Below are 103,849 nucleotides of genomic sequence, written 5' to 3'. Positions count from 1 at the left end.
CTGTGTCGCCGAGTCTCTCTGGGTTGCTACAAATGTTCTTTCTCACGTTTCCGGAGGTTGGGAAGTCTGAGATCGAGGCACGAGTACTCCGGCATCTGATGACAGCCTTCTTCCCGGGACGCATTTGGCCATGACCTCTCATGGTGCGATGTCTCGGAGGTCTCTCTTGTAAGGGCACCACTCCACTCCCGAAGGCGGCAGCCGCATGGCCTGGTTACCTCCCTGCTCCCCCCCGCCCATCACATGGGGCACTACGTCTCAACATGCCAGTGGGGGGGGGTCCACATTCAGCCTCGAGTGGGGCTTGTTCGTTATATAGCAATGTCAAAGCAAAAAAGAATGCTGACTAATACTTCTAGGAGTTTCCTCTAAGAGACTCCTATGAGTTCGATGTGCTCAGAACAGCGCAAAGTCACGGAAACCTCGTGCACCTGCCGTGGGTGAGCTCAGGGAACACGCGGCCAATGCGACGGTGTCATTGCCTTCTGGAATCTTGTCTTCGCTTTTTAAAAAGATTTTATGTATTTATTTATTTAGAGGGAGCAAGCCCTGGGGGAGGGGCGAGAGGGGGGAGGCACTGGGGGAGAGGGAGCGAGCAGACCCCCCAGAGAGTTTTGGCCTTTGCTCTGGGCTCCTGCTAGGTGACCTCAAGGCTCTAGGAATGTCCTGCCTGATAAGACTATCTTTGTTTACCTGGAGCCTCCGCCTCACAGAACAGGCTGATGGTGTGATTTACAGAGGGGCTGGGGACTGAGGTCACCGTGTGGGCAGCCAGCTGTGTCTACGTGGCCAACCCCCAGGGAAAACCACGGACCATCCCCACCCCCCCACCCCCCACCCCCATCCCAGCTCGAAGGCGCTGCCCTGGCTGGCAGGGCCCAAGCGTGCGTCATCCCGGAGGCTGGAAAGTCAAATGCTGCCTGCGAGACGTCCCTGTGTGCTCTCTCCTGGGCCCTACCCTTGTCGTCTCTGCCCTTTGAGGATTGTCATCTACATTCTTTTGCTGTAGGAAACCATAAATACAGCAGCCCGAGTGGCTTTTCTGAGTCCTGAGTCCTGAGTCCCTCTGGTGAATTCCTCAACCCAGGAGTGGACTTGGGGTCCCTCCTGAACCGCAGGTCCCTCCCCGCTCCCTGTGTGGCCCCGGATCACCTTCCAGATCAAGTCTTTCCCCACAAACCTTTGCTCTAGGATCTGCTGCTTCAGGAAAGGGACAACTCAGCGGGGGCCACACAACCTCTGAGGGAAGCCAGATACAGGGGCCACTGTCAGAACAGTCTCGAAGGGGAACAGGGCACCAACGATTTCATGTTCTTGACAAAACCGAACCCAGACCCCCTGCCTCCCCGTCCTAGAGATGTGTCATGACCAGGATCCCACAGCTGGCGAGGACGGAGCTGGGACTCCGTCCTCGCCATGCCTTGGCCCACAGGCTCCTGTGGCCATGTGTGAATCAGGAGCAGGGGTTGGGGGGGGCACGACTCTCGGAAGCCCCCCCCCCCACGGCCAGCCCCACCCCTCCCTCTGCAGGAAGCAACTCTCTTCACCTCTGTACCTGTGTGCACTCCATCGCCGCTGCCAGGCCCAAGAAGTGGGGTTCACTGATGGTGACAGATGACCTTTATTTGTAACGCAAAAAAGGAATTACGAATCACCTTCTGTACTGCTTGGAAGTCTGTTAAACAACGTGTAAAAAACGGAGCGGCCGCTCTGCAAGTTCTTGTGTGTGTTGGCCTTGTGCGCACCGGTCGGGGTGGCCCAGGGCTCAGGGAGGGGACTCTGTCCAGAAGAAAGCCTCTCCCCACGCCCCCGGCAGCTGCTGCCATGACCGCACGGCGTGAGGGGTCTGGTCCGCTCAGCGGGGCCTGGGAAACATGGCCCTGGGGCCAGCGGATCCTCTGCTCTATTTGCCACCTCGCAACCGGTCGGGCTCCTGAATCCCTCATTCTCCCGTCCAGTGTCCGGCGGGTTCGGCGCATCTGTCCCAGGCAGCCACGGCCCCAGGGACATGTGGATTGGGGCAGCTGGAGCGGGGCGTGGGGACACTCTCCAACCTGTGCCTCCTCCTCAGGCCTCGGGGTCTATCTCTCCATCCTCTGGGCACGACCCCGTCTCCTCCAGCCACACTAGGAGGAAAAGGAGGAATCAGCATCTGGGTGGGCACCCACCGCCTCCGGTTCCCTTCCCGGCAGAGCTCTAGGGCCAGAGCCTCTGGGCTCCCCACTTTGTCCACCACCTCGCGCTCCCCCCACATACAGGCAGGTAAGGGTGCCGACCCCGTGACTCCCTCAGCCCGCACCCAACGCAGAGCTCGCCCGCGGCGCTGACCGAGGTTCCTCGGCTTGTACCCCTGGGCCCCATCCCTGGCTCAGCATCTCCTGGGAAGGAGGCGCCTTCAAGGCCGGGGCTGCACCCGGGGTCCGCACCTCCAGGCCCCTGTCCTAGAGATGGGAAGTTGAGGCCCGGCAGTGGGTGGGGAGACCTGCTCCAAGCCTGGGAGGGAGGCCCAGACCCTCAGCCTGGGGAGGCCCAGGTCTCTGACAACCCCTTGGAGCCAGGAGCGTTGGATAAGGTGTCACCCAGGTCTGGTGGTCTCTGCCCGCCCTAAATGCCACGGGTGACAACATGAACAGCACAGCCTCTATGCAGGGCATGACGTCAGACCCTACCTGTCCCGTCCCCGGTCCTCCCAACCTGTCAGAGGCACCATTTTACAGATGGGAAAATCGAGCCTCAGGGACGTAGCACCTCTTGCTCAGTGTCACTAGGTGCTAAGTCACAGAGCAGGGATCGAAGCGAGGGCTTCTGACGCCGAGGTCTGCGCCCTTTATCCCATGCCTCCGCTCTCTGAAAGGGGAAAGGCGGAGGGACGGGGCCCGGCCAGGTAGGACTGGAGGGTACGGCCCTGCAGGCTCTCTGCGCTGACCCAGCCCGGGAACTACTTGCACTCACAGGGGCCTCCTGGGGTTTCGGAATTCCTCTGAGCTCAGGGACTCTGACCTAGTAAAGTAACCCTAAGTCTCCCCACAATCACCTTGGCCCTGGAGGCAAGGAAGGTAGTTATGACCCCATTTTACAGATGGGGTCACCAAGGCTGGCAGGACAGGGAGCCTGATGGCAGAGCAAAGGGCCTGAGTCTCTGCTGTCTGCACGGAGCTCTCTCGCTGACACAGGAACAAGAGACCAGCTCTCTCCCACCTTGCTGTGTGCCCCTGGGTGAGTCACTGTCCCTCTCTGGACCTCAGGGTTCCCATCTGAGGGCATTACTCACAGCCCTCAGTGTTGGCAGGAGAACAAACATTGTGAGAAGCCTTCAGCCTGGTACCTGGCTCTTGGGAAGGTGACACAGGAAGGTGACCCACGGTGAGAATGGCCCAGCCCCGAGGGGGTCCAGTGGCTTTCCCCCGATCACCTGCCCTGGTAGGGCAGCTCTGGACTTAGGAAGAGTCTACCCCACCCCTGGCTGGTGGTGGAGGACGCTATCCACCTGGAGGGCACCAGGAGGATGCCACAGATCACACGGCCGGCCCTGACTCCCAACCCTGCCACTGACCAGCTCTCTAGAGCGAGTGTCTTGACGTCTCTGAACCTCACTTGGCCCGCCTGTAAAACAGGGACCTGGCCTGGAGTTACCCTGAGAACTCAATGAGAAATCACCCAGGGCTAACATCAGTACTTTTCACTCCTCCCAGCGGCAGCCCCGGCACCGAGCACAGGCATGGCCCCATCAATCTCTCTAATGAACAAACAAGTCACCCCATTGGCTCCAACAGCGTCCACAGTGTCCCCAGGTCGGGGCCCCGGGGCTGCACCCCTCTCTGGGAACCGGTCTGTCTCCTGCCTACTCCCCGCAGCCAGCAGCATCTCGAAGCCTGGGGAGCAGCTGGGCCCGGACGTGGTGTGTTTCCGAGCCTGCCCTGTCCAGCTGAGCTGCTGTGGCTGGCAAGACGAAGCCCCCGTCCCCCGCTGGCCAGGGAAGGCACCTCCATCCATTACCCTGCTAGGCCCGCCCGGCCCCATCCAACAGGCGCCCCAGCTGCTGTCCGGGGCTGTCGCGTGAATTACTTGATAGGCTGCATCTCGCCGGGGCTGGCGCACGCGAGGGGCCCTTGGGGCAGCGGATGCAGATCCGAGCATAAATTTTTAACCGACCCCAGCAGGTGGGGACGTGAGCTCAGACGCCCCCGGCACGAAGAGGGGGGGTCCCCGCGAGCTGTCCCCGGCCAGGCCCCCCAGACACGCTGGGCAGCGGCGGCCCGGCGGCCTCACCTGTCTGCCCGGAGTCCCGCGGCAGCATCATGCCCGTGGGGGTCGGGGGCGTGATGATGATGTTGGGTACGTCCAGGTGCTTGTCGCTCAGGACGGGGGCCTCGTCATGGCTGCTCCCGCCGCTGCTGCCACACATTTTAAAGCCTGAGGGGGCGGGCCGTGGGACACACACGTACACACACACGACAGGGAGACAAGCGTCAGCGGGCGCTGGGGACTGGCGGGGCGGGCGGCCTGCCTCCCTCCCTCAGTGCCGCTCCTCGCGAAGGACCGGGCAGTCTGCCGGCCCCCGCTTTGCGCACACGGGGTCGCCGAGGTGCGGGGCCACAGGTTGACCTATCCACGCCGGCCTCGTTCGGGCAGGGCACTGAGTTTCACCTGCTTTGTTCACTAACGTGGCCCCAGAGTGGCGGGCGCCCAGAACAGGGCTCTCAACGCGAGCCTGCCCCCCAGGACCCCTCCCCCACGTCTCCGACCGCAATGGGGGGGCAGGTCAGGTGTTCTGTGTCCTCCTGTGTCAGTCTGGGCCAGCTGTGCTTTCCAGGGAATCTGCCCATTTCCACCCCGTTGGTGACTCTGTGGTCCAGGGGCTGCCGGGGAGAGGTTCAGGGGGCCCGGCCACGCCCCGTTGCAGACCTCCAGCTGACAGAAAGGCACCCGCTGACCCGCAGCACACGCCTCGCTCCATTCCTCCCTGAGTCGGGAGAACACGGCACGCTAGAGAGCAGAGTGTCCGCCGCAAGGCCTCCCTTCTCCACACCCCCTCCCGCCCCCGAGCCATCCGAGCCCGGGACAAGCCCGCGGTGCCGTCCCTCAGCATCTCTGCTCTCCTTCTGTCTCCCTTCCCAGGCCCCTAACCAGTCTCTCCGCAGGAAACCGCAAACCTGACCCTCCCACATACCTGTGGGACCCTCACGTCCTCCTGACCACCCAGCTATAAGCGGTGGCTCCCAAAGTGTGTTCCCCGGAACGCTGGCCTCTGAGACTCCCTCGGGAAGGGGGTTCCACGATCACACAAGTTTGGGAATACCACATACCTGAGTGTTGACTGGATCCCATCTAGTCTATCCTTGTCTTAGAGATTCTCATGCAGGTTAGAGAATTAAAGGCTCTGAGAAGTCCTGCAACAGGGAAGCTGCTTTCATAGAGCTTAACCCTGGGCTTCCTGAACTTAAGTCACCTCGGGGTCTGTTTTGGAAGGAATGCCTGTTACCACCTCACAGAACCATGAGTTATGACGTACATTTTGGGAAAGGCTGATCATGAATCACGCCAGCCTTCACAATCTGGCCCAAATTACCTGCAGTTTCATTCCTTGCCATTTCATGCACTCCCCAAACTGCTCACAGTTTCCCAAAACCCTGGGTTCCCCCACGCCTTCAGGCCTTTGCCCGTGCTACTCTCTCTGTCTGGAATGCTCTTTCTTCCTTTGCCAGGGCAACGGGCTCCTACTTACCCTGCAAAGCCCAGCAACATGGGCTCTCCCTCGGGGAAGCTGTCCCGGCAAATGCCATCCCTCCCTCCTTTGTCCGTCCACCCTGATTCACTCATCCGCCTCCCTCCAGCTCTGATCACACTGTACCAAAGCATCAGTTCTTAGTTCTGCTTCCCTTTGCAGAGGGCGGCCAGTGCCTCACTCCTCGGTCTCCCTTGGGCCCGCACAGTGCCTGGGAGAGGGCAAGCGGTGGGCTGTCAACCGGGAATGAGAGACACCTTCGGGCACTGCCGAGCTGGGTGTTAAATCCTTGCCTCCAGCCCCCACACCTCTTTGTTCTTCACCCCAAAGAGCCCTGGACTGGGATGACATTCGCTCAGGTATCTGGGTCCCTGTCCCAGCAGGAGCTGGGGAATGGGGTGACTCATTCCTGCTGTTCCTTGATGGCCCCTGGGGGAGGGGTCGTGGTTCTCCAGCTTGTCTCCTAGAGGTGGAGTCTGATTTGCCTCCCCTCCCGTGTAGATGGTTTCAGCACGGATTCCTGCGCACAGCATCTGACGGAAAGCATGGCGTGGGACTTCCACGACAAGGTCACAAAAGATTGATGCTTCCTCCTTGCCCTCTGGCTCGGGGGGAAGCCGGCCACCATGCTGCAGGGCCAGCAAGCAGCTGGGCATGGGGGTGTGTGATGAGGGACCGAGGCTTTCTGCCAGCAGCCCTGTGAGGGAGCCACCAGGACACGGGGTCCTCCAGCCCTGCCACGCATTCGGACGACACAGCAGCTCTGGCTGACCGCTTAAATGTCGCCCCACAAGAGGCCCTGTGCCAGAGGCCCCCGGCGCAATCGCTCCTGAATTCCCAAGCCACAGACACAGAGATAATCCATGTTCAAGCCACTGAGTTTGAGGGTAATTTGTCACACGGAATTGGAAGCTGATGCAGGCCACAGAGTTCGCCCCGACCACAGGAGGAGGAAGAGACAGCAGGTGCACAGTGGGAAGGCCGTACCCGCGGTGCTGTGGGAAAATCACGGGGTGCTTCTCAGGGTGACCCTGGTCCCCTAAGGGGTGCTCCTCTGATGGGCACCTCATGCCTGGACTGTCAAAGACGGCCTGTTCGAAGCTACAAAAGCATGACCATCAGGTGACCTAAAGCAATGGAATCAGGCCAATTTCTTGGCCCATCTGCAGCGTGACCCGGGCTGTGCGCTCGGAAAAGCCGCCAGCAGCAGCAGCAGGCACAGTGGTGAGCCCACTGGCTCTAATTCAGGCCAGCTGCTCGCTGCGGGTGCCACGTCCCCTCCCCGGGCCTCTGTGTGATCAGGAGCCTCGTGCTCACCTTCTAGGAGGCCACCGCCGAGCCCCTGGTCTGGGCCCTCGTCACACTGGACAGTCCAGCCACGCGGACTCAGAGTGACACCCAGAGGGACTGGAGACAGACATGTCTCATGGGCAGTCAACCGTGCCTTTGTAATCAAGTCCCAATGTGTTTGTGCCTTTGGGCTGCTGGGACAGAGGACCACAGATTGTGGGGATCCAACCACAGGACTCACTCTCCCCCAGTCTGGAGGCCAGACATCAAGAGCACGGGGCCTCCAGAGCTGGCTCCTTCTGAGGTCGTGAGCGAGATCGGGCCCCATGCCTCTCCCCCTGCTCTTGGTGGTTCTTGCCAAAGTTTGGTGTCCTTTGGCTTACAGACATATCTCCCGAATTCTGCCTTCGTCTTCACACGGCTTCTCCCTGCGTGTGAGTCTGTCCAAATGTCCCCTTTTCCTAAGGACACCGGCATATTGGGTCATGGATTATAATCCATAATAATCCATGCCGGATTATTACCTCACCTAGGATGTCCTCTTGTTAACCCGTCACGTCTGCAGGAACCCCATTTCCAAATAAGGTCACATGCTAGGGTCCTGGGGGCTAGGACTTTGACATATGAATTTGGGGGGCACAGTTCAGCCCAGAACCCCCAGTAAGAACTCTGAACACTGAGGCTCAGGCGATCTTCCCTGGTTGGCACACTGTGTGTGTGTGTGTGTGTGTGTGTGTGTGTGTGGCACGTCTACACCAAGAGCGTCACACATCCGGGGCTCTGCGGAGAGCACAAGAGCTCTGTCTGGAGCTTGGCTGGACTCTGCCCTACACACTTCCTCGGTCTGGCCGATTGGAATCTGTGTCCCTTCCCTGTAATAAATCATCACCACGAGTACAAGAACTTCCAGTGAGTTCTATGCGTCTTTCTAGGGAATCATGGAAGCCCTGAGCCCGCAGCTGCTGTCAGGAGTGAGGCTGTTCTCCGAACTGTGTTCCCTCTGACTTCCTGTTTTCACTGAGAAAACGGGGCAGCCGGACCCACGTCTGTGGGCTGGGAGAGGACGACGCGGCGCCTGGCGGGCGCCTGCTCCCTTCCAGGGAACTCAGCCTCCGTCTCCCTGCACGGCTTCCTCATCACTCACACCAAAGTCAAGCCTGGACCGGCTCAACCGGGCAACGCCCCAGCCTCCGCCCCAGCCTCCTCCCCATCCTGAACCCCGATCCTACTTCCTCCCTGGGGTGGTGCTACCCTGAAACAGCCAGGCTGGTCAGTTCTGCAAGAAGAGGCCGTGTCTTCCCCACCAGATTCCAAGCCCCTCGGGAGCACCCACGGAGGCAGTCGCCAACCTGATGGAAAGAAGGACCGGCCAGAAGGTGAGGCCCAGGAAAACCAGCTGCAGGAGGCCGTCTGGTTATCACCTGTCAGGGCCGCACTTACGGACCACTCGCCGCAGGCCAGGCGCGTGACGGGGGCTTTCTCCGTCGGTCTTCATGGCTCCCACTGAGCTGAGAAGTCTAACCAGACCCATCTCATGGATGTGGACACTGAGGACCAGAGGGAAGAAGAACCTGCCCACAGTGGAACAGCTGGGCAGACCCTGAACAGTCTGTCTGACCCTGATGACTGGCGCTCCTCATAACCACGGTGCTGCACAACGGAGCCAGCGAACTGCCTGGAAAGAGCCAGGCGGGAAGAATTTTCCATTTTGGGGGCTCTGCAGTCTCCTGCCGCTTCACGCGGCCATCGTCACAGGACATCTGCTACTGACAGTAGGCCAACGAACGAGGGGCCGGGCTCCAATAAAACCTTTTCTTTTCCTTCCTTTCTTCCTTTCTCTTTTTAAAGTAGACTCCAGGGACCCAACATGGGGCTGGAAACTCACCGCCCTGAGATCAAGACCGGAGCTGATACCAAGAGGGCGATGCTGAAACCAACGGAGCCACCCGGGTCCCCCACCCAATAAAACTTTATTGACAAAAACGAGCAGCGGGCCCAAGGGCTGTGGGCCGCCAGTGGTCCCTCGGAAGTCAGGAGTGTGGATCTGGAACAGCCATGCCCGAGGTTCTAACAGGCAGTAATGAAAGACCCAGTAACAGAACGCGAAAAGCCTGAGCCTGCTTAACGCCAAAGACAAGAACAAAATCTGAGCCCCGGCTGCTGTTGTCAGTGACAGTCCCTGCCTCAGATGGGGGTGCTGGGCTTGAGGAAATGAATGAGTTCACGTCAAGCACTTGCTTGGCGAGCCAGGGGCCTAGAGGGTGCTCAATCCCTATTAGCTTTCTCTATAATCATCCATAAAGAGCGTCTCATGGAGTGCTGGCCACAAAAGGAGGCTCTGATTATTGTTATCTCTAACGGGAGGGAGCCTCCCTGCTCCCTCTCCAAGGCCACTTCCTCTTCGAATATTCCCAAATTCTAAAATAAAATGCTAATGGGGGAAGAGCCACACTCCTCCCTGGGCCCCACATTTGCATTTTAACAGGTTCTGGGAGCTCGGCGACAAAGCCCACATTCTTAATCCTGAAGCATCGGGTCACTCAGTGGGCCCTGGAGAGATGCTCAAGGCAGAGAGGAGAGGAAGGGGGGGGTTGGGAGGAGCAGGACTCCAGCGAGTCTTAAACCCACCCCCACTCCGGGGTGGGGGCTGCCCCGCCTCTAGCAAGAGGGAAAAAGCTCTCAGGAGATAAAGCCTACTTTGGGGATTAAAACCAAATGCCAACCCTGCCCCAGACAAGGAGCTCATTTGTGCTAAGGCCAGAATTGTTACTTGTTAATTATGGGCCCGCCTCACGCTATTAAAAACCCATTTCCTGAAGGGGTGGGCTTGGCTGGGATTCCAGGGGGCCGGGCCCTAAGGAAGCAGGGGATGGGGAGCAGAGTCCAGTGCCCCAGAAGTACTGAAACATTTCGGGATGCCACAGGGAGGCTTTCTAGCAGGTGGAGGTCACCTGACTTGGACAGGGCCCTGCTCTGGGGCACGCTCTGCTCTTGGTCCCCGGTCGAGAGCAGGCCCATCTGCCAACACCCTGGCCTCCAGGACCGGCCTTCCCTGCAGGTGAACTGGGGAGATGCTGGGGGCGCCTGGGGGGGCTCCGTGGGTTAAAGCCTCTGCCTTTGGCTCAGGTTATGATCTCGGGGTTCTGGGATCGGGCTGCGTCGGGCTCTCTGCTCAGGAAGGAGCCTACTTCTCCCTCTCCCTCTGCCTGCCTCTCCGCCTACTTGTGATCTCTCTCTCTCTCTGTCAAATAAATAAGTAAATAAATATCTTAAAAGAAAGAAAGAAAGAAAGAAAGAAGCGGGGAGATGCTGTGCAGCAAGGCCAGACAGACTTCCTCAGAGACCTGGCTCTGCCTCTTTCCCGGCTCAAGGGGAGGGGCTTTCCAGCTTGGCTGCCCACTGGGAATCACGTGGGAAGTATGAAAATGACCAGGGGAGGACCCACCCCCAGAGCGCCTGGGTTCACTTTTTTTTTTTTTTTTTTTAAAAGGGTTCCAGGTCCCACTTGGGGATCGAACTCATGACCCTGAGCTCAAGACAGGAGCTGAGATTAAGGGTCGGATGCCTAACTGACTGAGCCACCCGGACCCCCCTGGGGCTGCCGTGGATTTTTATAAAAGTACCCAAGTGACTGTACCAGCAGGGGCAGGGGACCCGCGAGCTAGGGTGACTGTGGGAACACAGGGCACGACTCTGAGCCTGTCTTCTGGCTGCAAAAGGGGTTACACCAGTTTTGCAGGCAGGAAGTACCAGGCGTGGGGCATGTGGCTGCCGAGCGTGGGAGACACGGCCAAGGGTGAGCCGCTGGCCGGCACCTGGGGGAGCCCGGGGTTGGGGACCGCGCCGCTTCCTCACACCACCCCGTGGGGTGGGTCCGGGGCTCTGGACCCTCGAGAAAACCGAGGCTCAGAGAAAGAAGGTGCTGGGAGGGTGGGGCCCGGTGGCTCCAGGCCTGAGCTCTCGCCCTGCCCCTCCTGGCATCCGCCACCCCTTCTCATCCTTCAGAAGCCCAGAGCCAGGCCTATGCCCAGGATGCCTCGGTTCCCCCTTGCGGCTCCCAGCTGCCCTCAGGCCGCTCCGGACCACCACCGACACCTGTGACCCTGGGCAGGCTGCGTGGCTCACGGGCGCCCCCTGCTGCTTTTTTGGAGAATGGCATGCTGACTGGTGCCCGGCTTGGAGACGGCCTGGGACCATGTCCCCGGGGCTGTGCCCATCTCCCCAAAGGCGCCGTCATACACACACAGTGGCTCTGTTGGGCTCACGGTGTGGTGGACACCGGAACATACACCGAGGCTTCAACACAGCCGGCAGGGAACCCCCTTTGGACCTTGTTTCTTCCCTGGCCAAACAAGGTAAGTCATGGTCCCCACCTCCAGGGCCGCTGAGGGGGACTAAGACGCGCTGAAGTCCACACCCTCGCTGGGGGTTGGGGGTGTGTGGGGGTGTGGGGGGTTGGGGGGTACAAGTCCTATGGGCGTGTGCTGGCCCTGCGGAGCGTGCTCTGAAAGCGGATGTGGTTCTTAATAGTGCGAGATTCTGGCCTTAGCACCTCCTCAGATTGAGCCAATATTGAGCACCTACTGGGTGCCGCCCAGCGGCTCTTACTCCCAGCCCCCTGAGCACAGGTCAGAATCCTGGTCCCACCCTTGCTGTGGGACAGCTGGGAGGAGGGCAGCTCCCCCAAAATGTTCCCGGTCCCAACTTAACCCTCGGAGACCCATTTTCCTGGTTGGATCAGACCAGCCCCAGGCTTCGGGGACTCTGGACCCTGACTTTCAGCACTGCCAGTGGGCTGGGACCCTACCTCGCTTGGCCCCGGCCTTCTCACCCGACTCTCCCTTCCCTTGTGGCACAGAGCCGGGCCCGCGGAGGTGCTCAGTCGGCAGGGGGTGAGCGAGTGCCCGCTATGTGCCCGGCATTGCTGCAGGTTCTGGGGACACCGCAGAGGAGGAAAGTCTCAGCATGTTTCTCCGCTCCTCCCCCCCCAAACCGTGCCTTCCTCCACCCTCCAGGGCCCCCAGTGTGGAAGTGAGGACCCAAAGATCTCAGCATCGGCTGGAAAAAAAGAGAGAGGGCCCTAGTGTTTCAACCCGCTGTCGGGAGTGTGTGAGGCTCATCGAGGGGAGTCACCAGGTGCTCCTCCCAGTGAGGCCGACAGCACAAGAAGCCCATCTTCCAGAGAGGCACACTGAGGCGCAGAGGAGTCAGGCCGTGCCCAGGGTCACGTGGGAACGGACATGGAGCCTGCCTTCCCAGGGACAGCCAGCAAACACTTTCCAGAGCCTGGGTCAGCAGTAAGAAGCAGATGATGGGAAGGAGCAGCAGGATAGGGTCAGGAGTCCGCAAAGGACTCCCAGAGGGGCCAGTCGGAGGGCGGCAGGAGACACAGAGGGAAGGCCAGGGCATTTGGGTCAGCTGCAGCAGGCACAAAGGCCCTGGGGTGGGAACAGGGTGCGCTGGGGCCAGCACTAACTCCTCGAGATGACCAGATGTCGGATTCAGTGTAGGTCTTTCAAAAAACACGCCGACAACTGCCTCCAAGGGTTTCAGATGCACTTAATCTTTTTTTTTTTTTTTTTTTTTTTCATTCCAATTAAGCAGAAAGCCTTGCATTATTATGGGCCAGGCCAGGGCGGTGAGGACGGTTTTACCTTTTGGAGGCAGCCTGGGCCCAGTGGAGCCAGCAGTGGATATTTTAAATCTCTTTTTAATTAAGGAAAAAGCCCCAGCTTGCGTCAGGGATGAGCTGCTGGAGCAAGAGCCCGGGAGGAGGAGCCGGAGAGAGGGAGGGGCGAAGGCTGGGGCGCCTGGGTGGCTCAGTGGGTTAAGCCTCTGCCTTTGGCTCAGGTCATGATCTCAGGGTCCTGGGCTCTCTGCTCAGCGGGGAGCCTGCTTCCTCTCTCTCTCTCTGCCTGCCTCTCTGCCTACCTGTGATTTCTGTCAAATAAATAAATAAAATCTTAAAAAGAAAAAAGGAGGGGTGAAGCCCCCCCCTTCTGTGCCCCCTGCAGCCCACCTGCCCACCTGCCCAGCCGTGCTGCCGAGCACCAGGGAGGACCCTGGTGCGCTCCTGGCCCCGGCTCCGGACCCCAGCCTCTCTGGGAGGCTTTGTGGGACTCAGCCAGGGGGCTGAGCATGCAGGGAGGCCCCAGGTCACAGAAAGTAGGCACAGCGGCGCCTGGCCTGCGGGAGATGCTGCTGAGTGCAGCTCCGAGGTCCCCACACCTGGTCCCTGACCACTAGAGGCTGTAGCGCCCTCTGGCGGTGACACCGAAGAATGGCTCCAGAGGCGGCCAGGGCTCCTGGGGGTTGGAGTTACCAGATGAAATACAAATTAAAGAACCGAAAAAAAAAAAAAAAAAAAACCCAAAAAACCAAGTAATTTTTTAGTAGAAGTTCCGTGCAACATTTGGGACATACTTACACTACACAGTTACTCCTTGTTTACTTTAAGTTCAAATGTAACTAGGCATCCAGTCCCCCCCCCCCGAATCTGACAACTCTAGGTAATGGGGTGGGGGTGAGGGGCAAAACACCCTTTACTCCCGTTAAGAAGTCGAGAACCACGGTCATAGCTGTTACTAATCACCCCGATACCTCGGCCTTTCTGAGCAGGCCCCGGAGAGCTGCTGGTTTCGTTTGTCCCTTGCAGCAGGGAAGGAGTCACCGGACCGGCCGAGGACGGCCAAGAGTCACAGGGCCCTAGTGGCCCTACTCTGCCTTCCGCCAGCTGTGTGGGCTGAGCAACTTTCTTACCCTCTCTGAGCCTCTGTTTGCAAACTCACAGACAGGGTGACTGATCCCTTATTAGGATCAAGAACTTTCACCCTGGAGAGTGACCTGTAACCCGCAGGGCCCTGCTAAGGTTGTGTGAGCTTAAGTGGAAGGTGTCTGGGGAAGCCTGGCCCAGAGCAGCACTCAGCGGGCCTGGGACTGTTACCACTGCCACCAGGGGCCCCGGGAAGGAGTTTTCAGCTGGTGCCAGAGGCAGCAGGTGGGCAGGGCCATCCTGAGCAACGCTGTGAGCCCCGGGGACCGGGATGTGCCCAGCTGCGGGAAGCTGACGCAGGGCAGGGCCCACGGATGGGCGGCCACACAGCAGAGCAGATCAAAAGCTCTGGGCCAAGTGGCGTTTGGCATTGGGGACGCAAGAGCCACCAAGGACAGCTGAGGCTGTGGTTTCCCCCAGGGAATCCTCCAGGGAGGCCTGGCTGCCTTCTTCCGTGGGCTCCTGGGCCAGCTCCCTGGTCACACGCCCTGTCACCCCAGAGGCAGCACCATGCCGGCTATAAAAATCTGGTGACAAATGACGTGCGAGGGTGACAGACAGGAAGTGCACTCATCTCTGTCCCAGGGTGTCCCAGCCCTCACTGTGCAGAAACGGAGGCTCGGGACAAGTTCCTGCCTCCACCCTGGGTCTCCCCAGTGACTTCAGAGGAGGGTCGGGGGCTTGGGCACCTGCTCAACAAAAGAGATGACACACCCAGAGGTCAGGGGCAGGGAAAGGACAGAGGCAGGAGAAAGCCACCAGTGCTGGTGGGGGTGGGGGTCTGTTTCTCCGCGAGGACACTGGCGGGTGTGTGCAAGGGCACGGGGAGCGGCTCCCCGACAGCCTGTGACCCTGCTCTGCCCAAGCACCGCACGTCAATAAGAAGGCAAACCTCTCCTGCGGAAACGAAACAAAACTTCTCCGAGATAGCACCTTTCACCCGTGAGATCAGCAAGAATGAAGAAAAAAAAAAAAGGCTGTTACCACTGTTAGCTTAGTCACTCCCCACGTGGGAATGCAGAGGCTTCGGGTGCGACTCCTAAGGTCACGTGGTAAGACTCTCAGGAAGACAAGGGTGCCCGTGTTCTGACCCAGCAGAGCTACTCCGGGGAATGTCCCACGGCCAGGCTCCCTGGCAGGTGAAAGATGGGCTGGGAAAGGTGACACCAGGACACCGGGCCACATGAGGGACTACTTGCCACTGTGTAAAAGAGCAAACAGCAGGTCCGCAAGGGAGCCTGTTCCCACGCCTGCAGACACCTGCCCGGGGAACGGCAGCTCTAATGCCCATGCACGTTGCATAAAGGAAAGGGATACGCCCAGGATCATGTCTGGGCATGCAGACGTAGAACATTCTGGAAGGAGACCCACAGAAGCAGTTAACTAGGGCTGCCTCCCATCGGGTGGCTAGGAGAGCAGCAGGGGCAGACGGAGTCTTCACTACGTCTTCTTTTCTACATTTTACGTCCTGTACCACGGAATTTACGTTCTGTACCACTGAATATATAATATACATATTTCTGAATATATGTTTGATATATTCAGAAAATAAAGTGACGAGAAGGAGCAATAAAACATTTCCTGAGAGGGGGCCAACACAGACAGACGGGCTGGGGGGGGAGGAAGGAGGAAGGTGGGCTGTGCTGCTGCAGGAGAGGTCTGATCAAGGTGAAGGAGTGAGGGCGCCTGGGTGGCTCAGTGGGTTAAGCCGCTGCCTTCGGCTCAGGTCATGATCTCAGAGTCCTGGGATCGAGTCCCGCATCAGGCTCTCTGCTCGGCAGAGAGCCTGCTTCCCTCTCTCTCTCTCTGGCTGCCTCTCTGTCTACTTGTGATTTCTCTCTGTCAAATTAATAAATAAAATCTTTAAAAAAAAAAAAAAAAGGTGAAGGAGTGAGAGAGTGAAGAGGCAGAGAGAGAGGCAGGGGCAGGGCTGGGAATCCTGCTTCTCAGGAGAGGGGCCCAGTGTGTGGTCACGGGGCCCGGGGACGTCTCCAGAGTCCCAGAGGGTGGGGACACTGGGCCCAGCTGGTCCCTCCAGGCCAGAGACATCGGCTGCGTAAGACTCCAGCCTGTTGGGCCCTGCTCTTGGCTGACCCCCAGCCACCTTGTTTTTCATGGCTTCTCCTCTGGGAGGCAGGCATGGCTGCTATTCCTGTGTCACACTCTCTGTCTCCACGTACAAACACCCTCCTCGGCGTATTTGTTTCCTTTCTCCTACACACGTGGCAGTGCTAGACCTGCCGTTCTGCCCCGGTCCCTTTCGCGGAGCCGTGTGCGTGGGACACGGCTCCCCAGCTGTTGGGACAGAGCTGCCTGTCCTTTCTCATGCCTTCATGGTCTCCCCAGCATGGTCCCGCCTTCTGACCGACACATGGGAAGCGCGTGCCTAGGACGCCAGGGTGGGCTGTCAGGAGCTGAGGCTGGCTGTGGGGAGGAGCTAGGACTCAAAGGACAGGCGTCTTCAGAGCCTGTGCCTTTTTGGCCCATAGCCCCTGGCCCCACAGTCCCCCACTGGAACCTGTGGCCCGAGTGTGCGTTATGCCCCAGGCTAGTCCCCAGTGGGCCTAAGCACTGCCCACCGATGACCCCCAGGACCTCTCTGCCCCCAACCTGGGAGGGACTGAGTGGGGCACTCAAGGAGCTTAGGGTACACAACTTTTTTTTTTTTTTTTTAATTTTTTTAAGATTTTATTTATTTATTTGACAGAGAGAGATCACAAGTAGGCAGAGAGGCAGGCAGAGAGAGAGAGGAGGAAGCAGGTTCCCCAGTGAGCAGAGAGCCCGATATGGGACTCGATCCCAGGACCCTGAGATCATGACCTGAGCCGAAGGCAGCGGCTTAACCCACTGAGCCACCCAGGTGCCCCCAGGGTACACAACTTGAGGGGGCCCCTCCTCAGGGCCAGCACACCCTCCCTCTCCTCATCTCAGCCCTGCCCAAGGTCATGCCCCTCCTGGCCCACTTCTCCAGCATGTCCCGGAGACAGGCAGGTTAAAGGCCTGTCCCCCTTGATCTGGAACAACTGTCCAGGGCCATCTCTGCTCCAGAGCCCCCATGCATGGAAGGTACAGGTCCTCAGGCATGCCCCAGGCCAGTCAACATGACCGTGACCCTCTTGGCTGTCCTTCCCTCCTTCCTCAGGACAGCAGGCGCGGGTCAGGGTGGGGGCGGGGGGGTGGTCCGCCTAAGCAGGACACGGGGCGCTAAATCCGGGCCAGGAGCCATGCTGGTTCTACCAGGGAGACAGGGCGGGGCCACGTTAAGTACCATCTGCTTTGGCATTTAAGATAGTCTCTGATTATCTACCCCTCCTTGGAGCAGGTGGGGGTCTCCCTGTCCTCTGAGCCCCTGCCTCCTGGGTTTCCAGCCAAGCCAACCTTGTCCCCTGGGGCGGTCAGCCCCCAGCCCAGGTTCCATGTGAAAAGCAAGGATGCCGGCCTCCGAGAGTGGTTCTCACCCTGGGATGGGCGGGACAATCAGCGGGGAAGCCTCAGAAACCCAGGACCCCCGCCACAGTAACTGAATCCCAGACCTCTGGGGAGTGGGCCAGGGCTGCGCGGGTCTTAAAAGCCTCCCCTGTGGGAGGCTTAGACCCCTGGTCTGCCCTGATTCCGCGCTCCCTACTACTCACACAAGAAACTCTCAGGAGCACACCTCAGCAGCCACAGCCCTGCCCGCCCCAGGGACCTCGGCTCCCCCGGCTTGGCCCCGCGGCCCTCGTCCCTGTCACACTCTCGTCCTCACTGCTCCTCTGCTCAACAAACTTGTTCCCGTCTCAGGGCCTTGGCGTCCGCTGTTCCCTCGGCCTGGAGCACTGTTCCCTGCCTCCGTGCGGCTGGCTCTGATACTAGGGCTGCAGGAGGCCCGTGCCTGTCTCACGCCCACTGGGGCACCACTTCAATTCCCTTTCCCGCAGTCGCCACACCATCCGCCGGTCTGGGTCTCACGTTCACACCCTCGTTTCTGCCTCTCCTGCGTGGGGACAGGGCTCTGAGCCGTCCGCAGCCCTTGCCTGGGGCCTGGGGCAGACGCCCAACAGCGGGCCGCCCGCCGGTCAGCTGGGAGGTCACGTGGGAACACGGCGGGTCTGGGCTCTGTACCCCGCGGGGAGGGGGAGCAGGGCAGACAGCAAGGACCCCCACAGGCAGGAAGCTGCTGCTCAGGAAGCTGGGGTTCCCCTGAGGGCAGCTGGAAGCTGTCCAGTTGGGGACACGGAAGCTCAGTACACAAAGACGCTGACCTTGGCCACATTCTACCTCAATGCGGGGCCCCACCATGTCACCGTCCTTTCAAACGCATGAAGCCCCGAAGCAATCCGAAAATGGCTCAGAGCGTATTAGCCCAATGGGTGCCTTTGATCCCTCCCTTTCCACGGAGCTCCCAGCCCCTACTGGAGTAACCCCTAAATTCCCTGCCCCCCCAAATCAGGCTGCTTTTCTCCTTGACCACCTGCTGTTCTCCTCCCCCTGTCTCCCAGACCGGCTCCCCCAGGCCGGGTGGCTTCCCTGGTGCCACCCCTGCCCACAGACCCGGCCACGGGTTTCCGTCCCTCAGCTGGCACTCGGGGGGCTGTTCCGCGTAACGTTCCCCTCTCCCTCCCTCTCCCAGCTCCCCGCGGTCAAGACACACGGCTGCCTTGCTCCCCTCGGAAGCCCCGGAGCCGGCCCTGGATCCGCGCACAGTAGGGATACAATCGATAATTGTGCAACGAGCTGTCTCTCGACCAGCTCTCCCGCAGCGTCGGACGGCTCACACCCGGACTTGGCCCTAGGAGGAGTGCTGCATCGTGACTCTCATCTCCGCTGTGACCCGTGGCTAGTCTCAGGCTCCCTGACACCCGTGAGAAACGGGCACTGCGACGGCCCGCCCCCAAGCGCCCCATGCCTGGGTACAGGCCGGATGGAGGGAGGGGCTCTGAGCCCCCTGCGAGGGAAGGGGGAGAAATGCCTGAGCAGTCAGGGGTGCCGGGGAGGGCGGGCCCATGTCCCGGGCCCCACCGTCAACATCGTCACGTGCTCGGCACAAGAGACTGGAGACCCCACCGGCGTCGGGCAGATCCCAACAGCGGGCTGTCCTCCCAAACAGACGGCCAGTGCTCCTCCAGACAGTCAAGGTCGCAGACAGGAGCGTCTCAGAAACTGACATGGTCCGAGGAGCCTGAGGGGGCGTGACGAGGAACTGTAAGGTGGGGTCCTGGGACAGCAAAGGGGCTGGCAGGGAGAACAGGAAAGCTGAACCAAGTGGGAGCGCGGCTGGCAAGGACTTATCTAGGCGCGTTCAGGGCCCTCGAGGAAGGGACCCAGCCGAGGCAAGTTTTAACTAAAGGGGAAACTGTGAACCTGAAACTACTTTCTGGAAATCTAAAACTGTCCTAACAAATAGTCCTTAGAACACATGAGCGAGGCACCAACCCCAGAGCCAGTCTCCATCTCCTGGTGCCTTCCCACCTGGTCCCGGGCACCCCAGAAGGACGGTCCTCTGGGACCAGCCCGGCCCAGGAGCCTGTCTCCACAGCGATGCGGTCATTGGCCAGGGCTGGCACTGGTGCCCTCAGGGGAACCCCAGAGACCACACCGGCCCCCGAGGTAGCCCCACGGGAAAGCCCGCACCTCCAGATTGAGTTCCCCTGCACCTGCGGCTGCCACCAGAACAGGAAGGCACAAAGAACCGGGCACAGGAAATCCCGTCCATCGACAGCGCTGGTCTCAGATAACTCTCGAAGCCTGGCCCGGGAGATGTCCCCATTCGTCACTCCATTTTGCAGATGGGGAAGTTGAGGCTTTGACACATGAACTGATTTGTACGACGTTGTGGATTGCCAGGACACACCTGGGATCTGAACTCAGATCCTTCTGACCCTGGAGCCCGGGCACCAGTGTTCTCAGACTTGAACAGGCACTGGAATCCCCCCCAGGGTTTGTTAAAAACCCCCAGAGCTTCTGACTCAGTAGGTCTGGGAGGGGCCCACGCATCTGACCAGTTCCCAGGGGAAGTGGAGGCCGCAGGTCTGGGGGCCTGACCCTGCTGCTCCCTGGGGCAGTGCAGCCTGCTGCTGGCCTGGAGAAAGCCTGCTCCTGAGCACAAACTGGGAAACCACCCGCCCCTCTCCTGCCCGCTGAGCCAAGCCCCTCCTGGCCGGCCAGGGGATGCAGGGCTGGTGAGAGCGGCCCTGTGCCTCGGTCCCCCCACTGTGAAGTCACCTACGCTGTCCAGCTGTAACGAGGCACATCAAGGGAGCAGCGCCTGGCTCCCAGCCACGCCCGGCCCATACCAGCCCTTCTGCCAGAGGGCACGGGAGAGGTGCTCTTTGGACAGCAGAGCGCTCTCACATGTCACAGCTGCCACGGCCAGGCCCTTGGGCAGCAGGACCCACTCCCAGTGCTCTGCTGTGCCTGCTCCCCTTTGGGACCAGAAACAAAGATTTTGGCACAAGTGTGTTCCTCTGTTCCATGCCACACTCACGTGTCCCCACCTCAGGCTGTCTCTGCTGTCAGGCCAGAGAAGCACCTTCCTGCCCTGCCTGTGCGGGGCTCAGGGCTGAAAGGATTCGTGGTGGGCTGACGAGTATCCCCCCAAATCCACATCCACACAGACCCTTAGAATGTGGCCTTATTTGGAAATAAGTTCTTTGCAGATGTGATTCGTTAAGAATCTAGGGATGAGGGCGCCTGGGTGGCTCAGTGGGTTAAGCCGCTGCCTTCGGCTCGGGTCATGATCTCAGGGTCCTGGAATCGAGCCCTGCAACGGGCTCTCTGCTCCGCGGGGAGCCTGCTTCCTCCTCTCTGCCTGCCTCTCTGCCTGCTTGTGATCTCTGTCTGTCAAATAAATAAATAAAATCTAAAAAAAAAAAAGAAAAGAAAGAAAGAAAAAAAAGGCTGGCTGTAAATCCAAGACTGGTGTCTTCTTAAGAGAAAGGACACAGAGCGACACAGGGAGGAGGCCGTGTGAGGACGGAGGCAGACCCAGGAGGACGTGGCCACATGCCTGGGAGCGCCTGGAGTCCCCAGGAGCGGGAAGAGACAGGGAGGACCCTCGCTCAGAGCCTTGAGAGGCAGCGTGGTTAGAACGCATAACCTCCGGCCATGGGGGAATGCATTTCTGTTGCTCGAAGCCCCTCAGTTTGGGGTAATACATTACAGCAGCTCCAGGAAACTCCAACACCATCTTACAGACTGTGAAGCTGAATGAGAACGTGTTGATAACGTTTCTGGCTACAGCGACTGTTTCAAATGTCAACTTAAAATGTTACCTTCTGCAGAGGCCAAACCAACCGTGGTTGGAGCAAGGCCTCTGGAACGAGCCTCCCCGCGGTTCAGATCGCACCGGGTCCCAGCTGTGTGGCCTCAGGCCAATGGCACTGCCTCTCTGTGCCTCAGTGTCCTCATCTAGAAACTGGGGATCTTGGGGGGGACTCACTTGGGTGTCGCGGAGACAGGGGAGCGGATCCACACAGAATAGGCGCAGAACAGGGTCCTGTCCCGGCTGGGCCCCCAGGAAGAACTCACCATATATTGTAACGAATTGACTGGGTCCTTCTGATTTCTGGGATTTATCCCAAAGAAATACTAATTTAACAAATCAGAAATCAAAGATGTTCAAAACGGCACAATTTACAAAAGCAACAAGCTGGAAACCGCCCAGAGGCCCACTCATGGCGGGCTGGGGCACAGGCCTTAGAGAGCATGGAAAGACACAGACCAGGGACACCCGGACACGTCGCAGTCCCACCGTGGGGGAACACCACGCCTGCGGGCGTGAGGGCCGAGACGTAATGTGGACAGCAGTGCGCAGGGAACGGGCCGTGGGGCACTGTGCCCTTTGTAGCTGGCCTGTCCCTTCCGGGAGGAGGAGGAGGGTCTGGGGCCTCTGGGCTGGTGGGCCTGGGTCGTTTTGGTGAAGCACAGAGAGAAGGTCCAGGTCTCGGTTCCCTGGGCTCCCCCACTCCCTCCCCCTGCCTGTCACACCCCAGAGATCTGCAGCCTCCAGAGGCCAGGGCTGGGTGAGGCTGGTGTGGGCAGAGGGCTGGCAGCCCCGGGCCGGGGACAGGCCCTGACGAGCTGTGGTGCAAACGCGCGAGCAAACCTCGCTGCCCCGGCGACATTCCAACCCTTCGCTCCTCCAGGGCCTTGGCTGACTCGTCAAAGACGTCCTGTCCCCGCAGCCGAAAGTGGAGGCAGCCCCGTGTCCACGGGAATGATCGATCAACCCCCGGTGGTCCATACACGTGGGGAACAGAAATCAGCCTTGGAGAGGAAGGCTGTTCTGACACCTGCTATGGCAGGGGCGGACCCTGAGGACGTTACGCTGAGTGAATCAGCCCGTCACAAAAGGGCAGTTACTGTGTCATTGCATGCGCGGGAGCCCCCCCCCCCCCCCAGTAGGCAAATCCGCAGAGACGGAAGGTAGGACGAGGAGGCGGGGCTGGCGGGGGGCGGGGGGGCGGGGGGGCAGGGGAAGCGTGGGAGTGGGACGGGCACAGTGGAGAAGGTCTGGAGGCGGTCGCTGGGGACCTCTGCGCGATACCATAAACGCACGTAATGTCTGGGGGCTGTACACTTAAAAATGGTCAAGACAGCACATATTACGTGACATGTATCTCACACAATTAAAAACCAAAACAAAAGCTTGTATCAAATGCCTACTCTGTGCCCAGCACGACCCGGCCGCGAAGTCCAAGGGTTGAGGGTCCTGGGGCACCAGGGGCTCCATCCAGAGGCAACTACGGGCTCTCCACCCCCACAGATGCTGGCCCAACAAATGCCCCCCACTCCCTCAGGGGCTCAGCCTGCGGCCTCAGAGGGGCCAGGCCCTGGAGGGGCGTGGGCTGCCTCGGGCTCTCCAGCATCTCATCCCCACCTTGCCCTCCACACCCGGATTTTCTCCAGGGGAGCCGCTGCCCTGCACGCCCGCTGCCCTGCATGCCCGCGTAGTCTTGGAGGAACTGTCCATCAAGATGCCTCGCCCCCTGGCCAAGGGGGCAGGGCATAATCCGTAAGCTGGGCCCACGGGGCCTCTGCTGAGCTCACCCATCCCAGCAGCGGACACAACGTGGTCCTTCACTCTGGCCTGCACCTTCCCGCGCCCCTGACCTCCTGCAGCAAAGGGCCAGGGCCAGGGCACCTCCGAAACATCCAGGAGGTGAGTCAGCGCTGCCGGGCATGCCACACATGGGTGAGGGGCCACCAGAACGACTCCCGGATTTCCAGCTAGGGAGCATGTGTCCCTGAATAATGGGCATCAAGGGGAGAGGTCTCTGTAGGGGCCATGTTGGTCTGCAGTGCCCCTGGGTCATCTAGACGCGGGCCAGGAGGGTCTAGGACACAGGACAGGTGTCTGGGGTCCCTCTGCCAACACCTACCACATTCCACAGTGACCTGGTGTCCTTCCAGACCCTCTCCCTGTTGGCCTTGCCCAGCCCCCAGCAGGCCGGACCTGCTATGTCAGTGGTAACAGGCCTGCAGGGTCGGGGCTCTTCCTCCCTTACTCTCCAGGGTTGGGATTAATCCCCCTGAGGGACAAGCCAAGGCCCAGGGGCACTTCGACTTTCTCTGTCAGTGACAGGGAAGGCCTGCAGGGGCGCTCAGAGTCAGAGCAAGCCTTTATAAGGCACCTGCTGTATATAGATGCTGCCTTAAGCAGTGGTCCCCCTCCCACTCCAGGGTGGATCCTCCTACTCTCCAGCCTCACGCCTCCCCCCGCCACCCCTCTCCCAGGCCCAGAGATGCTGGTGGGGAAGCTCTCCCCTTACCTTTCAGGCAGGACAGCTTGAGCCCCATGGCGGCGCCTCGGTGGGCCTGTGGAGAGAGAGGGGGCTTGTTGGTCTTGGCCATGTGCAGCTGGCCCCCGCCCCGCCCCCGCCCCACGGGTACACAACAGGAAATAGCGGGGAGAGAAGCCGCCAGAGCCTGGTGAGGTCAGGGTGCGTGCTGACATCTGCGCTGAGTTTGCTCAAAGATGAGTCTGTGCTGGTGGAAAAAACTTTCCGGCGCCTCAGAACTGCATAGACGGGAGATCTGGAGGGTGAGGTGCGGTCGAGGTGAGGGCGTGGTCGGGGCTGACCTGGCCTTTTCTTTTGGGGCCAACAGTGGTGGCTGGCTTCAGAAGCAGGAGCAGGAGGACGTGGTGAGCTCACCTGCTGTCAGGGCGCCGCCCCTCATCTAAAATGCACGTGGACATCTAACCGATTAAGAGCACTAAGGCCTCAGTCCATGGGAGTTAAACTGTCCCCGCAGTCGGCCAGCAAGGGGATTCCCCCTGAGCATTCGGAGCGATGGATAAAACAGGACGCGGCTGACAGTGTTCGGCACCTGTGTGCTCCAGCCCCGGGGTGTGCTACTCTCACTCACAGACGGGAAATCAAGGCTCAGAGAGCGGGGGTTCCAACCCCGGGGCTGCCCCAACCCCGGTCTGGGGCCTGTGAGGCTCTGCACACCCTTCTGGGGAAGAGGAGGGGGCTGCCTCCATGCCAGGCTGCCTGGGGGAGAGGCGAGGAGGTGGCCATGAGGGAAGCCCCTTGGATCTCCACCACGGGTGTGTGAGCGAGGCCCCACGTTGTGCTCTCCTTGTCCCGCCCAGAGGCTGGCGTCTGTGGCTAGGAAATGCTGGGGTTCCCCCAGGAACTCACTACACGGGCGGTGCTGCTGGACCAGCAGCCTCGGGCCCCCGGGAGCTTGTTAGCAATGCCGCATCTCAGGCACACCCAGAAGCCTTGAGCCACAGTCGGTATTCTAACAAGGCCCCCCGGGAGTCGTGTGTCTGTTGAGGTTGGAGAAGCGCGTTCTGGGCCTTAAGATGGAAGATGGGGTGTGTGGGGTGGGGGAGCGGTGCGGGCGGTGGGGGACAGTGAGGGTGTGGAGAAGCAGGAGTCTGGGAGGCACGCAGGCTCGGGAGCTGGAGGGACCAGGAGGGGCTGGCCTGGAGAAACCCCGGGTGAGGGCTTTGGTTTTATCCAGGCTGGGTCTGTGGGACAGGTAGGAAGGCAGGGGCCCGGATGCATTTCTTAGATGGGCTGGGGGCCTGGGGACAAGGCAGAGAGCACAAATAAGTGTGTGTGGGGGGGAGAGACAGGGCAGGAGAGGGGCAGATGGTGGTGCGGTGTCTCTTGACTTGCCTGCAGGCCGTGGAGCTGTGCCCTCCTGGCTGACCAGAGCCTGGCTTAGCCGGGTAACCATGGATGGGCTGTTCTACCAACCCAGGCTTCATTTGCCTCATCTTTAAAATGGGGATGATGCCGGGGGATCTGGGTGGCTCAGATGATTAAGCCTCTGCCTTTGGCTTAGGTCATGATCCCAGGGTCCTGGACTGGAGCCCCACACTGGGCTCCCTGCTCAGCGGGGTCTGCTTCTCCCTCTCCCACTCTCCCTGCTTGTGTTCTCTCTCTGTGTCAAATGAATACATTTTTAAAAAATCTTAAAAAAAATAAAATGAAATGGGGATGATGGTCTTGGAAGTCTCACTCAGCAGCAGGACGACGGAACCATCCGGAGGGCGCAGAGCTCCCGTCCGAGAAGTGTCCGATGCTATTATTTACACCAGCCACAGAGGGAAGACGGGCAGTGGTTTCCAGCTGGGGCCTTTCTCCAGGGCATACTCCTTGCAGTGCGGTCCTGGGACCGGAGCACGGGCCCACCAGGAGCTTGTGAGAGACGCCAGGGTCGCAGGCCCCGCCCCACCTGCAGGCTCGGCACCTTCATCTCAAAACGGGACCCAGGGGATGTCCATGACCACTGCAGCGACCCTGAGCACTGTCTCCTATGACCCTGTGAATTCGCCTGGGCCCTTAAAAAGATACAGACGCCTGGGTCTCACCCCAGAGACTCTAGGCTAATGGGCCTAGGGTGTGGGCCTAGCACTGGGATTTTTTAAAAGCTCCCCAAGGGATTCTAATCATGGGCGGGATTTGATACCAAGGAGGGGGTGTCTTCAGGGGGAGAGGAAGGGCCAGGCTGGAGGAAAAGAGAGCCCAAGGCCAGTCCGGTAGGACTAACGGTCCTTGAGCATTCACTGTGTGCCCGTCACAGCCCAGGACGGAGATGGCTGGTCGGTCAATGCTCACAACAGCCCCTAGAGGCTGCGACCCTCCCCATCCCCACTCCACAGAGGGGGAAACAGAGGCACAGGGAGGATAGTTCATCCACACTCTCAAATAAATAAGTAAAATCTTAAAAAAAAAAAAAAAAAAAAAGACCAATACTGAAATAGTCAAAAGAAAGACAACTGTCTATGAGGTGACCGGATGCAGTCACCTTTCAGGGCTCAGATCTCAGTCATTGGCCTGCGTTTGTGAGAGGCCTTCGTGGCTCCTGCGACACACACGCCCAGCCCAGCCGTCTGGGCTCGAGGCCACTGTGCCTGCAGCGTGACTCCGACAGGTCAGCTAAATCAGCATATGCGTGTGCAGACGCAGAGACCCTAAGGCAAATGTGGCTTCATCTCTGGGAAAGGACTCGGAGGAGCCCTCCGTGTTCCTGCGGCTTTTCTGGAAGCCTGAAACTACTTCAAGAGAAGTCACACAAGGAAAGAAGAGCGGACACAGGCAGCAACGGGGGTCCGCAGCCTCTGTGCCCGACCCCAAGAAAATGAAGACGGATCAAGGAAGCAAGAGGAGGAGGAGGAAGCAGCACTGGCCGCAGCCTGGGTTCAGGGGACACAGGGACAAGAAGCTGCGCGGCGTCAGGCCAGGTCACGTCCAGGGGTCATGTGGTGTGCAGCGACTCTGTGTCTGCTTCCTAAAATTCCCAGATGGAGAAATGTCACAAACCGGCGTTCCTCATCCCAGCACACAGGCCGTGACCCTGCCTCTCCCTCCCCACAGGACAGGACAGAGGCAGCAGGCGGGGAGTGGCCCGGAGGAATAAGGAAGAATCAGGGTCCAAGAGCTGTGTGACCTCAGGCAAGTCACTGCCATCTCTGAGCCAGAGGTGCTGACGTTCGGCCCCCCAGGTTCCCGTGTGTCCTCGCCTGTCAAATATTAGGCACCCTGCCTAGGGGACGGTCCTGTCCCCAAGCACTCCTGTGAAGGCACTGCCTTAGGGGTGTCCCACATCATGGGCCCTGGCTCTGGGCTGCTGGGTCAGGAGAAGACACTCCCACAGGTGATCCACTCCACCCCCCCCACCCCCCCACCCCCACCCCCGCTGCTGGGGCTGCTGGCAGGCGGCCAGCCCGGGCAGTGACTGCGGGGAGAGCCCCATGAATGGGCGAGCCCTTCGGAAGGGGAGTCGCCGAAGCCTGATTCTACAGCTGGGTGAATGGAGGCCTGACTGGGGGGGAGTGAGGCCGCTCCCACTTCCAGCTGTGAGAGCCCATAGATATCCATCTCCCTGAGGATTTTAAGAGGTCAGGTCCTGGGCCAAGATTATTATAAAAATCACTGCCCTCCACCCTAAAAATGTCCCGAGAGAGACATCACCGCTGCCTCCCCATTTTACAGATGGGGGTGGGGGGACAGAGCTCTGAGGGGTCCCGGGTCCAGGAAGCTCGACCCAGGCGGCCCCAGGGCTGCGTTCGGTACAAATGCACAGGTTTCTGAGACGAGGAAAAAGAGAGTCAATGGGAGGGAAGCGATCTCGGGGGAGGGTCCACCCCCTTCGCGTGGCTAGACGGGCAAGCGCCACCAGGCCCAGGGAACCGCTAGCTCAGGTATAAACATTCCCTCTTTCACACTTGGGCAGGAGCGTGAAACACCTCCCTTTCCTCGATGTTCCCTTTGAAATCTCAGATTGTTGATTATTTGCACAACAGCTTGAAGTTGAACAGGTTCTTTCTTGCACCCCTACTGCCAAGGGGCCACCGCGGGGTCCTACCGAGGCAGGCAGGGCAATGACACACACCTCCTGCCGCGGGGTCTGCCTCCCCGCCGAGCCTCAGAGAGAGATGCGGGAGCCGCGTGTCAGCTGCTTTGCACACCACGCGCCTTCTCTAAAAGCCTGAGCATCTCCAGGGGAGGGACACACTCGGCTGAGCTGTCCGCGACTGTTTTCAGAGCACTGGGGAAGGAATGACCAGCCCACAGCGGTGAGAGTGCCCCGGCTTGCCTCCCACACGTTTGCCGTGCAGAGAAAGGGAAGCCGAGCTATTCTCTGCACTAAGTACACAGTCACGCGAAGTACCGAGCCCACGGCATAGAGCCACCGAGGGACGGGGGGGGGGGGGAGACCCAACTTCTTGAAGGCTGACCCCGGGGGGCAGGCTGACTCCCTTCAGGCACTACTTTTGTGGACCAGAGAGGCTGGGCTCTGGAGTGCGAGGGCACGTCTCTCTTGGAGGCAGTCCTAGGCATCTAGAGCTGGAGGGGGCCGGAGTTAAAAGGCTCCAGATAAAATATCCAGTGCCAGTTTCTGCATGGGACATACTCAGACCCCAAATCCTTCATGAACTCACAATTCAAACTTAATTGGGTGTCTAGTTTCCTGTTTTGTCTGTTTTTTAAGATTTTATTTTTGGGGCACCTGGGTGGTTCAGCGGGTTAAACCTCTCCCCTCAGCTTGATCGTGATCTCGGGGTCCTGGGATCGAGCCCCACATCGGGCTCTCTGCTCAGCAGGGAGCCTGCTTCCCCCTCTCTCTCTGTCTGCCTCTCTGCCTACCTGTGATCTGTCAAATAAATAAAATCTTTAAAAAAATATTTTATTTTTAAGTAATCTCCGCGCCCAAAGTAGGGCTTGAACTTGCGACCTCGAGAGTGAGCGTCCCATGCCAGGTATATCCTATATTTTACTTGCCAAATCCGGCAGCTCTCCACAGCAGTGGTCTGGGTGCTCACGTGGGCTTCCCAGATGAGGACAGAGGCCCAGAGAGGGACCGTGAGTGCAAGGCCGGGTCCAGCTGGAAGCCGGGTCTCGGTCTCTGCAGAGTACTGTCCTAGAGGGAATCGGAAAGATCCCCTGGAGGTCATGAGTCACTGAACTGAACAAAGACCTCACTTGAGCCCAAGCAGAGGGCCGGGGTGAAGAATCAGAGCTGAGGAATGTGACAGTTGGCCTAGGTGGGCGGGCCGGCCGAGGGAGGATGGGACCAGGTACCACTCGCAGCCGGGGGACGGGGGCCAGCTCTCCACGCCTGTTTCCTCACTGCATTCAGGGGAAGACGGTTCGGATGGGCTGGCCACCCTGGGCTCCTAGTCAGGCACACGGAACATCTTGGTTTTCTTCCTTCTTTAGAAAAGGCACTTGCTTTTTGTAACAGGATTAGAATTCCTGCAATTCCAGCCAAAGGGTCTGTGCCGGGAACAGATGCTACAAGTGTTAACACGCCTCCCATCCGGGTACACGGAGTGCAAACACGAGCATCTCCCTGACCTTAGCCCGCGGACCTGCAGGAGGCTGCGAGCTCCTCAGCTCCTCGGGAGGGGAGGGGAGGCGGGGACAGCTGCTTCCCCCACCGCGGCTCACCAACAGGAAGTCACAGAGCATGGGGGCGGGGAGGCAAGGCGCCCCGTGAGATCCCCACCTATTTTTGGGTCCTGGAGAAGGGGCCTGGGCCACCTGAGGTCCAGCCTTGGCCTCCCTGTGACTGACCCTGTAACTCTGAGCAAAATACTTGCTCACTGCCTGCTCTGAACCTCTGCGTAATAACCAAGCTTGATGCTTACAGTTTGTGTAGCTTTTCGTGTTCTATGTCCATACTAATGTTTATTTAAAAATATGGGGTATGCTCTTAGAGGTCAAGTTAACGATTAATTCACCACAGGGTTAATTTAAAAGTATGCAATTAGGGGCACCTGCGTGGCTCAGTCAGTTAAGCGTCTGCCTTCAGCTTCGGTCACGATCCCGGGGTTCTGGGATTGAGTTCCGGTATCGGGCTCCCTGCTCATCGGGGAACCTGCTTCTCCCTCTCCCTGCTGCTCCCCCTGCTCATTCTCAATCTCTCTCTCTCTCAAATAAATAAAATCTTCAAGAAAAATTTTTTGCAGTCAAATGCTCTACCACTGAGCTATACCCCCAAGAAAAATTTTTTGAAGTAGGCTCCACACCCAATGTGGGTCTCAAACTCACCACCCTGAGCTCAAGAGTCACATGCTTTTCTGACTGAGCCAGCCAGGTGCCCCCCAAAACATGCAGCTGTTTTTCACAGCAGCCTTGACGATAGGACCCACAGACGACCAGCCCACGTCAGAGAGAGCCCGCCAGCTCACCCCCTGAGGGTTTCTGGATGTGGCACGTCTGTGGGAGACGTGGGGCCCACCGCTGGCACCTGAGGGAGAGTGCCGCTGGGAGGGGCAGGAGGACATTCCTGGGGACTTCCTAGTTCCGGATCTGGCGTACACTCTTCATGTGCACATAGTCCTATGTGTATATGCTACATGCATAAAGCTTTAATGGGGGGAGGTGTTGCGCTTGCTGGTCCCAGAGGCCTGGCCTGACCCCTGCCATATTCCAGAACAATTCACTGTCAGGCTCAGGGTTCAAGGCCCGGCCTTGCCACTTACCCGCCCCATGAATTTTACAAGCCTCTGTGTCCTCATCTGTAAAATGGGGACACCACCACTCCTTGGTCAGAGGATGAAAAGGGGCCAGGCAGGTGATAGGGACCACAGGTGCTGGGGATACGTTAGAGAGCATCACTCCATTCCCACGGCCACCGAGGGCAGGTTCCCAGCTCCAGGCCTCCGAGGTGACCTAAACTCCGGCTCAGTGCCCACTGAGTGGCACCCCACAAGCAAGGGAAGGGCTTCCAGGGAGAGGAGATTAGGTGGCGAAGCTTTCAGCCTCCTTGGGGCTTGCGAAGGGATTAAGTCTTTCCATAAATACACCGCAGGCCACCCTCCCGCCCTCCCTCCCAACCAATCATCCATCCATCCATCCATCCATCCATCCATCCATCCATCCATCCGGAACCGGTACCCAGGGTGGGACAAAGAACCCAAGGTGGGTGTGGCCTGGACAGGCGAGGGCATTCCCGACGGTGGGGCAGGAAACCCCAGGGCCTGCCAGTCTAGCTCAGCTTCTCGCAGACTCAGTTTCCCCATCTGTAAGATGGGGTGTTGTGCCACAAAGGCTCCACTCTCTCAGAAGTGCCTCCACCTGCCCTTCCTCCGTGACCCTCCGGCTGCGAAGGCGGTGGGGACTGACTCGCCTCGCGGCTCCACCGCGGCCCAACAGAGGCGCCGAGTCGGCCCGCCCTTGACCCCGCCCCTCACGCGGCCGGGCCGGCGGGTCGCGGGTCTCCAGAGCCGCCCCCGGTTCCGCTGAGCTCAGCCGGCCGGAGAAGTCGCGCGTGCGTTCACACTGGTCGCCCTTTGCGGTTGCAAACCTGCTTTGATGCCCTGGGAGGCCAGGGGGCCCCTAAGTGAGGCGGCTCATGAATAATATAGTTTGAAAGCCTCCGTAGAGGGGAAATGGTTCCTCTCGAGTCCTCCTGCCCCCACCCCGGCCCGGCTCCTTTCCAGCTCTCAGGAATGGCGGTCTGGCCCGTTCCCAAGGAGCTCGTGACAGCGCGGGGCGCCGGGCGGAGAGTGGGGGGCCAGAGGCATCCACGCGCGGACACACCCCCACCGGCCGGGTAAGGCGCAACACAGCCGGGGCTCTGGGCCCAACTTTCCCCAAATCCGCCTCTCGGCGGAAAAGTCCGCGAGAAGTTGGGGGGACGCCCGGGCCCGCGAGGGTGTCCCGCCGCCCCCCGGAACGCCCCGGCCTCCCCGGGCGCGCCCTTCCCGCCGCCGGAACCGGCGGGGCGTGCACGCCGCCGGCTCGGACTCTCGGGGAGCGCGGCGTCCTCTGGAGGGGGTGGGCGGGCCGCGCCGGGCCGGGCGGCGGGGCGCGCGCGGCGCGGGGCACTCACCGCTTGCTGGGGGCTCACTGCGGAGCCGCGCCCGGGGCGCACGGGACCCGCCCGGGCGCAGGCGGCGGCGGCGGCGGCCGGGCTCCGGGGGCCGGGGCGACGAGCCTGCAAGAGAGAGCAGCGGGGGTCATGGCCCGGGCCGGGCAGTGCACGGGGGCCCCCCGCTACGCCCCGGCCGGCGCTCCGGGCCGCCGCCGCGCGCACGCCTCCCGCCGCCCCCGCCCGGCCCCCTTGGGGCGGGGCTGCCAGCGGCCCCGCCCCGCCCGCGGGCGCGGGATTGCTCGGGCCGGGCGCGGGGGCGGAGCAGGCCCGCCCGCCGCCTCCCGGGGACCGTGCCAGGGGCGCGCCCGGCGCCCGCGCCTCCGGCCTCCCGCCTCAGTTTCCTCTCGCCCGGCCTGGCCGGGAGGTGGAGGGTGTGGCCCGGGGAAAGTTCGGGCCCCTCCCCGGGGCTGCCTGCCAGGCTCCCTGAGGCCGTGCACCCCAGCCCTGGTGGGGTGGGAAGGGGCGCCGGGGTTCTCCCATGGTGAGAGGGCCCCATCGCTTGGCTGCGGGGAGGGGAGGCCAGAAGTGGGAGGCCCCACCATCCCGCCATCCGCAGCTCCCTAGCCCTGCCCATGGGGGGGCCCTGGGAACAAGTAAGCAACATGCCCCCACCCCACCCCTCAGTCTTCGGAGAGCGGCGAGGTTTCAGATGGCCTTCGTGATCCGAAGGCAACCTCCTTGGTGTTAGGGTCTGGCCCTCAGCTTCACTTCTGGAGGTCAACCCCGGGTGCACCAAGAGGGGCGTGTGAAGGGACCTCCTGGCCAATGGCCCCGGCTTCAGGTTTTCTTGATGTCCAGTTAGGAGTAACTCTCCAGTTCCTCTCCAGGTGGGTGTGAAGACCTTCTACCCAAACAGGTTTCTTAGGAGGCTTCATGATGAGAGGGTCTCTGACGGTATACCCAGCTAGCTAGGAGGAACAAAACCCCCACTACCGTGGGTTCTTCGTGTCATTGTGAGAAGCCCCTCATGCCCACAAGGTCTCCACACCCTGTGCTGTGTGTAATTCTGGAGGCTTGGAAGGGGAAACTGAGTCACAGAGCAGGACAGTGGCGCTCCCTTGGCAAAGCAGGAGCGGACTGAGTTACAGGAAATAGAGTGAGCACCCTATGTGTGCGCTCTCCCTCTGAGTCATTCCTAAAAATGTTGCAATCTTTTGTATCAAGTCAGGAGTGACAGGTGGAAAATGTGTCATGTCCCCCTTCCCTCCCAAAAGAAGGACAAAAGGGGGCAGGGTTAGGGACAGGATGCTCCTTCCAAGGGTCCCCACTCCCCACCCTCAGAGGGATGGTGGACTGCCCAGGGTCTTGTGTCCTGGCTGTGAGCTGTGGGGCAGGGTTGCTCTGAATCGTCTCCTCTAATGGTGGTGATAGAGGGGGTGGGGAAGGCCCTGGGACAGCAGGCACAGCCCCCAGGTTCTGGTTCTGGCATTGTGGAGGCAGAGAAGTCCTCAGCAGGCAGAACGAATGCTCGGTGCTGGTTGTGAGATCAGCCTGTTTCTGGGCTTCCGCTTCCGCCAGGACAAGTGGGGATTTGTTGTTTCTACACATGCTTTTTGAGCACCTACTCTGTGCTAGACACCCGGGTACCGTGGCGAAAGGGCTGTCACTGACAGTGCCCCCTAGGCACGGGACCCCCATGTCACCACCTGCTCAGGACGGCCCTGCAAGGAGGAGACACTTATTTTGTCCACTTCCCGGAGCCTGGGGGACAGGGATGTCAGAGGTCACCGAGGCAGCGGGCTCGGCAGCCCCAAGCCGGCGGAGGATGGCGGAGGATGGTGGAGCCGCCGTCTCAGGAGCTGGCGGGGAAGGGGGGGGGACTGCCAATGGGAGGCAGCCAGGTGACGACTCTATGGGTTGAGAGGATGAATGGAGGGATGGAAAGAATCCTGTCTAACTCGCTTCCTTCCCCAGGTGTCCTCGGTCCCCTGAGAACAGTGGGGGCTGTGTTTCAAGGTCAGGATTTCTCAGTGTCTGTGCTTGCTGTCCGGGGCTGGCTCATTTGTTGTCGTGGAGGCTGTCCTGGGCACTGTAGGCTACCACAGCCTCCCTGGCCTTCGCCCACTAGAGGCCACTAGTATCCCCTCCCCTCTCCAAGCTGTGACAACTGGTCACTGCCACCTGCCCACTGGGGGGTGCAAGTATTCCAGTGGCTCCCAGTCCTGGCAGCTGGCCCGGATGGGATCACGGGGAGGGGTGGGGTGAAGCTTAACAAGTAAATGAATGAAAATGCAGAGCAAACGCTCAGACCCAGGCTCTCCCCAGGATCCCAACCTAGCCGGAACCAGGGAGAGCCCTGGAATGGGTGTTTTGTAAATGCTCCCAGGTGACTCTGGGGTGCCTGGGTGACTCCGTCAGTGCAGCACCCCACTTGATGTTGGCTCAGGTCATGATCTCAGGGTCATGAGATCGAGTCCTCCATCAGCTCTGTGCTGGGTACAGAGCCTGCTTGAGATTCTCTCCCTCCTCCTCGGCACCTCCCCCTGGCACTCACCTGCGAGCTCAAATTAATTCATTAATTAAAAACTCCCAGGTGGCCTTAATTGGCCGTTCCCACGGAGAACCTCGAATCTAGTGTTCAGAGCCCACATGGCGGACTGGAGACGTGGGGGACACATCAGCCGAGTACAGGGGATGAAACGTGTACAGGTCCTGGTTGGAACAAACGCACTGTGAAAAGGTACGTGTGCGGTAATGTCGGAAAAGGGGCCGCCGTCTGGGTATTAGATAATATTCATAAATTATTACTAATTTGAGCGGATGTGACAGTGGTATCGTCATGCTCTTAAAAGCCTTTCTCTGGGGGGCGCCTGGGGGGCTCAGCCGGCGAAGCGTCTGCCTTCGGCTCAGGTCATGACCCGGTCCGGGATTGCCCAAGGTGGGCTCCCTGCTCAGCGGGGAGCCTGCTTCTCCCTCTGCCCCCTCCCAGCTCGTGCGCTCACTCTCTTTCTTTGTCTCACATACATAAGTAAAATCTTCAAGAAAACAAAAGTGTCCAGGAAAGTTTACCGATGGAAGAGGGCGGGAGGGGAGAGACAGCAATGACGGGAGATGTGGGTGACCGTCGACGTCACGCGGACACTCTCCACCTGGGTGCGTTTGCTTTCCCAACGGAGGGCGCCTGGCTGGCTCAGTTGGTGGATCTTGGGGTCATGAGCCCTAATCCCATGTTGAGTGTAGAGATTACTTAAATAAATAAATCTTGGAAAAAAGACATTTTTCCAAACAAACAAAAACCCCTTTTTGTTTAAAAAAAAGAGAGAGAGAGCCCCCTTGGACATGGTGTTCCTGGGAGCCAAGTGAGGTGACCGCCTCTCTAGGAACTTGGTTTGGGGGTCGGGGTGGGTAATGGGAAGCGGGTGGGTGGGGCCGAGGGGGCTCTGGGAGGAGAGACGGGCTCCGAGGGCTCACCTTGCACCCCCACCTGGCAGCCGGTGAAGACGGGGGTTGGCGGCCGAGACCCTGCAGAGACCAAGCCAGGGTGGCGCAGCATCACCCAGAGCCTTGGGAAGAGGCAGGTGCTGTGGGCCATGTGTGGATTCCTTAGGTGTGGGCTCGGCGGGTCTGTGGGGAACTCAGGCCCCCGACACCTGTCCCCCAAAGCCCTCCCTTCTCGGTGCAGAACCCACTGGTCCGCAGGGGACGTAGAACAGCCACAGGAGCAGAAAAGAGACCCGAGTTGTAAGACAACGTCCTTCTCCTGAAACGTCTCCTTCCCTCCCTGCCCTTGCCCCAAGAGACCCGTCCTGACTTTCAGAGCCCTGAGCAAGTGTCTCTTTGGCTCCTGGACCGGTGTCCTGTCCTGGGCTCCCTGGTGTGCTCGCCGAAGGTCTGTCTGTCTCTGGGAAGTAAGGCCCCAGAGGGCCGGAACCGGGTCTGCTTTGCGGACTGTCCTATCCCCGGCCCAGTGCAGTGCTCCGCACTTCAGAACTGACAGGGTTCGAATGAGTGACTGAGGAACCCAAGTCCTCAGTGAAGAGCAGATGCTGGAGCTCCCCCCGTCCCCCAAGGAAGTCCTCTGCCACAATGCCAAAGAAGGACAGTGGCCTGGGGGAGCGGCAGGGGACAAGATCTCTCTGAGGATGCTGTGCCCAACCCTGTCTCTGTGGCCCGGCTAGCTTGTGTCCCTCCTCTGCTGTCATAAAATGGCAGCTCGAGTGAGAACGGTGGCAGTGGGGACATCGGGCCGCATCAGGAGACAGGGCCAGAGGCAGCAAAGAGGAGAGAGACGTGACGGTCGTCCTGGACACATTCTGGTCCAGGAGAGACACCAGGGCAGGCCCGAGGCTCAGCAGGGGTGAGGAGGGAGCGATGGACATCATTCCCATTCTGGACAGCCTGTGATGGGGCAGCAGGGTGGGCCGGCGGGGCTTCCTGCAGACTGGCCTCCTAGGAGACCCCACGCGTGGTCTATGAAGTGTGGGCCTTCCCGTCACTATGGTCCAACTGTCCTGCTTGCTGGGAGTACCAGCCAGTCCCAGGTGGCTTTGCAGGGATCTGGTCACCTCCAAACAGAGGCGGATCCCCATCAGGTGACAGCCGTCCCAGCCGGTGTCGCGAGGTGCCCGAGAGCCAACCGGCCGAGCCCACGCATCCCACAGAACTGGGAGGAGATACAAAGTGGTTTTGTCTTAAGCCAGTTGGTCTTGGGACATTTTGTTATGCGGCAACAGAGAGCAGAGACAAGCTTCTACCGAGTGACAGACGCGACCTGGACTCCTGCTTTCTGTAAGCTTGGCCTCCGCCTGCTGCAGTTAGATTGATAGATTATCCCAAAGGCCCCAAACAAGGATTCGGCCTGAGAAAACGTACACCTACAACTCGCTTTATCTGCTTGAGTTTCTGGTGCTGGTGCTACTGATATTCGGGGCCGGTGCCCCTCTCCCCACCCTCGTTCTTGCCCCTGCCTGCCGGAGGCGGCCCTCCCAGCTGTGTGTCCTGCCTGCTGTTCCCCTCTGCCTCCGCACGCAGTCTGGGGTCGTCTGGGGGGCTTGCCTCTGAAGGCACCTTCCCAGACATCGGGCCCTGACGTCCCCCTTTACAGATGCAGAAATGGGGTTCGGAGAGGTGGGCTGGGGATGCCCGGCTGGAGAGCGGGAGGCCCGGCCCCCTGCACCAGGACCCTCCAGGACAGAGGGGGCGGCGGGTGGTTCTTTCCATCTGGAGGAGTTTTGTGTGTGTGTGTGCTCGCACGGTGCAGCGGGAAGCTGGACGTGGGGGCCGCGGGAAGGACGGACGGGGCCCCTGGAATTCACCCAGTGGATGGGGGAGTGGATGAGAGTCTCCCTGATGAGGCCATGGCCAGCTGTCAGGCACAGGAGCTAAGCAGCGGGTCTGCAGGAGACGGGTGGGGTGGGCAGTGCTGGCCCCCAGGCCTGCAGGAGGGTCAAACGTGAGGGTGCATGTAAGCCCGCTGTAAACCTGAGAGAACCAGACAAATCCGAGCTAATGCGTGCTTTGTGCTGGCTGCGTGCTGGGCACCATGGTAAGCTGAGTGGCCGTCTGACACAGACACTGTAATCACCCCCACCCTGTCCAGGACAGGGGCTGAGGGTACCAGTACCTCATTCCCCCCAGGTCTTGGGTTGGAGGTGGCAGAGCCTGGGTTTGTGCGTGGCAGTCAGGTGTCCCTCTTTTGCTCTCCATACATGCTGTGGGTGACAGTCACCACGAGGGCACCATCCCCTTCCAACCAGGGACAATCGGGGCTGCCTGTCGGGGATAGGGCAGAAAGCTGGCCTGCGAGAGCCCAGGCGGCCATAGTCCGCAGGCAAAGCAGCACCTGCCAACAGACAGAAAGTCACGAGAAACCATGGCCATGTCCCCAAAATCAGAACCTTCGAGAGACACTGTTATAAAGAGTGGACGAGCTACAGACAGGAAGGACGTATCTGCAAATCGCGTACCTGAGAAAGGACTGAGCATACAAAGAAGCGTTTGGTCTCAGGAACACGGAGCCAGGGAACTCAAGAGCTTATGTTGAAGTTAAAAAATCAAATTCAGGGTGCCTGGGTGGCTCAGTGGGTTAAGCCGCTGCCTTCGGCTCAGGTCATGATCTCAGAGTCCTGGGATCGAGTCCCACATCGGGCTCTCTGTTCAGCAGGGGCCTGCTTCCTTCCCTTCCCCTCTCTCTGCCTGCCTCTCTGCCTGCTGTGATCTCCCTCTGTCAAATAAATAAATAAAATCTTTAAAAAAAAAAAAAATCAAATTCAAAAAAGATTTGAAAAGACAGTCCACCAAAAACACACATACGGATGGGAAGCCCTGGAAAAAAAGTTCAGGGTCATGAGTCGTTAGGGAAAGGCCAGTGAAACCCACGAGGAGGTTTGCCAGGCATGCCGTGACGATAACACAGGGAGACGGCAGATGTCGGATGTTGGTGAGGACGTGCAGGTGATCTGGCCGGACTGCTGGGGACGGGAAACGAGCAGCCACGCTGGAAAACATCTGGGAAGATTCTTAAAAACTGAAACGTTCATCTACCGTAGACCCCACCGACTCCCCCAGAGACCCCAGAGAGGTGGACGAAAGCCTGCATCCACGCAAAGACCCGTGCACGCAGGTTCCCAGAGGCTGTATCCACAGCAGGAACGGGTGGCAACCGCCCAGGCGGCCTCCCAGGGTGGGGGCGGGGCGCGCACAGCGCAGACAGTGGGGGAGGAGGCTCCCGCTCCCACCACAAGGCACGTGAACTTCAGAACCGCGATGCCCGGTGCGAGGGGCCAGACAGGAAAGGGCTCCGGTTGCCCGTGTCCCTTCACCTGAGCGTGCGGAACAGGCAGGTGTGCAGACAGGACCCAGACTGGGCTGGGCTGAGAATGGGGAGGGGGGCCGCCGGGCCGGTAGGGCTGGGCGCTGACTGACGGTTATGGGACCGCATGCCGGGACAGGTGACTTCTCTGGCATGTAAGTGACGCCTCGTTACCTGTAATGCCACAAGGACACGGAAGCACCTCGGAAGAGGCAGCACCCCGCTCCCCTGGGAACGTGGGGCCTGGAATGACCAGGCGGCCAGCAGGTTTGAGAATGGGGTTGGGCTCTGAGGCTTTTGAAAGAGCCCCCCCCCGCAGGGTGGAGAGGGGAGGCCGGGGCCCTCACACCAGCGGGCAGGAGGCAAGGGGCCAGAGAGTGGGCCCTAGGAGGACAGGCCGGAGGGTCGGGAGGGAGGAAGGGGAGTGGAAGGACGGCGGGGGGGGTGCTGCAGGCCGGAGGCCGGAGCGCTGCCCAGCACCCTGGGGAGTCTGCGGAGGACAGTCCCTCTGACGAGGACTCGGGCGCCAGGGACACTTGTGGGATTGGCCTCGAGTCTGCTGTTGCCCACACTCTAGCCACGCTCATTCTCTCATCCCTTACTGCGCGTCGCCCAAGTGGCCGTCCCTCTGACAGGTGCCGGCGGCCTGGGGAACAAGGAAGCCAGTGGGGAGAGCTCCGCCATGACGGTGGCTCGCGTGATGGGGGGCACAGGAGCCACGTTCACGGGAGGAGGGGCGGATGGCAGGGTCCAGGGACAAGGCAAGAAGGTGTTCTGACGGAAGGTGGCAGGGGCAGGGCGCCAGCCCCGCCTCGAAGGCCGTCAGAAGCCCCAGGGAGGCGCTGAGGGGCTGAGGGCAGCAGAGCTGTGGCCAGAGGTCGGAGAGGCCAGACCCCGTGGGGGCCTGGGCGTGTGTCCTGGAGGATGGCGTTCCTGACAATGGAGGGTGCGGCTGGGGACTGGACGGGTCAGGGAGGCGTGCGGGAGGGCGGGCTGCGCTGGGCCGCGGGGAGGCCCAGGACTGAGGAGCGGGTGCGGGGAGGAAGGGCCCAGTAAGCACGACCAGTACAGTCCCTCTGCCGCCACAGCAGAGACCCACTCTTCACGTCTGTCCGGTGCCGAGGACCAGGGGTGCCCCGCCCTTTCACTCGCAGGGTCGGGGGACGTGGCTCTGCCTGTGTCTGGCCGAGCTCCAGGTGCCTGGAGGGACTTTAAAGGGACTTTCTTTAAAGGCCGGGGACCCTCTCCACGTCACACCCTTAGTCCCTTTTGAAACCGAAAGTGGAGAACGGATGACTCAGTCCAAAGGTTCAATGTAAAAAAGAAACCAAACCCCATAGGTTCTAACACACAGAAAAAGCTGTGAAATAGAGGGTCAGAAAAGTTCACTTGTGGCTCTGTCGGTTAAGCTTTTGCCTTCTATTCTGGTCCTGGTTCCGGGGTCCCGGGATCGAGCCCTGTGGTGGGTTCCCTGCTTGGTGGGGAGCCTGCTTCTCCCTCTGCCCCTCACCCCACTCCTGTGCGCCCTCACTCTCTCTCTCTCCAGTAAGTAAATAAAATCTTAAAAAAACAAAACCAAACCCAACCTCCGGGGCCAATGGTGTTCGATGGTGGGTGTGCGGGAGATTTTCATCAGTACGCTGGGCTCTGGGGTGAAACCTCATCAAGCGGGAGATTTGGAGGCCCCAACCCGGGCTGGGGTTGAGGTCCTGAGTGTGGAGAGACAGACGGGGGCGTCCCTGGATGGGGGGGCAGGGACAGGATCGGTGGCCAGTGGATGGGGAGACAGAGGGGGCGTCCCCGGGTGCGGGACGGGCGTGGGATCGGTGGCCGGTGGCCGGGTGAGGACAGAAGCGTCAAGGACAGCTCCCCGTCTTGGGCCTCCTCCAGCCCATAGGTGAGTTTGCTTTGTTGAACTGATTTTGATTTTGCCAGATTCAGGCAAACAGCAGGTCTGGGAACCATCTGGAAGACAGCAGGACGGCGCGTTGCCAGCTGCAGAGAACTGTTGCTCCTGACCGACACCGGCGTTCGTGCACCAGTGTGCGCTGGCGAGGACAGTAAGGCCGCACGTTTGCGGGCACATCTGGGGCCCTCGCCCGCCCGCACCCCAAAGCCCTGTGCCGAAGACCACGCAGGGGCCAGAGGTGAGGTCCAGGCCCTAGTTTACACGCACGTGAGTAAGTTCGGCTTTTCCAGCTCAGCGGGGTCAGGGTCACATCAACGGGGATCTAGACGGGCTGGGGGACAGAGTGAGGTCAGGGAAGGACGTGGCCGGCGGCCGGCCCGATACAGCAGGAGCTGATGGAGACTCTGGCAGCAGAGGAGGAGAGCGGAGAACTCTGGAAAGCAGACTGGGGCCCAGAAAATGTGGCCACTGGGGACAGCAGAAGGACAGACTTCCATGCTCATGGGGCCTGAGGGTGTCGCCATTCAGCTTTCCAGCCTTGGACCTAATGGTCACCATTTGTCATAGAGAAAAGGATCAATGTCCTTGGTAAATATCTCCCACGTAAAACCATTAAAATATGTGTGAGCACTGTGTCCACCGGGGTAGCAGGCAGTCCCCTGAAAGTTCAAGGGACATAGATTTCTTCCCAAAGATTCCAGATGGGTGAGGTTTCTGCACATCTTTGGAAGGAGGGGGAATCCCTGACAATTCAGAGCAGGCCCCACATCGCTCAGGGGTAACTGCAGGGAGCCCAGAGCTGGAAGCCGTAGGGCTCTTTGTTCAAGACCCCCTGGCTCTGTCCCTCCACCGGCAGCTTCAAAGTTAACCTTTTCAGGGCATCAAAGTGGCCCCATGGAGGGCAGGGCCTGGGCACCGGGCCTAGGGGCATTCTTTTTCCGTGAGGTCTTGGGCAGGCAGAGCAGCTGGCTTGCAACCCTCCACAGTGTGGTCCTGGCCTCCTGTGGGCTTGGGAACAGTGCCAGCAGGGTAGGGCTGTCACATGGCCCGGCTGCTTGGGGGAGACTGGCCCAGCGGAGCCCAGGCTGCTCACCCAGGCAGTGGGGTCTCCTGGGGCCCGCTCCGCTCTTCCCGGGGGCAGGAGGGGCAGGGGGTAAGGGAGCGCTCTCAGGGAAGGACCCAGCCTCTGCACCGTGTGAGCACCTGGGGGCTTGGCTACAGACAGTATCTGATTCGGTGCACTCATTCCTCAGCCTCGCCTGGGCGCCTGCAGCGCGGAGGGCTGGCCCCTCTCTCGGACACCCCGACAGCTCATTTACAGCAGAGCTGCCATCTGCAGGTCTCCCAGCGCCTTCTCAGGAGCAGTAAAAGAGACACAGGCGACATCTGTCTGAAGGACCCATTTCACTTAAGCCGGTTTATCAGAAAACGACCCTCTCACCGCGATCCACAAACTACTAATCAGGGGCTTTACTCTCTTTCTGTACTCGGTCTTCCAAAGCTGGAATGTATTTAACACTTAAAGTGCGTCTCCGTTCAGAGCAGTCACATTTTGGGGACGCCTGGGTGGCTCAGTCGCTTAAGCATCCGACCCTTGATCTCAGCTCAGGTCTTGATCTCGGGGCCATGAGTTCAAGCCCCGTGCTGGGATCCATGCCAAGCGTGGAGTCTACTTAAAAAAAAAAAAAAAAAAAGAACAGCCACATTTTAAGTCCTTGGGAGCCACACGTGGCTGCCAGTTGCTGTGTCGGACAGCACAGATCTAGAGCTACAACAAATCGTGACACCGGTGAGGGGCTCACGGCCCAGTGGCATTGTGGCAGGGGTGGGGGGCGGAGGGATATAAAGATCCCATTATGTAGATCAGAGCTGGGAGGTGCTACAGGTTGCCAGGGTAGAGATGGTCAGTCTAGAGTGTCCTATGTGGGCTCAGGAGACAGGGTTTCTGGTCCTTGCTCTGTCCATTGGTAATGATGCCTGGCCCCTGGCAAGCTGCAGGTGCTGGCCAGCATTTAACCACTGGACCACAGGGGGATGCCACTGCGTGCCCGCCTGGCAGACAACTGGGAAGAGCTGGTTCTGGCTGGAGCGCTGAGAACGCTTCCTTACTCATATCTGGGGGGCTCGTCCCCTGCCGCCCAGCCACTGCCCTGGGGGACCTGTGTCCTGGGAGACCCACACGAGCCGGCAGGAGCAGGCAGGCGTGAAGGTGTTCACTTAGCACCGCGGGTGAAACTGTGACCCTGGAGTTGCTGTCTGTCAGAAGAATGAATAGACAGTCTGCGGCACATTATGGTCGTTCACGAAAGACCTGTTCATCTGATGGGCGGTTGCACGGCGGCTGGGGGGAAGGACCAGACCTGGGGGTGTCTGCGCGGGAAATACTCGAAGGCTTACTGAGCGGGGAGACGCCAACTGGGATGGTGGGGTGTTGACCGGGCCACTTTGGCAAGACAAGCTCACACGGCGACGCGAGCGGGCTCCGGGGAAGGACGCCCCCCAGCCTCAGAGGAGCGGGTGAGTCCCACAGGGGAGAGGAGGTCAGAGGAGCCTTAGCTCGACGTTTTAACTCTTAACAAATTCAGCAGTGACAGACGGCAAGAGGCTCCTATGTGCTGAGTACAAGAGTGCACGAGAGCGTGCTCCCCGTAGCTCAGGTATTTCATAATAAAGAACTGAAGCCCTCTGAACTAGAGAGGGAATTGAAGAGCGGCCTTGTGAAGGTCACCCGTCCTCCCTGTGCTTTCGTCTCCACACCTCCAAGAGGCTGCGAGTCCCCGTGTCCCCGAGCTCCGGTGGCATAAACCTGTGGCCGCGTCTCCACGACCAGAACGTGAATCAACAGGCCGCGAATGTCCATCGAATGCTTGCTGTGTGCCCGGCACTAAGGAACCGGGCTAGGGCCCTCTGGGTGGCTCAGCCGGGTGAGCGGCCGACTCCTGGTTTCGGCTCAGGTCCGGATCTCAGGGTGCCGGCATCGGGCCCCGTGCCGGGGCCGTGTGCTTAAGGATTCTCTCCCTCTGCTCCTCCCCGTGCCCTCGCTCACCTGCACGCTGTCCCTCTAATAAATAAATCAATCTTTAAAAAAACGACCTGGCCGAAGGACGAGAACATTGTACAGAGGAGGACACCAGGCGGGCCCACGGTATTGGCTGGTCCCCGCGGACCGGGATTCGAGCTCAGCCTGCCACTGTCAGGCTGGGCTTTGTCCCCCTCCCCCGCCCCATATGCTGCCTCTCATCAGCACTGATTTACTTTCCTTTTCCAGAGACTGAAACCATTTTTCAGGTTTGCGGGTGCCCAGGTGTGCCCCAGGCTGGGGTCCCCGGCTAAGCCCTGGAGCAGCAGGTGGTGCTGGCTCTGACTGCGGATGACTCTCCCCGGAACGGACGAACCCGCCTAGAGACCGGAGAGCCACCCACGGACTTTAGGGGCCCTCCAAGCACACTGAGTTGAAAGGTGTGCACCAAGTTAACACCAGGTTAAACGCTGCTGAGGACGTGGCCACCAGCAACCTCACCTGTATGTCCCCAGCCATAAGAATACTCAGCGGGATGAGGGTGTGCACAGAAGGTCCTGGGTCCACCTGCAAGGTGCCCTGGGACCCCGGAGAGCTGCTCACGCCCTTGGAAGGTCTGGCTGTCTTCACTGGGGTGGGCAGGGAATCACCGTTCCCTGCAGCCTTTTTTTTAAAAAGATTTTATTTGACAGAGAGACACAGCGAGAGAGGGAACACCAGCAGGGAGAGAGGGAGAGGGAGAAGCAGGCTTCCCGCTGAGCAGAGAGCCCAATGTGGGGCTCGAACCCAGGACCCCGGGATCATGACCTGAGCTGAAGGCAGACACTTAATGACTGAGCCACCCAGGTGCCCCTCCCTGCCACCTCAAGACGAAACTTGGAAGGCTTGGAGGTCCCCTCCTGGGCAGCGGGCTCTCTACCCACCAAGCCTCCATGCAAACAGGGAGCATCGTCTTCCTTCCGGGGCACAGTCAGCTGACAGAGAGAGGAAAATAAACTTTCTTTTCTGCCTGCCACTGAACTGCGGATTGCCCGCTTCCTTCTCGGGCACAACTCTCTGTAATCTTTTCTTTAAAAAAACAAAACAAAACAAAACCCAAAACCCAGGGGTGTATATATATGGCTTCTGCTATGAGAAAATAAAAACACAGGTTTAAAAATTCATGAGAAGAGCTCCAGGAAAGTGCCTGGCACACTGCTCAGCACCGGAAGGTGGTGTTAAATACTGATGGGAAGTTGCAGAGTGAGGAAGAGGGGCCCTCTCCAAAACCTGGAGAGGTCTGGAGATGGGGCAAGGGGGCGAGGCTGTGTTTCCCTCCAGGCCCCTTGCAAGGCCCCCAGCAGCAGCTCCCTTACCTCTAGGAGAAAAGATCAGTGGCCGTATTGCATCTCAGGCTGGGGACAGCAGCTTGCTCTTCTGGGATGGCCATCTGGGCTATGGCTGCTCCCTGTCCCCTGCTGGCCTGGCCCTCTCCTGACTCTGCCCATTTGGACTAAATGCCTGGACTTTGCAGAGAAGGGAAATTATTTTTAAGCTCAGACCTTCCAGTGGCCCCCGTGACTTTCGGAAGCTTACTCTGTGCAATTAATCCCTGGCTCATATCCCCAGTTCCTGGCTTTGAGGATAGAGGGATGGACCGACTGGAGATAGAACCCATGTGGCGAAGGGAATCAAAACCATGGTGGGGGAAGGGTGGGGGGGGGTGGCGGATGTCACCATTTCTGAAAGGTTCTCCTGGGAAGGTGGCTTTGGGACTCTAGTGGGGCCCTGGGGGCTGAAACTGGGGTTAGCAGGGGACTGGTTTATGTATAACAGAGGGGGAAATTTCTGGCAGTCAGAAGTGGGGTGAGTTGCCTCAAGGCCCAGGGAGTGCCTGAGTCTGGGTATATCAACCACACTGGTTCACGAAGGTTGACCCCATGACGTGCCAGCCCAGAAGGGAGGGTTTCTCCTCGTGAGCAGCCTGCCTGTGGGCCTGCACTTGGAAATGGGCCACACAGAGCTCAGGGAGGAAGTGCAGAACACAGCCGGCAGCGGGAGGGGGACCTGGATGTGGGGTGGGAGATGGTGGCGGGCTCCAAGGGTGGCCACCGGAGATGCTGGGTAGGTAGTGCCAGGGCGAGAGAGCAATCTGATTCTGGCCTGGGGGCTTTGACCCGAAACAGGCCAGGGTAGAGAGCAGATGAGTGCGTGGAAACACAGAGCTCCAAGGACATCACACATGGCCCCCAGCTGTGGCCAGTGGTGGTGAAGACCAGCCTGGCTGAGCGCAGGGATGTCCAGGAAGCCGTGGCCAAGGACAAGCCGAGGTTGCTTGCTCAGGCCTGCGGGACGCCGAACCCACCTGCCATGCCAGTTCTGGGAAGGTAGTGAGTAGTCGTGTCTTTTCCCAGTGCGCTTCCCAGGCTGCCACTTAGCTGAGCCGTTTGGAGTGTGAATGGAGGCATCACCACAAGCTCTGAGCCCCTAGGAGGAGAGCGTTCCTGGAATGCTATGAGCCCGGGAGCCGGAGGCAGTGGAGTGGCTGGCGGGGGGTGGGAGGGCTGTTGCGGGGAGGCCGGGTGCTCCCTTTCGGCAGCCCAGGGCCCAGACCCCAGCCCTACGCTGAGAAACACAGAGGCAGATCGGTCTGGAGAGGGGCCAGCCGGAGGGTCTTCTGGTCCCCATGGGAAGCCTCAGTGTTCGAGGAGCCGTGACTCAGTCCAGGCAGGCCCCGAGGGGGCTGTGGACGCCTTGGTGACGTTCCCTTCCTAGAGCTCCTTTAGTGGCCCCGCAATCCTTTTTTTTTCTTTAAAGATTTTATTTATGGGGCGCCTGGGTGGCTCACTCGGCTAAGCAACGGCCTTCAGCTCAGGTCATGATCCAGGCGTCCTGGGAACGAGCCCCCTGCTCAGCGGGGCGCCGCTTCTCCCCTCCCTCTGCCGCTCTCCCCGCTGTACTCTCCCTCTCAGTCAAAAAAATAAGTAAAATCTTAACAAAAGATTTTACGTATGTATGTATGTATGTACGTATTTATGAGAGAAAGAGTGACCCTGGGGTCAGGACCCGAGCCGAAGGGAGCCACTTAGCTGACGGAGCCCCTCAGGCGCCCCGGGGTGGTGGGGGGCCCTGCGGTGCCGGTGCCTCCGCAAACGGCGAGCTGGGTTGGGCCTCCTCGGGTGGAGATGCCGCCGGTGGCCGAGCTTGGGCTCTGCTCCTTCTCCGCGCTCCCCGCCACGCTTCAGGCCACATCAGGCATAACAGAGCTGACCTGGGGGACAGGAGCTGACGCAGAGTCGGACCCCAGGCCTCGGGGGTAAGTGAGGGAGCCCCGAGGCGCCTCTGGAGCGGGAGGGACACGGCCTTGGGGCAGTGCTCCAGACTGGTCCAGACTTCCGGGATTCTGTCTTCTCCAGGACGCCGCCAGCACGGGCCGGGGGCCCACAGGATGCAGGGGGGGTGGCTACCGCCCAGACTCGGTCGGGCCTGGAGGGTCATCCAACCCAGCCTCGGCCTCCTCGGCCCTCGTGACCTCGGCTGGGGTGGAAGTCCCTGTCCTAGGAGCTGCGGATGGCGGCGGCAGCGGAGGCCCGGCCAACGGCCCAGCGAGCTAACCGGCGACCAGATACTCCTGCACGGGCGCGTGGCCGGAAGGAGGCCCTGTGTTTGGGGCTCCTGTGTCCTGTCAGCGGCTGGGTGGCTGGGTGGCCAGGCCCCCAGGAAAGGCCCTGTGGCTGCACCTCCTCTTTTTTAGCTGACGGGGAGGTTTTGCCTGCCCTGGGGCAATGGAATTTTCTTTCTTTCTTTTTTTTTTTAAATTTTTGAAAAATTTTATTTATTTATTTGACAGACAGAGATCACAAGCAGGCAGAGAGGCAGGCAGAGAGAGAGGGGGAAGCAGGCTCCCTGCTGAGCAGAGAGCCCAATGCGGGGTTCCATCCCAGGACCCTGAGACTATGACCTGAGCCGAAGGCACAGGCTTTAACCCACTGAGCCACCCAGGCGCCCCAGCACTAGAAGTTTCTCCCTAAAGAAAGCTAAATGTGCCACCTCTCAAACACTTCTCCTGGTCCTGGGAGGGCACGGGGTGGGGGTGGTGGAGGTGAGCCACAATGTGGCTGTCAGCCTGGGGTGCTCCTTCCCCGGTGACTCAGCAAACCAGAGGTTGGGCTGAGCTGTGTGGGGTGCTGCAGAGGTCTTGCCCCAGCTGATGGCTCTGGGGGATCGGGGACAATAAATGACAAGATTGATTCAGCTCAGGCTTAGCTGGTGTCCCTCCCTCTCCTCTCCAAATTAACCCAAGGACATTGAGACAGAAAGCCAGGCTCTGCTGGGGGTGGGGGGGGCTTGTCTGAGATGCATTTTTTCCAGGCTTCTTCCCTTCAGCATTTCGGGGGGTCTGGAGTGGGTCTGGGTGCCCCAGGGTTCAGCAAGCTGGAGCGGTTGCTGGCAGCTTCTTGGGAGATAAAAGGCCAGGTGGGAGGGGGCAGGAAGAGATCCCACATTTTCTCTCACCACAAGGAGCTTCTTGGTCACCAGCAGAGGGAAACTGCACAAAAGAATGCTTCCTTTTCCTGACTCACCAATGCCTGCCTTGCTTCTCTGGGCCCAAACTCTTGGGGCTGCCCCCTCCTTGCACCCTGCTCAGGGGGGCATCCCCCAGGGACATGTCTCTCTGCCCGTGGCTTCCACCTTCCCCAGAGGGTTGGCTCTGGAAGGGAGGGGTCCGGAGAAGGGAACCCGAGGCCCTGCCTGCGTGGGGCCTGTCTGAACGGTGGGCTGCTTGGGAGACGCATTGGCAGGGAAGCCATGGGATCCCTTGCTGAGAGGGAGAAAATACGCAGCTGAGTCCTAACTTACTTTTGGGGTCCTGGGCTTTTCCCCATCTGCTTCACTCTCCCGGTCCCCAACTGAAACACACTCGCCTCTTCTCTGCATCCAGCCTCCCTGAATTCACCTGGGACCAGCCCTGCCTCAGTTTCCCCCTGCCCAGGCGTGAGCAGTGAGCAGATGCGTGGGCTGGGTCTGCAGGTGCGGCAGCCCACGTGGATCGCCACGCTCCCGTGATTGTGGAGATCGTCATCCCTCCTGGATAACCCCGCAGAGCGTGGACGAACAGTGCCTTCCTCCTGGGGCTCCAGCCAGCACAGAGCCTGCTCATAAAGGCGCTCCAGGTCTCTGGGACTGTCCAGGAGCTGCAGTGAAAACTGCCTCTTAGCACAGAAGTAATTTAGCAGAGAGCCTGACCACGGGGCAGCCATTTTACCAGCAGGATCTGCAAATGACTTTGAGCTCCTCAGAAGGCAGGCGCTGGGTAAATCCCAGGCATTCTAGGTGATTAAAAGAACAATCCCACTCTGGGAAGACCAGCTCGGAGCTGCGGGGCAGGACGAGGTGGGAGGCCGCACAAGCAGTCTTCCTTGAAGATCTGCAGAGGCAGACGTCCTAGGTCGGGAGGAGAAACCCAGCCGAGGCCCCACACTCTGTCATTGCCGCTCCCCGTTTGCCTGGGTGACGTGTTAAAGCCGAGTCTTGAGTGTATGTAACCCCAGGACGGAAGAAGCGGGAGGTGGCTGTGTCTTTGGAGGGCTTCTGACCTCTAGCTTGCCCTGGGACAGCCAGGGGAACTGACCTGTGCACTGCTAGAGGGTTCTGCTTCCTGACGTTTTCTTCCCATTAAGAGACAGGCTCTCGTGCTTTCAATTTGCTTCTTGGTGACACTGGTTGAGCACATTTTCACAGGCTTACTGGCCCCCTCGGGATCTTCTTTTGGGAAGTGCCTGATCAGTCTGGGTTGTCAAACTATTTTAAAAAACTGATCTGTAATTTTTAGCGTATATGGACGCATATATTAACTTTTTTTGTGTGGCGACTGTATTATATATATCTTCTCCTGGGGCTTCCCTTTTCACTGCCCTGATGATGATTTTGGAACAGAAATTCTTGACTTCAATGTAGCACAACTGACTTATATGTCCTGTTTAAACAGGTTTGCCAAGCCCAGGTCAGAAGTTATTTTTCTGTGACCTCCTGGGAGCTGTATTATTTTGCTTTTCATATTTAGACCAATAATCTGGGAGACACCGGTCTACACCACGGAAATGTCTAAAATGAAGTTGTGACAACAGCTCGTGTTGGTGAAACGGGACTGCTTCCACACTGCGGACAGGCTGCTTGACAGGCAGAACATTCTAGAAGGCAGCAGGCACGCACCGATGCCAGGTTCGCCGCTACGCGTGATCTGAGAGACACGTGCACCCACATGTGTGAAAGGCCCACACGGGAGTGTCAGCAGCCATGTCTGTATCAGGAAGTGTGGAAGGACCCAAATGTCCCTCAACAGGGAAATGCATCTACAGTTCCTCGATACTGTTATTTACACAGAAATGGGTGAAAACTGCCGCACACGACGATGTGAGTGGATCTCAGACACAATCAGAATACGTGCAGTCAACTTGCGTTCCCGCCAAGCTCAAAATCCAGGCAGCCCTCATCCCCGGCGCGGGCATGAGGGACGGACTCCTGGGTGTCCGTAAGGTTCTAAAGAGTCTCTCTCTCTGTGTGTATCTATATATATATATTTAAAGATTTTATTTATTTGACAGAGACACAAGCAGGCAGAGTGATGCAGGACTCGATCCCACGACGCTGAGATCGTGACCTGACTTGAGCTGAAGGCAGGCACTTAACTGACTGAGCCCCCAGGCGTCCTCTATAGATCTCTCTTTCTATATATTTTTAAGATTTTATTTATCTGATAAAGGGTGGGAGCAGGGGAAGGAGCAGAGGGAGAGGGACAAGTGGACTCTGCGTAGACTGCAGAGCCCGATGTGGGGTTCAAACCCACCACGCCGAGATCATGAACTGGACTTGACCTGAAATCAAGAGTCAGACGCTCAACTGACTGAGCCATGGCTGCCCCCAAGAGACTACGTTTTGAGGGGTGCCTGGGTGGCTCGGTTGGTTGAGCATCTGCTTTCGCCTCAGGTCCTGATCCCAGGGCCGTGGGATGGAGGCCCCCATCAGTCTCCCTGCTCGGTGGGGAGCCTGCTTCTCCCTCTGCCTTTCCCACTCTCTCTCTCTCTGTCAAATGAAAAAAAAAATCTGAAAAGAAAAAAAAAAAGAGAGAGACTATGTTTTGAGCTTGGTGGTGGTTACAGGAGCCTGTCTACTTCTTTCACTTAGTGAAAATACGCCGAGCCCCACGTTTGTGAGCTGTACTCTTTTCTGTATACGCTGTACTTCAATAGACGTCACGTTGAAACAAAAAACTCTTGCCAAGGATGTCTGAGGTAGGGATAGAGAAAATTTAGCACACGAATGTAAGTGGGCAATGGACGGGTTCCGGAAGGGAAGTGTTTAAGTAGTCCGGAAAGTCTGAATTACAATCTTGTAAAGGTGTTTCACGGCATATCTCTTTCAATAAGTTTATATCTAGGGCTTCAGAATCCCAAACTACAGAGCTCTGACATCAAGGGAGAGGTGATTAGAAGGCTACTCAGAAAATGATGAGACTTCAGAGGCGTTTGCTTTCTCGGCTTGTCCCTTTTTTGTTTGAGTTGTTGTACAGCAGGTCTCTGTGGGCGTGTCATGATCCGCGGGGACCAGGACAGGGTTCCTGGGGCACAGGCTATGCAGCTGCCTCCTGAAGCGGGAAGCGCAGGCCCGATTCAAGACCAAACTTGGAAAATTAAACACGTGTAAGACACTTCAGAGGGCAGAAGTGGAAGACACTGACCTTGCTCTACCATGCTGGGTCTCAGGCTCTGAGCTTGTTCAAACGCTGGGAGTCTGGCATCAATCTGTTTTGTAGTGCTCAAAGGGGACGTGCACATTTTGTGTGTTCTGTGTGCAGCACATTTTAAAAGAGAAAAAAATCAAAGCACCTCCTGCTGCGACGGAGTTCACTCAGGAGCCCTGCTCAGCCAGCCTGAGCCCCGTGGAGCGGTGACGCTCTCAGCGGCTGTCCTCTCCATTGAGCAGTTTCAGAGGTCAGCCACATGGTCCTGTGCCTCAGGCCCTGGCTGTCTGGGTACCGATGCATGAACTGCTGCATTCCTGGGGATCTGAAATTCTTCTCTATAAAGCACATGTTTTGGTCAGAGACTAGGGTTTTAAAACCGTGGCCTGAATCTACTGGCTAAAAATGTCAGCTTCTGGGCTCAGAATCGCAATGAATTAGGATGCTTGCGGTTGGGGCGCCTGGTGGCTCAGTGGGTGAAGTGTCTGCCTTCAGCTCAGGTCATGATCCTGGGGTCCTGGGATCGGGGGACCCCACATCATCAGGCTCCCTGCTCAGCGGGGAGTCTACTTCTCCCTCTGCCCCTCCCCTCTGCTTATGCTAGCTCTCTCAAATAAATAAAATCCTTAAAAAAAAAAGAAAAAAAGAATGCTTGGGGCCTGGGGCCGGGGATCTGCACACATTTCCTAATATTTTACACGTTCTACCTCTTAAAAGCTCCTTTAAGATTCTTTTTATCTCAATATCCAGAACATTACAGACGCCCAGGTGATCTCTGCAGATCAGACTGCTTTCTACCCAGCCTTTGCGGAGGGGAGGGGGGCGGGAGGATGGTGGAAGGGAGTGATTACATTTCTTCCTGATTTTCTGCTGGGAGCAAACGCTGACATCACAGCCAGGAGGAAAATGTTAACCCCGGGGCTGGGGCAGGAAGTGGAGGGGAACTGGGAAAGGGCTCTCCCAGCGGAGCGGCCGCACCTGAAGCTCTTGCCTCCCCTCCCCTTCCGGGTTGCAGAGATGGAAGCTGTGGTTGTCTTTTGAGAAGATGCTTTGATTCCTTCACTCCGTCATTCAGCGACCGTGCACTGGATGTCTACTAGAAGCAAGCACTTCCTTCCTTCTCGGTCTGGCCTGGAATGGTTACAAAATTAGCCGCGAAGAACTCCCTCCAGCCGAGCCCTAGCGCCTCCCGCCCGAGCGCGAGTGCGGGCGTTCTTCCCTGGGCTCTTCAGGCCGTTCCTGCAGACAAGCATTATCGCCTCCTGTTTCAGACCAGACACGAGAGACAACGCGCTCACGGCCGCAGAGCTGAGGCGGTGACGCCAGGGTTCACACCTGGCCCCGGCACACCGCACAGCTCCTCCCATCAGGGACCCGCCGGTCGCTGCATTTTGGAGTTACCGGAGAAGCGGGGAGGAGGTACCGCTGCAGGCTACAGGAAGAATCCCCTTTTTGAGAAAACCCAGTGCTGAGAAATGGGCAACTCTTCTTCAGGAATGAGGCCTCTATGGAGCGGGGGACCCAGAGGGCACTGAATCCTGTCCACCTTGGGCTTCCCTGGACCCCCAGTGCCAGAGGTGCACCCAGGGCCCTTGGCAAACTGGCCAGTGTCCTGCCTTGGGACAGACTCCCCGGCGACTGTGGGCCGGGCCAGGCCAGGAGCCTTGCCACGGAACTTCACCAGCATTCTGAAATGCTGCTACTTATGGGCTTATTAGTGGTGTCTGGAACGTTGTTTGGACAGCACTGAGCAGAGGACATTATTCTGCTTTGCAAGGCAACACAAGTTCGGGCCAAAGGTGTCCTCCAGTCCCATTCAAGTGAATGCTCTGACCTGACCTGCTTTGAAAGCAGAAGACCAAGCACACAATTCTGCACCGTTCTGAAGCTGACGAGGTCTTGTATTCTACGGAAGAATCCTCGGATTGCACGGCAAGGAAACGTCGACCCCACGATGTTCATCCTTAAGGAAAAAAAGCATCCTTGGAAGATAGCTATTTATTCTAAGAAATGGCAAAGCCGATCACATTTTGCATCCCATTCAAAAGATCTCTTACGCATTTTAAGAAGAAACAAGTCAGAATCATGAAGATAAAAATACTCGCGTTAGCCCCCGGGTTCTGAAGCACACGGAAGTGAAGTCAGATTACTGCGCTGTCTATCTCAGAGCTGGTGGGGGGGCACAGCCATTTTCTGCCAGGCCTTCTCCTGAATTGGGAGAAAACAATCCTATGTTTAAGAGGCACTGAGTTGATGGAAAGCCTCAGGAAAGCCAGATGAGTAAAACAGAAGTCTACCTTTAGCCTCAACTCTCTTGACTGAAACGGCTAAAACGTCCACAAGGTACAGAGACTGATGCTGGTGACGACTTTTCTGGCGTCTTATCTACCACGATGTTATGAAAGAGCAACTGGGGTGAGACGGATACAGCACCGAGGAGGGGCAGTTTTAGAAGCCAGTATTTTTCTTTTGTACCTAGGAGTCACCATATGCGGGAATAATGGGCTTCCCAGGTATATCCAAGAAATACGCTGTTCAACCAAGGCTAATTACACGAGAACTTTCTACACCAAGGTGGCTTGAAAATACCAGATCCCCGGAATTCGGACTTGGAAATTTAAATTGCTCAAGAGATCTTCAAGTTGTTTTCCATTCTAAATCAACCTAATTTAATTGGAAGGAGCCAGGCTGATTTCCCCCTAGCAAGCAAGCTGCTTTTGTCCTGCGGGAAGTTCTCGGAGACTTTCCACTTTCAGTGTCCTTCCTTCTTAAAGGCCACGGTGATTAGAAATGGAAATGACATTTACATCCGTTAATAATTCATCTGTTCCTCTCATTTCTTACTGGGTGGGGGTCGTGGAAGAGACCAGGCCCACCTAAATGATGTGAAGCATGTGGCTAGCTCTGAGGGGTAGTTCTACACCCCCACCCCGCCCCATCCCTTCGAGTCAAGTGCGAAAGAACTACTTAGGAATACACGTTGTGCCAGTTCTTTAAGTCTTTTCTATCAAAAGGCAGAGAATGACTATGCATGTGCAGCTACGTGGCAGATTCTCACGTTCATCCCTGGGAGGGAAACAAGAAGCTGGTTCTCAAGGCCAGGGAGCCCGAGGGCCCCGAGACCCCAGAGCGAGGCCCTGGAGGTGAGCGGGAGGGAGCCCCGGCTGGCTTCCTCTGTTTTCACAAGGATATAGGAGGTGGCATCCGCGCTTTGGAAATCTGGTTTTTTTTTTTAAGGATACATTCTTCCTTTTGGAATATTTAACACACGTTCTTCTGAAAACATACGCCTGACTCAGCCACAGAAAGGGGGGCCTGGGTCTAGGCCGAAATCCGAACCGGAGGGCAGCACAACGCTCCTGGAAAGCGTGTGGGAAAAGCAAGCACAAGCGTTGCGGGGAGAGGTGAAAATGCGGGAAAAGCAGTAGGTCTTCAAAACGCAACGCCTGCAAACTGGCCTTAGCCATACCTTCATTCGGAATGGCTCTGCCAGTTCCTGACCTGGGGCTGCAGGGAGCACAGACTCTGTTTAATCCAGGAAAAGAGCATTTAATCCAGGTAAAGGCTGGAGGCCATCCTTCTCCCTTTCTGAAACACACTTGAGCCCAGGGGGAGCGAGACCGCTCACCGCGCTCCATCTGTAACGGGACAGGCCTCCAAGACGGGGAGTGAGGGAGAGAGCGTGCCCACCCGTCACCCCTCCATCGGTGTCCGCACACAAAGTAACACCAGCTTCAAAAATTAAGGGGATGTATCTGAAGAAAGGGTGGAGGAAATGACTCATCTAGGAAAGAAAAAATGCAGCAGAACCACCAAGTCTCCCCATGATCTCCCAGGAGGGTGTTTAAAAGCCTCACCCAGGGTTCCGACCATACACACTACAGAGTGCTCTGCAAAACTTGGGGGGTCTAAGTTTTATTTGGCTTCTGTTGCTTCAAATACAGAAGAAAAAATTATTCTGAGAACAGATTAGAATCACTTACGATAAGCACGGAAGTGAGTTAGGAGCTGGAACTGATTTTTGCCTTTTAAAGACCATCTTAAAAAAAAAAAAAGATTTTATTTATTTATTTGACAGAGATCACAAGTAGGCAGAGAGGCAGGCAGAGAGAGAGAGAAGAAGGGAAGCAGGCTCCCTGCTGAGCAGAGAGCCCGACTTGGGGCTTCATCCCAGGACCCCGGGATCATGACCTGAGCCGAAGGCAGAGCCTTAACCCACTGAGCCACCCAGGCGCCCCTTTAAAGACCATCTTAACACAATTCCATTTTCCCTGTTTTGATTCCACCGGTTTACAAGCTTTCTGTCTGACTGAGAAGCATTACACTCTGCTCCCATCCACGTTCCCGTTACCCGCGGCGCTGTTTTTACCCTTAACGATGAAGGTTTCTCAGGCAACACTGGCATTATTCCCACTGTGTGGTCGCGACAGCTCTATGAGCCCGACCGGCTTGGAGCGGCTCTGTTCACAGCCACGCGCACTCAGCAGCCGCGCGCACTCAGGCCCGGGCCTGGACGACACGAACCCGATGGGATGAAAACTCACAAACACTCACACAAGTATAAGATCTGGGCTTTTTTCTTTTTTTCTTTAAAAGGTAGTTCATAAGCCTTAAAAAGTATTCTCTCCAGATTGTAAAAGGTTAGTTAAAACTGTTTAATAGGAACAATCTCGGACGAGCAGAAACAGCTTTGATTTGGAGGTCAGAGCAACATACAAGTGGGAAGGACCCCACAGGGAGGTCAGAGGGGACAGTCTGCCCCTCTCTAGACTCTGCATTAAAAAGACGGCTGATGGACAGTTGGCCTCTGTCCGGGCATGTGCCACCTCTGAAAATGGTCAGCTTTCCACACAGGCTAGGAGAGATCTTATTTACATTTAAAAATAGCTTTCTTCCCCAGTGTAGTGGAAATGCAGAGAGCAGTCACCAAACCCCTCCCTAGCACAGATGCAGAACAGCTTTATTGATCTCTGGGTTGGTCCAGTCATTCCGAATGTCGTCCAGGTGGTTATCGAAATCCACAAGAGCTTCATAGGACCGGCTGTCCAGGAGCGCCGCGGAGATCCTCTGCGCCTCCGGCCAGTCTTCGCAGTAATCACTACGAGGTGAAACCGGAGAGATCAGCCTCTCGGTGAGAAACAGGCGGCTTTCTGACAGAGGATCAGAAAACCGGCGGCACACCCAGTGGCACGAAGGGGGACAATGGCGAATGGCAGTGAACACGCATGTTTCAAACACACAGATGTGCATACAGACTACGCAGCACGGTGACCACATGAAAGAGACCCCCTCCAGAGGAAAATCTGAAGATGCTGGAGGGCGGTGTGATTATAAATGACCAAAGCAAATGCTGAGAGTGGCGCCCCTGGGCGGGGAGCAGAAGCCCGGGAGGAACACTCAGGCTCTCTCAGGAGCCGGGGAGCATGCAGGATTTCTGTTGTTTGTACACTGCCCCGGAGAACGTGCCAACTTAAAAGCAGAAGGCCAGGGCCAGCCTCCTGGGGGCACTGGGTACCCGGGAGCAGCACCCCCCCGCCCCCCGCCGCGCACAGGTCATCGCGAGAGCGCGGCACTCACTAGTGTGGGTCCCTGCACCGCCATCTGTTTTCGTGGTGTTCGTACACGTGGATCGTAGGCACCACGCAGTCCATCGTGAACTTAGTGTTGTCCACCTGTGCACAAGACAGAGGACGCACTCGTGAACATGGCTAACAAAGAGCCGGCGGCCGGCCCGGCTCCGCAGGGCTGCTCGCACTGCGGCGCAGACACTGCAAATCCGATGCATGCGGTCCCGCCGCGCACGTGGTCCGAGGCTAACCGTGCGCTATGCAGAACACACGCAGGGCTACAGGGTGTCCACGACAGCGGAGCTTCTGAGTACTACTTCTCTCCCTGCTCGAATCCTGTCTGAACGGAGCCCGTTTAACAAGGCTTTTGATGTTCGCTACTGTCTACCTGACTTCTTCTTTCCCTGTGGGCGGTCGGCTAATTCAGTGGCCCTTGCGCTTGAGCGTGAGTCAGAATCATCTGGAAGCTTATTGAAGCAGCCACCCGGGACCCGAGGATCTGCACTTCTGACAAGTTCCCAAGCGGCGCTGATGCGGCTGGCACAGAACCCCACTTTGAGAGCCACTGAGCAGGAATGCCCCCCCCACCGCCCCAGCTGTGGAGACATGGAGCGAGCCTGGGATTCAGCAGGCCCGGCTCTGCAGCGGGAGGAGACCACAGAGGGCAGCACTGGGCTGCCGGAACGCCTGCACAGAAGACGGCTCAGGGCTCCATCTCCATGTTAGCGAGAGGACGCTCAGCAGTCGTCCTGGCAATTGAGAACACCGCCGCACCCAAGAGGGACTCACCATGATGAGAGCTGTATCGCTGAAGCCCTCGGCGATTCTGGAGGCCACCTTTTCTGCGACCTGGTTCGGACTGCAAAAGACGTGGCAGTGAGTCGACTGCGAGCCAGCTTCCGCTGCCATGCACAGCCTCCCCAAGGCGGGGCTCACAGGCACGGCCACTAAGGGCGGCGCCCCTCACTTGTGCGCTCCTCATGACCCTCAGAGGTGACCTTGTGCCAAGGAAAGGGCGATGGGAAGCATGGTGCAAAGCACGTCAGTGCGTTCCGGAAGAGGCATCTTTATTTGTTTGTTTATTTTTTAAAATTTTAAAAAAGATTTTACTTATTTATTTAACAGACAGAGATCACAAGCAGGCAGAGAGCCAGGCAGAAGGAGAGGAGGAAGCAGGCTCCCTGCCGAGCAGACATCCCAGGACCCTGGGATCATGATCTGAGCCGAAGGCAGAGGCTTTAACCCACTGAGCCACCCAGCTGCCCCTCAACCATATTTCTGATTAAACTTTAATATATTAATATTATTAATATATTTTATTGAAATACTTTAATGAACTGACAGTCTTGTCCCTTGGTGCCACTTGGTCACCGCACTGTGCAATCTGGCGCCTGCCCCTTACCTTCAAGGGGCAGTACCCTGGAGGCCTGCCAAGCACCCCCACCCTCCCTGGTCACCCAGCTAGAGTCCCCTGCATCTGGGCTGCCAGCCTGCTCTAGGTTCTGGGATCTGCTACTCGTCTTTGGCCCCTCACCAGGGCTGGACACCGGCGGGGCTGCAGACCCGCTCCTTGCCTCCGCCTCCTCTGGTCACCCTGCCATCTGCTGTGTTCAGGTGTTCGCTCCGTATCTGGGTTTCCAAAATTGCTTCCTAACTGGTCTCAATTTCTAGGCTCTTCTTAGTTCATGTATCCTGAAAACTCTCTTTAGATCCATTTTCCTGAAGTGAAACTTCTATCCTGTTCCCTGCTGGCCTCCACTGCTTGTGATGTCCTCAGCCTGGGAGAGCCAGGTCTTTCTCCCCGCGGACCTAGCCGCCGCTCCTGCTCACAGACGCAGTCTTGTGCGTCTTTAATTTTGGGGGAGCGGTCTACAGACGGTCTCCCCCACACGCCCCTCCCCTCACTCCCACTGCTCCCTGCTGGGATGCCCTTCCACATCGGTCTCTGCTGACTGCATCGCTTCCCATCTTTCACGCCCAGAAAACACCGTCCTCTGTGGGAGCTCTTGCCACACTGTCCTGTCTCTAAACCGTTCATTTGTAAAGTGCTTTAACACCTACTCCTCAGCACACAGTCGACTTTTCGTGCATCTTATCTTCCCAGCACAATGAGAGCCGCTGCTTTTGAAGCAAGGGCTGAGCCGAGTATATTTTAACGGCCATAAAAACACATTGATAATTGCCGGTTTACTTAAGGAAACATACTATACAATTATGTAGTGACTGAGCTGGAAAAAAAAAAAAAGGCAGATTAATAGTCCTTTTTTTTTTAAAAAAAAGATTTAATTTATTTATTTCACAGACAGAGATCACACAAGTAGGCAGAGAGGCAGGCAGAAACAGGGAGAGGGAAAGCAGGCTCCCTGCCGAGCAGAGAGACCGATGTGGGGCTCGATCCCAGGACCCTGGGATCATGAACTGAGCTGAAGGCAGAGGCTTTAACCCACTGAGCCACCCAGGTGCCCCAGATTAATAGTGTTTTAGGTTCAAAACTGAGAATCTGTAGTGATGTGCTGACTGTAAGTCTACAGAATTAGGAAAAATAAAACAACAAGGCAGCTTCAAAGAGAAAGGGCCCCAGGGGTTCCTGTCCCCCAGGCCACCACGGAAAGGTGTGCAAAGGACAGCAGAGCTACACTGTGTTTCCCAGGAGCTGGGAGGCGCACAGTTCCCGCGGCTCAGACGGCAAAGGCAACAATCAGGACTGGAGCCACGGAGGCCCGCCTGTTCTTCCACAAAATGTGGACAACACACACTCCTGTCCCTGGCTCGTTCACACCTCAGGTGCAAAGGGAAAAGAAGTGAGCATTTGCATAAAGCATCTGCCATAAAGAAACTTACAAAACTATCATCTTAACACTTATGATGATCATGGTGGCCAGTGACTTTTATCAGGAAAGGTGTCAAGAAACATTCATCAAAAACAAGAACTACCACTTCAGATGCTCAAGAACTCAAATTTAAAATTTTTAAAAAAGATTTTATTTATTTGAGAGAAAAAGAGAACACAAGCAGGGGTGGGGAGGGACAGAAGGAGAGGGAGAAGCAGGATCCCTGCTGAGCAGGGAGCCCAATGTGGGGCTCTATCCCAGGACCCTGGGATCATGACCTGAGCTGAAGATAGATGCTCAACTGACTGAGCCACACTGGTACCTCTAAGATGTATTCTTTTTTTTTTTTTTTTTCCTTTTTAAAGATTTTATTTATTTATTTGACAGAGAGAGACAAAGTGAGAGAGGGAACACAGGCAGAGGGTGTGGGAGAGGGAGAAACAGGCTTCCCGCAGAGCAGGGAGCCTGATTGGGGCTCTATCCCAGGACCCTGGGATCATGACTGAGCCAAAGGCAGACGCTTAACCAACTAAGCCACCCAGGTACCCCTGAAATGTACTCTTTTGAAAAGAGTTTATAAGATTATAGTTAATAAACTGAAAAAGTATTTGAAAGAACTGCCAATTTTGTCTACATTTTTTGGTATTAATGCACTTTGTCTCAAATACTGACCTCCCCCAATCCTAACTGCATTCCTAATGTAGGACTGTCACGCTATGACAGTAAGATCACTACTTTGCTTACTAGGCCGTATCAACTCTGCTCCCTGGAAGCCTCAGCCGTCAAATAAAACTAAGGGCACCACGAGGCAGAGACTGCTTTGTCCATTTCCCCCTCCCAACTAGCACGAAGCTAGGCATTTGCCTGACCAATCCCGACCTGAAAGCTTTTTACTGAGCATCTAATTTCAGACCAGTGTGCTGTGCCTGGTACTGACATTTATCCACATGATATGTAAATCACAAAGCAAACCCCAGCAATTAGGAAGTGCTACAATAAAACTCGACACAATGACCTAGAGTTTAGTAATCAAGCGAAACTGTTACAAGCACCTTACATTTCTTTTTATAACATAAAAAGCTCACTGACCTTTTTTTTAAAAACAAAAAACAAACAACAAAAAACAAACAATGTTTCTAATGCTGTACTTTTCATCTCTGTGACGCATCTGTAGCGGGTTTGTACCTCTTAATCCCCTTTACCTATTTTCCCCAATCCCCCATTCACCTCCCCTCTGGCGGCACTAGGTTGTTCTCTGCAATTAAGAGCCTTTTTAATTTAATTAATTTCTCATATCTATTTCAAAGATTTTTATTTTTTATTTATTTTCTAATAAGATTTTATTTACTTATTTATTTGACAGGCGGAGATCACAAGCAGGCAAAGAGGCAGGCAAAGAGAGCAGGGGAAGAAGGCTCCCCGCCGAGCAGAGAGCCTTATGTGAGGCTCCATCCCAGCACCCTGGGATCATGACCTGAGCTGAGGCAGAGGCTTAACCCACTGAGCCACGCAGGCGCCCCTCAAAGGTTTTTATTTATTTATTTTCTTTTTCTTTCTTTTTTTTTTTTTAAAAGATTTTATTTATTTATTTGACAGAGAGAAATCACAAGTAGGCAGAGAGGCAGGCAGAGAGAGAGGGAAGCAGGCTCCCTGCTGAGCAGAGAGCCCGATGCGGGGCTAGATCCCAGGACCCTGAGATCATGACCTGAGCTGAAGGCAGCGGCTTAACCCACTGAGCCACCCAGGCGCCCCTATTTATTTATTTTCTAAAAGATCTATCTATCTATCTATTTATTTATTTGACAGAGATCACAAGTAGGCAGAGAGGCAGGCAGAGAGAGAGAGAGGAGGAAGGCTCCCTGCTGAGCAGAGAGCTCCATGCGGGGCTCGATCCCAAGACCTGGGATCATGACCTGAGCTGAAGGCAGAGGCTCTAACCCACTGAGCCACCCAGGTGCCCCTCAAAGGTTTTTATTTTTAAGTAATCTCTACACTCCAGGCGCCTGGATGGCTCAGTGGGTTAAGCCTCTGCCTTCGGCCCAGGTCATGATCTCAGGGTCCTGGGATCGAGCCCCGCATCGGGCTCTCTGCTGGGCGAGGAGCCTGCTCCCCCCCCCCCCCCCCGCCTACTTGTGATCTCTCTCTCTCTCAAATAAATAAATAAAATTAAAAAAAAAAAAAAAAAAGTAATCTCTACACTCAACATGGGGCCCAACTCACGACTGTGCATTCCACCGACTGAGCCAGCCAGGCACTCCAAGAACTGTTCTGTTTTTTAGATTCCACACGTAAGGGAAATCACAAGGTATTGTCTTTCTCTTGTCTGATTTATTTCACTTAGCTTAATGCCCTGTAAGTCCATCCGTGTTTCGGAAAACTACAGCTAGATCTCCTACAGTTTCAGGCTGAGTCCTAGTCTATGTAAATACACGCCGTGTCTTCCAGGTCCATTCATTCACGGACGGACACAGGAGCTGCTTCCATGCCTGTTAGGAACAGTGCTATGACAAACACCGTGGTGTACATATTTTTCTTAATTAGTGTTTTCATTCTCATCTTCTTTGGTTAATTATCTATTAGTGGAATTAGTGGATCATAGGGTATTTCTATTTTTAACTTTTTGGGACCCTCCACACTGTTTCCCACAGAGGCTGCATTGCCACCATCAGTGCAGGGATTTTTCTCTACGCCCTCGCCCACGCTTGGTATTTGTGCATTTGATCCCAGCCATTCTGATGGGTGGGAGGTGACATCTCGTTGTGGTTTTGATAGGCACTTCCCTGACCATCAGTGGTGCTGACCAATCTCTCTCGAGTCTCTTGTGCTATCTGCATGTCTTCTTTGGAAAAACATCTATTCAGATCCTCTGTCCATTTTTGTTTGTTTGTTTGGGTGTTGTTTGTTTATATATTTTGGATACTGACCCCTTATAGGATAATCATTTCCATAAATCTTCTCCCACTTACTAGCCTGCCTTTTTGTTCTGATGATGGTTTCCTTTGCCAGGCAAAACCTTTTTATTTTGGTGTAGTCCCAACAGTTTGTTTGAATGACCCTTTTTAGAAAAAAGTATACACAGGACTAGTAATAGTACAAACCTGTACTTTGAACCAAGCACGAAGCTAAAGACGGTTTATGCTGCTTCACTTTGTCCTCAAGACCAATTTCGGAGGCATGAGCTTTTACTACCATTTCACAGGTAGGACCACTGAGGCCCAAGAGGTAAACTAGTAAGTCACCTATGATTTGAATCCAAGTCTACCTGGTTTTAAGGCTCATGCTATGAGACACTGTTAATCAGCTGATCTACATATATATGTGTGTGTGTGTGTGTCTCACTTGTAAAGATGTATGTATATGTATTTAAAGATTTTATTTATTTGACAGAGCGCGTGCACACACACACACAAGCAGGGGGAGTAGCGGGGAGAGGGAGAAGCAGGTTCCCTGCTGAGTAGGGAGCCCAATGCGAGGCTTGATTCCAGAACTCTGGGATCATGACCTGAGCCGAAAGCAGACACTTAACCGACTGAGCCACCCAGGCGTCCCAATCAACTGATATTTCTAAAAAAAGAGGAAATTTTTAGCCAAGTCTGGTTGAAGAGAGAAGTGGCGGTTTACTAGGCAGAGGCAGATAGTACTAGCGGAGGAAATTAGTGTGATCTCAGCTCCTGAGCTTCCAAGCCGTGTGGCCTTTGTGCAGTGACCATCTCTGGCTACTTTCTTCACCTGAGTGTCCTTGGGAGGGTTAGACAGGACAGCGCCAGTAAATCCTAACACAGCACCGGCCCACACATCCTGAGGACTGAACCCCTACATCCAGCAGGGACTCACCAGAAGGGACTCAAGGGTGATCGGGCACTCTTGTCCCCCGGCTCATGTTTAATCCCCTACAGACCTGGCAATGGGCTGTTAGTAGGTAGATAAACATAGTGATGGGGGAATGCAAAAGCTCCTAAGCAGAGCAGCTGAAGGTACCAGAAAAGTCTAGAAGCTCCGAGCAGCATGAAAATGCTGTCTGGGTAGGAGACTTCTGGGCGGGGCTAGAATGAGGTCTGAACAGAGGCAGGAAGATGGGAGTAGCGTGAGCCAAATGAGGCACCCAGGTGAGAGCCATGCACATCCGTCTGGGGCAACCATGTGAGGTGGGGATTTGGGGAGAAGTGGGTGGAAAGGGCGGCCTCACCCTTGACAAACTGGTGCCATCACCTCCTGCCTGGTCCCCTGGTCTTTCTGCAAGAGCGGCTAAGAACCGCTCGGTTCAGGGAACCCTCCTTCCAAGGACAGCTCCCCGCTGCTTACGAAGTGACGCTCCCAAGTCCACCTGGTGTCCACCGCACGAAGCCCCTCTCCGGACACTCTTCCCTCCTGCTCCTCACATGGGCACTCGACAAGACTCTCCCGGGCATTCAGACGACAGCCCTCCCCGAGGGCTTCTCTGGTGACCCCAGGGGAGGACTTCCTCACTGCGCTTGCTGTCACAGCCTCTGCACCCACCTCAGGGCTCGTGGCCCCGCCGGGCAGCAGAGCGCTGGGCCGGCAGCATCTCTCACGGTCCCTCCAGCAACCTGAGGGCAAAGGCCAACTGTGTTTAGCTTTTGCCCTGCAGAGCCTGGCCTGGGGTCCGTCTTCCGTGTAACAAAGACCAGTACCGACAAGGGCCCTGGGCATAGGCTCCGGGTCAGAGACAGAGTCGTCCATGCCTGGGAGGCGGATAGCAGCAGATGGAGAAGGGGTCCTGGGGGAGCGGGGGGTCCTGGGACCACAGAGGCCCCGTGTGTGGTTGTCCAAGCAGGGGCTTTAACGGGGCTGTGTAGAGCCCAGCACCTCGCTGGCTACCCCGCCTCCCTCCAAGTCCTGCCCGGGGCACTGGCGCCTCATCCTTACCAGCACTTAGGCACCAGCTCACCGTGTATTTCCGAACACACTGCCGAGTCCGCCCTCTCGCCTTCGCTAAGCTGCTGCGCAGAACTCCAGGTGGGGCTTTGGTCTGGGACCCTCTACTGCAGCCCCTGGACGCCTGGACTCAGAAGTCAGCCGGCGCTCTCTGACAACGTGAGGAGAGCAGGAGAGCGCCATGGGGGGGACCTCCTATCTGCTCCTGGCTTCCGGCTGGTGGAAATCCCAGGGAGGTCAGGGTAGTGACTCTTCTGGGGCTTTCCCTAACAGGTCACACACAGCAGGCTGGCTGCTGGCCGTGGCCCTAAACCAAGAGGCACTGCTTCCTTTGATGTGGACTTCTTTGCCACACTCCCCCTTCCCTGTCCCTCCGGGCCCGGGGATGGTACCGCCTTCCGTCACACCACTACCCTCCGTGTGCGCATACGGCCAGACCTTGGGTTACAACCAATGATGAGCCCTTCCCAAATCATCCGAACTCCAGTATGTCATCGGTTTTTCCAGTGAGACAGCACACCAAGTCCTCAGCCTTGCTCAGTGAGAACCAGAGGCCCATGTGAAGGAAGCTGCTAGCCTCACATCTTCCTCCCAGTACCAGATCCCAAGAGCACCGAGTCCAAAAGTTCTTCTCTGTCCCCAGGAGAGCAGTATTCTTTCCTGATGTTCTGCCCCACACCATTCCTAGCTGGGACAGAAATCACAGGCCCCTGGCTGTTGCTTTCATTGCATGAACTCCCTCCAAGCAAAAATAAAGAAGATACAAACACAATCCCAAATTAATGTAACTGTTAGGATTTCTGTTGTTTGGAATTACCCACATCACAGTTCCTCTCAAATACTAGAAACAAGCACAGAACGCAGGGAGGGGTTTTGTTCTCACAGAGCCTACAGAAGGTCAAAAGGCACATCAGAGACTATCTGTCCCACGATCATTCCCTCAGACCACAGGGTTTTTGCACAGACATACCTGGCATCCTTGACTCGTTCGTTAGCTTGATAATAACCGGCAATCACGTAGCTATTATCTTTGCACCATGAGTCAATCTGAATGGGAAACAGAAATTGGGAGGAAAAGATGAGTGACTTTCCCTTAAATGTCACCTCTTAATAAACACAGGAGACCTTGGCCCCACCCCCATAACTCCAATGTTGGGACAAGAGACAGTTTAATCTCTGAGTCCTCTTTCCCAGGAGAAAGGTCACACCAGCTTGTTGTCTATGGTCTGTGGGAGGCCACAGAAAACAGGAGAGCGTGGCCTCACCCTCACTGGGGATACGGTGCTCACATACACAGTGCAGGTGTGGCGCCGTGGGGAGGTGGGGCCATTTTTACCCACCAGCTCTTAAGACAGAAAGAATGGAGGCATTCTGGGGCTTGAGCAGCCCTTGTGCTCCTGGGGTCAAGCCTCCACAGATAAGCAAACTAAAGCTAGAGGTGCCCTAAGTTTGCACAGCCACGGAGCAGGACCAGAATGGGGACCTTGGTCTCTTGAAGCTAAGTCTTTTTATGTCGTATTTAAATCTCTGTCTTCCTAGCAACAAACCACAGAAACACTTCATGTTAGTGTATGGGGTACACGGGTACATGGGTGTGTACACAGGCATGCACAAACACACTCTCTTCCACTCAACTCCCTGTAAAAGCGTTTGTCTGTTTTATAATGCCACTCTTCCCGCATCAGATTTAACTTCCTGCAGGTCTAATGTCATTACTAAAAACAACAAAATGTCATCCTGTTTTTGCCATAATGGAATTTTAATAATATACTGCGATAAATTCTATTCTCAGTCTGCAGAAGAGAAAATAAAATTAATCGTTTTTCAGAGCAAATTAACTAGTTAACAATACTCTTCTTTTTCAAAAAACATGGCTGTATTACTTTTTTTCTTGGATTCTAGTTTGGGGCTCAGGCAAAATGTTCCTTATGACTAAAAGCAGACTTCACAAGAGGGTTACAGTCCAAGGTTCCCTGGCTCACACAAGGATTAGAATAATAATTCTGGCCTCCTAAGAGCTCACAAATTACCATATTGGGTCAAAACCAAGGCTCACTGAACCAATTATATGTTTTGGTCACCCACCCAAAAGATTAGGGCTATGTCTTCAAAATATTTACAATGGCTCTTTAACTGTAACTTTGTTACCAATTACTTCCAAATCACTTACATTTTGCTTCCATCACCTCTTAAAGGAACGGGTTCCAGAAACTTTCTCTTGCTGCTTACCGTGGCAATTTCTTTCCTTTTCCTCTAAACCGCTCTCTTTGCAGCACCAAAGGGCATAGCCTGGCTCTAAAATCTGGCATCCGCCGCATTCCCTGACCTCAAACCCCAAAGACCAGCCTCCCCTTCAGTGGAGCCCTCTCAGCCTTTGCGTCTACTCGAAGACCAGCCTCTTGAGTGTGTCCTTGCTGACCACTTGGGCCTCCCTCTCCTGACTCTCTGATGACGCCTGTACCTTTATCCAGAGTCAGAACTAAAGATAAGTCTAAAATGGGTCAGCATAAGGGCATCTGGTGGCTCAGTCAGTTAAGCGTGCCTGCCTTCGGTTCAGTTCCTGATCTCAGGGTGTTGGGATCAAGCCCAGCATGGGGCTCTCTGCTCAGCAGGGAGTCTACTTTTTCCTCTGTGCTCCCTCCCTCTCTCAAAGAAACAAAATCTTTAAAATAAATAAATAAATAAATAGAGCCAGAGGGACTGATTCCTTCTAGAAGCTCTAGGGGAGAATCCACTCCTTGTGTCGTCCTCCCTCTAGAGGTCACTCACATTCCTTGCAGGTGACCACATCACTCTGGCCTCTGCTTCCTAGTCACATCTCCTTCCTCTGATCCTGCCTTTCCTATTTCCTTCTAAGAAGGAAGGGGCCCAGCATATAATCCAGGTCCACCTCCCTGCCTCAGGGTCCTTATCTTAAATTCATCTGCAAAGTCCCTTTCCCAAGGAAGGTCACAGAGCCACAGGCTCCGAGCATTAGGATGCAGACGTGTTGGGGACCACTTCTGGCGGACTGCAGCTACATTTACTCTGCGGATTATTACTCGCTGCTGCGGCTGTTCTGACCACTCCAGGAGTTGTCTTTAGTGAGCACTCCAAGCTGCTTCTAGAACCCTTCCCGGGAGGGAGGTACAGTGGGGACTTGTCTCCCAGCAGAGGCACACGGTATCACCCTGCATCTGTCCTCAGGGAGCACACAAAGTACCTGACGTGAAGGTGATTCTTGTGACCAACATAAGGACCTAACCAAGTCCAGCAGGAAAATGGCGTAATGACCTTGAACTTCCAGGAGAACTCTCTGAAGAGACTGCCCCAAAGCAAACCAGGTCATAAAAGCTCTGGTTTGGTTTCAAAACTTTTGAATGATTCAAGCAAGGACAACCAAGTTAACTGTAAAGGTGCTTATTTTAGTTTTTTTTTTTTTTTTTAAAGACTTATTTATTTGAGAGACAGTGAGGGAGCGCGCATGAGCAGTGGGAGGGGCAGAGGGAGAGACCCCCCCAAGCAGACTCCCCGCTGAGTGTGGAACTGTGGGGCTCGATCCCCTAACCCATGAGATCATGACCTGGGCCCAAACCAAGAGTCAGAGGCTCAATGACTGAGGCACCCAGGTGCCCCTGAGGATGCTTATGATGGGCATGTACGGCCTGTCCACAGCTGTCCAGGTAGACACACAAATGAAAAATGGAAAACACCAAAGGGTGCATGTAGAACCGAGGGCTCCCATCAGGTACCAGAGCCTGCAGAGAGGCTGCGTGGACAAGTTTTTAATTAGATGGAAGCATTTTCTTTGGCGCTTTCAGAAATGGCGCCAGACCTTATTGGGTGAGCGTGACCTGGAGTGTGGTACAAGTCGGTGGCCAGAAGGCGAGCAGAGTGAGCGGGGGGAGGCAAGGATGGGGTGGGCAGGGCTCGAGGGGCTCTGGAATCCTGGAGAAAGCCCAAATGGCTCATTAATGAAAAGCTTTAGTGGATCTGAGAGGCAGCTGGCTCAGTCAAGCCAGTTCATGCCCAAGCGGGACAGGTCACGGCAAAGGAACTGAGCAGCTGTCCCTCTGTTCTCTGTGAATCCATTTTCCATTTTCCCTGCTCTCCTGCCACACATCGTGTGAACAATCCAAACGAAGACCACAGTTCAGGACGGCACCCTGAAACCTGATGTCAACTTACTACAACTGACTGCTACAGGGACTAACTTCACACTGGCTCTGTAGTTTCTTTCACCTTCCAGAGGGGGAGAAGGACACTTCTACCGTGCATAAGCCTGCCACCCTCTGCCCAGTGCCTTTCTGGTTTGTTCCATCTCGGGTGCACAGGAGAGCTGCGCAAGGCACCGGACCCTACTCGTTCATTCCCAGCTCAGCTCCGCACAAGGAGAGCGGCTCCTCTCTGCACACCTGCCTGTATTTGCATGCGTGACACTGTAATCCGCACCGTTACCTCACACGACTGTGCCATCGCCACGAAGCAGGTAAGAGAGAACTGCTAAGAGCCACTCTGAGGAGGGCGCCACTCCCACACTTGCCACTTAAAAGCTGAGGGAGTCTGGGAGCCTCACTGCAGCAACAAGCAGGTCTTGGGAGCCCAAGGAAAGGGCTGGCTAGATTCACTGAGAAGAAAAGCTCCTTCTCAAGTGGGAGGCTGGTTTTTCTATGGCCTGGGACGGAGCTGAAACCATGAAAGAGCTCTGAAGGCAAAGGGGAGAGGGTGACGTCAGAGGGCAGAACGGAAAAGAGGACCCGCGCAGCCGTCTCCCTCTCCCTGGCTAGCAGGTCAATGTCACTGTTCTGGAGAGAAAACAGGGCTGGGGAAGAGCTAGAGGACAGCACCCCACGCAAATGAGCACAGAGCAGGCACACAGGAGGCGGCAGAAAGAATTCTGGGCCGAAATCAAGGGGATCAGACCAAATGGCAAATAAGAAAGTCACCTGGAAGAAGGCAATCAAACGCAGCTCCGCAGAACTAGGAAATCAACGAGGGAAAGGACAAAAAGGGATTACAGAAACAGCAGCTCTATGCTAATTTTCCCGCTAACATTTTATGGATTTTTGCTATTAGAAATAATTCCATCACTACCTACGTCAAAGGGTTATAAGGATAAATAACAGGCGTAAGTACTTAAAACGAAAAGCACCCAGAAATGCAAGGATTTTAAGTGGAAAATTATAATGCAAAGCTTTTCAAAGGAATCTGATGCCGCCCTCTGACGGCCGCGAATCAAGTGCGTCTTTCCCCCTTACTAAAAATAACTACGATATGAAACTCCCTGAGTAGAAAAAAGCCTGGGCATAAAGCCTCAGTTGTATAGTTTCATGGATTTAGACCTTAGTAAAATCACATCTACTGCGGCTGATACACTGATCAAGAACGGCTCCCCATGCCGAGAGTTTTCATCGCCTTCAGGTTGTAACGTTGCTAAGTCACACGCTGAACAGCACAAACCTAAATACCTTCACCCAGTAAAAATTTTTCAGAGGGGGAGCCTGGGCTCAGTCGGTTACGTGTCTGACCCCTCGTCTCAGCTCAGGTCTTGATCTCAGGGTTGTGAATTCATGCACCGAGTTGGGCTTCACTTTAAAAAAAAAAAAAAAATGCTGTTGCAGAGAATCTAGTTTAGACTTAACTTTGCCGGACGGGAGCCTTAAACTCTGATGGGCATGTCTGGGGGAAGTGCTGCAAACTGAGGGTCAGGGCGGAGTGGAGTGACACGGGACCAAGGCCGAAACAGGGCCTCACGCGGTGCCCCTCTCCCTCTTAACAGCCTGATGGCAGCGGGCTATTTTAAGAGTCGAGGTCTCCTCTGGGCATCTTCCCCCCCTGGTAAGTGGTTTGGGAGGCAGCTCTGCTCCTCGGGGAAAATTCACATAAAGCGACTCCAAGGCAGTTGCTTGTAGTTTGTGCGTCTAATTCCCTCCAGTGCTGCGTTTACATCTTCTAACAGTAACTCGACGCTTTCACCCCGTGAAGGTTGCGTAAGGATGAAAAGCACTAGTAATACTTTCACGATCCCACCAGAGGCTCAAGTTTGTCTTTAAGATGCTTAGGTATTGGGACGCCTGGGTGGCTCAGTTGGTTAAGCAGCTGCCTTCGGCTCAGGTCATGATCCCAGCGTCCTGGGATCGAGTCCCACATCGGGCTCCTTGCTCCGCAGGGAGCCTGCTTCTCCCTCTGACTCTGCTGCCACTCTGCCTGTGCTTGCTCTTGCTCTCTCTCTCTCTCTGACAAATAAATAAATAAAATCTTAGAAAAAAAAAGAAAAAAATGCATTTCTTTCAAAAAAAAAAAATGCTTAGGTATTTCTGATAGGATTTTGAATGGATTTAAGGCAATACACATGGCCCCTCGGGCTACTCCTGGGTCAGCTGGCTGGCTCTTCCGTGCGCCCCGCAGAAGCAACAGCTCCCCGTGCGTCTGCGCACAGCTCCCTCCTCATTCCACACGCTGCCCTGTACAGCCTGCTCTCCCAGCTTCAACAGTCACCGAGAAGATACTGATTCTCAACCTACGTCTCCAGCCCCTCACCTTCTAAACTCCAGACCCATTTTCAACGTTCAACACTGGATCATCTTCACTTTCCCTCAATATATGGCACCACTGTCTTCCCATGCGTAAACCAGACACCAAGGTGTCTCCCTTGTTCCTTCTCCCTCTGTTCACACGTGACTAGTCACCGAGTCCTGTGGATTCTCCCTCCTGGTCTCTCGATGTCTCGTCTGCAGGCACACTGCACTCAGTGTGGGCAGCCACTGCCTCCGGTCTCCTGGCTGCAGCCATCACTGCGGGACGCAAATCCAGCTGTGCCACTCTCCTCCAGTGGCTTCCCGGCCCTCACGATGGCGCCCAGCTTCTTCACGTGATCTGCAAGCTGCTGCACAATGCAATCTGTCTGCTGCTCACCCCTCTCTGCCCCTGGTCCCTTAACACTCCAGCGCCCCTCCCCACCCCATTTTCTCTGGTCTTTGCACACACTGGTCCCTCTGCCTTGAATGCTCTCTCTTCACCTCCCCCTACCTGCGCACCTACTCCCCTGCCCCTGCCGTTACCATGGCTGGCCCACTGTGTCACTCCTTGCATGTGCATTTCTCCGGCAGCCTAGCCTGCCTTCCCGGGTTAGCTGGGGACCTCTCACCACTTTCTGCTTGAACCCACGCACCACTTACTCTCGGTATGTACTCTCTGCTTCCTGCGAGCTCGCGTGCTTGGCAGGTTTTGACCCAGAGCCCAGCACAGGCTTGGCACGCGGCTGGAAAACGGAACAATCTCGCATTCATGCTCCTGGTTAAGTCCAGCTCCCTGCAAGTGACTGCACCTCACACCTCCAGCCACCCTGCGCGTCCGGAGTAATGGAGGCAGCTGGGTGAAGACGTGCGTTATACCCACGCACACCTCAGCCATGATCTGTACTGACAGCGCGTTTCTTCAAGGGCTAAATACCTACGTCTTACCCATGTCCTCCCCGGAGATCCTATGAAGAAATTCACACCACGGCTCCGGTTAACAGGCACTCAAAGATGTGCCCGGTAACCTCGGGGCAGGACCATTGGCCCCGGGTACTTCCTGCTTCCATGGGTGTCATAACTCTGGGAATCATGAGACGGGTTCATTTCGCTTGGTGCTAAGTACAGACAAAGGAGCTCTGCCTACACCTCAAACGTAGCTTACCTTGAAGTGAAAGGTAAACAGTATCAACTCAGGTGCTGAGGCCGCTCTGAGGTTACGGGAGGTGGAGGGTGTGACCACTGGGGGGAACTCGCAAGTGCTCGTTCCTCCGCCGCTCATCAGCCCCCGATCAGCCCCCGGAGCCTACAACCCCGCTACCAGCCGGCCGATCTGCACGCTCGAGCCCCCCGCTCCGCACCGCAGTAAGGCCGTCCTTGGAGCAGACACCCCAGAGCGCTGGCCAAAAAGGTCTTTCTAATGTCACAAAGAGCCCTTGGCCTTTGAAACCCCGGGTGGCTTCCAGAGGGCGCCCGGCTCCCGACCCCGAGGTGCGGAGTTCAAGCCCCGCGCTGGGGGCAGAGCTAGCTTAAAGCAAGCAAACTGAACCCAAGGGTGCAGCGTGGCTAAGGCACCAGCGGGGACCGCGACGTCCTCCGTAAGCGGAGGACGAGCGCCCGCCCCAGCAAGGCTACCCTCGTCTAGGGACGTGTCTCGCGTCGCGGGGTGCGGTGTACTGAGGTCCCCAGAACCACGGCGTCTACACCCGCGGCAGACAAGGCAGGCGTTCCGGGGCGGAGCGCGGGAACCAAGCTCCAGCGTCTACGTCCCGACCGCCACGCTGCGGGGCCGCGGCCCCGTGGGCGGCGGCTTGTTTCTAAACAGGCCGCGGGCTCGAAGAAGTGACCACGACCCGCGCCCTGACCCGAGCCCGCGCCCCCAAGAGCACCCGCCCCGGCTCCTGCTCCACCAGCGGCCCCGCGCCGAGCCCTCCCCGCACGCCCGCGCCGCACCCCGACCCTCGCCCCGCGGCCGCAGCCCGGAAGCCGCGCTCTTCGGCCGCAGACCCCGAGCGGAGGGGAGGCCGCCCGGCCCGCGCTTACCAGGGTCAGGGCCACCTCCAGCATGGGGGCGAGGGCCAGGGTGCCGTGGAAGAGGGGGATACAGTCCACGAAGAGGGTGTGGTGGGCGCCCGGGCCGCCCAGCGGCAGGTGCTCCTTGCGCGGCTTCTGCTTCTCGGCCACCAGCAGTCCGTTGACGGCGCAGTGCGGGTACTTGGCGCCGTGCAGCACCATCTTGCAGTAAGCCTGGGTGGTCAGCTTCACCCCGGGCATGCTGAGCCCGGCCGGGCCCCGGAGGCCCCGCAGCCGGCGGAGGCCTGGATCCCTGCCCGGCCGCGCGGCGCCTCCGCGGAGAAGCGGGACGAGGCGGCGGCCGCCCGGCGCGGCCCCGCGGCCGGCGGAGGCGCCCACAGGCCGGGCCCGGCTGCCGGCCGGGCTCCTCACGCACCGACTCCCGGCCGCCGGGACAAGCCGACGCGCCCGCCTCACCCGCCGCTCGCGCTGCGGGCCGGGCGCCGCCGTAAAGCCGTCCCTCGGCGCCGCCGTAAAGCGGCTCGGCCCGGCCTTTTACGACGCTCGCGGCGCCTCTCCGCTTCCGTTCCGGTGACCTCCGGCGCGGCCGAGTCCTCCTCGATCCCGTGGTGCTCCGCGCGCGCGCCCTCGCTCTCTTCCGGTCGCGGGCAGCGGGGGCACAGAGGGCGGTCGCGGCGGTCGCGGCGGGCAGCGGCGGGGGCAGCGGCAGGTGAGCGGCGGCAGGGGAGCGGCGGCGGGCTGCAGGCGGCCCTCGCCGCGGGGTCGGGGGGCGCCAGGGCCCGGAGCCAGCGGGCGAGTGTGCCGGCGGCTCGGCGTCCCGGCGCCAGGCGGGAGCGGGCTTGGGCCTCGCAGTCCGGTGACATTGAGGCCGCCGGGCCGGGGCCGGGGCTGGGGCTGGGGCTCGGGGGGCCGCCGCCTCGCGGCCTGTGGGGCGCCCCGCAGCATCGGGCCCGGCCGCGTTGGCGCCGCCTGCCGCGGGCTGCGGCCGGGCTCTGACCTTGGAGCGCCCGCGGACCGAGGGCGGGGCGCGGGGTCCGTGCAGCCGCCTGGGCCCGCAGCGCTCCGGCGACGGCTGCGCCACCGCCCGCGTTTAACGGGCCTGCGGGAGGGGCGCCCCGCCCCGCCGCCCCGCCGCCCCGCCGCCCCGCCGCCGCCCAGCGTCCGCCACGCGCGGGCCGGGCCGGGAGAGCAGACGAGGGCGCGCGAGCCCGGGCCCGCCGGCGCGCTTCAGTGTGTTCTGCCCCCGAGGAGCCGCTCTGCAGAGGCGCCCGGAGCCCCTTCCGTGGCGTCAGCGAGTCCGTGTGCACGCAGGGGGAGCGAGGGGGAGAGCGGAGCAGGGCCCGAAGCTCGGAGGGCCCAGGGCAGAGGCGGGTCCCCCGGGTCGTGCGTGGTCCGCAGGGGCTGGAAGCGGACCAGGCCGTGTTGGCAGCCGGCCGGCGCGATGTCCCTTTCGGAGCTGCGCGCGTTGCGGGTTTTCCGCGACCCCTCAGCGCGGGCCTTGCGTGCCGGTCCCTTCCAGCTGTGTCTCCTCCGCCGGACAGTGGACCCCATTTGGGTCACCCAGCGCTGGCGAGTTCCCACCTCTTCAGTCTTAGGAAAACACTCCTCCCTGTCTTTCAAGCAAGCCGGTTTCCTAGTGTCCCGGAGCGTGTGCATGTTAGGGCGTCCGGTTTGTAAGGCGGCCCCGTAAAAGCGGGTTGACTGCTAAGAAAAACCTCGTGTTCGGTTATTTCTGGGTTCATCAAGGTCACTAAGGAAGAATGGGTCGTCTGTGCTGTGGGGAAGAAAGCAAAAACGAAATGCCCTGGAATCCCTAATAGGTGTTTGCCCGCGTTCACGGAGAAGGGGCACGTTTTTATCTTGCAGAATGTTGGCTACCAGAGTGTTCAGCCTCCTCGGCAAGCGGGCGATTTCCACCTCCGTGTGTGTCCGAGCCCATGGTAAGTCTCATTTTTCTTCTTCGCCGGCCGAGCTCATTCCATTTTGCTCCCACTGTGTGTAAGCCCTCGTGCTGCAGTCTCAAACACAGGTGACCCAAGGGGTCTGAGAGCCTGATTCCGCTGCTGTGGGACTTCAGGGGGAGGTAAAAATATTACAGAATATTTATAAATCATACTGAGTACTAGTCTCGATCTCAGTTTATGTTGCTGTTTCTTTCCTGTCTTTCCCTTCCTTTTCCCTTTTTTTCAGGTTCAAGTTCCACCCCTTTCAAGAGATGTCCACCATACTTGATTTTAATGATCTCCTCCCCACCCCAAAAAAAAAACCGCAACCAGTTTTCTTCAGTATCATTTACATTATTGGGGCATGGAAGGGGCAGACCCTGGACATCCTAGCCTGAGCCGAGTTTAATCTCATTTCTGTCTTGGACGAGCAGCTTATGTGCAGGGATCTCTTTTCTCACCTGGAATATTAGTAAAGAGCTTAGCTTGGAGCCTGGCACGTAGCAAGTTTAGTTTTGTGTTCATCGAGCATCTTTGTACCAGATGTTGTTAGGCATTGAGAACAAAAAGAAGACGAGAGGAATCATTGCACAGGGTGTTCGCAGTCGGGAGAGGGACAGATCCGTGAAGGCGGTGTTTGATTAAGTGACAGCCCTTGAGAACCATTTAGCCTGGCCTGGGGTTCAGGAATGTTTTTTCTTGAGGGGAAGCTTCACTGTGCTCAAGGATTAGTAGTTTTAATCTCCTCGGTTTTTGTTTTTTGTTTTTAAGATTTTATTTATTTATTTGCAAGAGGGAGGGTATGCACAAATGGGCCAAGAGGCAGAGGGAGAAGCCGACTCCCTGCTGAGCAGGGAGCAGACATGGGTCTCAATCCCAATCATGACCTGAGCTGAAGGCAGGTGCCCCACTGACTGAGCCCCCCAGATGCCCCTAACCTCCATAGGTTTAAGTTCATATTCCCATAGCTACAGCATTCCAGGGACAGGGAGAGCAAACAAAAGGAGAGATGCAAATTCACGGGGAAGGATGTGTTAGTGAGGGGTCAGGTGCAAGGCTTAAATAGTGATAATTTGGAGAGCAAGGTTTATGTATCTTGGGGTCAATAATCAGTAACTGCTTTATGTGTGAAATTTTCCCTGAAGTTGTGTCCTCGAATTGCTAATACTGTTGTCTTACATTTTCCTCTGTTCCTTAAACTGCCTAGGGTAATGCTGTGGACACAGATAATTTTAATTATTTTGTTTCTTAGGATTTTCCTTATTTTATTTTGATTTTTAAAAAGAATTTATTTATTTATTAGACAGACAGAGATCACAAGTAGGCAGAGAGGCAGCAGAGAGAGGGGGGGTAGCAGGCTCCCTGCCGAGCAGAGAGCCCGATGTGGGGCTCCATCCCAGGACCCTGGGATCATGACCTGAGCTGAAGGCAGAGGCTTTAGCCCACTGAGCCACCCAGGCGCCCCAATTTTATTTATTTTTTTAAATCAAGTTTCTTCTTATTTATTTATTTATTTGACAGAGATCACAAGTAGGCAGAGAGAGGAGGAAGCAGTCTTCCCACTGAGCAGGGAGCCTGATACGGGGCTTGATCCCGATACGGGGCTCGATCCCAGGACCTTGGGGTCATGACCTGAGCAGATGTTTAATGACCCAGGCGCCCCTAAAAAGTTCCTTTTTGAAATCCTTGAGTGGCTTCTTGTGCCTCAGTTACCGTCTGCAGCTAGCCTTTCTGATGTCACACTGTTGAAAGAAGGGAGCAGCGTACCCACACGAGCCTTCCAGGATTGCTCTGTGTCCAGCCCCTCGTGGTATAGTCCTCGCAGGCGGCGAGCTGCTGCTCCTGCCGCAGCTCCAGAGCTATGGGTGGGAGCTTTTCTCTACTCGTCAGCCTCAATGCAAAGGTTATTTTAGAAGAGCCTTCCCTCGCCAGCCACTGTGAAGATGCCGCCTGTTCTACATCGCCCTGCTTTGTCTTTGCTCAAGGGAGTGACACACTGAGGTTTGTGTGTTTTGTCTGTCTCTGCTTCTGGAGTGCCAGCTCTGTGCGGCTGAGGACCTGCCTACTCTTTGTTGTCGCGTGTTCGTGCAGTGGGCAGATGGCCCCGCAGTCTCTCAAGCGAGTCTTGTCCTTTTGTTTTTAACTGTTAGTCATGCAGGTCCTACCTGAGGACACAGACCGGTTCTGCACAGGATAGTAACATGGTGACGCACCACCGGCGGCCACCACTGCACTCGGGTGCTGGTGCGGTGACCTGTCTGATTGGGGGGGCAGCTCCCATACCCTGGGCTTCCTCAGCAGAGCCTCAGTGAAAACCCCAGTTGAGGACAGACGGCGAGATGCTCTCTCAAATGCAGAAGTCTCTTCTCTCTCTCTCAAAGAATGCTTGGGATGCTAGTCTTCGCGGGGTGTGGGGGACTGAGCCCAAAATGCTGAGGAACCCCTGTTTCTACAGGACTTCATATTTCCAGGCCAGTTTGGATCACAACGTTTTCTTGGCAGGTATAGGGTAGAACTGAAAAAGCAGATTTCAGCAGTTTTATTTAGGGAAACCTCTAAATAAAAGTAAAGTTATCCTTTCTTTCCTGCTTTCTGAACTGTTTTCCTCTTTCCTTGAGTACGACCCAAATACATGCTTGTCTAAAGGCACTGAGGTTTCTATCTGATCAGAAACCCCATTTTGTCCTCTGCCCACTGACAACCAGTGGGGTTTATCCTGCCAGGAGTTTTGTATGTACAGTCGTGTATGTGTAAGGAAACACACACGGTGTAGTCTTAGAAAAAGAGCAGATCCGTAGTCTGTGACTCACCGGGTGCACGGCTGTCCACGTCGAGCACAGGGGTCTCCCTCTCCTGAGTGTCGGGTCGTCTTTGCCACTGTATGCGCACCCGCCCCCGATTCCCTTTCTCCGCTGCGCCTTGCCTTTTTCCTGAGCCCTCGCTCCGTAACCCCTGATGACGTGTCTGTGTCCCTCGCATCCCGCTTCTGGCGCGTGTGCTCCAGCCGTCTTCGTTCCCTGGTCTCAGACGACCAGAGGGCGCTCGGCGTGTGGTAGGTGCCTGGTAAACCCGAACCCGGGAGTGAGTGGCTCCCTGATGCCCTGTGGAGCCCTTTGCTTGCAGCCTCTAGTGGACACGGGTCTCTTGTTTTGTTACATGTTTCGGTTTCTGACCTTTGAACACGTTTCTTTTATGGGTTTTCTGTTGGTTTTGTGCTTCCTCCTTCGTTGGAGTCTCCAAGAGAAGGGCCTTCCTCGGGGCACCTGGGTGGTTCAGTGGGTTATGCTTCTGCCTTTGGCTCAGGTCATGATCTCAGGGTCCTGTGATTGAGCCCCGAGTCGGGCTCTCTGCTTAGCAGGGAGCCTGCTTCCCCCTCTCTGCCTGGATCTCTGCCTACTTGTGATCTCTCAATCAAATAAATCTTTAAAAAAAAAAAAAAAAAGAAGGGCCTTGCTCGAGTCCAATAGGGTGTCCTGGGAGCCCTTGGGTGCCCTCTCTGTGGCCCCATCACACGTGGGCTGTGCTTCTCCCGTGGACAGCTGCCCCAGCAGGTGCGTGTCGGCTGTACGAAGGGCTGCTATTACCCCTCGTTCTGCCGTCTGGGCCACACAGGACGGGCCTGCTCACTCCCTCCTTCACACGACTGTCCCTGAGCCGCTTGAAACAGGCTGCAGGTCGCCAGGGTAATGAGGTCTTCAGGGCGTAAGTGCCTTGCTTTGTAACTCTGAACCTATGTGAACATTCACACGTTCGTCCGCTGCGTTTGGTAGGAGGCGTCGTGAAGAGTGAAGACTACGCTCTCCCGAGTTACGTCGACCGGCGTGACTACCCCCTGCCTGATGTGGCCCACGTGAGGAACCTCTCTGCCGGCCAGAAGGCCTTGAAAGAGAAGGAGAAGGCTTCCTGGAGCAGCCTCTCCATGGATGAGAAAGTCGAATGTGGGTATTGAAGCGGAAGTGTCCGCCGAGCGCGGGAGAGCATTTTGACTGGTTTCTGGGCTGCGAGCTGGGGGGTGCTGCCCGGAGACCAGCGTGCTTGGGGGCCCGCCGTGCTGTGTCCCGTGGGGCCCTGGCTCTGTGGCCGGCTGCGCCTCCGCCCAGGCCCCTCTGTGCTCGCGGGGCTCTGGTCCCCAGGGCGGGGCGGGCAGGTGGGGGTCTGGTGGCTGTGGCTTCTTGCCGCTTTGCCAAGCAGGACCGGGGCCTCTGAGGCTTACTGATGGGACATGAGCCCAGCAATATGCTGTCAGTTGGTGAAGGGGAGTGGAAGTTCTGGGATTACGCAGATCCTGTGCGTAGGAATGCGTGGAAGGAATTCACTGTGGGTTTTTTTGTGGAAAGCAGACTCTGCATTTTCTCCCCTCTGTCATGCCGTGTAGGCATGTATGAGCACAGGCATGCGCGCTTGGTCCCCCGGCTCTGCGGGGAGAAAGGGAACGCCCTGCAGAGGAGGGCGCGGCTGCGCTCGCTCCCACGAGTGCGTGTGCTCTCCCCGCAGTGTACCGCATGAAGTTCAACGAGAGCTTCGCGGAGATGAACCGGAGCACCAACGAGTGGAAGACGGTCGTGGGCGCCTCCTTGTTTTTCGTCGGTTTCACCGCGCTCATCCTGATTTGGGAGAAGTACTACGGTGAGCGGGCAGCGGCGCAGGCCTGGCCTCTCGGGTCGCAGCCGCACGGGGCCGGATTGGGTCCGGTGCGCAGGGGTGGACTGAGGGCGTGTGTGTGGGGCAGGCACCTCCGTGCGGGGAGCCAGGTGTGAGCGGGCTCCGACGCGCCCAGGCTGTGCTCGGCAGCGAATGACTTCCCCGCTTTGTTCTGGCAACCACCTTCCGTGGCGCCGTGTTGGCTCACCAGACGGTTACCGTGGTGCCGTGGTGAGGGTTTGATCGAGCGGGAGGGCGCGCATGCTCACGGAAGGGCTGTTTCCGTTGCAGGACGAGCACATCTCAGTAAGTGGAGTCCTGGGTCCTCAGGTCTCTGCGTTTCTGCTTTGACCGTGTCAGGCTTGTCTGCTCATTCCGTGCTGTCTCTCTCGGTTCTTTGTGTCCAGGCAGAATGGGCTTTTCTCATTCCCAGCAGCGGGAGTCCTGTCCTTCTGGTCTGCTGTGGACATGGGTTACTTATGCCTGTGGATTTGATCTCACTAGTCGAGTTGGTGGGGGCTCTGTCTGTACCCTGTGCTAGCCCGGGCGCCCCATGAGCTGCGTCTTGTGGAGAAATCTGGGTGCTCTCGGCTCTAACTTGATTACTCATCTTTTATCCTCAAAGGAGTAATACCGAGAGTTGTCCGTGCCCAGAATTCAGAGCCTGTGTGTGTGGGTGTGTGGGTGTTGTGTGGGAGATGACTTCGCAAGCCTGGTGGCTGGTGTGATGCGTTGAGGAGGACCTGACCCGCAGGAGCTGTGGGCTCAGAGATGCTTCATCAGGCACGGTGGTCTCATGACGTTGTTTTGGGCTTTAGTGTACAGCCCGGTCCCGCACACCTTCGAGGAGGACTGGGTGGCCAAGCAGACCAAGAGGATGCTCGACATGAAGGTCAGCCCGGTTCAGGGCTTCTCGGCCAAGTGGGATTACGACAAGAACGAGTGGAAGAAGTAGAGGAGTCTGCACCCCCCTCCGAGCCTCACCGCGCGGTCCCACCTCTGCATGGCTCAGCAGCGTCCCTGGAAACCATCGTGTCGCAGCACCAGTGCTAATAAACGAGCAGTCTACACGAGCTGTGTGGTCGCTTCTTTGATGCCTGCGTGACAGTACCTGTCGGAAATCGTTTCTCCCGAGTGCCTGACGTAAATATATTTTGGGTACGCGTGGCAAGGGATAAGTTGTTACGCGTGGCAAGGGATAAGTTGTTTAAGTTGTTTTAAACCTAGAAAAACTAAAAGTGTAGGGTCCTGTGATGGGAGGTGCTTGGTTCTTCAGGAGATCTTCAGGAGCGTAATATCCCGTTGCGGATCCCTGGAAGTCCTGGTGGCTACTTTTCTTCTGAGACCGGCCTCCCCCTCTTTGAAATGGTCAGTGTTGTTGGAAGTGGGTGGCCGCAGGCCTGGGAAGGTCAGCCGAGCCCTGAGCTCCGGCCTGAGGTCTGAGTGATGGACTTGGTTCCTTGGCCACTTTCAGCCTTTTAGTCTAGAAAGCAACAGTGAAGCCAGTGCTGGGGAAGGAGTGTCCTTCTGACCCCGGCAGGCTCCTGGTGGGCTCACATCCCACGGCCCTGCTGCTCTCCCCCCTGCGCTGCATGTCAGGTCCCCTCGCTGATCCCTGGAGACCCTGCCTGGAACAGCAGGAGGAACCCTCGAGCAGCCTGTGTGATGAGCTGCGCAGAGGGCAGGCTGCGGGCTCTCCCAGCAGCCGTCGTGTCAGAGATGGCCTGGGAGCGGTCCAGCTGTCACTGGGAGGGGAAGTTGGGCTCTAGAGCTTGACCAGAGGTCAGCTGTCACAGGAAGAGGGCCTTAGGGAGTAAGAAGGCTTGCAAGAACCAACTTAAAATTCAGGGCAAGTTTAAGTAAAGTCCCTGATGGCAGTGTCTCTCTGCTTTAGGGCCTTGCTCCCTCTTTCTTGGGGCCCTGCCCACCTTGGGGATTGGGGATGCTGGAGTCTGCAGGGCCTAGGAGTCTGGCTGTGAGGGCTGGCGTGTGGGGCCAGCAGGGCCTCAGGATGGCGTCAGCTACAAAGTTCAGGTCTCCTGCCAAGTGGTAACCATTTCCAGTTCCTTTCCAGGGTGGGCTCATGTGCGGCTGAGCTATCTGACCCGGCCCAAGGTCACTGCTGACCCATCAGCTGGCTCTTCTGACCGTAGTTGACCATTGATGGGCACCTACCTGGGCCAGGCAGTTCAGGATGACCCTGAGAGAAAGGGTCCCTTACCCTGGGTTAGATGATGGAGCTAAATGGGGCTAGACTTGGGCTCTGTCTGAGGGAACACGAGCATGTTGGAGACGGTGTTCGAAGGTCCCTCTGACCCCCAAACTCTTCTACCTTAGGATAGCTCCAAACAGAATCTCGTTGAGATCGAGACTTTCCGTAGGGTAACCATGCTCTCCCTGGCCTTCCCTCGCCATGGAGGAACCTGTTCTCTTGAATTTGGTAAGATGATTGCCGCTTGTACGTCAGTGTCGGGTCCATTGTGACTCTGGAGACCTGTTCTCTGCGTCCTCGTATCTTCCTGCCACTGTGGCGGGAATTCAGGAGGAGGCCGGCTTCATGCTAGATTAGCCTGCCATCGTTAGGCCGGAGGTCTTGACCATGGGCTGATCGTCTCCATCTAGTGGGGCGTAACAGAGGATGTGACCCTTGGAGCCCTTTCCCTTACTGGGCTCGCAGAAACACAGAGGACAAGTAAAGCAATGGGCAGAATGGGGAGATTTGATACAGCTCCTCGGGGCTGATGGAGGGGGGTGGGGACAAGTTGGGGTCGGTTGGGGCAGAGCACGCCGAGGATGTCATGTGAGCTGGGAGTAGGAGAGGCCAAAACGAGCAGAGGTGCTGGTGGCAGGTGGAGACGGTCCCAGACTCCAGAACCTGCAGACCAAGGCCCGGGGAGGAGGGCGCTGAAAGTCCGACCGTGGGCCGGAGCGCCCCGGGGAGGGGATGCAAGCTGGGGCTGGGGTCTGGGAGGACATTGGAACGGCACCCAGCTTGGCTTCTTGGAGGCCAGAGGGGTCCCCGTGCTTCCTGGGGCTCCTGACAGGCCTAGGCACTGGGTGTCCATACGGGGCCATGTGCAGCGTCCGTGCCTCACTGCTGCCCTCACGCTGGGCGAGCGCCTTGCCGTCAGAAACGCACCTCGTCCCTTTTGACTGTGACTTCGCCCCTCGGTGCTCCCCTGGTTACTAGCTGGCAGCGTTTTACCCTGCACGATTCAGAACTCGTTCCTGGCAACGGGACAGCCAGTAGCTGCCGTGTCAGGCAGTTCCGGAAGCCAGAAGGCAGTGGGACAACCGTTTCCCCTGAATGGGGTCGTCCGTGAAACTATGACAAGAGCAGGGAAACGGATCTTCGCAGGCGACGGTTACGGGCACGTGTCGCTAACGGGCCTTTGTTGAGGTCAGTGTTGACGGGCATCGTCCGGGAAGGGGCTTGAACGCCAAAGGAAGGGGGTGCTGTAAGGGGCAAGGGCAAGGGCACCGGAAACCGTGAGGGCAGGTCTGCCCAGACCGGCCGGCCGAATGGGACAGTGACCACGGTGACGACCCGGTCTGGGGACAAGCGGTTGGCAGCAAGGGGAAGGGGTTCCAGGAAGATGAAGCCTGTGGCAACATATTTTTTGAGTTTCTGTGAATCCCCACATAAAAACAGTAACTAGAGAGCAAAGCCAGAAGCCATGCTGACGGTATCTATCAAAACACGGGGCGAGGAGGTCTTTCTACGGAGCTGGCCCTTCCCAGGGCCGGCAGGCGGGAGGCGGAAGTCACGGGCATCGGCTGTGGCTCTGTGAGCCGTTTCCCGTCTGTTTCCCGTCTGCTTCCTGTGTCCTGTCGCTTCCTGTCACCTGCTGCTTCCTGTGTCCTGTCGCTTCCTTGTCTGTGTCCTGTCTGCTTCCGGTGTCCTATCTGCCTCCTACCTGCTTCCTGTGTCCCGTCACTTCCTATCTGCTTCCTGTGTCCTATCTGCCTCCCGCCTGCTTCCTGTGTCCTGTCGGCTTCCTGTGTCCTGTCACTTCCTGTCTGCTTCCTGTGTCCTGTCGCTTCCTGTGTCCTGTCGCTTCCTGTGTCCTGTCTGCTTCCTGTGTCCTATCTGCCTCCCGCCTGCTTCCTGTGTCCTGTCGGCTTCCTGTGTCCTGTCACTTCCTGTCTGTGTCCTGTCTGCTTCCTGTGTCCTGTCGCTTCCTGTGTCCTGTCTGCTTCCTGTGTCCTATCTGCCTCCTACCTGCTTCCTGTGTCCTGTCGGCTTCCTGTCACCTGCTGCTTCCTGTGTCCTGTCAGCTTCCTGTCTGTGTCCTGTCTGCTTCCGGTGTCCTATCTGCTTCCGGTGTCCTATCTGCTTCCTGTCACCTGCCTGCTTCCTGTTTCCTGTTGCTTCCTTGTCTGTGTCCTGTCTGCTTCCTGTGTCCTGTCTGCTTCCTGTCTGCTTCCGGTGTCCTATCTGCTTCCTGTGTCCTGTCAGCTTCCTGTCACCTGCTGCTTCCTTGTCTGTGTCCTGTCTGCTTCCTGTGTCCTATCTGCTTCCTGTCTACTTCCTGTGTCCGATCTGCTTCCTGCTTCCTGTGCCCTGTTTCCCGTCTACTTCCTGTGTCCTATCTGCTTCCTGTCTGCTACTTGTCTACCTGCTTTCTATCAGCTGTCAGCTTCCTGTCCGCTTCCTGTGTCCTGTCGGTTCCTGTCCCCTGTCTGCTTCCTGTTTGTTTCCGGTTTCCTGTCCGCGACCTGTTTTCTATGTCCTGTCGGCTTCCGGCCAGCTTGGAGCTGACTTCTTTGTACTTCTCGTGGGTCACCCAACGTGCTTCTCTTCGAACCCAGCCTCGGTGGTTCCTTCTGTCCCAGCCGCGGAGTCTGGTTGGGAGCCGTGCCCACGCCCGCTGGGTCAGCCCGGAGCCGTGCCCACGCCCGCCGGGTCAGCCCGGAGCCGTGCCCACGCCCGCCGGGTCAGCCCGCCAGGTCAGCCTGGCATTTCTTCCAGAAGCCCTGGTCCAGGTGGACAGCGGCACGCTGCAGGGCCTGCGGTGTGCAGAGGTTTCCGTGTGCCCTCCCGTCTGCTCGGAGGCTGTCGTGTGGGCTTTGAGGAGCCTGAGACATCGCGGGTCCCACGGGGGGATCACCATGGGGACGCAAGGTCCCTATTTTCCCCTCTGGAAAGAGCGATTGGTGAGGATGAGTGTGTACCTTACAGTGTGTCCTTGATGCTGGTATTGACGGGAGAAAGAGACTAGGTTAGGAGGAAGGACGTAGCGCTCTTTGGATAGCGACTCTTAGAAACTCTGAATTTCTGTGGCGTCTCCTGGGTGCTCTGAGATGCTTCTGAAGGGGGTGCCAGCGTCACCGTGTCTGTCTGCCCTTCGGAGCTTCGGGTCTCCCCGGGTGACTGCCCGGCACGCCCAGCGCACCCAGTCCTTCCTGCAGCCTTAGACTGTCCGGCGCTGAATCACGCCACAGACGGCAGAAGCCCCGGGCCCCACAAAGGCCGGTGAGGGGCTGAGTGTGCCGCCACCACCTCGGCCTGGCCCTGGCTCACCGCTCATAGGCAGCATTTCCTCACAACAGCTGGGAGTATTTACCCCGTTCCACAAACCAAGGAAGGGGGCCCAGAGACGTTCGGTGGCTTGGCCAAGGTCGCACGGCCCGTGAAGGCCGTGCTGGGATTCAAGCCCCGGAGGGGCTGTGCCAGCGTCCAACCTGTGCCTGCCGTGTTGTCTCTGCTCGAGCGCCTTACACAGCCCGCGGCGCGCAGTAGGTGCCCATTAGTGCTCCCTGGGTAAACACGTCCAAGTCCGAGGACGAGGCCGCCTCGAAGGATCTTTTCAAAGGATTTCCTCGTGTTCCTGTAGCAGGCCACCACTCCCTGCCCCCAGACCAACCAGAGTCAGCACTCAGGTGGGCCACGTGTTCTCCAACGGACCGTGACGTCACAGCAGCCGGCTGCCGCCCTCCGTAGGCGCGGCTGTGTGGGGCGCTGCCGGCTTTCCCCCGGAGCTCCGGGAGCGCACGCCCCCAGGGGAGGGTGGGCGGAAGGCGGCACAGGTCCCTGTGAGAATCCGACCGACGCCCCAGCTGCTGCTCTTGAAAATGCTTCCATCGAGGTAGGTCCAGGCCCAGTCGGTGCCAGTCCGAGGCAGGTGAGGATGCGGGGGACCCCCTTGTCCCGGTTGGCCCGGGACCATTGCAGTGTTCGCTCAAAAGCTCTACGTCCTTAGGGCTGTCAATGACAGTATGTGGTAGGACACGTGGGGTGTCCAGACAAAGCCCCGTCAGAGGCAGAGGAAATGTCCTTGCAGGCGTCCTGCACATCCTGGGTGCCTGGAGGACCCCGAGGACTCGGAGGGCTGGCCGGCCGCAGTCGTGTTGAGAACAGGCTTCCCTCCCAAGGACGCTGAATTGTATGAAGAAGTTCATTAAGCTGCAGGGCTGCAGGGTAGGGTCACCTGGCAACCATTGGAAGGCCCTGAGGCGTGTCCCTCGCCTTCGGGGTTTCTGTAATCGGCCTCAGGTGCAGGTTTAAACCCCTGCACTCATTCCCAGGCGGCCTGGGAAACGGGCTGGACCCACAGACCGCTGCCCCAGCCCAGCGTTCCGAAACCAGGATCTCCAGGGGAAACAAGCGCACAGGCGCTCTCGTGGCACCACCTCACCCAAACGAGCCTGTTAACTAGGGGGGAGCCCAGGTGCTGAAACGGGAGGGTGGTCTTCAGTGCCAGGTTCCCGCCTTGTTAAAGGGCTGGATATCCCCAACCACACACCCTCTGGCGCGGCTCAGAGCTGGCTGTTATACCCCATGTGGACACCAGGTGGCAGCGAAGCCCCGTGCTTTTCCCGGAGCCCCGGCGTCTGGCTCTGCGTTTCCAGCAACCGTCCCCCCCTCCCCTCCTCTCGCTGGTCTCTGGAGAAGCTGGAGGCCAGTTGGTGCAATCCGAGTTACTGGACCGTGGTCCGAACGGTCCCGCGGGGCGCGATGTTCCCTTAAAAGCCTTGTGTCTGGTGAACATTCGTGCAGTTTGCAGCTTGCTCCCCCGCACCGCTATGTTTGTTTGAAAATGGAAATAAGTATTTCCAGAAATCGTGAGTGACGCTGACCCCCTACGGGAGTGACTGGCTTTTGCAGGCTCCTCCGTGTCGCCCTCCCCAGGGGACCGCACCTGCCAGGGCTTGAGGAGCGGCCGATCTACCTGCGGCCCTGGGCAGGGGGGACACGAGCTTGATGGGTTCCCCCTTGGTTCTTTTTTTTATTTATTTTTTTAAAAAGATTTTATTTATTTATCTGACAGAGAGATCGAGAGAGCACTAGGAGGGGGGACAACGGGGAGAGAGAGAGGAGGAAGCAGACTCCACGCTGAGCAGGGAGCCTGATGCGGGGCTCGATCCCAGGACCCTCGGATCTCATGACCTGAGCCGAAGGCAGAGGCTTTCACCCACTGAGCCACCCAGGAGCCCCCCCGCCCCCCCCCCCCCCGCACCCTTGGTTCTTTTCTCATCGATGCCAAACTCCCGTGGTGGGGGGATGGGGCCCTGTTCTCGGGGCTCAGGTGAGCCCGGTTCCACCTGCTCGGTGAATTCCAGTTTGCTTCTGAACACGTGTCGTTACTGAATTATCCTCGAACCGCTTTCTCTTTCCACGCTCTGCGGGTGTCTGTTATGTAACAGAGCTGGAAAACATCACGTCAAAGACACACTTTAGAAATGGGGAAACAGAGGGCGCCTGGGTGGCTCAGTGGGTTAAGCCGCTGCCTTCGGCTCAGGTCATGATCTCAGGGTCCTGGGATCGAGTCCCGCATCGGGCTCTCTGCTCAGCAGGGAGCCTGCTTCCTCCTCTCTCTCTCTCTGCCTGCCTCTCTGCCTGCTTGTGATCTCTGTCTGTCAAATAAATAAATAAAATCTTTAAAAAAAAAAAAAAAAAAAAAAAAGAAATGGGGAAACAGAAACTCAGGCAGCCGGGCCGTGCGAATTGGGGAGCCAGGCTCTAAGTCGAGTTCTGGTTGGCCTGGCGGCCTGGGAGGGGGCGCCCTGCTTCTTCCTGCTTGTTGTCACCCTCTGGAGGGGGAGTAGCAGGAGGACAGCAGCTGCTGGGCAGCGGGGAGGGTTCCGGAGCCAATCTGCAGACTCTGGCCACGCGTGGCAGCTCTCTAAATACAAGCTGACGGCATCCGCAGGGGCCCCTGGGACGGACACGACTGCTTCCCGGCCCAGAGTCTACTGAGGATGTTGGTGTGGCCCGTGTGCTGGGAACACCGGGGTTTTACGGGGAAAGTGAAGTTTCCAGAGACCTTGTCGGGACCTTCTTACTGTGACATCTTTTGGCTCTCTGCATAAAGTTGCTGAGTGCAGGCTCAACCTCCTTGCCATCTAGGGCATGGAGCAGGGTGCAAGCTGCCTTGAAGGGCCTTGCCTTTCTGGCTCCCCAGACTCCAGCAACACCAGGAGAAAGAGGCATTTCCTCCGGAGTGTCTAACTGCTTGGGTCTATGCTGCTGGCCCTGGGCTCTGGACCTCCGGATGTATGTGGGGTGGCCTGAGGGGGTTGGTGTGTGTGTGTGGTTAGTATCTCAAAAGCCACAGGAATAAACAAGGTAGGTTTTCTTGGGGCATCATTTTCGTTCAAAGTTTTGGAAATAAGTTCTTGTTTATAAGTAAAACAAACATGGATAGACCATAGAATGGAATGAAAAGCTTAAGTGAATTTTAAAGATAAAACACATAACTTCAAAGAGATTTGCACGGGGGCTGGGTTTGAACTACCCTTGGAGGGGCTCTTTCCTCTGCTTAAAGCAACTTGAAGAATAAGTCCACGAACAACATACATCTCTGAAGTACATAGTATGGGCCAGATACTGTGCTAGGCCCTGAGGGAGCAAGGAAATGGGAGATGCTGCTCTAGCTTGTGACGGTCTCATGGTCTAGAGAGGATCTCAGCTTTACCATCACCACCATCACCACCACCATCATTGTCACCATCATCACCACCACCGTTACCACCATCACCACCAACATCATCACCACCGTTATCACCATCACCATCATAAACATCACCGTCATCACCACCATCATTGTCACCAACACCATGATCACCATCACCTCATCACCATCACCTCATCATCACCACCACCTTCTTCTTCTTCTTCATAAACTCCCAAACGCTTGTCTATTTTGTTTCCTCCTATAACCCCAGTTTCTAGGATATCACCTGACACACATTCGGTATTCAGTAAGTATTTACTAAATGGGTGCTTGGGCATGATAGAATCAAGCTAACTTCTATGTTGTGTATTAGCTCAGTTACTGCTTACTGCAGTCCTACAAGAAGTCCTATAGGAAGTACATTTATCTGTCCCCAGTGAGGACACGGAGAGTGGCTGGGCAACTTTCAGAGGCTGTATGCCAAGTAGATGGTAGACTCAGTATCGAAACCCAGGTCTGTCTGACTGTAGTGCTTCAGTGTTCTACCTTGAATCTTGGTGGCCTGAAGATCCTGGCGTAGTCATCAGATTGCACCTGAGGGGCATGAGCCCGTGAGGCTGCCTTAGTCAGGGATGCCTTTGAATGAGCTTTTCCACTGCTTAGGGACACAAGCCAGTGTGCAAGTACGGGAGAGCTCCAGCTGGAGTTGGCCACGTGTGTCCAGAAGGTGTGACAGCAGGGTTTAGGCAACAATTTCATATCTGGGGATTCTTGGCCAGTAGCTATGTTGGCTCCTACACTGGACACAGTGTAGCCTTGCTGGGCTGGAAGGGGTTTTGTGGGGGGTTTCCCTTTGATCAGGAGTTGGCTGGGATCACCTGTAAGGCAGAATCACAAGGCTGCCTAGAGGACTTTCCCAGCCATTAGGGTCACCACTTCCTCAAACCTTCCCAGAGCCCCATCGGAAAACACCAGGTTGGGATCCTCACAAGTCTGGGAGAGCCACTGTTCCGGGGCTGTGGGGAGAGGGGCTAGGGGGACCGAGGACCGTGTCGGGATCCCGGATTCACTGGTGGGTCACAGCCTGATGTTGGGGTAAGACAGAGTAAAAGTGTCCTGTGGCTGTTAAGATAGTCCAGGCTGGGGGCTTAAAGCAACAGGAATTCACTATTTCCCCATTCCAGGGGGCAGAAGTCCAGAATCAAGATGTGGGCAGGGCCATGCTCCCTCCAGAGGATGTAGGGGAGGACCCTGCCTGCCTCTGGCTGCTCCTGGCGGCTCCTGGCCTCCTTGGGTTTGTGGCTGCGACACTCCGGTCTCACACCCCATCATCACATGACCTGTGTCTGTGCTATTTCCTTCTCCTTTCTCTTGTAAGAGCCCCTGGCATTGGGTTTCTGGCCCACCCAGTCCAGTGCGACATCTCTAAGGACCCTATTTCCAAATGAGGTCCCATGCACAGGTCCCGGGGTCAGGACTCCCAACAGCCTCAGTATACCTCTCTGGGGACACAGTCCAACCCCACAACAGGCTATCCCTGCAGACGGCAAAGGACTTGCCAGCTCTCACCCACTACTGGAGCACTTGAACCTGAGCTAACGTAGGGGTCAGCCTGTTTCAGAGTGCAGGGTACGGAGGATAATTGCCTCTGCCCTGTGCCATGACCCCTTCCTCGTGGCACCACTTGGATTTCTGCTGGTGACTCATCACCCCTCGAGCTGGGGCTGGGTGTGGGGCCTGGCCTGAGCCCCTCGAAGCATTCCTGTCCTCTGCCAGAGGGATCCGTCCGAGGGTGGGCACGTGACCCGCCTTGGTTTCTAGCACTGCCGGAGAGCCAGGAGGAAGTGCTGCCTGTGGAGCAGCAAGGGTGTGACTCTGGACCCACCGTGGGGGTGAGGGGCGGGGGGAGCTGGGCGGAGTGAGCCCACCCGACGACAGAGCCCGACAGAGCCTGCAGAGGAAAGTGAGCCTGAGATGGAAAGAGAGTCGGGCCTTCAGGCCTGGTCTGAGTCCTGGATTCAGCCTCACCTGAGCCCAGCTGCTCCTCGTGGACCTTCTGGCTGCACGAGCCAATAAATCCCTTTTTTTGTTTTTGATTTTTCCAATAAATTCCTTCCCCCCTTTATTTGCTCCAGCCAGATTAAGTTGGACTCTTTTTTTTCTTTTTTTTTTTTTTTTGGTCGTTCATAATAGAAAGAACGCAACTGAAACACACAGGTTCAAAGACTTGGAGTCAGCACCTGGTTGGAGAATCCAACAAAAGCTAAGACTCCTTTCCCCAGAAGTGGGGACGAGCACACAGAATGGGGCGTGCGATCACACTTGTAGGCTCCACGGGTCTCTTTCCTGGACTGAAATACTGGGAATCTTAAGCTGAAACTCATCTGCCAAAAATGCTAGAACGTTCTCGGGTGCCACGCTGGAGTCCTTCCTGGTTCTGAGACCAGAGGAGACAGAGCCCTGTGGAGGGGTCTGTCTGCCTCCCAGACTGATGGAAGCCCGTGGCCGCGTGGGGTACCTGCACCTTCATCTCCTGTGTGGCCTGGGTCCTCCCTGTCCCTGCCTGGAGCCACCTTGGGGTTCCCCGCCTGCCTCCCGGCAGTGGGGGGAGATGGGCATGGCCGCACGGTGGGGTCCTCGGCCGTGGTGGGAGAGCTGGGCACGGGGACTGGGCACGGAGACCTGCCCAGCTTCCGAGGTAGTGCACTGCGGCACTGTTTAAGAAAGAGAAAGAGACGGGAAGCAAGCCCATGTGTGTCAAGAGGGGAGAAATGCTTGTGGCCCATCCTGTAGCTGCTGCGGAAGCTGCCGGTCCCCAAGTGCCAGCAGGGAAGGTCTGGGAGCCCCACGGCGCAGGCACCGGGAGCAAGGTGCTAAGGTCCTTCTCCCCGGTGCACTGGTGCTGGACAAGGCAGTCACACCATCCTCGTGGTGCCTCCACCTGTGGGGAAGGGCATGACATGGGCATGTAGGCGCGGGCGGCCACAGGACGGGACTGCCCCTGGGGAGGGCTGCAGGACGGAGGGCTGTGCTCCCTCTGTGCGGAGTTCTGTCCAGAGTCTGACGCAGACCCAGGAAGGCCTCCCCCCGGGGTCTGCTCGGCGTGTCACCATGGATTCTCCATGAAGCCTTGGCTCTGAGGCCTTAGCAGGCTGCAGGCTTCACGCGTACCCTTGTACGCACACAGTGTGCACACACGCTCAAGCACACACACACACACACAACACAAGGCACACACACGGGGACACAGGAGTGTGCACACACACACGTGCACACACAGGATACAGGGATATGTACACGCACGAACAAGGCACACACACGTACAACGCATGCACGCGTGCACACACACACACACACTGAATACTGACAGCTTTATGTAGGTCTCCCAACCGCTTCACCGTGGATCCAGCTTGGGGGTTCCTGGTTCTGTGTTTGCACATTTGCTTTCCTCTGCTCAGTCGGGGGCTGGGCCCTGTTCCTTGCGGCCGAACCCCCAGCGTTCGGACCTTGCATGGCGTCGACTCGGGGACCTTGTACCTAGGGGAGTGTTGCAGCAGCGGGTCCGTCCACCCTCCCTGGCTGGTGGATGAAAGGCCAAGGTTTCACGAGGTGGGCTGTGCGGGTGTAGACCGCAGCCCTCCGCCTGTCAGAGTGTGTTGTGCTCGTGGAAACAGAGCGTTGGTCCCTGGCCACGAAACCCTCTATGGGGTTTTTGAAATAATAACGTATAAGTAGGGACTCGGCACTCGGAGGCCAAGCTGGTTACGTTGCGCGTGACTTATGTGTCTGGTCCACTTGCGGAGAACAGATTTTTCAGATATTTACCCAGTCGAGATGCCCGTGGGTCTCAGAATCGGATGCTTCAGATGTCCGGGCAGGCTGAAGTATTCTTCCTTCGGGCTTGGAAAACACATGGGCCCCCTCCCTCCCCCACGCCGTAGGAGCACGGTCAGGGGTCTCCCTCGGGGTGGGCCAGGCGTGTTTGGGGGCGGCCTGGGATGGCCTGTCCGCAGGGCCCAGCTCAGCCTGAGGGACTGCGGTGTGGCCTTCCGCACGGCTCTGACCCCATGGTCGGGAAGGGGCTTGCTTTGTTTTCGTTGGCTGGAGGGCACTTAAATCCTGAGGCTGTGTCTTGGTGTAAGAAGTGGGGCCTGGGGTCTCAGAAGCAAAGGGCGCCCGCCGGGCCAGCGATCTTCCGGGTACGGACTGGGTGTGGGAGGAGAAAAGGTCTATGCAGTTGGGTGCTCTGTTTGTCTTGCTTAAAACGATCAAATATTTCAGACCTACAAAACGCTCTAAGGGATAAGACAGCGAACCCGGGGAACCTATCCGCTGGCGTAAGAAATGAAACATTACCTGGTCCCCTTCCCGGCCACCAGCTCTGTCCCCTGGAAGTGACACTCTCTTCGCACGGGTGTTTTTTCCCTGTGGGCACTATCCCCTTGCAATTTCCTTCCAGAAGGGGTGACTCAGGAAAGATTCTTTCCTTCCCCAAAGGACCAGTCCTTCGGCCTGGAGCCTTCCCCTGTGTAGTCTTGGAGGCGTCTGGGCCCCCGGGAGGCCAGGCAGGATGGACCCTCGCGGGTGAGGGGTCCTGGTTCTGGTTGCTCCCCCGCCTGCCTGACCCGGGTCAACTCTGTCCCCTCCCTGAGCCGACGGCTGCTCCCTCATCCAGACACCTGGGGTCCCAGCTGGCCCGCTCCGAGGGCGGCCAGGAGGATGGCGCGGGCCAGCTCCCCCCACGCCCCCAGCAGCAATAAATACCAGGGGTCGTCACTATGGTGCACACTGGGGCACTCTTCCTCAGGGAGACAGAGGAGAGGAGCTGCTCCCACCTTGTCCTTGGGGCACACGGGGCTTGTCCCACCCCCTTGGCGGGACCGTCAGAGCCGTCTTTGCGAACAGACAGCTCTAGACTCCTTCCCCAAAATAAAAAAGCAAAAGAAAGGGGTTTCTTCACAAGCTGTTTAGCAACTCAGGGAGGGAAAAAACAATCAGAGACGTGGAAACAGCTCTGTGGGGGTCCGGCGAGCACGGAGCCGGCGCTTCCCTGCGGCGAGCCCACAGAGCCGCCTGGACCCCCGCTGCAGGAACTGCGCCTGCTGGTTTAAAGGGGAACAGGAAGAGCGTGGCGGGTTGAGCAACTCGGAGCCCAGATTGGGGCCGGGCAACCACAGCCCGAGGACGCCGCAGCTGCCTGGCGTTGGCACAGGAAGCGCCCCCAGCCCGGGGCGGGCAGGCCCCTCTGGGCACGGAGGGCACCTTGGGGTCCCACATGCTGCTGCAAGGGCCCGGCTCGTGGGCCAGGGGCTGTGGCCCATGCTCGCTGGGCGCCGAGCTCTAAGCCAGAGGGTTAGACAGATGGAGGGGGGGGGGTCCCCCTGGGTGCCCTCAGCCCACAGCTCAGCCTGCCTCTTCCAGGAAGCCCTCCGGGGACTCTTGGGAAGTTTATCACCTCATCACCGGCCTCTTTTTAATACCCTCTCCCCTGTGACTGCCTTCGGGCATATGCAGACCGGTTCCAAGCACTGAGCGGGTAGCTCTGCCCAGGACGGCTGAGAGAAGGAAGAACTCGCCCATTATCCCACCACCCGAGCACCTTCGCTCATGTAATTGCCGTGAATTTCCTTCCAGACTTCTCCTCTAATGCATGTTCTTGCATATGGTTTAAACACCATACAGGCATCCGTGATCTCGCGGGCGTTTGTCCAAGGGCTTCTCATCCCCAGCCTCCTCAGCCCTGGGTACTCGGACTGTTGTTTTATTGGTACGTTGTTGTTTTGGTTTTTTTCTTTTTAAGATTTTATTGATTTATTTGACAGAGAGAGACCCAGCGAGAGAGGGAACACACGCAGGGGGAGTGGGAGAGGGAGAAGCAGGCTTCCCGCGGAGCAGGAGCCCAAAGTGGGGCTCGATCCCAGGACCCCGGGACCACGACCTGAGCTGAAGCCAGACGCCCGACGACTGAGTGTCCTGGGCGCCCCACTGGTAAGTTTCCATAAAAGCGTCTTTGTGTGGAAAACTTCCAAACGCGCACAGAAGCAGGGTGAGGCCCAAGAGAAATCTCGATGCCCGTCGAGCGGCTTCTAAGATTCTCAGTCTGTGGTTCAACCACGCGGATGTTTTTTTCTTATTGTGGTGTAGTAGATAAAAGATGAAAGTTACGTTTGAACCAGTTGTAAGTGTACAGGTGTGTGGCGTTAAGTGCGCTCACCGTGTTGTGCGAACATCGCCACCGCCGGCTCTAGAAGTTTCCGTCTCCCCAAACAGAGACTGGGTGCCGTGAGAGAGGAGCTCCCCAGCGCTCCCTCCCCCAGCCCCTGGGAGCCCCTCTCCCACTTCCTGCCCTGATGAGCGTGAGGAACTCGGTGCCTCGTATAAGGGGGATGAGAATAATATTTGACTTTTCGTGAGCGGCTTCTTTCACTCACGGTGTTTTCGCGTGAGTCACGGGTTCTTTGTCGCGGCGAGCGACGCTCCATGTGTGTCCATCCGTCCGTCCTGTCCTTTTGTGTTCTGTGACCCTGGCATTTTCAAGCAAATCCAGACACCATCTTGTTCCGTCCACAAATACGTCTAAGCGCTTAGAGACGTGGGCTTTGAGAGTCACGGCAGTGCCGTTGTCCCGGCTGACGACAGGTCCCGGAGGTCCCCCAATATCCCGGCCGCGCTCAGACAGCTGAGAATCTCGCGAGCGTCTTCCTAGAGCTGCTGCCGTTTATTTGTTAAAGAGACTGGGCTGTCGCCCCACGGAGTGTCTCACAGGCTCAAGTGGGATGGCGCGGGTCCCGTGGCTTCTGACGCATCCCTCTGTCCCCCGGGGCCGGACCTGACTCAGGGTCAGGCAGGAGCGCTCCCGAGCGGATGGCGTCCCTCCCACCGCGTGGAGCCGTGGGCCTTCTGGTCGGCCCCGCCGCGTCGAATCTCCGTTGGCTTTCATTTTTTCTCCTCCGTGCTGATTGTTACTGCTTATCTCAAAACCATTGCAAGCTCATAGAGGTGTATTTCAAGGAGTATTTCAGTGAACTCGTGCGCACCCAGAAACCCCATTCACGTTTCCCAGTAGGTGGGACCCCTAGTTGCAGTCCTGACCTCCCGCTGGCGAGCCCAGGCAAGGGCCGCTCGCCGATCAGTCTTCAACATGGATATTCTCGGGCTTTTCCGTGGCATTCGCAGCCTCGACATGTTTGGTGTTCCAGGCTAGCCTTCTGTCAAGTGCTCTCAGTTTGGATTTTTCTGACATTTCCTCACGAGCGGATGAACGCTATGTATTCTGGAAGATCCCAGACTGCTCCGAGCCGCCCGCCGGGTGGGGGCACGCACGGCGGTCTGTCCAGGCTGGTGGCATTGGCGCTGAGCCCGGGATTGTGACGGTGTCTGCTAGGTCTTGCCGTTGTGACGGCACTCCCCCACGTTTGTGTTTGGTAAGTCTTTTGGGGGGAAATACTTGGAGACTGGGTGAAATCCAGCTCCGTGCCCCGCTTTCACCAGTCTTAGTGTCCTCGAGCAGTTCTTGTTTTCATTAACCATTGCTGTTAGGATTGCCAAATGGTGACTTTTTAATTCCAGTGTCCTGCGCGGCTGTCGGCTTCTCCTGTTAGGAAGAGTCTGCTCTGCTCTTACGCTCATTCGCGTGTCCCAGTCGGATCTGTGCGTTCCTTTCCTGCCTTCCTGCCTCCTTTCTTCTGTCTTTCCTTCCTTCGGGAGTCAGAGCCGGAGAGAAGGAGCAGGAGTGGGGCGGGGAGTCGGGGAGGTGGGGCAGAGGGGGAAGCAGACTCCTTTCTGAGCAGGGAGCCCAACGCAGGGCTCGATCCCAGGACCCCAGGACCCCGAGGTCGTGACCTGAGCAGACGGCAGACGCTCATCGTACTGAGCCACCCTGGTGCCCGCCGAACTCTGGGACTGTCACTGTTTTCGTCCTCGGCTACGTCTGCGTGAGCTGCTCTTGTCACCCAGCGTGCTGCGGCGGAGCTTGTCCACGCGCAGCTGCCACGGACGCCTCGCTCCTTGCTCTCTGTGACAGTTCTGCGGATGGCCCCTTCCCCCGCCTCCGCGTCCCCCAGCAACACCGCAGGGATGTCCTTTGTGCGGGGACCCGGGTCCCTCGGGGGAAGCATCGTATCCTCTGGCTCACCTGGCCAGAAACAACTTCTTTCTTTCTTTTTTTTTTTTTTTAAAAGATTTTATTTATTTATTCGACAGAGAGAGATCACAAGCAGGCAGAGAGGCAGGCAGAGAGAGAGGAGGAAGCTGGCTCCCCGCTGAGCAGAGAGCCCGATGCGGGGCTCGATCCCAGGACCCTGAGATCATGACCTGAGCCGAAGGCAGCGGCTTAGCCCACTGAGCCACCCAGACACCCTTCTTCCTTCGTTTGAACCCAAACGTACCTTCTTGTGCTTCTGCTGCCCGTCCCCATCCCCCGCCCCCAGCGTCTCAGTTCTGCTTGAAGGAGCCCTGGCGCTCTGAGGTCAGATCTGAAGCTCGTCACCCTGCAGGTGAAGATGCCTTGGGTCCGCAGCCTCCCTTCTCCGAGCGACTCCCGGCTTCCTCCAGCCGCCCTCCATCCATGGCCTCCGGTGCCTCGCCAGCCGCTCCGGTCATAGCCTCATCTGTGGGCCTGATGTCCGATGGCCTGACTGGAGGGGACCTGCAGGCCCTTCTGTCCGGGGCCCAGGCCCTCCTACCCTGCTTTTGGCAGCCACACCCGCTGCTGAGCTGGCTGAGTGGAAGTGAGCAGGAGCCGGGTCCTCAGGCTCTAGCCCTGTGTTTGCTGTGCGGACCGGCGGGCACTGATGAGGCCCTTTTGTGTCCGTCCCCAGCTTTGCTCTCACCACCGTGCCGGGGCAGGTATTTCAGCCGTGCTTGCAGACGAGGACGTGAGCCTCTGTGGGCCTACGCCAGTGGTCCTCGGCGGGGAGCAGCCTCAAGTTAGGCCAGTGTGCCGGGCCCTTGGTCAGAAACTCATTTCAAAGGATTCGGGGGGTGGGGGACGGTGTGGGAGTCAGAACCTCGGAGAGGAGCTGAGGAGCCTGGGGTGGGAGCACAGGTGCGGGGGAAGGGAAGGGAGAAATTTCCAGAACCACGGGAGGACGGCGTTGTCTCCGTCAGGTCTCCCTGAGAGGAGCGGCGATCCTTGGGGAAGGGAGGCAGCCAGTTGCACAGGGCGGGTAGCGGAGAGAGGCCCCGGCCCTGCCCGCCCCCCCTCCAGTCTCCTGACTTGGCTTCCCTCTCGCTGTTGCCTGAGGCGGCGGAGGTTGGCCTGTGGGGCCACTGGCCGGCTTCTGCAGGTGGGAAGGAGCCGTTGGAAGGTGGGTCAGGGGAGGCCGATGGAAGGTTCCCGCACAGAGGCTTCGTGGATGGCCTGAGGTCTGAGGCGGGACTGGGGGTGGTGGCTGTCTAACACCTGGTCCTGGAGACGGGTCTCAGCTCCTTTCCCCTCCGTCCTCCCCCGCCCCCAGCCACGTGCACTCGCAGCCTCACCGGGCTCAGTGCGTGCGGGCTGGTCCGGTCACCCAGCCCCAGCGCTGCGCAGGTGCTCAGAGAGGCTGGCCTCCGGACCTGCTGGGGAGTGTCCCCACCCCCGGGGGGCTGGTCTCTGCCCCTGCTCAGCACCTGGCTTGTCTGGAAGGAGCAGACTTGATGGACGGACAGTGTTTTCCTGCAGAGCAGGTGGTGGGAGACGCCCCTCAACGCATTCTCCGCTTCCTCTGCCTCCCTGGCAAACGGAGAAGGAGTTGGGCTGAGGACCAGTTAGAATGAAGTCTGTCTGTCTGGAAGGAAGCAGGAAGGCAGGGGGAGGGGAGGAAGGGAAGGAAAACAGGAAAGAAGGAGAACAGGAGAATAAATGAGAAAAACAGTTCTTTCACTCGACAGATCAGTAAACAAAGAAAACTCCAGAGGGAGCAGCTCCCGGCTGGCATGGCTGCGGCAGCCTCCCGTGTCTCCTGCTGGGCTGTTCTGTCACTCCTAGCACAGACCCTCAGGGGCAAAGATGGCTGCTCCGGTTCCAGCCATCAGGTCTGCATTCCAGCCAGCAAGAAGAAGAAAGGGGGAGGCAGAGCCCCTCCCTTTTTGCCTTGAGAAGAACGCATGAAGGAATGAAGCCCACTTCGGCTTACATTTCATTTGTTTAACAAATAGCTTCTTGTGTTGAAAAATGCTTCTGGAAGGATGCATGCCAGGTTTTAGCGGCCGCTGCCTCGGGGATTGAGATGGGCGGTGCTCCTGATTTTTGCCGGGAGATAAGCCCCATCCTTGCCAGAAGGCGGGCCCACGAGGGCGCCGCTGGAGTCCAGGCTCATGAGGAACAAGGAGCTGTACCAGGCCAGGAGAACAGGAGGCATTCTCTGCGGGGAGACCTGCGACTTACTGAGGATTTTGTATGGGAAAGGAGCTAGGAACCAGGCTGGCTGTGGGCCCCAAATGGACGGTCCGGGCAGATTTCAGCCCCATGTGGTAAAGCACTCTAGCAGCAGAAGTTTTCAGTGAAGCAGTGCAGTGGGTTTTCCCAGGCATTTGGGATGGAGGTCAACCTCCCGGGCCTCAGCATATTTCCGTGGACGGGAGCTCAGGATCTTCTGGTGCACTGTGGGATTCCTTGCACACTTGGAAGGGGGAGGGAAAAGAAATCTGCCTGCAGGGCCAAGCCCTGAATGCCACACGTGGCAATCATTCATGCCTGGGTTGCGTGTGGTCACTGCTCCAGGTGCTGCCCCAAGAGCCCCCAGAGGTGTCCTCTCGAGCAGCCCTCCAAGCCTCCGTACCCCGAAGCCAAGCACGCAGAGGTGGGCAGCGGCCTGCTGGCCCACACCCACAGCCGGCAGCAGGCAAGGCCAGGATGGGAACCTGGGTGGTCCTGCCGGGGCTTGGCCTGGCCATCTGGCCGACTGGGCTGGCCTAGAGACACGCAGGCAAAAGGTCCGATGTGCTTTCCACACCCACCTGGCTCAGAGGGCTGTCCTGAGGCCGTTGGCAGAGCCAGGAAGGACAGGCTTCCAGAGGGCAGGGAGGGACTCAGTGCTGTGGAGCTGGGAGGAGGGCGAGCTCTTCTCTTCGGGAGGAGCCCAGGGCCGTGGGGGTCAGTTCTGCCCACGGTGCTGCTGCAGGCCCCTCGCCGGAGTCGCAGGAGGGGAGGCCCAGATGTCTCAGCGGGGGCTGTCTGGCCCTGAGCCTTCCCGGACACTGTTTACGGCTCGGCTTCCCGTGCAGACCTACCTAGAAGGGGAGACTGCAGGTACCGTGGACAAGCACCTGCCCGTCCTGTGCCCCCGACCTTCCAGGGCTGAGACTTGTGTCTAGAGACCCCCGATTGGCGAGGGCCACTTCCCCCCTCCCTGTGCACGAGCCTAGGGGGCGGGTGGGGGAGAAATTACTCCGTATCCCAGGGAAGCCACCAGCAAAGGGTCCTGTAGGGAGCTTCAGACGCGTCTCTTGACAAAAGATGCGGACACATGGCGCCTGGGAGACTGGGCAGGGCAGCGCGGAGCTTGGAAGCTACCCCAGGACGGCCCCGTGTTGTGGGAGGCAGCCCCAGCCGTCGTGCCATAGGGCCGGGCAGGGTTTGGAAGGCGGCGTCCCAGGCCTCAGCGGTCCCTCTGACACTCGGGGATCGTAGGCTCCCCCAACCCCTCATCAGAGCCTCTGTGGAGTCAAAGGCCCATAACGCTCTCAGCTCTGGAGGTTCCTTCCAAGGTCGCCCTCGTAGGAGGTGGGGAGGCTCGCGGGGCACCAGCGGCTCACAAAACAGGCTCCTGGTCCTGGGACCAGGTGAGTTCCAAGTCGATTGAGAATCAAGGAGTAACAAAGTCAAAAGTGTTTCTGTCTCTGACTTTGGAGTCCCAACTACTCGGGAAAGCAGGGGGGAGTGTTGTTCTGAGAATTTGTAAGGAAGTAAAATTTCGAATGAAGGAATTGTTAAAAATTCCGTCTTTTGGAGAAAGGAAAACAAGAAGAAAGCTCTTGACGTTGGGTGTTGGAAACTCCCGCAGGAGCATCCGCACCCCGGGCATGTCCTCGAGTTGGTGGATCTGTCCTCTCCCGCACCGGTGGGGAAGGCGCTCGAATCTGTGGCCAAAGTGCTTTGGGCTCTGAGCAGGCTCTGCGACTGGAAATGGAAATGGCCCTCAGCGGTCCGGCCACTTGGGACGGCGACCCCGAGCGCTCAGGAACCCCGGACACCTCAAGTCCAGTGCTGCCCTCCTTGGTGGTGCGGCCTTGGCCCCCAGCTCCTGGCTTGGTCTCGGGAGAGAGCCACAGGGGTAACCTGCCCTCGTGACAGCGAATGAATCAGGCTGGATGCTGGGGTCCGGGGTTCTCTCCCAGAGGCCAGCAGGCTCTCGGGCCACTGAGCGGCGTTCACATGTGGCTTCCAGAAACTGGAATGACTCCCCAGTGAACAGAGGTTGGGAACAATTAAATTTAAGGTCACACGGTGGGGGCAGCTTGGAAGACCGTGGCGCTCACACGTGGCCCACAAACTCTGTTCCAGACCAGGAGGACCCGTTCCCACCCCAGCCTTTCCAGTAAGAAATGTTGCAGCTGGGCGGGTCCAGAAACACATCCGAGAGGTGAGAAAGCAGCCAGCGAGGTGCTGAGTGTTTCACTGAGAACCGAGTGGGAGGGGTTCATGCGTTGGTGAGGGGCGGGTGCTGACAAGACGGGGGGCCAACGGACATCTAAGGTGCATGGGGGGAGCCCCCAAAGTACAAGGCTGGCGAGGCCGGGGCTGTGCACGGGGTGGCGCAGGTGGGAATGGAATGGGGGGGGTCTCCCTCGGTGGGGTCCCTGCATCCGTGCTTGGAGCATTTGTGTGAGCCTCAGAGGGTGTGGAAGAGGAGCAGGAGATCAGCAGACCTGACCCTGTGTGTGGGTCCCAGTTGGGCTCTGGCTGTGGTGTTGACCTTGTCCCCAGGCAGAGTCCCTGAGAACCGGGCTCCCCTGCTCCAGCTGGCCCGGCCCGCGATCTTTCAGTTCCCCATCGGCCCTGCGTTCCCAGGGCCACTGCTGCCCACCCCAGCTGGAAGCCCGGCCACAGGGCCTGCGGTCCTCCTCCTGTGGCCGGCTCGGCAGCTGGGAGTGGGGCTCTGCGTGCCAGCGCCGGTCCCCACCCGGCTGGAGACACGGGCGCGGGCCCGTCTGGCCTGCATGTGTGGGCTCTCAGGGGGCTTTGTGGGGCAGGGTGAGGCGGGGGTCCCAGGGCTGCCCGAGCCTGAGCTGGGCGCCACCGTGGCCGCCCCTGACCCCCTCGGAGCCCCCGCCATGATGTCAGCGATGAGATCGCAGGGAGGCTCGAAAGGGACAAAATACGTCTGTCCTCACACCACGTGTGCCCAGATACCGACCTGCTTCCACCTTCTCTTTGGACGAGCTCCATGCGCCTCTCCCCTTCCCGGCTCTGCCCCCTTCCTTCCCCCCGCACTCCTCAGCTCCCGCGGGGAGGACACTGGGCTGGTCCCCCAGGCTCTGCCGCCATAGAAACGGGGCCCCAGGGAGGGGTTCCTGGGAGATGCCTCTCCAGCTTTCCTCACGGGCACTCCCAGGCCCCTGACCGGGCCCCCGTCTGGTTCGGAGGGAGCACTCGGGTTTGCTGAACCCAAGGATTGGATGTGGAGCCCCAGCCAGGGACGTGGCCGCGTGGGGCAACGCGGAGGTGCCTCCCGCAGGAGTCCTTCAGGGCCATCTCACGGGGCCACCTGCAGACACACTGAGCACTCCCAGACCTTGGGGTGACCACAGGGGTGACCGAATTGGAGGGAGGTCAAGGCCAAAGCCCCCTCCTTGTATGTGTGTCTCAGGACGATTCTTCTTCGCTGACAATTTAGAAGCAAGAGCTAGTGCTAAGTCTCAGGGACAAGATTGACTTGCCACTCTCCCTAGGATATTCTGTGTCTAAAGCTATTTCTAGATGTTCCCAGCCTGGGTGGGAGCACCTGCCCCGCCATCTCGTAGCATGGACCACAGAGACAGTGAGCCCACTCCCATGTGCGCAGAGGGGGCACGAAGGGAGACACGACCTCCCGTGTTCGCAAGCAGGTCAAGGCAGAACCAGGGGCGCAGTTCGGGCTCAGTCCCGCAGGACCCCCGGGAGAGAGGGCAGGCTGGCTTTCCCCGTGCAAGGGTGGGCAGCGCCACTCTGCTGTCTCAGAGTGAGCATCTTCGGGGACCCTCGGTGGTCAGTGATGCTCCCTGAGTCCTCGCAGAGGGTCAGATAAAGCTCAGGACCTAGGTCGGGACCCAGAAGCACCCTTGGCCTATGGGATTGTTAGGAGCCGCTGTGGGGAAGTCGGCCCGACTCAGGTGTCCCCCCACAGCCTCCAGGTACTCAGTGTTCGCCCTGACGACAGCTAGGGCCGAGCCCTTGGTCTGAATGGCCATCACGCAGGCCGCCAAACCTGCACGCTGACTGCTGCAGCAGGAAGCTGGGGACAGCTTGGGTCTAGGTCTGGTTTGTGAGACCATCTCTTTTCCTTCCCTCTTCTCACCCAGGGAGTCGCCTTCCGCCCCTCAACCTGGTCACCCTACCCTCCCAAGCTTAAGGAAAGCCTCTCCCCCAGGTCTGGCTGGAGCAAATCCTTCTCCCCAGATTTCAGGAGGCAGCGCTGTGCCAGGGAAGGAGAGCTGAGCTGGGCTCTCATCCCCACCCCCGCACTGGCTGGCGGGGGACCCCGTGGAGGGCATTTGGCCTGTTTGAACCCCATTTTCTCATCCGCCACAGAGACCAAGTTTGGAAACGCACAAGGTGATCTCAGGGGCATCCCAGGATCCTGAGAGGATGCCGTGTAAGACGGGGACAGGGAGCGCCCACCGAGCCCAGCTAGCCATGGTCTCCTGGGTCTGGTTGGGAGAGTGAGTCCACCTCCCGGGGTACAGAATCTCCCAGTCCTTCGAGGGTGGGAACCGGGGCTCTAAGCTGCTCCCGGAGACTTAGACATCGTAAAGCATTTCTCACACTGCGGCGTCTTTGGCTTTGCTCACTTAGCAGCCGTGGCCCTCCATCCCCTGTCCGCATCCCCAGCTTGCTCTGGGCCAGGGGCGCTGTCGTGTGCTTTTTGGGCATGTGTGTGATGAAAATCTACCCTGTGGTCTTGAGATTCCCAAGTCTATCTTTAGAATTTTGGTCACTCTGGACAAGTGGTTTGGGAGTGAAGACTTTCTTCTTTCTGTTCATATATGCAGCACGTAGGAGCCCTTCCCCACGCGAGCGCAGCCCTTTGCAAAGCGTCCCGCCACGTGGTTAAGCCCACCCGACGGCAGAGCCTGGGTGTTTGTAGTCTTGGCTCTCCCCCGGCCTCCAACGACCGAGAGCCGGGCCCGCTGCCAGGGAAGGCTGTCCCTTCGCGCGCTGCCGCGGACTCGGTCTGTGTCAGCTAACTTTGCGAAGCTGGGGGTCAGGGGTTCTGCCTCTCCAGAGCAGAAGTGACTGATTGATAGATCAGCCGTCCGCATGATCGATTTTGAAATCCTGACTCGAGCCACTCACATGACATGTCCATCGATTCCCCTTGGCCCGGGGTAAAAATGTGTCATGTGACTCTCCCT

The 103,849-nt window shown here is 57.6% G+C and overlaps 3 protein-coding genes across 4 annotated transcripts; 1 reads left to right on the top strand and 2 right to left on the bottom strand.

The window, feature by feature from the left end:
• Positions 1-1,602: 1,602 nt before the first annotated feature.
• On the bottom strand, positions 1,603-31,771 carry C16H16orf74 (chromosome 16 C16orf74 homolog). 2 transcript variants are annotated; one of them, XM_059152576.1, is made up of 4 exons: positions 31,569-31,771; positions 23,537-23,582; positions 4,270-4,413; positions 1,603-2,126 (listed from the first exon to the last, which is right to left on the bottom strand). In XM_059152576.1, the coding sequence occupies exons 2-4, from the start codon at positions 23,562-23,564 to the stop codon at positions 2,068-2,070; spliced, it is 231 nt and encodes a 76-aa protein (XP_059008559.1). In that variant the 5' UTR covers positions 23,565-23,582; positions 31,569-31,771; the 3' UTR covers positions 1,603-2,067. The 2 variants fall into 2 exon arrangements, with proteins under 2 accessions (XP_059008559.1, XP_059008558.1); XM_059152575.1 differs by lacking the exons at positions 23,537-23,582; positions 31,569-31,771 and adding an exon at positions 8,456-8,556.
• Positions 31,772-55,570: 23,799 nt separating this feature from the next.
• On the bottom strand, positions 55,571-73,300 carry EMC8 (ER membrane protein complex subunit 8). Its single transcript, XM_059151897.1, has 5 exons — positions 72,841-73,300; positions 65,274-65,350; positions 57,366-57,435; positions 56,587-56,681; positions 55,571-56,107 (listed from the first exon to the last, which is right to left on the bottom strand). The coding sequence occupies exons 1-5, from the start codon at positions 73,069-73,071 to the stop codon at positions 55,948-55,950; spliced, it is 633 nt and encodes a 210-aa protein (XP_059007880.1). The 5' UTR covers positions 73,072-73,300; the 3' UTR covers positions 55,571-55,947.
• Positions 73,301-73,400: 100 nt separating this feature from the next.
• On the top strand, positions 73,401-80,488 carry LOC131817957 (cytochrome c oxidase subunit 4 isoform 1, mitochondrial). The gene is made up of 5 exons (XM_059151898.1): positions 73,401-73,540; positions 74,698-74,771; positions 78,545-78,712; positions 79,269-79,400; positions 80,234-80,488. Exons 2-5 carry the CDS (start codon positions 74,699-74,701, stop codon positions 80,368-80,370), a joined length of 510 nt encoding a protein of 169 aa, XP_059007881.1. The 5' UTR covers positions 73,401-73,540; position 74,698; the 3' UTR covers positions 80,371-80,488.
• Positions 80,489-103,849: the final 23,361 nt, after the last annotated feature.

Source organism: Mustela lutreola, chromosome 16 (genome assembly GCF_030435805.1).
Source record: "Mustela lutreola isolate mMusLut2 chromosome 16, mMusLut2.pri, whole genome shotgun sequence".
NCBI lineage: Eukaryota > Metazoa > Chordata > Mammalia > Carnivora > Mustelidae > Mustela > Mustela lutreola.
This window is presented reverse-complemented; position numbering and strand designations above follow the sequence as displayed.

Coding starts and splice junctions, on each gene's coding strand:
- EMC8 (XM_059151897.1), bottom strand. CDS start 73,071: ATGCCCGGGGTGAAGCTGACCACCCAGGCTTACTGCAAGATGGTGCTG. Junction 57,436..65,273: donor GAACGAGTCAAGGATGCCAG/GTATGTCTGTGC, acceptor CGTCTTTTGCAG/TCCGAACCAGGTCGCAGAAA. Junction 56,108..56,586: donor CGGTGCAGGGACCCACACTA/GTGAGTGCCGCG, acceptor TTCACCTCGTAG/TGATTACTGCGAAGACTGGC.
- LOC131817957 (XM_059151898.1), top strand. CDS start 74,699: ATGTTGGCTACCAGAGTGTTCAGCCTCCTCGGCAAGCGGGCGATTTCC. Junction 74,772..78,544: donor CGTGTGTGTCCGAGCCCATG/GTAAGTCTCATT, acceptor TGCGTTTGGTAG/GAGGCGTCGTGAAGAGTGAA. Junction 79,401..80,233: donor GATTTGGGAGAAGTACTACG/GTGAGCGGGCAG, acceptor TTTGGGCTTTAG/TGTACAGCCCGGTCCCGCAC.
- C16H16orf74 (XM_059152575.1), bottom strand. CDS start 8,546: ATGGGTCTGGTTAGACTTCTCAGCTCAGTGGGAGCCATGAAGACCGAC. Junction 4,414..8,455: donor TGGCCTGCGGCGAGTGGTCC/GTAAGTGCGGCC, acceptor CCGCCCCCTCAG/GCTTTAAAATGTGTGGCAGC. Junction 2,127..4,269: donor GCGGGACTCCGGGCAGACAG/GTGAGGCCGCCG, acceptor TTTTCCTCCTAG/TGTGGCTGGAGGAGACGGGG.